Source organism: Falco rusticolus, chromosome 10 (assembly GCF_015220075.1).
Source record: "Falco rusticolus isolate bFalRus1 chromosome 10, bFalRus1.pri, whole genome shotgun sequence".
NCBI lineage: Eukaryota > Metazoa > Chordata > Aves > Falconiformes > Falconidae > Falco > Falco rusticolus.
The window spans coordinates 33,882,814-33,985,721 of NC_051196.1; the positions used below are offsets into that span (position 1 = coordinate 33,882,814).

The 102,908-nt window shown below is 45.7% G+C and overlaps 4 protein-coding genes across 12 annotated transcripts in view; 3 read left to right on the forward strand and 1 right to left on the reverse strand.

The window, feature by feature from the left end:
• Positions 1-4,559: 4,559 nt before the first annotated feature.
• ACTR5 (actin related protein 5) lies at positions 4,560-15,681 on the reverse strand. The gene is made up of 9 exons (XM_037402537.1): positions 15,258-15,681; positions 14,214-14,443; positions 13,145-13,314; positions 12,084-12,301; positions 11,555-11,737; positions 8,944-9,066; positions 8,065-8,204; positions 7,044-7,176; positions 4,560-5,655 (listed from the first exon to the last, which is right to left on the reverse strand). The coding sequence occupies exons 1-9, from the start codon at positions 15,639-15,641 to the stop codon at positions 5,398-5,400; spliced, it is 1,839 nt and encodes a 612-aa protein (XP_037258434.1). The 5' UTR covers positions 15,642-15,681; the 3' UTR covers positions 4,560-5,397.
• Positions 15,682-15,770: 89 nt separating this feature from the next.
• Positions 15,771-22,101, forward strand: ADIG (adipogenin). 4 transcript variants are annotated; one of them, XM_037402541.1, is made up of 4 exons: positions 15,771-16,210; positions 17,369-17,384; positions 19,177-19,473; positions 20,757-22,101. In XM_037402541.1, exons 2-4 carry the CDS (start codon positions 17,379-17,381, stop codon positions 21,006-21,008), a joined length of 555 nt encoding a protein of 184 aa, XP_037258438.1. In that variant the 5' UTR covers positions 15,771-16,210; positions 17,369-17,378; the 3' UTR covers positions 21,009-22,101. The 4 variants fall into 4 exon arrangements, with proteins under 4 accessions (XP_037258438.1, XP_037258437.1, XP_037258436.1 ...); XM_037402540.1 differs by lacking the exon at positions 15,771-16,210 and adding an exon at positions 16,235-16,508; XM_037402539.1 differs by lacking the exon at positions 15,771-16,210 and adding an exon at positions 16,554-17,198.
• Positions 22,102-22,957: 856 nt separating this feature from the next.
• ARHGAP40 (Rho GTPase activating protein 40) lies at positions 22,958-65,251 on the forward strand. 6 transcript variants are annotated; one of them, XM_037402800.1, is made up of 16 exons: positions 22,958-23,046; positions 23,704-23,815; positions 45,897-46,099; positions 50,537-50,757; positions 53,239-53,314; positions 53,913-54,064; positions 54,693-54,858; positions 55,241-55,332; positions 55,452-55,529; positions 55,836-55,995; positions 56,738-56,820; positions 57,980-58,186; positions 58,459-58,599; positions 60,269-60,429; positions 61,438-61,493; positions 62,774-65,251. In XM_037402800.1, the coding sequence occupies exons 3-16, from the start codon at positions 45,919-45,921 to the stop codon at positions 62,878-62,880; spliced, it is 1,881 nt and encodes a 626-aa protein (XP_037258697.1). In that variant the 5' UTR covers positions 22,958-23,046; positions 23,704-23,815; positions 45,897-45,918; the 3' UTR covers positions 62,881-65,251. The 6 variants fall into 6 exon arrangements, with proteins under 6 accessions (XP_037258697.1, XP_037258696.1, XP_037258695.1 ...); XM_037402799.1 differs by lacking the exons at positions 22,958-23,046; positions 23,704-23,815 and adding an exon at positions 27,908-28,352; XM_037402798.1 differs by lacking the exons at positions 22,958-23,046; positions 23,704-23,815 and adding an exon at positions 27,908-28,288.
• Positions 65,252-102,136: 36,885 nt separating this feature from the next.
• SLC32A1 (solute carrier family 32 member 1) overlaps positions 102,137-102,908 on the forward strand; it is a 7,769-nt gene continuing 6,997 nt past the window's right edge. Inside the window, exon 1 of the mRNA XM_037403307.1 lies at positions 102,137-102,908. This exon is cut by the window's right edge and continues 311 nt beyond it. The gene's annotated coding sequence lies outside the window, so the exon portion shown is untranslated.

Below are 102,908 nucleotides of genomic sequence, written 5' to 3' on the forward strand. Positions count from 1 at the left end.
CTAGCCGCTGCTGAAGTTATTTCTAAAAGCTGTGTGGAGGAGCCCTATGCAAGTCCCTGCTAACCCTCAAAGCAGAGCAGGAAGGTCAGATCAACAAGATTGTTTCTTATCTGGATGCAGTTGGGTTGCTGTTCCAATGTAGAAACGTCAGTGAGGCAGGCTAGGTTTCCTTATTAACTATTCTCCTTTGAAGAGAGCGAGAACACCCTAAAGAACAAAATCTCCACATCAAAATCTTTCGTGGAAGGACAAGACTACCCAAAAACTCTTTGCACAGACTCAAGCTTCCCTCCATGCAAGCCTCAGACAAGGCAGTGAGTCCCCAGCCTCCCATGCTTGAACGGGACAGTTTTCCTACTGGGCACACAGAGCCATTTAGGAGCACGGAGGATGCTCCAGAAAGAGGTGCAGAAACAGCGATGGAAAGAAAAGGAGAAAAATCAGGTTTAGCTGCAACCAACAGCCTCCCACCCCTCCTGAGCACCACGGCGCCTGGGAACATGCCTACACAGCAGCCCTGTGTGCCACCCCCATGTGCCATCATGGCAGCAACGAGGCTTTTGGGGCTGCAGGTTGCCATCACCCCTCAAAACTTCTCCCACCCAGAGGTCCACCACACACCCTTGCCCTTCATCTCAGAAAGGAAGGTACCCAATGCACTGTGGTCTTCCTGCTCTCCAGTGCTCCATCATCCAACTTGTTCCCAAGTAGTTCAAACACGAGGAGCTAGGATGATTTCCAAAGGTGTCTCTCCTCTGGAATTCATTTGACAGAGGTTTGAGTAAAGCCACACTTTTCCCTTGCATATTGGGAAGCTCATTTGTCCAGCAAGACTTGCCAAGAGCAAGGCACCAGAATTCCCCAGGGACAAGTTTCCTCCTGACTATGGCTACAGCTTCCAGTAGAAGTGCAGGAACCTGGATGCCTTCACTGAACCTCACTGTCAACATCAAAGATGCTCTCCCCATCAGCACAGCACATTTATTTCCCGACAGATGAAGGGAGAAGCTGCTTTGTACTTCACCTCAGCTCTGAAATAAATAAAAAGCCAAAAAAAGTACTGCCCTGCTTAAACCCGGGAATTTTAAGAGCATAAAAGCTTCTGAGTCAGACCACAAATCCAACTTGCTTCATATCCTAACTGACAGCGGTCAATAGCAGTTGCTTAAGAACAAAAGCATACCTGCACGGCATGATCCTTGCCCCATCACGTACTCCTTCAGGCAGCGAGTGGTTTGCAGACCTTCCACCTGGCCCGCTGTGTATTAAGCATAGATGGACCTATTCTCCACGATTTTGCTTGACCTCCCCTCCTTCCCCAAAAACCCCTTTCCAGGCTTCCCACTGTCCCTTACTGTCTTCTACAGTCATTATGCACCCTGCGAAACCCTCCGCTAGCACCGTGCTCGGGTTAGCTTTGCCGTTACAGATGCTGAGGCACAGAACTGAGATCAGAGCAAACAGCCTGAAGTGTCGTGAGTAAACAGACACGAAAATGGATTCAGGTCACCTGACTCTCCGTGCAGTACCCTCGTCATCGTCTCTGCTGCATTAGGAAATGGAAATCAAGCCCACTGCTCAAAAAGAAGAAAAGATCCCTAAGGATGTAAAAAGCCCAATACAATTAAAAAAAACCACACCACCACACAAAACCACCCCTAGGTTTGAAACTATGGCACTTTGCCACCCTACGAGGTAGGGCTGGGCTCATGTGATGAACAAGGTGGGGAAAAGGTGTTTGACAACTAAATATAGGAAACCGAGCACCTGAAAAGAGGCAGCGAGAGAAGCTTGAAGAACTTCTGGCAAACCATGCGGGGGTTTGAGCCCCTTAAGACTGAGAAGTTTTGCTGAAGCTGATGCTCAGGGACAGGTTTGCTATTTGCACAAAGCCGTGGGAGCGAGCAATGGGATTCAGCACAGCTGCTCTGTGCCTGATGTATCGAACCGCGGTGGAAATCCCACCATATGACTTTGGGGATAATGTTAAATCCATTACAGCATTCTCCCCTCCCCTGCTCATCCCACACAAGCTTCAAAACTTCTGGTTTATGACTAGCTGCTAGAGGATCATTGCAGGCTGTCTCTGGAGGGATAATCCTAAATTTTAAGTGACAGTTCATGGGCATCTTCTCTTTCTTCTGAAATGCCGTCTTACACAGCACATTAAGTATTTTGGAGATTAATAACTGGAGCAAAGAGTTCTAATCTTGGTGTCCTAGCAGAGATTTAGCAAAGAACAGTTAGTGTTTGAAGTCGCTGTGGCACAGGAAACATAAGAAGCCTTGAAGACCAAAAGCAAGGCTCGTATGCAGCTCAAACGGAAATCTGGGACATTAGACACGTGATCTATGTTTAGTCTCCAGGGCTTCTCACTGACGTGGTGTTTCCACTCGGAGCAGGTCTTAGGGACCCTGCAAAGGTGAAACCCAGTTTGAGCTCTCTTTTAGATTAAATAGACCGAGCTCACCATGCCAGTTAAATTGCAACCTGTACTTTTGTATTCTTTGACCTGAATTAGGTGATAACTGAATTGTGTAACACGGTTACAGGTTGTTTCGAACTTAATATACTGAGGACCAAATGGGAACCACTTGGCCACCTATGAACTGGCAACTGCGCTTTGTCAGCTTGCAGGACACCCGCCAGGATAAACACACTACAGATTTTGAGGCTGACTGCACAGCAGCTCACCCACCAGCAGCCCTACGACCACTTGGCAAAGGCCCTCACAGCGTCAGTTCAAGTTTCCCGTCCACAGAACGCTCTTCTCCCCTCCGCCCCAACCCAGTACACTGCTTTCTCTTTGTAACAATTCCTCCTACTGCTCCTCACGCAGCCACAAGTCCCATGAAAAAGGAGCCCAGCAAGCGCCTTGTCAGCCTGCTCCCCTCCCAGGTGGCATAAGCCAATGCACAGAAGAAACAGCCCAAGCTCCTTTGGGGTTTAGCGAGCCCTGTGCCGATTCTGCACGTGGGTGTGAGAAAACCTTGCCACAACAGTCACAGTGGTGGAGCTTCACAAGGACTCTGGCCAACGCTACTGTAAAAAGTAACAGGGTTGCACCCTCCTGCCCTCCACACCACGCACTCCTCTTGTTTTTCTCCTGCCAGCACCAATGCCCATGTAGCACCACAGCAAATCGTATCGGGAAACTGAACTTATATGGGTAAAATTAATCCTGTTCTGCAACGTTCCTCCTGCTTTTCATGGTGCTACTCCAAGCAAGTGAATGTGCACCAGTGCATTCAAGTCTGTGACTGTGATCACGTTGCCCAGGTTCATTAGTTACTCCAGCTATTGTGGGGATAAAGTAACAAATGAACAGCTAATAGCTAGATTATAAAATCATGCTTCCTTGAAGCTGCTTGAGCAGCCGATCTGGCACCTCTGTACAGAATCAGAAAGCCCCGCTTTTAAGTGTTTGGCACAACTCGGCCAAACATTTAAAAGTAATATAACCATCCACTATGGATGCCCTTTTAGGCCTTCATTCTGCAACACTTCTATGCACAACACCCTCTTACCTATTTAGCAACCAGCACCAAGTACTGGAACAGATTTCTCTCTCTCAAGTAGTCACTCTGCCATGACAGCTAAAGATGTGTCAGAAAGGGGCCAGACAGCAAGGGGACATCATATACTCTACTCCAGGTCACTGGTATGAACTGAGATCAGAAAAGACATGTTGGGGTGTAACTTTGCTGTGTTTAAGCACAGCACGTTTTTCCACATTCTTTACCACCCATAGAATTGCCTTAATGGTCCTGAAAACCAGCACGCCTCCAGGTGGCTAGGGAGAGGATCAATAGCCCAGATTTGAGGTTACCTGAAGCCAGCAAGCTCCCTTCTACTCCTCCTGCTCCCCTGCCCAACAGGACCTAGCCAAAGGGCCACCGAGACCCGTACCCCAGTGAGCACACCCAGTGCTGGGTGCCACAGGAACTGTGTAAGAGTGGGTCTGTAACAACACTTCCCTCACACACTTGCCAAAGAACACACAACTGCAGGACCTCCTACGCACAGGTGACAGCTCCACATTTGACAGCAGATTTTTCTTTTTTTAAATCATAGATCTGGGTAATACTTTTTGAATCCAGAAACTTGTGTATCACATCCTGTGGCAACAAACACCTCACTTCAACACCAACAAGCACCTCATGTCCTTTGCTTTAAATTTGCCAGGTGATAACTTATCTTGAGTTGTGGCTCTCGGGGACAGCAAGCCACCACCTCTTCACCTTCCTTATACCAGTTATTGTCTGGATATTTTCCCCATAGCCTTAACTTTTCCAGCCTAGTAGTTCACAGGTTTTGCCAAAGTGATGAAGTCTGTACAGGTTTCAGTTCAACATTTAGTATTGATTATTCTTTTGGGAAAGCAATAGCAAACTGTTCCGTGTGACAACTGAATCCCCAGTCAAACTCAAGACAGAGCACGCTGTGCAGCAGGACAGGGGCCTGGTTGCAAACCTGCATTTTTCAGTAAGGTACAATCAATCAACTACATCCTTATTGCTGTAGTCTTTAAAGAGGTGAAATCACTGAAACACATAAGATAGTGGTAAAGCAAAAAGTTTGCTTTATTGCTAAAACAACTTGTGATAAAGTCCCATCAGTCAAGAGCTGCCTTGTGAAAACACTGAAGGGCTGCAGGAGATTTGGCAGTCCTTCGGGACCGCGCTTTGTGGAAGGTTCTGTCTTTATTGCTGGACAGTGCTTTGGGTAACCAGGTCTCCAGTTTCAACCAAGACATCAACATTACTGACATAAATGAAGTCAAAAAGTATCTGAAATCCCTGACTTGATAACTTGAAAAAAGTTTAGCAGAAGGTCTGCAGCAGGCAGGCAATGAAACGAGACAGGAGTGCAGGAGGAGGAACGGCACAGACGCCCCCCAGCAGCCAGCGCTCCCTGCAGCGAGCAAGGGAGACGCCTGCTGGGCCGAGCTGCTCGATACAAGCCCAGCTTCTGGATCATGCAACAAAAGCAGAATAGAACCAGTACATTTAAATTCGAAATAAGAAAAAAAAAAGGAAAAAAAAAGCTGTAAACCATATACTCTCAAAACCGCCTGAGTCTTACTGTGAGAGTTTATAAGATGGTATTTTTCTCTGGAATGCACTTCTTTTGTGTTCCTTCTTGCTGATGCGTACTCTATGTCTGAGCAGCACTAAGTCCAAGCACACGGTCCAAGTGCTACCACGACCACACCGGTGGATGCCCCAGCACTTCTCCTCCTCGTTCAAGTGAGCGGATAAGAAGCTGAGCACTCTCTGAGCAGCCAGCAAGGCCAGGCTGAGGCCTGCACTCCACGCACAGCTCATGCTGCACACCAGGAACTCTCCTTGTCTCTGCACCGTTATCTCCATCTGAGGGTCTGTGACAGACGCGGTGCTACACCTGCTCACAAGGATTGCCTGCGCTGGATGTCAGCGCTCTGCTAGGTGCTAACGCCTCTGCTGTCCGTGGGGCCTGCTTTGGGAGGCGAATGGGAACATAGACATTTGAAGCACAGTGTTCCTTGAGGTATTCTCCCCCTTTTTCTTCATAGTCTTTTCTGGTTATCCAGCCTTCCTCACGGGTCATGTATTCCACTGCCCAATCCCTAGCCCCATACCAGGCATCTAAAACAGGGCTGGAAGCAAGGTGAACCTGGATGGAAGGAAAATAGAACAACAGTGTCAATTCAACACAGGAGAGAAAAGCCCTTTTTACCCTAATTACAGTGGTATATGACACAAGCCACTGAATTTCAGAAATCTGAGCTGATTGTTCAGTGCCTCTGGGGAAGAGTAATGTTAGGAATGGGTTTGAAGTGTTTTTTCACCTTGAGATCAATTCTCCACGAGCCTGCTTTGTTTCTACAGGTTGAGAAAGCACATGGGTGTATCACATTCACTACCAGCAGCCCTCACAGCTGGAAACCAGTACAGGAAGAGTTGGTGGTACTTCAAAAGAAGCATCAAGTACTCCAGCAAAACTTCCTCCCTGCTTGTAGCAGCAGGGAGGAATACTGCAAGCTCAAAAAATCACAGCATGTGGGAAAGAACCACACATGCTCTTTCCACTGGTGTGGATTGATACTTCCAGTTAAACTACTTCTATTACTGTAGCACAAAGTGCTTTCCTGATTCAGCTATGGGCTTGCTAGACTAGACACCATGTAAATCCCACGCATGGTATCTGTGAAGTGACAGACTTCTGACGGGAACCACACTATGGACCATATTTTAATGGAAAGGAAGCAAGCTCTTAATCAGTTACAAGCAGCAACATTAAAAGCAGACAAAAATGGGCTCATTTTCTTCCCACAGACACAAGTTACACACTCCAAACTTAGCAACCAATACCCTTCCTAGAACTACCAAGTATATGGCTGTAACTAAGTTCCTGTCGCACGTGACTCAGAGCTACATACAATAACTGTGCAAAACAAGGGTTGTGGAATCACAAGATCATATCTGCACTAATGTGCAAGATTGTAGATTTGAAGAGACACAGTGGTCTAAGAACAGCAAGGAAGACACTCCTGAAAGTCTCCTTACAAAACACATTACAAACTCTGGGACTTCCCCAGCTTGTACTGTGCTTGCAACTAAAAAGAGTTGCAAAGGATCACAGGTTTGCAAGATACTCACTGAATCTCTCTTGCTGCTGTCTCAGCCAACCTTTACATGTAATGAACTGAACATGTAACGTAGTTTTGAAGCACAGTTTCTCCCAGCAACTACTCCTAACAAAGGTCACTTGTTCCACATAGTAACTGTCCCAATCCTAAGCAATCTGCAAATTTCCAGCCAAACATACTTGTGTATGATCCTTCAGCTGAAGCAGGTTTTCCTTTTCCAAGGGATCCACCCTACTCTTTCTAATGTCCTCAGAAAAAGCAACTGTATCTTCGCTTAACTTCGTGTCACGTCATGAAACACGTCTCCATTCTCATGTTTTAAGTACACCCGCTCTGCACCTCTCCCAACCCAAAATACTTTTGAACACAGATGAACAGGCTGTTCATGCACACATCATGTCAATACAGGTACCTGAAAAGATGACTGAAATGGCCTCATTTCAAGGAGTTCCTTCTGGACCCTGGCTTTCAGTCCAGGGTACACTGTATTTCCACCAGTGAGAAAAACATTCTGGACAAGAATAGCTTGTTGTTCCTTTGGATACCTACAAGGAACAAAAACCAGCTTCAGTCTTCCTCAAGGACATCTCTTCTATGAGCTGAACAACTATGGGTAATACTTGTCTTCAGGATTCACTTTGAGAAGCTTCCTTCACCTCTCTAGCATGAAAACGTGCATTCATCTGTTTTCTGGAAATTCAGGGGTGGCAGAAGAAAATCCTTAAAGCCCTCTAAATCAACAGCTCAGTAGAGCTGGAATTCTTACATTTCAGAAAACGCAATCTCATACGTTGATACAGTTCAGGGGTGACATCTTGCCAATTCTACGTTGTCTGGAATTAGTTGTCCAGCAAGCATGCCTGTATCATAACTTAAAAATGTCACCTCTGATTTTGGTCTTGCAAAAACAGAGACTGCCAGCTCATTGTTTCACAGAATGGGTATTTACAAGGGTTTCTTGTTTTCCTCTGTAACAAGCTGGACCAGGAGTCTCCAAATTGGGGTGTCTGCAAGACAATCCACTGGGGTACAGGAAGAATATACTTTTTGTACCATTAATAAATAAATAAAAAGTATTTCACCTTTTTCTCATTTTTTTAATTTCTATTTTTCGTGTATGTTTTAAAATGTACATAACATTGGTTCATTAGTAGTTGTATGTATTTTATAGATATGTTGAAGATGTGTGCTCAAAATTTTTTCACTGATGGGATAATTGATCAAAAAGTTTGGAGACCAGTGACTTCAGACAAGCAGAGTTACATGGGGTTTTCAGAACAGGAAGGCATGTCTAAACTGCAATGCTCAACCCCACCAAAAAGAACTATTCAAATGTATTTTCTCAAATTATTAAGTAACCAGTATTGCAAAAGCTGGTATCAAAACAAGACTAGCTTGTTTGAAGTAAATGCCAAGTAGCCTTGTAAACTCACCTCTCAAGGACATATTGCATGGTTTCTGCTATACCAGCCTGGTCTTCTCCTATCAGAGAGGGCTGGAAGACAATCTCTGGAGCCCTGATTCTTTCAGTGCCAAGGAAAAGCTGGTGATACTCTGCCAGGTTAAACACAGGCTTTGAAAAGATGAGATTGAGTAGTAGTGAGAAGTTACATTAAAGAACAGTAATATTCTAGAACAAGCAAAGTTTCCAAACAGTTCTGTACAAAAACCAGACTTTAATGCTTCCACAGATAAAGGGCCATGCTGTAAAGGGCTCCAGAAGGCCAAGGAAGCTAGACTTTTCCTATACTTTTTTCTCTTTCATGACACTCAATCCTAAGGCTCAACCTCGCAAGTTGAAACCTGTGTCCACTGGGATGCAATATTAGGCTCACAGAAAAAAAACTGAGCGGAACATTTTTCCCCCTAATAACATGGTACTGCTACAACAGGCACTGCCTGCAGAGTGAGCCAAGCAGGTGTATTCATGTTCTAAACCAGGGGTCCTCAAACTTTTTAAACAGGGGGCCGGCACACGGATTAAGTGGCAGGAAGTCAGATATCTGCGGCTGCTTGGTTCCCCCCCCTCAACCCCCAGCGGGGGTGGTGGGGTGTTTCTGTAAATACCGGGGGCCAGACTGAGGACTCTGGGGGGCCGTATCCAGCCCGCGGGCCGTAGTTTGAGGACCCCTGTTCTAAACCATCAGTAAGATTGCAAGGACCTCTCCTCTCTTCATGTCCTGTTCAAATGGTTTAAGCAGCTCTTCCAAAAGCAGGCAAAGAATGTTTGTATTTGGAGAAATGTTAGCAGACTAGCTGGACAACCAGGAAGCAGCAACCTCTGGCACTAGGTGTAGATACAGAAATCAAACCTGCACTGCAGCAACAGGCTTCTCAGCTTCGGGCTGTTCCTCAGCAAATAAAGGTTCAAACTCATTAATACTTTCCACATCCTCCAGTGACTGTTCACTGCCTAATGGATCCAAATCGGGAGTCTGGAAACAGAGAAGGCATATTGTGGTAGGTTAGCTCAGGTGTGCTAGGCACACATATGACTTCAATTCTGGTGACACATTTGGAAAATTCAACACTCATTTCCTCAAACCTCAGTTTTAAACATGCCTGAAACCAAATATGCTGTTCTCCAGCACTGGCAACAGAAGTTAAAATGGTGAACAACCCAGAAAACAGAAATTAAGATAGATATTCACTCAAAGCATAAAAACCGAATACTTGCAATAAATTTATTGCAATGCCAGCTCAGAAATTAAGGCCTTAGTCAGCAGGCTGACTGCCAAGATCCCAGCCAGCCATGTCCTAAACATAGCATACTAAAACATATTAAAATAGCTTTTTAAATTGGTTAATACTTGCTGCACTCCCAGCACCTCTAAATGCTCTGTAACTACCATTAAATTCCCTGCCTTGCTTGTGTGGGACTGGAAAACAAATATTTGCTAGCTACAAAGCCACCACACAATTTTTGACAGTTTCAACCACCTAGCATTTGCACACAGGATATACCAAAAGCCCTTGTATTTCACACAGATGTGAAGGTGCTCCCAAAGCTCACTCAGAACCTTAGAGTACTTCACTGTTGTGAAACAGAAGCAACTTTTTAATGATCGCCTTTAATTTTGTGTTACAATGTTACCTTTGGGATTTTGTTGTTATTTTAACTTTGATACATTTGTTGCAATGTCTAAGAGCAATACAAGGAGATTAAGCTAATTCAAACAAACTATCTAGCTTATATCCATTTAAAACCCAAGCAATTGCTGAAACTGAACTTCAAGCAGTTACATTGTTACAAAAAAACAAACAATAGACACCTGGCGTTTTTTCCAACACTTAAGGCTTACATCAATTTCTTTTGATGTCTTAAAAAACCCCACACCACCCAACAAAAACAGCAACAGAAAGAAACATAGGACTCAGCTGAAGACTTGGCACAGACCCTAAGACAACATAATTATCTTTTAGAGTGCTCTACACAGCCACAGAGGGATGGCCTATCTTCACAAATGGATTTGGTGATAATTGTAGGTGCTCTCACAGAGCACAGGCCCAACAAGGCTTGCAGATTTGTTCCAAGGTCTGAGACTACACCTGGTAAAGGAGAGTGGGATCGAAGACAGACGTGCTGGAACAGAGGCAGAACCACTGAACAAAATTACAAGGCCGCGATAGTATTTCAATTATCTTTTTCTAGAACAATTTCTTTTGACAGAAGGTAGAATGATTCTTTACCACAACGGTAAGCCCATCATCCACCTCAATTTCACTCAAACACAGTCATCCTGATTCTTACACAAGCTTTACTGACAAGAATAGGCAAAACAAAACACCTAGAAGATACCGGTTCACCTGCTAGTTCTCGTTACAACTCAAGTTCTCTAAAAGATTCTCCTCTATGCATTAATTTTCTGTTTTTCTCTCTACCTTTTCCTGAGCAAAGACAGATATAAGTAAAAATGCTCTATGTAACCTATAAGAAAGGCAATTACAAGTAAATGCACTAACAGCTTTAGACTATCTCTTAGAAGCAGCTGCTATGTGCTGGGCCTGTATTAGTCTGGCAAAGCAGACAAATAAGCTTCTCGTCTTCAAGACGGCTCCAAAAACCAAGTGTACCAAACTTTTTATTTTATTGTTAAGTAAACAAAAATAGGACATGCTGCTTAATTGCACCAAAAAAAAAAGACAGCCAGAATGAAGGCAAAGGGCTAGTTGTTTACATAAAGTTCTCTGCACTGGAAAGGGGAGAACAGAAAGGGAAACAAATACTGTTTTTAACAAAAAGATTGATAGGTTCTTTTGTATCTTTAATAGAAGGCTACTGATGTTTAAGGATGGTTGTTTTAGGATTATAACCACTTGAGGCTTAAGTACGTAAGACTTCATGTCATTTAATTGCAGGCACTGAAAAAAAAAAGTCTTTTTCACATACCAGGTCCACTTCACCAAAATTAGTGCAAAAAGCAGAGTTAAAGGTTGGTTTAAAGTATGAACACAACCATTATGTTTACCTGCTGCATTTAGAACTTCTGAGCAAGTCAACCTTAAATAAGGACAGCGGCTGCCACCACATGTGGCCACAATTAAGTACAAAGGGAAGCAGTGGTATCTTTAGTGATACCTTCTCTGACCCACTACAGCTATTTTCTTTTTTCTCCAACTTCTTAAAGATGGGCAAGAAATTTTTAAGGAAACTTACTGATTTTATATAACTACAACTACAGTGCACAACAGCAGACGAAGGGTTACTGATTTCAGGCATACTCTATACAATCAAAGCTGTCATTTTCTGTAGCTGCATAGGAAAGCTGGATAAGAGAGAGGCAGTTGCTAAATTAGCAAGGAGTTGCAGTGTGTTAAAGGAAAAGCTTAGTTCAATAAAAGTCTGAAAGGGCTCATTTCCAAGCATAGAAACTTAATTCTCTCTGAAATAAGAAAAGGATTAACTTGGTGAAAATATTATACCTCTGGCTTGCTGTCCACAACATCTACTTCAATATTGACTTCCGCCTGTAGGATTTTCTGCTTTGTCTGTTCAACAGACGAACTCAATTTGCTGATATAGGACTGAAGTTCTTCTGCAGAGTCCATGTTCAGCTCCACCAAAGCTTTGTGGAATTGATCCATTTGACCATCCTCTAAGAGTTCCTACAGACAGATCAGAGTTAGCTGTAATGAGCAGCACAGGGTAATCAACTATCTGTCAACTGCATGCTTACAGACCCTTTGCCTTCATCATTACTAGATACTATGATGTGCATGCTTTGGCAGCATTCAAAATATTTCTCAAAAGTAGTACTGTTCAGAACCTGAAAGCAACCGCTACATTAACAATCTCTCCTTTTTATCTTTCAAGTAACCTTAAAAAGCTCCTATCAGAAAATACACAGGACAGTCATAGCTCCTTTACAGAGATGTATGACCTTCTCATAAAGCTGCAAAGGCAGCCTGCCCTCCTCCCAAAAGATCACACAGAAAACTTTGCCTTGGTTACCTGCACATATAGTAACCTGTCCAGCCTCTCTTGGTCAAGTTGCAGCTTCTCTTCTCGACGACGTGCATTGAGTTCTTGAAGTCGACGTAATTGCTGCTGCCGCCTCTCCTGCTTTTCCTCTGATGTCAGTGTGCTTCCCAGCAGTTTGTTAGAGAAAGGCAGCTGCATCTTGTGCACGTTGTTCTCATAGTACTCTGGAGACCGCCACTTCTGTAGCTCTAAATGTTTTGAAAGCAAAATAATTATTTTGCCAGGCTGAAAATGATGATTTGTATGTTGTATGCTTTCCACGCTAAATTCAGACTTAGAAGAAAAAGCAACACCAGTCCAGGCTGGGATTCTGTCACCTCTCGGCAGCTGCCCCCATATTTCACCACACCCTCAGAGCACTACCTTCCCATCACATGCTCGGTGCACACAGTTCAGTTCTTAGCGCTCTGATCTCCAGCATGAAGGAAACACAAAGTATTAAGAAGTGGGAAGCGCACACTAATGTCCCTTCTGTCTTCCCAAGGTAAGGGAGAATTCTCATGCATTTCTAAGGACTCCTGCAAGCTCTTTCATAAGTGACAAATTTAAGAAAACACTTTTTTGGCCGCTACTTAATGACACCATGGAAATTTTAAAACTTTTTTAATCCACAAAAAGTCATGAGAAGTGTCCTCTGCAATTCTGGAAACCTTAAAGCAGATAAGAAACATAGCCAGATACAGAAATCGTCCTAATCAATTTAATGTTTTGTGGAAGTATAAAGTAACTAACAAAATAAACTAATTTAAAATTCTTTTCCTCTGCCATAACTCACATATTTATTCACAGAGAGATCTGAACTAATCAGATTTTTTTTTGTAATTTAATTTTGTTTCTATCTTAATGTAAATTCAAAACTGCTGTCAAGCATTTCCCACGAGGCAGATTATCAGAAAGACAGCTACAAAGAAAGTAAAATAGCAGTAAGAGTATTTCTGCCAGAATCCCAGCCAGCTTGAGAACAAGGGATATAGACAACAAAACTAAGTTTGGATGAACACTATCTAGTGGTAAGTTACAGCTGGTTTTACCATCTATATAGTCCTCTGCAATGTAGCTATGCTCGTGCAGTATTTCCTCCATGCGGCTGAGAGTGATGGCAGCAAAATGTCCTGGGTATTTCAGCTGAAGGAGGCGTTGGAGATATACAGCTGCTTGACACCCTCCAAGATTAATACGTTTGCAGTTTTTAGCATCTAACCTGAAAACCCAAAGAGGCACAACTGAGGCTGGAGAGATCCACAAGTTCAGCCCAAAACAGACCTCCTGCTTTCCCAAATATTATTTAATTTCTAATATGGTCAAGTAGACAGACGAATATCCACAGATAAGTATTTCAAGATTCAGTTACCAGAGAATCTAACACACCTGCTTCTCTCAGGCAACAAGCATAATCACTGCTTTGTTTACTGTAGACACTTTCTGAAACGCTCTGTTCTGCTTCCAAAAAAACACAGACCTCAAATGATTTTGGCTACAGCAAGGAAACGTTCTATTTTAGAAAGGGCAGTGAGGGTCAGTGGAGCTAGAAGTAGTTCCTTTCACCTTTGTAACATCTCACAGTTGGCCAGGTGTAACCCTTGACAATTTGAGATGTTTACCAAATCTAACAAAGCCTTTGCCTGCAGTAAGGACTAAAGAAAAAGGGGACGGGGGGGCGGAGATTAAAAAAAGGTATTTTTTTTAAAAAAAAAAGTAGAGCAACATAGCAGCATAACCAAAATTGTCAAAGCTTCAAGAACAAAGCAGAAATCTCACAGACTACTTTCTTTTATCCCAAAGCTGCTTTAAAACCTAACATATGTTTTTTAATGCCTGATCCTACTTGGGGCAGATATCCCCTTGGACTTTTGAAAGTCTAGATCTATGCACGAACAGTAACTAAAAAGGACAACACTGCTTCTTCAATTCAAAATTCAACAGAACTTAACAAAATCTGCAGACCTAGTTTTAACTTGTCGGTATAAATTAAGACCTGATAAGAGCTTATACTGTAGGAGCTGGAATACTTAATGCTAGAGGAACGGGTGTTTGCATGTCTTGAAAAGTCAATGACTGACAAAGGGAGGCTGCACTGTACTTAAGACACCCAAAACTCACCTGCCTTCCAAGACTGGTAAAATATGCGTACACTGATAACCTGAAGATATTACCAAACCACTGCAGGGCCAGTTCTGCCTCCTGTTGCGGTAAAAACTGTACAAGCTATCTACGCCATAGGACACTTTTGGCACTTGATAACATTCAAAGAGGAGCTCTGACATCATTTGTCTTGAATACAGAGGATTGCACACTGCTTCTGTCAAAACAATTGGATGATCAACACAACCCTGTAAGAGACAAGAGAAAAGGTATGAGGGAAAAATCCAGGGATACCTATCCTTGCTGCTTCTTTTGAATACCAGCAAGAACTCCTCCAAAACAGCAATGAGAAAGCACTTTATGCGCAGGCTATTAATCACGTAAGTTATGTCTAGTGCTTAAGGGGGTAGACAACAAAGTCTTGTCTACAGCAAGGCTTCCAGTGTTATTTCAGCAAAAAAACCAAACTCCTAAGGGTGGAAGAGAATAGATCTTTAAACGCATATATAAATTATCAAAAATCCAAGTAACCAAAATCTAGGCAGTGAGGTGAGTGTGACTGAAAACTGGTGGAAGTTTAATTCAGCACTAGGTAGAGCTTTCAGACTGGTGTCACGCAGGCAAGAGGCTTCAACGGTCTGAGGAGCAACTCTCAACTCGGCAGCGTATACAAACCAAGCAGACAACAAGCACCACTACTACGAGCGCTACACAGAACTAGTAACGTTTAACATCCTCGAAAAACTGATCCTGGGCGCTGGTTCTTGGCCACAGCCTGACAAGACACTGCAGTCCAAACCTTTCACCCTACAGCTGTATCCCTTCATTTTACCACAAAACCGTGAAGAAATTAAGAGAACAGTGGGGCTCAGAAGACACCCCTGGGAGCACCTGCCCCGGCCGGGCTCGCCAGGGCTGAGGGCCCAGCCACCCCGGCCGCCTCTGCCAGGAGGGAGCCAACACCACAGCGTCCTGGGTCAGCCAGGGGCGATGCCGGAGCCCCGTTCCCACCGCCCACCCAGGCACAACCTCCCCCGGGCCGGCGCCCCCCCCCAGCCGTACCTGCGAGGCGACGCCGAGGCGCTGGAAAACGTGGTCGAAGAGCAGCTCCTGCAGCTCCAGCTGGACGGGCACGTTGCGGTCGAAGGGCGAGCGGAGCAGCCAGCGCAGGGGCTCGGGGCTCCCCAGGTCGTTGCCCACCTGGGTCTCGGCCCCGGCCCCGCCGCGGGCCCCGCGGCTGCGCGCCGCCAGCGAGCGGAACCGCAGCAGGGGCTCGGCGGGGACGGCGGGGTCGGCGGAGGCCCAGCCCGCCCGTGTCTGGAAGGAGCCGTTATCGATCACCAGCGGCACCGGCTGCGGCGTCCGCACGGCCGCGCTGGGCTCCAGCACCGGGTCCGGCGCCCACCGCGCGTCGCGGAACGCGAACACCCGCGAGGCCGCCGCCATTTTGTGCCCTCGGCGGCTCCCTCCGGCCGGGAACGCGGGCAGCCACACGCGTTCCGGGCAAGGCGGCGGCGGCCCTCGGAGGAACGGCGGAGCGGGGTGCAGTACCCCCCGGCTCCCGTTTCCGGGACACCCGCTGGCACTCCCGAGTTAAGCCTGGAGCCGGGAGCCCCCCCGGTGTCTGTGACCTGCGGGGGGACGACGGGAAGCCCACGGGAGACCCTTCCCCGAGGCCCCCTCAGCGTGCGCAGCTCCCTGCCCGTCACAGGCTGCCGGCCGTGGGGGGCCGCCCCCGCCTCGTCCCGGAGGCTCCTGCTCCGCGGCCTGCCCCGGGCAGCGGGCCCGCAGGCGGGGGGGCTGCAGGGGCGGCCGGGCCCGGTGGGGGGCCAGTGACATGGCCATGACAAACACTTCGCCTCTAAAGCCGAAGAGATCCCAGCTTCGGGACCCTGCGCCTCGCCGCTGCATTTGCAGACAAACCCCCAGCAACCGCCTTTTCAGAAGTGCCACCAACCTGCAGCCTCCGCCGTGTGGCATGGGGACTGCACATATTTAGCATCCTTGAAGTTCAGGTCATTAATGGCTTTTCTCACTTGTTTACCCAATGCACAAAGTAGGGATAATAGCTTTCTTTTATCACACAGGGGTGTGATTAACATGAATTAATAAGAATTTGCAAAGTTCATTTAGATCTTGGGATTAAAAGGCTCATTTCAAGGGGCTGTTACTACGTAAAAACAAACACATGCACACAAGCGAGAACATTAAATGCATGCAATCATTCATAATGTGCACTTACATAGCTGTTCTCTTCTAAGGTTTACAGAGAGCTACACAAACAATTAATTTAGTCAAACAACCCCCTGTGAGGTAAGTGATAGATAATGGTTTTATTTTATTGAAGGAGAAAAACTGTGTGTGGTGAATATCAAATTACAAAGTCACATATCTCTTCCTACTTTGATCGCTACTGAACATGTTTGCTATTAAGCAATATGTTTATAGACACATACCCTATGAAACATGCTAGCTTGCCATTCTTGGAGGGAAGTGAGATAGAAAGGCAATTAAAATACAAAGGTTTATTTTCTTAATGGATGAACTAGTAGATAGAAACAGAGAGAGTAGGCTAAAAATAGAGTCTAGATTAATATGGGACATATTTGTGCTCCATGTCAAATCAGAGAGCCTGGGAGAAGTAATTTTTAGCTAGTCATCCTCTACACATCTCTGCAGGGTTGATCCTGTTCTATTGATTTCTCAAAAGCAACCCTGGCTACCCAGCTTTAAAGTGGCTTGGTTACCTCTCCCTATCTCAAGACATAAACATACCTTTATTTTTTTAACATAAACCTTGAAAGCTTCCTAACTTGTATTTATCCTTTAAGTAGCAGGCAAAGGAAGGACAATCAAATCAGATGTTTTCTCAGTTGTTTTTATCGCTTTTGTAATCCTTATTAGCCCCTCCCTGCATAGAGGAGGGCTGTCCCTTTTGCTAGCCATGCTATGCATCAGCCGCCCTCTTGTGATTAACAGTGGTGCAATAAGAGTTATTAAAAGGTAGTTAGAAAAGCGGAGCAGGCAAGCTGCTGTAAACTTAGTGTAACCTGAAGCAAGCAATGAGGTATCCTCTGGTTCCTTTGGTGAATGAACTGACCTTTCCTCTTCTTTTCTTCTGGTTTTGTTTGCCATTTGTAATGCTGTTGATCGTGATTATTATCTGGCTACAGCTTCTGCTTAATGAAGGTAAGTTCTGCAGCTGATCAGATAAAATGCTCCTGCATAAAGGCTTTGTCTGTTAGCTTATCTTGAAAGTACTCTGCTAGCTATTTTTAGTCTAACATTACTTGTCACAGAAGGAAACTAAAGGGTGTTTTAGTACTGTTGGTGGCATGTGGAAAACCTGACCCAAATTATTAGGCTTTTCTGTTGAAAATGCTTATAAGATGACAGGCTGCTGCCTGCTGTTCTGCCTTACCCTCTCCCTTTCTCTGATAGATAATTTAAGAAAGGCAAGAGACAAGTAATTTTTGTAAATTTCTGTAAAAAGATCGCCCAGAGAGCAAGTCCAACCCTCTGATTTTGAACACTCTCAGCCTCTAGCATTATAGTTCTCTTACACTTGTCTTTTCCTGTGGGGTGGGGGTGTTACTGGAGGAGCTGTTAAGGGATCATTTTATCAATGCTGAGGCCAATAGAAAATTTTTGGAGGGAACAGGACGTGCATTTTCATTTATTTGCGTGTTTTGTGCCCCTTTCCAATCCATCACTGATTCTTATTTTTAACATGTCAGTGACTGATAACAGGCTTTGGTTTAGGCCAATAATAGGCTTGTTGATGTACTCATGACACTAAAACCTTGCTAGTCTGCTCTAATGCTGGAGCATAAGCAATCCCAGCTGATGAATCAATCATAAGGCCAAAAGCAGTGATTCTGCCATTGCACAACAGCTTTAGGAAGGAAAATAAGAAACTTTTACTTCTGTGCCCTCTGTTCTTACTTAATAACATGGTAGCCAGTCCCATAATACATCCCATAGGAACAGCAACGAGACAATAACCACAGACAGCAGAGGAACAGGAGGCACTCACCACAGCGAAGGCTTGTACTCCTCCCTTCTTTCCTGTCCTGCGTGTATATGTGCACTGGATTTTGTACCATCAGCTCCCACTTTGCATGTTTGTGCACAACTCATAACAGCCTCTGCTTGCTTCAGTAGTAAAGCATCTTCCCTCCATACACTCTGCTTCAGTAGTGACGTATACAGAGGGAAGACAGACTCAATTGCATTTCTGTGGGTAACTGAACACAGTAATTAAAATGTGTGGGTTATGAGAGGCTGTAACAGTTGTACAAGCTACTCTGAGTGACATAGGCATGACTTACGCTGGCGTCTGTAAAGCAGACTAAAATACCCATTTTGCACAAGCAGAAGGTAGCTGTGCTACATAGTGACACTTCAGTTGAGTGTCAGCCTTTTGCAGGGATAAAGTAACTCTGGAATTTTTTGATGCTTTGAACAAGACTTTCAAGGTATGCCTACTGCATTTACCTTCACAATTTCTTGTCCTACAATAACTGTTATTAGCACCAGACCTCCAATCCACAACCGCTCCAAATTCCATTTTCATAAGACTAATTTTTTTACATACTAGTGTGTTCACAAGATTAGGACATTAAATTTCTCAATTCCTTTAAAAAGAGAAAAATGAACCAGTGCTCACTATAGTAACTTTCTAAATAATTCAGGGACATCTACGTACTTTATGCTAGTTTACAGCAGGCATAAGTAAGAAATGACCCACCCTTCAGCTCTTCTTTTAATATAGTTGCTGATTAAGAGCTAATTGGTTAAAATCAAAACTTGTATAGGCCTCTTATTGCCTGCTTGGTTGTGGAAATCCTTTATTTCAACTGAAAAAGATTCAGAAGAACCTTGCCTACCCCCTAGGTGGAACACACAGTGTTTGCAGCTAGGAAGAAAAGGTCATGTATGGGTATTTTACATGTTATTTTTTAACTTATTTCTAGCGCAGATGCCCAATGCAGAAGAAATAAAGAAACAATCTTCTGATGAGCCTGATTCAGACTCTAAATCTGAGAACGAACCAACAGAGGAAGAAAGCCAGAATGACACATCCAGTACAGAAACGCAAGAGGAGACACAATCTAGTGGATCTGTGGAAAAACTGAGGCCTAAGCCTGCTTATCTGAGTTCAAATCCAAAAAGCCAAAAGCAGAGTCTTTTTGCTGTAATCTCAGACAGCTGGTCTCAGAGCCAGAATGTAAGGTATTCCTCTGTTGAGAAGAGCAATTGCTGTAACGTCATGATGGTGAGTAGCACGCCTAGACTACCTCTTTACGTATCTGCTGCTTTTGTGCCTCAGCTCTTATTTTCGTTCACCTCTCCCTGATTCCCCAGCCTCTTGAGTAAGGGAAAGCTGCAAGATTGGTTCCTGCTTGGTTAATGACTAATGAGACTTTTTTCCATCTTCCCTATTTGGAATGACTCCTGTTGTAGATGAGGTAAACGTAACAAAATTGTGCAGAGTAACTATCATATGTGTGTACTGTATAAATATGTGTGTGTGTATATTTACATGTATGTATATGCTTTTTTAAAGTCCTTGAGAACTGTGTTTGCAGCAGTGGCTATTGCTACCTGTTCCTCTAGGATATTTACCTCAACTGTATATAGAAACTCTCCTGTTATGTATGGCTGATCTTATGTATTTTTAAAAGCTACTTCAGGTTTCTTACAGTGGAGTATGTGACTAAAACTTAGATACATTTCACTTGCTCAATAAGAGCTGAAGCCAGAAGTCTGTTTGCAAACATGGCTGTCCCAATCCTCTTAGGCTTTATACTAATCCCAAAAGGTATATTTGAAGCAGTGGAAGGGCTTAGTGTCCTGTGTGTCTTCTCTTTCCCTGTGCCTTGACTATATGTTCCTTTGCAGAAGGGGCTCAGAAGGGAAAGCTGCCCTGTGCCTCCACTGTCACTATTCACAGTCCTGTCTACCCATTTACATTGCTGGGATTTTTGAATTGCAGCAACCGAGGTACTCGCTCACATTTACTTCTACCAGTTTTGCTGGAGCGGTAACGTTTGTTAGGCTAGAGTAGCTAAGGACTGGTATTGTCTTAAATTGCTGCAGTTGTTTGACTAGCACACCCTGAAGCTGAGCTTTGCCATGGAATCAATAATATTTCAAGTCAGAGTATTTTTGACATCGTTAAAACCACCAAGGCCTTACCAAGTCTTTTTTTTTTTTTTTTTTTTTTTTTTCTCTTTTCTTTTCATTGTTGTTCAGAGGCTAGAAAAACAATGCTAAGAATGAGCTTGGACTTGCCTAGGCTACCGTCTGGTTCTCCTAGAGCTCTTCACATACGGAAGTATTGATTCAAACACAGCGGTTTGAAGAACTGGGGTTTAAACTTGTCTCTTGTAGGACATAATGCTCTTATTGAGTAGGAGTCTATACTTTGCTGATTGTGTTGGGTAGGTGAGGGAAGGAACGAGAACCTGTGGTCTCAAATCATTTATATCCTACTGAAAATGTAATCTCTTCTGAAAATATTGCCATGACAACTCTGTTCCTCCTTTTCTTCACCAGCTGTTGTGCACCATGCTTTCTTCTCTCACCTGGAACTTTGTCTGCCAGTTGCTCCAGATCTCTAATGTCCTGAAGATTCAACTGCTGCCATCCTCTCTGATTATCTACGTGGCTCAGCTGTTTGTTTTGCTGGGTGAAAAAGTTGTGAAAATCCTGGATTCTCTGAGGCTGGAGGGCAGAGGGCTGTTGGCTTCAGTCTTGGGGAAGAAACTGGAACAGAATGGTGATGCTCAGAGAACCACCTCAGGGTGAAAATAAAGCAGGTAGTCCCACAACCATTAGCAGCAATCCCGCTTGGCATCAGTGAGGGATACTGCAGCATTGCAGAGGGAGGTTAATTCTCTGAAGAGGAAACTTACTCAAGACTAAGTCAACATTTGCTCAGATCACTACAGCTACTTTCAGAGTGAACAGTATCGACTGGCTAAATATTAAATGGGTGACAGCACCCAGCCTCTTGCACAGTGCTTGGGTGTGTACCCTGCTCCTCTTCCACTTGATGGGGGGGTGAAGTCCTTTTCTTATAAGGAAAAAAACACTACACTGGCACCAGTGATACTCTCTGTTCATCCCTACTAATATTTGATTTCAAACAAATAAGATCAGGGCAATAACTCTGGGTGGCAGTGTATACTGGAGGTTAAATGTGGTACAGCCCAGTGAAGATTTTATTCCTACTGCGGTCAGCGCTTTTCTGATGTCCAACTTGTCAGTTCTCAAAGTAGGAAACATTTCAACACTCAGGTTTAACAAATGAAACAAGCCTACCTCCAGTTAACAAGAGGTTAATTAGAAACAAGATTTTAAACAAGAAATAATTAAGACCTTAGTAGATACTGAGCAAGAATTTCCTTCATTTCTGGTGAGGATATGCCTTTCAGCTGCCTGGCTGATAAAGGTTAGATTGCAGCCTGAACAGGCACTCACTGACAGCTTGATTTAACCAGTTGGTGGGACCACAAGGAGGTTGGTGGGACTGGGATGAGCCATAATTTTGTGGCCTAAATGTTCATCCGGTCGTCAGGCTATGAACAGAACAGCTGCTTGCTCCTGGCACTGATGCACACATTCAATAAACTGTTTTGTGGGTTTTTTAAAAAAAATTTAAGACAAATTAGGAAGTTTCATCCCGAAGAGCACATTGTGAAAAACATTTGTCTCTGCTCCTCGTGTGAAGTAACCGTCTCTTGTCTCCAGAGTCTTGCACGGGCACTCGGTGTGCTAGTTAACACTGGGCTGCACTAATTCCGCAGCATGCCTTGTTTGTGTTTGTCTTTCCCTCCCCATGCCCAAATATTTGTCCAGAGCAGGATGCTTTTAAATAAAACTTGTTTGTCCACATTTTTATTTTTGCAAGGGCTTTATTTTGGGGGGACGAGTACGAGAGAAAAAAAAATAAAATAAAAAAAAAAAACCAAGCCGTTTGCCGCGGAAACCTCCGCCTGTGCCGGAGGGTAGCGGGGGCGAGGGCGCTTCTTCTCCGGGGACGCGTCCGCTCGCGGAGAGCGGTGGGGTGTTTGAGAGATGCTGGGGACCGGCCCCGAGGGGGGCTGCCCCCGCCTCCCCCCCCCCCCCCTTCCCCTCCCCCGGGAGCGCGCGCAGGGGCCGGGCCGCGCCTCGGGGCTCCCGGCAAAGCGGAGGCCGTGCCCGCCCGCCGCCCGCCTGCGCGCTGCGGAGGGAGGAGGGACGGGCGGGGGGGCCGCCTCGCTCCGCGCCTGCCCGCGGCTCCGGGGCGGTTTGGGGCGGGGGCAGCGGCTGCGGGGCCGGGAGAGCTCCCGGCTCCCCGCTCCCGCTGCCGCGCGGACCCGAGCAGGTAGGCTGTGCCGGGGGGCGGCAGGGCCCCCGGCGCTGCCCCGGGTTGCGGGTGCGGGACGTGCCCTGGTGTGGTTCGGGGCTGCACCGCTGCTTTTCCCGCAGAATCTGGCTCCTCCCGCCCGGCGGGGGAGCGGCTCCAGCTGCAGCCCCCCTGGTGCCACCGCGGGGCTGGCTCCCCTGGGCCGCCCAGGGCGCTGGCTGGCAGGCTCCCGGTTGTTCCCTTTCCTTTTTCCTTTTCTGCCGAGTCTGTGTGCGCCTCAAAACACCTTGGCGAGGATTTCATCTTGTGGCTGAGTCGCCGGGCGTGCCTCCTGTCTCGGTGGGGTTTCACTTGGTCAGGCTGCTGGAGTACGTTCGACCCTTCATCTCGGTGTAACAAGAAATCTTACTATCGCGAGGCATTTGCCGAACCGGCACAATTCAACTTAAACACGTTTTACCACGATCATTGCTGCAAAGAAGTAGATGAACTGAGGTGAGTCAGTAACTGAAGGTCTGGCAGGATATTGCTGCTTCTTGGGTTGCAAGGGGATGTTCGGAAGCCTGGCGATACCAGACTCTGTGTGTGTATGTGTGTGTATATATATATATCTATGCATGTCCTGGGTAGTTTTTAGTAAAAATTTATTTTATTATATTTTTAATTCATTTAATTAAAAAAAATAAAAAATTAAAAAAAATAGTGTAAATACACCCAGAGCAGCTGTAGTCTTGGCTGTCTGTCCCGTACAGTGGCACTGGAATAACAGGAGGCTGGTGCCAGTGCACAAAACCTGCTTCAGAAACCTACTGTAAGGATTGCTAGTTCCTGCAGAGCTCCCCAGTACCACAGCTATGCTGGTGGCACTGGTGGTTTACACCTGGGTTTTCTGTCTCTGAGCTATGAGGAATAACACACAATGAAATATTTGGCAGTTGAGAGTAAAGCTTTTGTGTGGGGATTTGTGTAAAGGTAGAGTGGAAAGGCCGTTCTGGTTCTGCTGTGGGTCTGTGCTTCTTGCGAGGGGTTGGTGATGTGTGAGGCTGACCTGGAGAATGGGCCCAGACCTGCGGACGTGGGGACTCCGTTTGAACCGTGTAGACCTCGTGTTGTGGTCCACCTTTGTTAAAACACGTTATTCCCTGACTCTAGCTGCAAATGCCTGCCCCCCGTGCCTACCTCTGCTGAGCGTTTGGAGCTCACGGTGCGAATGTAGCACCGCCTCTCAGCTGCCTTGTAGTCCGCAAGCGCTTGAGTAGCATCGGTGAGTTTTGTGCTTTAGTTTCTGTTTGCTGTTGTGTGCAGAAGGTGTTTTCTGGGCGTCGGCAGGAGTGTTGGAGCTTGTGGACTCGGGTACTGTAGTAGAGCTCCTGCCAGTGTGATTGTTTGCAGTGACTGCAAGTACGTGGTTTAGGTTTGTTTTTTAAATGAAGGCTTTCTTTATAGTTTTGGATTTAATTCATATCTTGTTCACCTGGTGCAAAGCATTATTTCTCATTTGCATCCAGCACCCTCTGTCCCAGGGCAGTTTGATACTGTAGCAAGTGTGTAGATTTCTTAGCTGAAAAAGTTTGATACCAAACCTAACAAACAAAAAACCAAAAAAATGAGCACAGCATGAGTGAGAACTGCACTTTGGTAGTTTCTTTTGGCTCAGGTTAAGCCTCCTGGGAGACAGAAGCCTGCATGTCTATATAACAAACTGTACCGTAGAAGTTTTGTGACCTTTTGCACATCACTTAATCTTTTCCCCCACCACCACCTTCTTATTCGTAAAGCATTTACTTTGCCAGCATGTTACAGGGGTGGGGTGTGTTAAACATTAAGACTCCATTGGGAAGCATTGTACATCGGAAAACCTAGGTACCCCTTAGCCCAAAACTCTGGAAGAAGTTGGTAAAAGACCCAAACCCTAACCTAGTGTAAACTCTAGTGACCTGATGTGTTTTGATGGATTTAAGTGATAAACATGTCTGAAAGCAGTATGTCACAGCATTTTGGGATAAGGTCGTGCAGCACGTTGGGATCCCCAGCTTGTCAGCGGGCCCCCTCTTGGTAACAGCTGGGTGAGCTGTGGCTGTTTACATCCCTCTCCCGGACGAGTCATGGGATGATTTAACTTGGCCCACATGTGTTTTTAGTAAATAGGAATGGGGGTTCTTGGGTCCAGCTGCATGTAGAAAAATAACTCTCGCTATTTTGGTTTGGCTCGTGGGCCCGTGTGCCCCAAGAGGGCGCAGCAGCCGCAGCGTAGCTCTTGGCTTCATTAAAACATTTTCTGATACTGAAAGGAAAAACCCATAAGTGTTGTTTTCTAGTACATAGCGTCTTTGATTAGGTGGATGGAGAATCGTGTCACTCTTCAAAGCTTTATACATTGAAATGGGTGAGGGTCCAGCTTGCCTTAGAGAAGAACATCCCTCCCTGCGAGTACAGGGCAGTGTTGGGCTGAGGTGCCACAAACCCCATTTCTTTACAAGACCCAACTGGCCAAAGCCCTCAGCATCCTGGTCTGGGCTTCCATTTTGATCTTGCTTTAAGCAGGAGGTTGGCTGAGGTGGTGACCTGAGGAGCCCTTCACCTGTGCTTGTGATAGTGCATGTGAACGGCTCCAGGGAGCACTGCCCTTCTCTGCTCGCAGCAAAGGGCCCCCCATCCCTTTAGTGCCTCATTAAAAATCCTTGTGGCTTGCACTGGGGTCTTCTCCTTTGGCTGGGCGAGGGGGATGCTAATGGTTGCAAGTGTACGTGCTCAGCACTCTTAGCTTTTCGTATCCTTTAAAAGTTAGAGGCTGAAATGCATGACCAAGAATACAGTATATTCTAGCTTAGTAGGTCTTTTAGGCTCTTAGTTGAGCAAATTATTTGCTTAATTAGGGATGTTATGGCCCTTATGCTTCTATTCCAAGCAGTTTAAGTGCTTTCAGTTGGAGACATTAAAATGTCTTAGTTGTGACACGGTGTTTGAGCCTTCCTGCTGCAGATGTAAAATCCATATGGCAGTGAGTCTTAATTGAAACCTGCTGGGATTATTATTCTCCTGCAACGTATATGAAATATTCTTAATGTGGTTGCTTTGAAAGGACTACCCTTAATTAGATATTTCTAATCAGTTAGTGCTATTCCTTTCTGTAGTTCTGTTTTTATCTAAGAAACCTGATTTTTGAGTTATATAAGCACTTTGATATTCTACACATCAAATATGACCTGTATGATTTATTCATTATTTTATGCCATGGACTTTGGGCAGAAGTTGTTGACTGCAGCATCATTAATTGTGTGGGTAAGGCCTTCCAGGTGTGTTGCATCATGAAAAGCTTGTCTGAAATCAGAGCTTGTTGCTTGAAAAGTTTGGCCTCTAAATAGGTTTTAGATTCAGATGTTTATAATACTTTCTGGTATTTGTTGCTGTTTGGTAAGACTGTTAGGTCAGTTTGCAGGGGAGTGTGCTTTGCGATTGCAAAGGAGTTTGGAGAAAGATATACAAAAGCTGATGTAGTTTAAAGCATATTCCCCAAAGCAGATTACTCCAAGGGTCTGGAATGTGTCGGTGGGAGGCTTCAGTTTTAGTGAGATGTTGCTCCATGCATGCAGGAGTCCTTCCCCTCCTAAATAATTGTTTCCATCTGCATAGTTTATTCCGTCAGCCCCTGTGCTGCTAGTGCCTGTACCATTGAGCTGGCTGCAAAATTTGGGTCTTTTGTACAAAATGAGGATCTTTCTCAGGAAATCCTCGGTGCTAGCTATGTATGAAGGGAACCTTGCTGTTGTCATACAGCAAAATAATAGGGCAACCCGCACTGGAGGACCTTTTAAAATAATATTCTGGTCTTTCTTTCATGTCTTCTCAAATTGCTAGAGGGAGAAGTGTCAGGACCCTCATATTCACGTGTGATGCCTGGCAAGCCTATTATTAATTCACTAGTTGCCTGAGAGTTGTTTAGTTTTTATATAGTATGAAATTTTGTCCATCTATGATAACTTGCAATGTCTCTGGCTACTTGAATCGATCACTGTGGATTATGGTCTGTGAGATGTCCAATGAACAGGTACACTCCCGTCCTGTGGTGGAGCCTGAGCATAGGAAGTGACCCTGAATACAACATACAGCCGAGACCTTCGTGTTTCGGCGTCCAGCTTGGCTGAGACCCAAGCACACTTCCAGGGGGTGAACTGTTTGTTGATTTTGGGGCACTGATGTACTTATCAGTTTGTCCTGTTTTTCCCTTTTGTAGAAGGTTCCTTCTAGGATAGTGGGCTTGGGGTTAGCAGTGGAGGCTGGTGTCGACATGTTACTGCCACGTGTATATTGGGAAGAGGCTGCCCAGGGAGGTAGTGAGGGCAGGGGCAGGAGCCAGCTCGACCACAGTAGCATAGCAGGCAGCCTGTGTACTAATGAATCAGCGACAGCGGGCTCCTGACCAGGAGTTACTGGTTTATACTTCTCAGTTATCCCTGCCCGGGTCACCTAATGAAGCATGGGAGATATCGCTGTAACTAAGAAACAGTGGAATGACACAAATGCAGAGCAGTCTTCACTCCCTCCTCTGCACTCTTCTCTCTGCAAGGGCTCATTTCTGAGTTAGGTGAGGTCAGTTAGTGCCTGTTTCCCAGAGGAGGTGGTGTAACAGATGTATTTTAACTTAACCTTCAGTTCTCGGTAAACCTGTGGTGTGTGCAGAAAGCATGCACACGAGGAAAGGAAGGCTGCGTGTTGGGGTGCCGGGCATCTGGAGGGCTGTTTGTAGCTCTGCTGGTTTGGGAAAATGACTTTGTGTGATGGCTTTGAAGCTGGTGTATGAGGCTGTCTTGTTGATGGTTCTTGCCATTCAACTGCATTCAAAACTTTTTCTCCACTGCTGCCACATTCACAGTTATGCGGGGGTCCTGGGGGACACTCGGGTTTCTCAGTGTCTCTGTACACAGCTGAGCGTGCTGGCAATGCCTGAACCCCCGTTTCTCCTGCCTGATGGTATTCCTGACAACCCTAACCAAGTGACCAACACTGGACATGGAAACAGTATTTCTTGCCTTGAGGGTGCCGGTAAAAGCTCCTGAGGGAACAGCAGCCTGTAACTCTTGCAAGGTCCATAGCAGGTGACCAATGTATAATGGAACTGGAAGGATATCCTCTTTAGGCAACAAATAAATACAGCTTTGCTGATGAAAGTTGTTTTTCTTGGTCAAGGTAAAGCTCAGACAATGTTAATGTTTGAAAACAGCAGGGCTGACACAGTGGAAGGAAATCCTTGCATGCCTCATAGCGGAAGGTGGACATAAGGCTGCAATATATACATCCCTGCAGCTGATCCGAGATACTGTTGTTTTGGTCAAATATTCCAGAATCCTGGACTCACTCCAGCTTCTGCATAAGAAGGGTCAAAGCAGATAAAGGTAACAGCTGTATTTAGATGGAGCATTTCCTTTGACTAACAGGAGAGGAAGGATACCTCCTGGGAGCAGTCCTCCTAACGATATTCCTAGTCCAAGAGTTTCAGAGTTCATTCACTTCGCGCTTCCTACGCTCTTGGCCCACGTAAAGCAGGCAGGGAGCTGCCGGATGTTTGGATGCCAGGAAAAGTTTGGAGCAAGCACAGAGCTGCTGGGATTGTTGCAAGAATTCAAGGCTTTATTAAATACCAGCACACATCCCGGAAAAATCATTTTGGAGAACGGCTTTTTGCGAAGATTATTCTAGCTGCAATGATGTGTTAACTGAAAGAAAGCCTAACTGGGAAGTAAATCTCTAAGTAGGACCAGGAATTGCTGCTTCAAGGCTTTCCTCTGAACTCTGCTAGCGAGGTCTGTGCAATTTTGTAATGGTTTAGCATTACCTCATAGTTAACAAGGCAAATGGGAAAGAAAAACTAGTCTTTATAAAGGTCAAGAAGCTGCGGCTTTGTTGGTAGCTGGGGATTTGTGAGTATCATTTCACCCTATACGAGTACTTTTCCTGACAGTAGTAAAGTGTCACGGTTCATTTGGACCTTTCCAAGGTTACAGGAGGATGTACACTGTGAGTCCAACTTTATTGCATGAGCTTATTAGGTAAGAAACAAACAAGGGTTCAGTCCTCTTTTGGTGGGCTTGTGCAGCTTGTTCATTCTCTAATTCATTGCTTCATTGATTCACAAATTCACTAACTCGCGTGCTTATGAGGAAGCCAGTTTCCCAGCTGATGGTGAGCATGCTTATCCTTCCTCCTCTGTCACTGTATAACTATCACAGGGGGAAGCCTGGGAGCTTCAGCAGTGTGGATGCTGATGGGTCAGCTTGAAAGCTTCTTGTGTAAGGTGATGGGCTTACATCCTCCATCGTGGAAGTCTGGTGTCTACCATTCCTGCGGGTTGTTCCAGTTAATTCTGAAGAGTTTCAGTCTTACCAGAAACTGCCCAACAGTTGCTTTTGCACAGCTGCAAGGATGGCAGGTCTTATCTCCCCCTTTCCCTTGTACCTGGTGTACATGTAGCTCTTGCTTTAGCCCAGTGGTGCTGCTCCCAGCACAGGTCAGACTGAGCTCTATCAGCGTTAGCTGTGTGTGGGCCAAAACCTGAGCAGGAGCTGCGTCAGCAGCCGGTGAAGTGATGCCTGTGTCAGAAAAGGACCCTTGTACAAAAGTTTAGTTGCTTAGACCAGCCTGGTTAAAACATACAGTCCTGAACATCAGCTGGGTTACAAGAGTTCATCAGACTAACTAAAGCTGTGAGGTAAAACATAGTTGCTATAGTTTGTCTGCTTGTATATGTGTCTTTAGATTTACTTCTATGAAATCTTTGCAGTTTTCAACTCGCCTGTGAGCCTGAATTGAAATTCTTCTTTTTTAACATATTGGATTCAAGAGTGCTTATTCAGTGGATGATCAACTGGTGTCATCTTCTTTCCTTTGCAACTGCACTCCATTACTCTGAACTTGCACACCAGGTGCAAACTGAAAAATAAAAATCTGTCTTGCGACATCACTTGACATTGATACCTGAGACTTTGTATGTCTGATGTCCTCTTTGGCCCCGCATTTACAGCAGTGGGTTTTTATACAAGAGTAAACAGCATGTGGGGATTTACAGGCACTAGTTTGGTCCCTGACTGACCTTTGAGAAGATCTTGCACCACTAACCTCACCCTGCCCTGTGGTGTTCTTCCTCAAAATCCTGCACCACAAAGCTGTTCGGGAATGTCTGCAGCAAGTTCTTGTATCCCCTCATTGGCCCCTAAGTCCTGGATGATGCCTGAAATCTTCTCATCCTGGTTTTCATGAAGACTCGTGGGATTAAACTTTGTCTTTAATATTTTGGAGAAACAAGCCCTCTTCTAATGAGTTAACAACCTCTTGACTCCTAGTAGCTCTGTAAGAGCTGTGAGCTGTATTGTGCAATCAGGTTCAGCATCTCAACCACTTTTGTTCCAGCTGTTGCGTCGTTTATAGACAAAACTAGTACAGACAAGCTCTTGCATGGTGACTTCAGAGCAGGGTGCCAGCGTAGCAAAAATAGTGACAGCTGAGTTTTTAACTTCTGAGCCTTTAAAGCAGCAGCCCAGTTCTGTTTGTCTCAGCTCTCTTCTAGAGGACAAATGAGAATGCCCGTAAATACAAATTATGGGCTGCCTGTAATCTCCCTGCACAGAGAAGCTTGGCTTTCTTGTGATGTGGGCTTGTTGCTGCTAAAGAGATGACAAAGCAGAACAGAAATGTGTTAGGATAAATGATGAGACTTTTGAGTACAAGCACAACTGTTGCTTATGAGTGGAATAATTGGCACTTACTATTGCCTGACTGCTAAATAGGAACTTCTGCTACTAGGCTGCATTACATATTATTTTTATTTTTGGAAGTACTTGATTGAGCAATCGGGATCTGTAAAAACACCGCTCCCTTTGAGAGGGGGTATTGTTCTGTTCCCCTGCTCAGAGGCAGATGGATGTCCTACCCACACATGAGCACGGGGGCATTTCATCCCCAAATAAATGCCCTACACCCACATGTGTGGGGACCTATTTAGTAAGTATTTTTCTCTGGATCTTGAATTCAGAGTATTTAGATATTTAGTTTTTATTGCAATCATTCAACAAGACAAGCTTCGATAACACAGAGGGGTTCCAGCCTGATCTCTGAAGTAGTTTCAGCCAGTCTGACCCAACATAAAAACTTCTGGAGAGATTTTTAAAACTGTAAGATACTAAAACCTATCAAAAAAACCCTAAACAAGACATTGGTTTGAAAACTGCACTTGTACTTAGTCCGCACTCTGGTCTTTAGGTGTTTCACTTTTAAATTTAATAAATAGCTTAGTTGTGTAGCTATGACCAGTCACTCCTACTTTTCTCCTCCCCCTGTCTTACCATCCTCCCTGATAGCTTATCTGAGTCAAGCTATCAGCAGCTATTGTTCAGCTGTCTCATACCCTTGGTAGCTCCAAACCATTTGCTCTGCACTGAGCGTGGGGCCGTGCCATGGGCATGACTTCTTTCAGGAGTGGATGTTTGGCATTCTTTGGGCAGTAACTCTTATGGATGCCCAAAAACACACTGACTCACAGTGGTTTCAGCCTATGGAGCCCATCCTGCTGCTTGTGATTACGGTGCAGGAAATAAACAAGATGACAACCTAATCTATCACGTCTCTGGGCTGAGAACTGGGGCAGCAGAGTAAGATAATCCATTTCTGACACTCGTCTTATCCGTAGCTCTGTTGCGCCATCCATTTCCCAGAAGGGAACAGAAAATCCAACTTGCAAAAATCAAAATGGGGTTTGCAAAATGGGCTGGGATGTGAGCTTGGGAATTTGAGCTCTTGCATATTCCTTTTTCTGTGAACATTAAGGAGGTGCAAAGTGCTCCTTGAAGGGGGTGCTGGAGGTGAGCTCTGCAGCGCGGGCTCCAGTCCCACGTGAGCTGGACTGGTGCAGCTGGGCTGGCATGAGATGGTGTTACCTGTTGCAGCCCGGGAGGGCACTGACTGCTGATCCTTTGCCCCATCTGCCTGTCTCCCATCACACCTTAGAAGGCATTTATGGCACTTAGTCAGCTGGTTGCAGTGGTAATAGCTCCCGGTGTTTGAAGGAAGTGAACAAGCAGCTTGCTGGTTATTAGTCTGGTGCCAGTCACTTCGTTCTGCCTTTAGTGTCCAGCAAGGTACAGTTTTGCATGGCACGGTACCTGGTAGGTATCAGGCACGTGTTTGAATAAGGAGGTAAACAAGGTAATTCTTGGAAACCTGCTAAGACTTATAATTTTATACCACCTGAAAATGCCCAGGAGGCAGAAACATATTCAATTTAAATTAGTAAGTCTTGGTTATTCATCAGAATAAGTGTTTTTGAGTATTAAGAATAGCTGCTGTGTCCTAGTGCTTCCTCTTATTGTTACAGCTCTTCCTTGAGCAAGGGGAATGTTTTGAGTGGTTTAAATTACATTTACAGTAGTAATTAGGTTTAAGCAACATTGCAGTTCACTTATCTGAATATACATCTGTGTCTAAGAAGTATACAATTTTTTTTTTATCCTCCCTGCACCCCCCTGCCTCTTTCACTCTCCCAAGCCATGACACTGAAGCAGGGCGTGCAGCTGAGGCAGCTGTGTACGCAGCTCTGCCCTGCCTGGTGGAGATGGCTGCTCACAGCTGCTGGCCCTATGCAAACGTGATGAAGTGGTGCTGGCTTTGCCAGCCAGCCAGTCCTGCTACAGCATCGCATCCCGCCAGATACCAGGGATCCCTCCTTTGCCCAGTGTTTGGGTTTGGTGCTTTTTTTTTCTAATGTGAGATTAACAGCCATCTGCGTACAAACAATCTCATCTTAAGGAGCATCTGTTGTTGCTGTTTGTCTGCTGCCTGAAGTCCTAATCCTCTGTTTGTTACGATGCTTTGGTGCAGTAAAGCAGACGATGTGCTCTGAGGTGCAGCTCGCGGCCGCAGGCAGGTTGGGTTTTACAGTAAGGCGAGGTCTGACCGTTCAGCGTGGGGTCTGAGCCACCCCGGTGTGGGTAGAGCAGGAAGGGTCGCGGGGCGATGCTGGGCAGTCAGGGAGGGGGGTGCCTCACCCCTGCGCTTGCACTGGGCTTGACACCCCAGCTCCCCTGGGCATGCCTGTGTCCCTCCCAGCAGGCTGACACACTGGGTCTCGCCTTGTGAAGCAGTCACGGGCAGAAGCACTTTGCAGGGGCTGAGCGTTGCTGTGGCTGTAGCTTGACAGCTGCTGAGCCCGGAGGTGCTTGTTTGGTCCCCGGGCTCCGGGCAGAGCAGAGCCAGTGGCTGTGCGGGGCTGGCTGCTGGGAGCCCTGTCTGCTAGCCAGATGCGGTTGTGATGGAGCACCTTGCCCCGAGCCGCGGCCTGGGTGCTGCCTCTCTGGCAGACTGGGAACAAGCTGGGACTTGGGTAATCTCACCGCCTGGGTGACTCAGAAACTGTAATAATCTCTTAATCTTAATGGGTCCATGTGATGGATAGGTAACGCTGCTTGAGGATTTTCTTGCTATCTGATGGGGTTGAGGGGGGATATATTATTTTCAGGCTTTCCTAATACTGTGTACTCTGTAAAAATAAACTTGCTGGAGAAAAAAGAATTACATGACAGAGCTTTCAGCTACATTCATGTTCTTCCTCTCTACTTCACATTGCCATGTCTTTAGTTGCATTTGGTTTTCGTGGTAACAGATTACTTTGGGGATACTTGAAAAACATAATGCTGCCATAGCATCTTGTGATGCAGCTTATGAACGTTGTGTTCAAGCTGACCTGACTGCACTGACACTGAGCTCTGTCAGGCAGCGTTTGGAGGCAGGTCTCCCAGCCTGCTGGGATCCCTGCGGTCTGGCAGAGAATTCCTGTAGTCTTTAGGTGTCCAGCCAGCACCTGCTTTGCCCAGCTGAAATTCCTGATTATCCAAAAGCATGTTCGAAGTTTTTCCCCCTCCTTTTTGGTCCTGAAAAATATTAGGTTTACTGAGCGAGCCAAGTTGTGTCAGTTTGGCAGGATGTGTAGATACCTTCAGAAATAACTTGTGCATTAGAGCTGTGATGATAACAGCGCTGGATCTGTATCAGTGATTTCATTTGAACTAATTGGCTGCTGAGAGCATTGGTACGTCTCTTTGTCTCCATATTTGAGTAAGATTCAGCTCCTGTGATCCAGATGATCTCGTCCTAGTGAGCTTGGCTCATCTCTAATGACGCCAGGAAGACTGTCCTGGAGCATGAAACATGCTGGAGAGCTCGAAACTAGAGCTGGAATATTTATCCTGATTCACTTTGTCTGAAAATGCAGACTCAGCTGGCCTCATGTCCTATTCCTCCACCTCTTTTTATTTTTTTTTTCCTCCCAAGCTAGGAAATAAGCTTGCTTCTCTCAAATAATATGAATAACCAAAGTCCAGACAGGAGTCTGAAAGGCTGTAGGTAGTAGTGCAGCTGTTATTATCCACAGAGATCTTAAACTGTCAGTAGTGCTTGTGTACTGCTTTAGATGAGTAGTCCAAGCTGAATATATTACTAAAGAATTCTGTTTTCATTCTGGATACTTTAAAATTGTCTCAGTTGGGCAAAAAGCCTGGCTGAATTATTACTGCTGCATTAGAAATCTGTGAAGATGAAGCTCGCTCATATGAGGGACTGGCAGCCTGTCTGTCTGAAAGTCTGTGAGTCAAAAAGTACAAGCAGCTGGCTGAAGTTATCAAATGTAATGAGAAGGAACGTAGCTGAAAATAAAAGAAATATAGTTGTGGGCTGTTGTGCCCGTCTACTTGCAGTACTGGCAGCTTAGATGTGCTTTTGTGTCCAGGAGAAGGGATGGCCTGACACCCAGCTGCTTGTTCCAGGGCAAGGCACACTTGGTGGGAAGGCTTTTGGAAAGGCTAGGTGCTCCCTGGGCAGAGAGAACACTTTCCCGAGTTTGTAAAAACAGCAAAGCTTAGAGCAGCCACGTTTCCTCCTGTAGATATTCTCATTGTCGTCTCTCCTTGCTCTCCCCTCCCATGTCTCCAGCCCTGGGCAGTTTGGGTGGTCACACGTGATGATGTACGCTTCTGTCTGATGTAGCTTTGCAGCAACCATTGTCTGTGTACCTGAATAAAAGCATCAGAATTGGTTTAATTTGCTTTTTGCACCTTGCTAAGGTCTTTATCATTGGATGAATTTTTATTATTAGATATTGGGAAGAAATTCCTCACTGTGAGGTTGTGAGGCACTGGAGCGGTTTGCCCAGAGCAGCTGTGGTGCCCCGTCCCTGGCAGTGTCCAAGGCCAGGCTGGACGGGGCTTGGAGCAGCCTGGGCTGGTGGCAGGTGTCCCTGCCCGCGGCGGGGGTTGGAACTAGGTGATCTCTAAGGTCCCTTCTGACCCTGTTCTATGACAATGTGCTTGCTGCCTATGGATAACACAGTGCTGTTGTAAAGCTGTGGCTCATGGTGAGCTTTGGTTATAACTGAATTTCACAAGCTGGTGTGTTCTGCAGGTTGCCTGGGTTTGGAGCTGATAGGAAGAGCTAAATGGATAACCCGAGTTTGGAATTTGATCCCTTAGGATTCTCATTAGGGCCACTTGTAGTGAACAAGCTATATAAGAAATCTAAGAAATCTAGCACAGAATGTCTGTGCACCACTGTACAGCGGGTGTACTGGGAGCCGGGGCGAGACGGGGGAAGCCAGCTCGAGCTCCGGCTGGGCAGAGGAGCTTTCTCACAGCCACGTTCAGTTACCTGGAGCAAGACCCACCTTCCTTCTCGCCGGCGGGCTTTCCTCCTGGTTTGTGTCACAAGTGTCCAGAATTTTGGGGGGAGGAATAAAATTTTTCAGGAATTGAGGGTAAGGAGAAAAAGAGATTGAGGGGTTGGGGAAATTCCCATTAATATTTTTGCATACTTAGTGTGGAGAGTTGTAAACATCCCAGATTCTCCCTCTACCTGCCCCGGGGGACCGAAGCTCGGGCAGTCGGGCAGCGTTCCTTCCGCGGGAGGTTGGCTGCGCGTTCGTGGGGTGGGGTGGAAGCAGCTGGGCTAAAGTGGTGGCTGGAAAAATAGCTGTGTTAAGGGGTAAGAAACAAAACCGAGCTGGCTTCTTTGCAGGCTTTTAGGAGGGATTGTCTCTAAAATAGCTACTGCTGCCCTTTGAGCTGTTGGAGGCAGGGCAGGCTGAGCCATACATCCAGTCTTACTGGGAATATTGGAAACACAGAGCAGGGTTATTACCTGTGCTGGAGAAGCTTTGCACGCCTTCATTAAGGAAACTTTAAAGAAATGACTTGTCCCTTTGACTTCGGGATTAAAAATAGTGAATGTTAAATGAGAGGGAAGTTACCTCTTGTGAAAGGAGGTTTAGTGGATGGAGTAACAAGGAAAGAACAAAACCTGTTAGGGATGGCTGGGGAATCTGCTGGCTTTAACCCTTTGCTCGTGTGTCTGTTGGTTGGTTGATGAGGTTTTAGAGAAGGATCTGGATCTTGCAAAATATTCTCTGTGGGTGTTATGGGTTTATGCTGCTCTTTCAACACCACTGTCTTACACCCAGCTGGGATTTGCTCATCGTTCAACTATGGCAGGAAACACTGAATCTGCTTTTTTAATAAGCACTCATGGTTTTTGCTGCCCCCCTCAAATCCCCAGGCAGATACTTTGTGCTTTTCTTCATGTTCTTTTACTTCAGAGAAGCACAATTTTTAGGAGCAAATACGCTGTTTGATTCCCCCTTCCCGGTGCTGCTTTTGGGAGTTACTTTTTCACGCAGCTGAGGCTTGAGTTAATGTTTAGCAAGCCTCAGCTTCAGCCCAGGCTTGGGAATAACTCTTTGCTATTTTCTGCTTACTCCGAGCGCAGGATGCTGATTGTGGGCTGTGTCCTTCAGCCCACGTCCCAGGCGTGGGCGGCTCAGCCGCGGGCACTGCTGCCTTGAAGGCTCAGGTGGATTTACACCACTCCTGCTCTGTCCGCACAGGCGGGTGGATGCGGGGAGGGAGGAGAAGGATGCTCACGGGCCTCCAGTCAGCACCGCGGGGGTGACAAGGAGCAGCTCTTCGTTATCAGCCGCGAGGCTCGTGGGCAGAGGGGCACGGCCAGGCTGGCTGCTGCTCTTCTCCCATCGGGACATGGACAAGCATCGCACGTGCAGCTCCGGGGTGGCCAGAAGTGGGATCCCCAGGCCCTGGGTGGTGTTGGCATCTGCCTGGCCAGGCAGCAGTGGCAGGTACGGAGCGGGGTGCTGGGGGTGTGTGTGCTGGGGGGGTGGCCGCTCTCCCTGCCAAAGGCAGGGCTGAGAGGCGAGGCAGGGTAGGTGGAAAGAAGGTAAGATTCCAGAGGTAAGCAGGCTATAACATGCTCTTTAAAACGGTGTTGCGACTGCCTTGATCCTGAAATAAAGCCTACTAACCCCCTCTCCACCCCACCCCCCCCAGCTTTTTTTCCCCTAATTCACTCTCTAACTGGGGCAAGCACAGCAAGCTGTGGAAGTGGGACCTGGGGGTGCATGTGTGGCTGAGGGGGGCTAAAATGCAGGCTGTTCCCTTGTGATTCAGTGGTAATGCTGCCCTGGCAGGTCACGGGGTTTGAGGGCTGTTCAGTGATTTGTAGTGCTGTACGAAGGTTAAGAACTGGTTATTTATAAATATCATGCAAAGCGTGCGTACTAAAAGATAGAACTGAAAACTGCACTACTTTGCTTGACAAACACAGTACTGTGTGTGTGCTTACTGGATGCTAGGTGACTTCAGACTCATCTAACATGTATTTGCTTCAGCCTAGATGTTGCAGCAAGTTTCAGAAGGTTTCCCTGCTGCAGTAAACGAAACCTGTTGGTTTTGTGTGTATGTACTCACAGGGATTTAGTTTCTAACCATAGCTCCCATATTCATGCTTCTGGCTTCTCATTTTTCCTAGTTTGCTTTTACTTTGTGTGTAGAAGCAAGAAAGGAAGTATTTAAAAGATCCTAGTCAAAATTTGAGGTGTAAAAAATTTTATATATATATATATGAAAAAATCATAATCTTAAGGGGACTGACACAGGAATGATATGGCAAATTACTTTAAAATTACCCATGTGTAAGAGAACTAGACTAACACCTTGAGTATTGCAGGGCTGCTTTGGTAAAAATCAAAATATTCAGTAACAGCTCTAAGGTTTTTGCCACACAAGTTAGTTGAATTCCGGTGGCCATACTGGTGCCAAACAGCTCTGTGGCCAGGCACTGCAGCAGGAACCCCAAATTTGCCTAGTAACATTTACCAAAATATTTAACTCCTAGTTAAAAACTGGCAACGGGCAGCTGTTCATTCAGGACTCACCAGCAGGTGAAACGCATCCCCTATGTATATGTGTAGCTAAGCCACCTAAAACATGCCTATACAATAAGGTGATGATATGCCAGCCATCCTGGTCTTCTAATTAATTGACTTTAATGACTGTTTATTTTTGCAGCAGTAACTGTGGCATGCTCGTTTGGTTCCCATTAAGACACCGGCTTACCCGGCAGCGAAGGTGTCATGCCTCCAAAGCACCGCTGAGAAAAAGCCATTGCTGAGCCAGCTCTTCCTCCCTCGTGCTCCTCCTCTCGGTGCTGTAAAGCTTGTGGCACCTGAGGTGGCTTGTGGCTGGGGCTGGTGGCTCTGGGCTTGCCAGCAGTGCTCTGGTTATTAGTTATAAAAATAGTTATAAATCTTAACCAAGGGCAGGCTTTTTATGGCAATGTAATAGCCAAGCACTGGGTGTAATAACTCTTACCGGAGAAATCCAAGCAAGGAGCTTATGACTGTCCCTCCTGTCTTCCTGCATCCCCAAACCTCTCACACACAGCTGGATGCATAGCTGGATGCCAGGACATCTCGCAACCCCTCCATACGTTGTGGTCAGCGAGTTACTCTTGGTGACCTCTTCAAAGTCTTTTTCCTGTTCCCATACAGCTGAGCAGCAACTTATCATTACTGATTCTCTGCTGTAATGGTGTAGCTGGTAGAATGGGCTACAAGAAGAAATAAAAATGAATCCTGTCATCCTGATTTTACTCCAAGTTCAACATTAATGAAGTTGTAGAACAAATATTTAGTATGTGTGAACCTGCTTTTGTAAAAAGCCTTTGCGTTCATGAACAATCGTAAGTTCACAGCCTGTTATAAAGGATTCAGACACACTTAGCAGCCTTTCCTCTGAAAGCCCTGTGGTCCCTCACCCCTTTTGTCCCTCTGAGGTCCCTAGAGGTTGAGCATCTCGCCTGAAGTCACAGCAGTGATGGAAATGAAGTAAGGGCGTCTTGTCTGACGTAACGGTAGCATGTTTTAAGGATGCGTTTAGTAACTGGGAGGTATTGACTCATTCTGGCCTCGGCAAAACCCCGGGCAGCGTGTGCTACAGGCTGTGACAGCCAAGTCACCGAAGGGCAGCGAGTCCCTGCCTGCCACTTGGTGGGAATCCTGTGCCCAGGCTCAGCCTCGCGGCAGCCACAGGGAGCTGAGGAGGAGGAGTGGGTAAGAGCAAGTATGTGGGAGCCCCCGTCTGTAGCTGGCGGGTCTCTGGGGTCTGCAGCCCCACGCTGGTGGGTCTCTGGGTTTGGCATCCTGGTGTTGTGCCAATAGGTGGGATGTGAATGGCAGCCCAGGTCCTTGGGGCTGCTGGATGGACGAAGCCCGTGTGTTTAGATGACTGTGGATTCAGTGGAGTGTGTGAGGTTGGAAATAGAGATGGGAATGCCACCTCTTAATTAATGATTCTCATCTAATCATCCCGTAGATCAGGCTTATCAATTTGTAATTGCATTAAAGATGGCAGTACTACTAAAGCTTTGCTTTGGCCAGGTACCCCTTTCCCGCAGCCGGATTTCCGTGTCAACGAAAGCCCTTTCCTGTTTGGCTTACCCTGCCGGTGCAGGGAAAGTGAACAGCAGCCTCGTCTGCAGTGACCTTACAGTGAAACAAAAGGCCACTTACAGAGAGCGTGGCTGATGTCTTCTGCAGCCAGAACAAACCCTGGCATGGTGGGACAGACACCCAGCTAATAGACTAAGCTAAACGTGGCTTTGAATATTTTTAATGTGGCTGTATCTGCATGGGCTTACCAATCCAGTGTGTTCTGCCCTGAGTTTTGGTCTGAGACACCTCCAGGCACATCTGTAATTACAGGCAGCTTTCGCTACCCCTTAGCTGCTTTTTTAGACACTTATTAGACCCAGTGCAGGCACATCTGTTCCAGATGAAGGCCTGAGACAGCAATGTTGAGATGGAGTTTCTCTGCCCTTCAATATTTTGATAGAAGCACTTGTTGTCGGGTAAGTTATAACCTATGTTTTATTTAAAACTCCCAGTGCTGTGGCGGGGGTAACCTCTGGAGTTCGCGTCCAGCACAGAAAATGATGGAGGCGCTAAGCTGTGCACAGGCATCAGGATTCACGTTTTTCCCTCCACAAAGCACTGGGCACAGGATTGCTGTTTTGTCTTTCTGGCGTCGCTGGGGATGCCAGGACAGAAGCTGGGGAGCGCTTTGTTGTTGTTGGAGCAGGGGAAAGCTGGAGCTTGTGTGGAGTACGAATTACTCCACGCATGCGGAGCTATCTGGCACGTCCTCTTTATCACTTGCAGAACAGGCTTCTTCAAAACAACCTTACATGACGCTGCTCCCTGAGCTGCTTGCATAATAGAAGATCTTGATGAACTGATTGCTGTGTTACTGAAAACAAGCTGTAATCTTATTAGCAAATTGTAGTAGTGACGTCTTCGCTATTCCTGCTGGTGCTATACCGACCGACCTTCAAGTGTGCTGTCCCATGGGTGCAGTGTCTTTGATAAAGTGCCTCTATGTGAATATAAGTGACGGCTGGCAGCAGCACTGTATGGCATAGCCTGGGCTAAAGGCACGGTGACTTCTCGTAGGGCATGCTTTTGGTGAAACTACTAGGTATAGGAGCAAATCCTCAATGGTTAGAGGTACTCCAAGATGTATGGCAGCAGTGGCAGCCTGCTTCTAAGATTGCTTTAATTCTGGCTCTTTAGTTGTTTAGTTAAGCTAGGGAAAGTAAAGCATGGTAAGAGTAATTGGGTGAGTTACTGTTCATTGCTGCTGCAGTGATTTGATAATTTGTATGTCTTGGCTTTTATGCTCTGGTCCAAGGAATGTGAAGCAGCCATGTGCTTTTCAGTTTTCTCCTAAAAGTAAACTTCAGTAGTGCTTTGTGTACAAAATCTGGGGGATTGTAAGGGCAACAAAGGCAGGCATTAAAGTTTTGTAGTAGAGCTTTCTTTTGGTTTAGATCTTTGGTAGAAAAGTTGTGGAGCTTTTGTCCACAAAGCATCTCCTGGATAAATTTGCCATCTGTGCTGGGAATACAGTTCTGTGTAATTCTGTGTGTCTGGATGAAATAGCCACTTATGTGTACTTCATGTAGGATTTTGACAGCCAGCTGTTTGACTTCTTCAATACAGGGACCTGTTCTTATATTAGCATTGATGCCTTTGCAAGACTGAGGTTTAAACTTCCAATACTTTCGGTGAACAAATTGTATCTATATTTCATATAGATATCTATTATAGTTACATATTATAGGTGCCTATATTATAGTTACATATTATAGGTATCTGTATTATAGTTATGTATATTTTATATATATATATAGCTATAGATATGTGACTTACTGCTTCAGATTTTGCTCCAGTTTTTCAAATACTTCTGTCTGTTGCTTCTGGATGCCTTCATCCTACTATGTGATTTTAAACAAGGAAACCTATCATCATGAACTGTGGTGGGCTGATCTTTAGGTCATTATTTGTCTCCAGAATTAACTACACTGTTCTTCATTTCGGTTTAGGCTGCTTGCTTAAGGTAGGAACTTGGAAGCAACGTGAAGACAGACTTGTACCACATAGACCTTGTTGTTTGTTTCTTTTAATCTTGTGCTTTAGTACCACCCATCAGTCGGTTTCGACCTTGAAGTAAATTGAAAGCCGGTAAGTTGTGTGCATATTGTGACGCTAACATATTTTTGTTCCTTGACTTAGTGTCTTCATCTGTCAAAATGCTGCAGCCAGTTGATAGAATAATTTATTATATTTTCCTCTTTCAAAAGTGCTTGTGTTTCCTGCTAGTGGTCTGAATTGCTATGATGCTGTGCCTTGGTGTGCTGCTCCTAACTTGCGCTTAGGTTAATTCAGACTCCTTCCATCTGTTTCTTTGTTTCATGTGGGCCTTTGTGCTTGCTCCAGATCTTTGGAAATGTCTTTAAAAACTAGGTGTTTGTTGTATGGAAGGGCTGCCTTGTATAACTTAATTATTCTGTTCCCGTTGCCTTTTTCTCATCTTAGCTTTTTCTGGAACCAATATTAAAGGAATTCCATTTCTTGGCTTACACTTGTCACCTTCTGTTCTGTTTGAAGTGCTTGAGATGGAACCTCTTTATTTATTCATCTGTTCGAGAGGTATTTCAATGAGGGAAGGATGTTGAGCAAGCGGTGAGGTAGTTAAGGCAGCTAGGGATCCTTTGAGAAGCTCAGTGCTGGGAATGATTCAAACCTGGCATGATCAAATGCGTAGCAACAGTGTTTATTTTATTTTGATATTCAAGAGGGCCAAGAATTGCATGAGTATTTGCAATGTATTTGTCATGTGTTAAGAGTATCTAGGATCAGATCAAAAAACTACTCTGAGACTGCATATCCTAGCCCAGGATGGGTGAGCCACCGTCACTCGGAGTCAGTCTGTGCAGGTCTTGCTAAGGGCTACCAGTGCCCTTCAAAGAGGGGGTTTACAGAAGAAATAATAATAAGAAAATTAACTGTATAAGGTCCATGCCAGCCTCATTTCTCATAACTGTGTTATTAAAGGTTAAGTCAGGGTTCGACTGAAGGTGTTAGGCGAGTCAGCTGAATGGATCTTGAGCCCCACTAAAACTGGCTCTGCTCTTGAACGAGCCGAGAAGGTTACACTAGGATGGTCAGCCTTTCCACAGAGTCATTCCTTTACCATTGTCCTTAGCTGGATCTTTCTGCCAGTTTGCTTTTTGGGGGGGTTAATTTTTAAAACTTCATAATCTTAAGTTTTTTGTTACACTGACAGTGCAACTATGTGAACTTGATTATTCCACCTACTCCTTGCCCAGTGACAACTGAGCAATTAACATTTAAAGCCAACAATCTACACTTTCAATCTAAACTGTTGCTATGTTTATACGTCACAGGTTGCCCTCCGTTGACTTGGGAATGCAATGAGGAAGAACAGTCTTTTAGGTGCGCTGAATCTAAAATTAGCCTTCCACCTGGGTGGTTGTACTTGTAAAGCACTGTGCCCTGTGTTCAAGAGAAAAAAAAAAAAAAAAAGGCCAGAAAATAAAAGATTTTCTAAAGGTGAAGGCCTGATTTTGCTGTGGTGTTCCGTGAGACAGGAACAGCAGTGCTAGCTTAGGACTTGTAGAGCTGGGGTTTGGATCCTGCTGCTGCTGCGCGGCATGAGCATCCTGCACCTTGGTGAGATAGGCTTCAGTGCCTCAGCCCGTGGGGTCGAAAACAAGTTAGGATGGCTTTTGGGCTGTTTGAGACACAAGTAGTTCAAATACTGCTCTCCAAGAGTAGGCATACAGCGTGCCTCCTGTGGAGCTTTTCGGTGCAAGCACTGCCAGCTCATCTGTATTACCAGCTGTGGAAGGAAGGAAAATAACTGTGGGTGGTACGGCAGCACAAGCTGGAGTAGGATCACGGTACCGTACCCGTTGTTGTCTGGCAAAGCTGTATCCTGGCACCAGTACTCTGTTGTCTCCATATGGACTGAAGGTGCTGGTAGATCAAAATTAACTGCTGGCAAAGCTGTAGCCTGAAACCTGGGCTGTAAGGATGGCGTGACCCTTCTCATATGTGCACCAGGAATACGCCCTAATGCCTTAAATAAGTGTTACTCCACTTAGTTGTAGTATCTCCCGAACTAAAACTTGCATTCAGGGTCTGGTATTTGGACAAGTCATCCAGAGCAAGTCAAGAGCCACCCTTCTGAAGAAGCTGAAGATTGTATTTACATTGGCTTAATGTTTTGTTGTGGGTTTATTTCCAGGCAGGTGTGGGGAGGGGGTTGTCATAGCTATGTGTGACGCAGGCTGTGCAAGCTGCTGCTCAGGTCTAGGGTAGGCTCTGCTAGATCTGCAAACCTTAGTTCTGTTTTAGCATGAATCCATGGAGATTTCTGGGATGTTAGATGAGCAGGCTCTAAACCAAGCTGAACATGAAGGAAAGGTGCATTTCAGAGCTGCAGTGTAGGTCCCACGGTAGTATAGGGCAATAATTGAGGTCAAGAAGAGCAGTTGGGTGCCTGCTGAGGGCCTTTAGGAGACCTGGCAAGGTGCTTCCTTAGCCTACATGATGGTGTGCTCTGCGAGGCTGCTCTTCAGTGCAAGTTGGGCTGCCAGCGTTTCTAGCGCTGATACAGCCAAAACCCAAGTCCCTCAAGATAATCTAAAAACCTCCTGGTGGGTTTCATGTTGCAAGTGATGATTTCTGTTGCCTGGTGTGTAGTAGAATTCTAGTGAGATATCAAGGCAAGGTATTAAATGGTCTTTTCGATGCTAGCAAAGTGGCTTCACTTAAATCTAATCCTTTCACAAGAAGGCTGTTGGCAAATGTGAGAAAATGGAAAGGAGTACTAAAGATGAAGAGTTAACGTGGAGGATGCGATCTAAAGTGTTAACTCCTACTGGATGAAGATGTAAGTAAAAATTTGAAAGGGGAAATAATGATTTGGGATGGTAGGTGTAGTAGAACAGAGAGAGATGGACAGAGAGAGCTATGCAGATAAAAAAAAAGTTGTTAAAATCTTAGATTGACTATTTAAGTGCTCTGCCAGGCTATAAAGTGGCATCTCAACTGGGCGCCTGTTATTTGGGTATCCAGGAATAGGAAAGGTGGGAGAAGTGGGGATGGGTAGTAAACAAGCAGATCACCTCTGCCCTTGTCACAGGTGGGCTGAGTGGCATCGGAGCTCTTTTCAATCTTTCACTCTTATGTTCCTGTAAAACAAGCAAACAAAAACCTTCTTATTTTCATTCTCAACACCATGTCTGGCTCTAGACGATCCTGGAACCAGGTTATTGCTTTAGTTCTGACCTTTGGAAGAGAAGGACTGACTACGTGCATATTAGAAAAAGGTATGAATGTAATATGCTTGCACATGTGTAAATGTAAGTGCAGAATATCCTACAACATATGCCTCTTAGTTGTTAGATTCTTCAGACTTAGCCCTTTATGACTTGAAATGCTTCTTCTAACAGAAGCAAGTTGGTGCCAGAACTGCTAATAATGGCTTTCCAGAATAAAAGGAGCTAAAACATTCCAGATATTTTCCCATCTATAACTTTTTAAGTCCTTCTGGAGTTAGGAGGCTTAATTGCATTTTGAGGGTGTTGTGTTGTCATGGTTTTCAAGGCATAAGACTCAATCTGCGCTTTTTTTATTGTGAAACTGGAAAGAAGTTCTGGTCTGGGTGGTGGTGGTGGCTGTTCACAGGTGGTTTTAAAACCATCCAGGGTTAGCGTAGTGTGCGATCTCTTTAATTTAGTATTTTTAAGTTGAGCCGTTGAGGTGTCTTCATAAGTAGGTTCTGCTTACCCCACTTTTTTTAATGTCTTTGAAAAAGATACACAGCAGGGTTTAAATGGCTTGTAACCCTTTGAAGAAAATTAAAATTAATTTTAGGAGAGGCATTGTTTTATGAGCTGTTGAGAACCTCACAGCTTTCTGCACGGAGGTTGAAAGCCAAAGGAGGCCGGGCTGGGACTTCGGCCACCCATGAATTAATCAGCAGACTGGTAAGAAAATTCTGTATGTTTGGGCTTCCCAGGACACTTGTGCTGTTTCACAGCTGAAAAATCTGGTCTGGTCAGGAAAAGAGGGCCTCACGCATCAGAGTTGTTTATTGCACAAGCTGAGATGCAGGAGATGGAGCTGTGCCAGCTTTTGCAAACGAAGGACAAGGCTGCTGGGTTCAGCCTGCTGCGGCGGGGAGCTGTTGGGCTTGCTGTGCGTGCCAGATAATCCCAGCACGTGTGCACCAGGCTTGAAGCATCTCGGTTGTCCATGACTGTAGAGGATATCTGTGCGAGTTTGCAGGGGATCTTGGAAGCAAGGGTGGGAGTGGTAGGTGGTGTCTCGGAGGTCACTGGAAGGACAGCATCGGAAAATCCATGTTGATACTGCATCCTCTTGCTTGTTTGGACAGCAGTTTTTCCCATTCCCTGGTGGATTTGATCCCAACCTTGTCTGTTAGTGCTAAACACTAACCAAAGGAAGTCTAGCACTTACCTCTGTTTGGCTTTTGTTGCAGTCGTTAATCAATGAAGACCGCTGCATGTGAATGTCGTATGTGAGTACGTGTAGCTTAATGTCTCTCTCTCCTTATCTCTTCCTCTTTCAGTACCAGAAATTGCCCTTGCAAAATGAGCCAGCTTCCTCTGAAGAGCCCTTTGGCATCCCTGGTGTCAGAGGGCACGAATTCCACGGTAGAGTCTTTGGACAACTTGTCAATGGACAGTTTTTGGCTGGAAGTAGAGAACATTAAACAGAGCGCTGAAGCCGAGCAAGAGGAATGCAGCCTTGCAGATATCAAAACACAAGAGGGTAGGTTGCCAAAAATGTTGGGAGTGGGGGGAGGAAGATGGACATCTTACAGAGAAAATTTGCTTATGCACCTGAATGATTTGGAAACCTGTTGGAATATGGTTAGAATATTACCAGTCAGATCAGAGAGCTGTATTTTTAATTGGGTGGTAGGTAGTGCCCTGCAGAAGAGGAGTGCTGGCCTGGTCTACGTTCAGCTGCTGAAACAAAGCTGATGCTAAAGGTCCATCAGGAATACGCTCAAGGCTCCAGGGCATTTCAGACAGCCCCCACCAAGTGTGAGGGCTCCCCCTCCCCGTGCAGGAGGCTGTTTGGTAAACACGCTGTGACGGTTGGTGGTGTTTGGGAAGGCTTGTTTGTGTGCGTGGTTCTGAGACTTCATCCTAGTGGCTTTTGAGAGCTGCCTTTGTGGAAGGCAGACTCTCCCTCCTCTAGTTCAGTATTCAAGAAATCATAATAAACATCCAGAATGACTTGAGTCTGTCCACACAAGGTTTTTCTTATGTACCTCCTTTTGGTTTGGTTTTTTCTCTTTCTTGTGAAGACTGCTTCATGTGCATGGGGTGTTTCTACTGGGCTTTCTGTAGTGCTGATGTTATCCAGTATTTTGGAATAACTGGAATCTGGACTGATTGCCTTTTGACACGGGAGGTACAACACCCTGGGGTGCTGGAGGGATGTTAAATGGTGATAGGTGTCCAGTGATCCCACAGAGTGGGATTGTGCATTTCCCAGGTCCCTTTTGAAGAATGGGTTTTAATTGGTTGCGCATCCTCTTGACTGGTCGGGTTTGCAGCTGTGCAGCCTCCTGCTGTTGTGCTGGCTTGATATTGAGAAGGATCCAGGTGTGTGATGGGGAAATGCTTGAGTGACAGTCCCAGTGTGCTGCTGTGCTTGGGTGAATAGCTGTCCTGGGTGCACAGGGGGGCTCTGGAGGGTGGGGTGGAACAACCACCATCCGTGTCTGCTGTAGTAGGCAAGACACGGTAAACAGTAAGACCTGCTGTTAGTGCCCCTACATAAAGGACATACATGTGTTTCTTAGAACTGGAAGAGATGCAAAAGTGACTCAGAAAATGAGTGCGCCAGGAAGGAGACTCTGGAAAAGAGTCCGTGCCATGAGATGAAAGGCTGTCTGGGATATACAAAAGACTGATCTGCTAGAGGCAATTCGATTACTGTGTGTAAGCAGGGACACAAGGAAAAGTGTCTTAATGCTGTATATTAATCTAGCAGGCAAGAGCCGACTGCTTAATTGTCCACTGAAACCAGACAGACTTGAAATAATGCTCTGAGCTGGGGAAGGAGGTGCGGCACGCTCAGCCTCCTGGTGCCTTCTGCAAAGGAGCTTCGGTCAAACAAGCATTGTGCCAGAGGGGTTAGTGGCCGGGGGGACTCCCGATGGCATGGATGTGGGATTTGGCTGGTGCCTGTCGGCTTTCGCGTCTCTGCGATGTGTGGTTGGGACACTGCACGGTGGCAACGCGGCACAGGGGCTTCTGGGCTCCTCGGAGCCAAAGGCACCACCACGCATCGCGTGAAGCCCGAGAGGTCGTGCCTGGACAGCAGCTAACGGCTCCGTCCGGGGGTGGCACGGCTCAGCCTGGCAAACAGCTGATCAAAATTGCAGTATGGGGACAGCAGGGAGGCTACGCGTGGGTAGGTCGTTGCAAAAAGGCTGACCCAGTTGGAAAACGCTGGCCTCCTGTGCAAGCCCTGTGTAAGGGTGGCGTAATGGGAAGCTGCTTGTGACCTGGTACTGGTGGGAGGCCAGCATGTAACTTTGCAGAACTGGGTCAGCTGGAAGGTGCTGGTGGTACTTGTGGCCTCACTAACAGTCGAAGGGAGCAGAAAGTAGGTTTTTTTCTGAAATACGAGCAGCATTGTCCTTCCCTTGCTGTCTGCTGTTCATCCAGCTCTCTCCAAGGTCTGACAGTACAGCAGACTGATAACGTATGTGCTTTGCAGCAGTGCCACTAAAATACCTGTCAGCATCCTTATAGCATGTAATCACATCTGAGAAGTGTCTGCAAGGAGGGATTCTTCTTTACCTTTGAAAACTATGTAGGAAGTTGTGCTTAGTGTTTAGTCTGAAATTGTAGGATGCCATAGCTGTCCTGTAACTGTTTGGGAACCAAGTGCTTTACTATAAGCGCTTTTTTTTGTGGCTTGCTTGTGTTTCAAGTAACTTTTTAGAAGTGGTGTTCTTCAGTTTTGCAAATTTATTCCTAATAGTGCCCAATTCCCCCAAATGCTGCTTGTCTGGAACTCACAAGGCAAATCTTAGTGGCTCTCCAGGTTTAAACCTGTAGCTCAGCTTCTGTGGACCTCTCAGGTCTGACCTATTTCTCTCTGATTTCCCCCTTCTCCCCATAAATAACTTATTTTACTGGTTTTCTTTTGTGTTACTGGCAAACACAACTGGGCCAAAATATTAAATAAAGGAATTGAAATCTGGTGCTTTGGCATCAGCTGGGGCAGTAGGCTTACACGGATGTCCGATTTAGGGCCCGCAGCTTAGTATTGTGTATTAGATTAGTTTCCTGTTATGACTGGAATTGGGTATTTTCAAAATTTGCAAGCAATACACTTAACTTCCTTTAGTTCCCAAAGACAAAATAAACCAGAATTTTTTTTTTGCTCGCCGTGCTGCTGTGAAACCGCGGATGTAGGACAAGCATAAAGGAAGGAGTCATGGGCAGGACAAGTACATGAGCAGCTGTAACCAAGCGAGCAGCACCGTCGGGATGCTCTACCTGTTAGCTTCTGTAGAACCAGACATGGGAAAAGGCCAAAACTCAAGACCATGTAGGAAAGCTAGCCAATTTGCTAGATGATTCATTAAACACTTGACTTCAAGTCCAGCTGTATTTATTGTGGTGTACTGGTAAAAAAAGTCCTGTTTCATTAGAGTGCCTAACACCACCAAGAGCATCCCCCGAAGGCTGGAAAGAGTTTTAATGGAGTCACAATATGTTTTGCAAATGGCATGAATGCAGAAGTTTCCCTGGAAAAATTAGATTATTTTATCTCTCAAGAAGAGCTGCATGGCTTTTTTATTATTGATACAGCAATAACAGAGCTTTGCCTGAGCAGCTGTGATACCTGAGGAGACGGCAGTTTTCATAGGAAAGAACGAACTGTTCCGTTGCAGTTCAGTTGTGACAGTTTTTTCCCAGTATAACCTTTGGCAGAGCTATGCCGGAGCTGCCTGCGGTGAATGCATGTGGCACATAGAACTGAAAAGATAAAGGCTTTGTGGTGTTCGCTGTATTAAAGTTGAAGCCACCTGCTAAATTGCTTCTTTTATCCTTGGATTTCAAGTAGCTGCCTGGCTCAAGGCACTTTCTGGCTTGCACAAAGGGTGTATCCCATAAGGAAAAGAATTGTCTTCTGTGTTTGATGTGCAACTTTATATATGTTGAAAAATGAAATGGAATTGAGCTTGTTTGAGTAATGCTGCTGGACTGTCTCCAGGCTTCTCACACTTTGTTCTGGAACTGGAATGGTCTTTAATGTTTTTAATAGGTACAGACAGCAAGCAAATGCACAGAGTAACATTTTTGCTTTTGTTGGATGACTGTATGGATAACAGCCTACTGGAAAAGGTAAAGAACAGGGGTGGTGCGTACAAATAGTTCTGCAACTTTATTAAAATACAGTTGAATCTACCAGATCAGTGTTTGGATATTGAAGAGAAGAAAAAAAAAAAAAAAAAAAAAGTTGTTGATACACAGGTGTATGCATACAGATGAATAAAAATTAAAAGAAATAGCCAAATAGAGAAGAGTAAAAAAGCCAGATGTGCAGTGTTGTGGCTTCTTGCAGACCTTTTGTCCCCTCTCAAAGCTGCCGAAGGATCGGGTGTGCACGGGAGGCACTGCCATCCCTTGGGAGCTCGCTGGGCGCCGTTGCCTGCTGCCAGAGCTCCCCTTTGCACAGGCAGGCTGTGGAAAGGCAGATTTAAGTAAATGCATCAGACTTTCCTCCCCTGTCCTGTGAAAGCCCCTGCTGGGTTCCATTCCTGTTGCAGTGCTTGTGCGAAATACTGAGCAGAGTTGGGCTCATGCCCCCTCTTCTGCCCAGCTGTTGGGAGCCTGTGTTCCTGGCGACACCCATGCCTCCACAGCTATTTTTTTTCTTTTCTTTTCCCTTGTCTTGGGTAAGGGGAAGGGGGGGGTGTGGGCAGTTATAGCTGCCCCAAGTGCCGTCTCTCCTCTGGTTTCACCCTGATACCCAGCTGGGAACAGGGCTGAGATTTTGAGAATAGCTGTGGCTTCCTAGCACAGAAGTGGCTCCCTTCCAGCGATGTCCCACTGCCACCCCAGAGACGGGATGGCTCGGCCTTCTGGTTTTCCACCTCTGAAGTGTTGCAAACACTCAAATTGCTGTTCTCCTTTCTCTTCTCGCTCGACCTTCTCATCCATTGCCTCGCAGAGGGAGAAGCTGAAGCCGAGTGGCTCCAAGACGCAGGTTTGTCCGACCTCCTTGGGGACCATGCCTCGGAAAATGACAACATCGTGCTGCTCTCCACCCTGACCAAGACCCAGGCTGCTGCCGTGCAGCGGCGGCTGGACACCTACTCCCGGTCACGGAGGAGGAAGAACAAGCATCCTGTGCGTGATGTCCGAGACATTTTTGGAGTGGTCAGCTCGGAGGTATGTTAATTGAGTGGGGTCTCCTGAAAGACTTTGTTGCGTGGTGGGAGGTGACTTGGCTTTCTGGGTTTAGGGCTACTGTCATTTCCAAATAGATGACTTCATCTCTTGAGCAGAAATGAAGCTGAGACTGTAGGAATTCTGCATCCAGATTGCAGCACTGAGGCTGCTACAAAACGTGCAGATCCCGTGAGCTCCCTAGAGATTGCTGGAAGGCTTCTGTGCAGTGCCCACAGCGCTGCAGCCTTGCAGAGCATGTTTGGAGCCCTCTTGTGTTCTCTCCATTCCAGTGATGTGTTAAATCATTATTAACCAAAAAAAAGAAAGAACTTAATAAATTCAATTCTGATAAGCTGACCTTGTACAGCTTGTAATCCTGGAGAAAGACTAGGAAAGACTAGCTGTTGCCTGTTGGGTTTTTTTCTTTTTTGCTAGAGAATACATAACCATTACCTTTTCGCCTGCTTCCCTGCTGTGCTGCAGCTGTCTTGGTTGTGGCCACAAGGTGCAGCATTCTTATTTTTTCTAGGGACTGTTGAAAAGTATCCAAATCTGGTCTCCTTGTGACTTTTTCTACTCAGTCAAGTGTCTAGGCAGAAGATCTTAACTAAGATCTACCTCTTTGAGCAGCACGGGACCCTTGCTCTCTACAAGAACTGAATACTCCTTTTCCTCAGGCTGAACCTCTTTACAACTTCTTTTACTGTAATGAGATTAATTATACCCAAAGAATCCCTTGGATGCTTAAGGGAATGACGCTAGCAGCCTGCAGCATCACTGGAAGCTGCTGTGGTTACGTTCTTGGTAACTGCCCGGTGCCGAGGTGCTGATAACTTCCTCACTGGGAATTGCACTGGGACAGTCACGGTTGATTCTCTTTTGCAGAGTGTTCCGAGTGTTCCTCCCTGAATGGGTGGCAAAAAGATGACATTTCTGGGAGTAATAATGCTGCAAGGTTGTCCTAAGTGCCTCAGTTGAAATTCAGCAAGTTTTTAAACTTGCAGATTACATAGAAGCCTGTTATATCTCTTAAAATAATTGTACTGTCTTTAGAATAGGAATGGGGATTTTTGAGCTCTTAATCTTAGGTGTCCATGCACTAGATCGCTAATACTTGCATTTGATAAGCAACTGCATCTGCTTTAAATCTGATGTTTTAAAATTACATTTTAGTGTAACAAAAGCATGTACAAAGATGCTAAATTTGTCTTTTTAAATAGCCTTAGTTTGATCAGATGTGAAAAATCCAGATCAGCATCCAGCAAGATCACTGGACTCTTTCCCCTCCACTCCCCACCCCAGTAACACTGCTGGAATTACTTGTATTTTCTTTCAAAAGAATACGTGTTCTTTTACTCATATTTTTCTTTCAGCAAATTGAGTTGAAAAAAATTCCGATACAGAATTACTTGTATTTTTCTTTCAGCAGATTGAGCTTAAAGCTAATTCAGTTCAGCTGTGACTGGAGTGGAAGTGGTTCAGGCTGTAAGAATGCAGGCAGTCATTTGTCAGTCATTTCGGTTTTTATTTCCATCGGTGTTTCAGGACTGTTTTGCAGTTTGCCTCCTGTCCACCTCTGTTGCGAGCTGCTCTCAGGCATCAAAGGTTTTGGCATTTCTGTCGGAACCTTTCCACATATTTCCCGTGTCACTGTTCTGTGCGGGCTGTTTGCACTGCAGCTGGATCTGAAGATGCTGGGGGATTATTCATTCCATGATCTGTGATTTAGCTGCAGATGCTGAAAGAGTTGGTTCTGCTCTCATGGCAAGCCCATCAGTTGTGCACCTACTCTAAAGACAAATACTTCTTCTGTGCAGATTAACCCGTGTGTCCACCTGCACTGACTTTGCACAGGTCCCTTTAACTTTCAGCCCTCCATCCGCAACTCTGTGCCATAAGCAGGTTCTTGGAAAGTCACTAATTTTTGGTAATGGAATAAGCTTTCCTATATTCTAACTAGCTCTAGTAAATGTAAGGTTTTTAATTAACAAAATTATCTGCCACATGCCTCCTTACGCTTCTAATGGTTAATTTCTCTCTCTAGATGAGAGAGGTAGGTTACTGTGAAGCCCACAAAGGGAAGCTTTTGACTGCCGCTTTCTTAGCGTGTTCTTTCTTGTGAAACTGTGATCACAGGCAGCGGGTGGATCCCACGCAGCTTGCCTGGTCCACTGTTTGTGATCTCCTCAATGCGTGAACTTAAAGGGGAAAAATGGCTAATGATTTGTGAAGGGAAGAATTGGCCTAATGATGTGCAAATCTATCACAAATACTGTCTATGAGAGTGTCGTCTGTTTTTCACCTGTATGCCAGATCGTCTAATTATGGTTCCTAATTTCAGAACAGCCTTGTAGCCCTGAGCTCGAGCAGCGTTTTCTTAGACTAGCAGGTGATGTCAGGTGTGTGTTGTCTGCCAAAAACAGGCTGCCTTACGATAACTTCTGTTTTGTGTAGGTAAACATGTTCTGGTTTATTTTTCAGGAGACAGCAGCAGAGAAAGAGGAGTCCAGCCCAGATCAGCTGTGGCACAACCTACGGACCTCAAGTGCACAGCGAAGTAAGGAAGGTTTGGATGTGGAGAAGGATCTGGAGGAGGGTGGAACTGGAAGGGAAGTCATGCTTATCTAGGCTCTGAAACATCAGCCCTGTATGTGTTTGGGGGATTTTGGTGGGGGTTTTGGGTGGTGGCGGTGTGTGGGTTTTTTTTAAATACATGGTTATCCATAGTTGTGGATGTAAATTTTTCCAGGGTCTAGTGTCAGGAATTGCTGCTCAAACTGATAACTAACTCTTTTGGAAAGCAACTAGAAGATGCAAATAAAATCAGTCCAGCGAAGATCATGTAGTGAAACCCTATAAACGCCATATGCAGTTGTGTAAAGAGAAGTTAGCCACAGGCACGTCCTTTAATTTAAGGCCATGCTCGTGTCTTACCAGTGGCCTGGTGACTGTAGCCATGTTAATGGCTTTAAGCTCATCTTACTCTATTGATCAGGCTCAGGACTGCCTGCAAGAACACTGTTTTCAAATGTTAATGTAGGATTTTTTAGAAGCAGTGATACCCAAATGTGTCTCAAACCGCTTTTTTAGCACACTTGTATTTTAAGCTTCACCCTTCTGGCTTTCTGAAATTCAAGGCAATTTCTCCGCTGTAGCAGAAACCCAGGAATACTTCTGTACGGTTCGGAACCCTGGAAAAGAGGAAGTGTTCAACATGGATGTTGCCTACTCGGAGCAAGCGGCTGTCCTGCTCAAGGGATCGTTCCTGTCTGAATCTAGGAAGTTAAAGGATGGAAATGCCCTAACTGTAAGCGCTGAAGGGATCTCTACTGTTAGAACTTATTAGTCTCCTCTTGTCGAGAAGGGTACGAGACAATTCAGTTGTACGATCAACTCTTGGAAATGTCCTCAACGGATAGTGTTGTGTTAGGTCTACATTAGGTAGGTGGTTTTGAACAGGCAGTGCTGTTACCTTTGCAGAACTGAGCAAGGATAACCATTGTGTTAGTGGAGGGTCAAAAGAAGTAAGTCTTGTGTGTGAAACTAGCTATTTTGGTACAGAGCTGAGTCGTTTCCACTGAAAAAAAGAGAATAACTGGACTTTCCTTCTTGTAATTCTACGGATTTTCTTCTCTGTAAATGTACTGGATTGCTTCCAAAGTTCAAGTGGATTAGGGTGGGTATCAGGCTGTTTTTAATTTAGATAAATTGGGATCTCCAATGTGATTAAAGAGCAATACTGAAAAGGAAAAATATTTATTCAACTGTGGGTTGAGTGGAAGTAGTAGTTTTGCATATATTTTTGGTGTCGAAAACAGAAGAATTAATAGATGCCTGGTTACGGTAAGTAAGAAAAAAATGCAACAAAACTTGGTAACTAGCAGGATTAGTAGTTGATTGCACTGAATGTCTTGGGGGTGTATGTTTTCCCTTAGAAATTTAAGATCCCCAAGGGCAGACTAGGAGTGACCAGGATCGGAGATCTATCTGCTCAGGACATGAAGAAGATCCCCACGCTGGCCCTTATTGAGCTAACAGCTCTCTGTGATATTCTGGGCTTTGAGCTGAAGAGAAACAAAGCAGCAAAACTGAAAACAACAGGTTAGTTGTATGTCATCTTAATCTTTTTGCGTGCCCTTTTTTTAGTGTGTTTTTGTTGTTGTTTTTTTTTTTTTTTTACACTGATCTTCTCATAGGTTTGTGTTTCAAGTGTTAGAACAGAGAGGGTCTTTGCTAAGAAACCTTGTGATAAGTGTGTGTTCCTCGATCAGAATTTGTCCTGGAAGTCACGGGGTCCTGACATCAAGACCTAGCACCGCATTTATGTCTGACTATCAAATGCACTTGTTCCGTTGAACTATTCCTCTCTTTTTCTCCAGTATCTATTCTTACAAAATGTGCCACTTAGGGGTATACCGTCCACCAGAGACTTACGTCCGTATCAGAGGTGATGCAGATTTATAACCTGTTGCTTCTGTTGTAGAGAAAAGGCTCTTTGGAGTTCCGCTCAACACCCTGTTGGAAAATGACCAAAAACTGCTCCCTAACACCAAGGTCCCTCTGTTACTCCAGGCAGTAAGTTTTCTGGTTTCATTCACACCTCTGACCCTCACAGTCGGGAAACCTGTGAGAAGGGAGGGCTGACTTCTCATCCTCCATGCCTAAGAGCTTTCTTTTTCCCCCTCCTTTAATAGCTGCTGTCATGCTTGGAAAAGAGAGGACTTGAAACAGAGGGCATTTTGAGAGTTTCTGGGTCCCAGACCAGGATCAAGGTATGAGCTCTTTAGTAGTGTTTGAAGTGTCAGGGGTGGTTAGGGAGCATGTTGCTGAAGCATCTAAATAACCTGAATTGTCTCATCTCCCTTCCCAGTACAACTATAAATGCCATATTTCTACATTTCTGCAACTAGAAATATTGCTGGGAAATTTGTGTTTCCCCAGACATAAATTTCCCAGGGTCTGCTGGGGAGGGTCTCTGCACCCTTTTGACTTGATGAGTTGCCCCCCTAGTGCTCAGCTACGGAATTTCCCTTGTATTTACTTATTAAAGCATGTCATAAATTCCACCTTTTTAATAGAGTCTGGAACAGAAGCTGGAAAGGGATTTCTACACTGGCCTTTTCCGCTGGGATGAAGTCCACCAGAACGATGTATCTGGGTTGCTGAAAAGGTTCATAAGAGAGCTGCCGGCCCCGCTGCTGACAGCAGAGTACCTCCCTGCTTTTGCTGCTGTGCAAAGTGAGTCCCTGCTTTGGCTCTTTAGCATCAGTTTGCTGGTTTGTGCTTTTCTTGCAAAGCTCTGCTGGTCTAGGGCTTTCCCGTCAGGTGTGTTGGGAGCCCGTGGATTTGATGGGAATAGAGAGCCTGACACGAGCTGTAGCCATGCTCCGTGTGCTGGGTGCCGTGTGTACCCACAGATCAGCCTGAGAGTCACGGTCACTGGCGCTTGGTTGCATACGTCTTTCTTTAGGAAGACTGTCCTGGGGTCTTAAATCACGTTGTGTCATTTGAGGCTGCCATGAATTAAGACAAGCTGATAAATAATGATGTGCAGCCTGAGCTGTGGCAACTGGCCAGGCTGCACGAGCTTGGCTTGCCAGCCAGTAATGCAATATATTGCAAGCACCTGAGTTTGGGGTTTGTGCCCCAATAGATGGTTTGAATGGGTTAGGCTAACTGCTTAAGTATGTGACTTTTTTGTTCAAAAACTGGGGAATAATGGGGTCTTTTGATGCCCTTCAAGGGCATCAGACTTGCTGGCAGACCATGTATTCCGCAGCAGATCAGCCAGTCTTCTAAAACAGAGGTAGTTCACTTCATAAGGGCAGTATGAGCTTGATTTACTTCTGTAAAACAAGGCCTCCAATCTTAGATGACAAACGCTACAGTAATTGTCTTATTCCTTGGGGGATCCCCGTGCTCAAAAAGAACAGTGTCAGAAGCCTGAATCCTCTGTCCTGTTGTTGCTCTCCCTCTCCAGATATTCCAGACCTTAAGCAAAGATTGCAAGCTCTAAACCTCCTGATCCTGATTCTACCAGAGCCCAACAGAAACACTCTAAAGGTAACTATCTGTTGTGGATTTAACTGGAAAAGCATGATCTCGTTACAAGTTTTTATTTGGAGAAACCCTTGCCGGCTTTTGCAAATGATATACATCGTGCTTTTTGGTTTTATTTCACCAACTTGAGAATGGAAACCCATGACGGGGGGAGCAGGCAAACCTCAAGGCTGTGCAGTGCACGTAAGCTGTAAGCACAGCCTGCCTTTTGGGGACAAGCTGAAGAGCAGCAGGGATCCCTGTGGTTTTGGAGTATCCTGTCTGGAAACATGCTGCTTTTCTTTAGTGTGTTAAACCACTTCACTGTGGAGTGGAAGATCTCTAGGTCTTACTTTGTCTGTAGGCCTGTTAAGGAATAGGGAAAGAAATTCAGTCTTGATTCGTGGGTATTGCCATCATCTATGACAGATAGCTTTTTGTATATTTATTTTAAAATTGAAACTACTAAGCTTATGACTTCCTGCCCTTTTCTGATCAGAAGGCATTTTAAATCCTTTCACCTACTACTTCTTGAAAGAAGAACTGCTGATGGGATCAGCTTTGCAGGCAGTGCTGCATCTCTGCCTTCCTGTGCTTTATGAGAACTGTGGTGGCTGCTGCTGTCTCTTTATTATTTTTTTTATTCTTGTTTTTACTCTCCTGAGTAGTTCAGCTTCCAGGTAATAAAGGCAAGGCTGATTTAGCACCCTACAGGCTTTACTTAGAGTGCTGGAATACACAATCCAGTCAAAGATGATCTGTCACGCATCATTGCTTTGGTGGAGTCATGAGGCAGAACAGATGATCCAAAAGGATTTGTTTTTCCACATCTGGGAATAGCTTTGAGGGGATACGGGGGGAAGGGGGGTGTCATCTTTGATTCTGTAACTTTTATAACTGGACTTTGCGCATTGCCACCTGCCAAGAAGAGCTCATCTACTGCCCATACAGACTGTCTCTCCTGATCAGTGACTGCTGGAGGAACTCCTTCTCTGCTCGGTATTGTTATTTGTTGCTGTCCTAGTACTAGAAATTGGTCACTGAACTTCCTAACTGGAGAAATAAGGATTTGCTCATGGATATCAACAAAAAATGCTAATTAAATGATATCTGCAGCAACTGCTGCGGTAGTTTCTTGAGCTTATTGGTAATGGATGTCTTAAGTCTCTTCCCCTCTCTTTAGGCTATACTTGAGTTTCTCAGCAAAGTGGTTGCCAGGGAGAACAACAACAAAATGAACCTCTGGAACGTTTCCACAGTCATGGCCCCAAACCTCTTCATGCACAAGGGGCTGCCAAACAAGATCCCCGAAGGGAAGGAGAAGCAGCTGGCAGAGGGGGCAGCTGATGTTGTGCGGATGATGATCCATTACCAGGATTTGCTTTGGACAGTAAGCAGTGCAGGTGTTTTGTGGTGTGGTGTAGCAGTGTCTGGGTCTCATTAGAATCGGGCTAGGGGAAGGGATAGCCTTGGAAATTTCAGAGGAATTAAATGTCTGTGGGCAAAAACTCTGGCTGAATTCCAAGACTACTTGTTTTCAAGGTGTATAGATATTTTGTCTATTTAAGGAACTTCATAAAGTGACATTTAGTTTCTTAAATGGCATCCTCACGTCTGCTTGATTTCTTTTAATTCCCGTTTTCTCCTTTCTCCCCTGCCCAGGTCTCTTCTTTTCTGGTAGCTCAAGTGAGAAAGCTGAATGAGAGCAATAGCAAAAGGTACCAGTTCTGTGACAAGAGAATTAAAAATTTGTTGCGGAAGATTCATGCTGATAAAGACAAGGTGGAAAAGAACCAGGCAGAGGTGAGTTAGGGCTTGGGAAAAACTGAGCCCTTTCATAGTGGCGGCAAATGCTTTTATGAGAACTTGGAAAACTGTAAGGAGTGATGCTCTTTAAAGAGCAAAAGGGAGAAAAATGTGCAGAACAATGTGAAACAGGTTTCCAGACCCTTTTGGTAAAGTTGTGGCAAAAACTGATCCCAACAGCAAGAGCACCAAATACATTTCAGGCTGCAAAACACTTGGTTAAGATGCTGCATGGCTGCAGGTGAGCGTGGGGAGAGACCAGGAGCAGAAATGTTGGTCTTTACCTCATGTTAAAAGCAGAATTCATATGGCTCTTCTGTCCCATGTGTTTAGATGGATATATCCGCTGTGATAAAGGCAGACATATTTTTATGAACTTAAAGCAAAAATTTAGGCTATTACAGCAGTATAAAAGTACATTTTGCATGTGATTTTTTTTTTTGTTGTTGTTCCATAATGCCACTGATCTATGTATGGGGGAGAGTTTGAAGTCAAGGTTCTTGCCACTGAATAGAAGTCAGTTCCCTGACAAATGAAATGGCTCCACTTCTTGTGTTGGTGGAGACTGAGAATTTGAAACAGATATTACTACCAGATCGATTTGACTGTCAAAGTCTGGAAAGGATCCTTGGAGTCATTCTGCATTTTTTTTTTTTTCTTTTTTGTTACTGCTGTTAGTTGAATAAGTGTAGGTCTGTAGCAGCCAGGTTACATCATGCAGTGCTGGATTTTAAGTATTGCATAGCAGTGGTGGTGCAACTGGGATGCTCTAAGGTCACGAGCTAGATGGAGTCTGCAGGTAGAAATAATACACCGAAAACTTAAATCTGCACACCCAGAGGAGTTTGTGTTCCCATGCACCAGTACATCCCCTGCCTTTCTGTACGAGCTGGGATACTGAGATGTCTGCCTGAAATCTGGCTTCTTAAGGCGACATGTCACTGTTGAAGGTGCTGTGTCTTCAGAGAGGACAACTACTGTTCAGGCAGGCAGGCAGGCAGATGACCCGACGCTTAGGAAGTACTCTTAGCACTGTTCTCGGTGTTCTGTGCTGGTTTTGTAGAGGATTTGGGATTGCAAAATTCACTTGCTGCAGATCAGACCCCAGTAGAACAGCTCAACATTCTCCACAAAAATTCTGAGGAGTTGCTTTGTGAAGCAGTTGATGAAAACAGTCGTGAAAAAATAGCATTTTGACTGCTCTGTGATGGCTCAGTGCTTCCTTTTTTTGAAACTACCTTTCTGAAATTCAGCACTCTGCAATTCAACTGTCTAAACTCCTTTTTCAGTAACATAAATGAATTCCAGAGAAGTCTTATCAGACGTGTGCAAAACAGTTTGTCAAAATTTATTCTGACAAATCCTATTTTCATCAAAGCTTGTGTTGCTGCCGGTGCTGTATTTGAACAGCAGAGAGCACCAGCGCACACTGATGGAGAGCGGTGCTTTTCTCCCCAGCCGCAACACCCAAGTATTGATTTTATAACGCTCCTCTTGATGCTTCTATTACCTTCCAGCCTTCCTAAGAAACAAACCTAAATTCTCTGAGCAGCTGGCTGGATGGGTTTAATTCTTCACACTCACATCTATTTTGAAACGTGATGTTTTAGCTTGATAATAAAGTTGTTCTTTAAGTACTTTCTTCTTTTTTGTCTGCCTCGTTCAGCCTTCCAAGGTTGTGAAAGCCCACGCCTCGCTCCTCCTGAAGGACTCGCTGGAGGTGCGTTTGAACAATGCAACCAGAGCTGCTGATGTCTTGAGGCAGTTTCAAAAGAACCTGTGCCAGAATGGCTGGAATATTGTTAACACTGTCAACCTCCTCAAGTGGTAAATGGCTTTTTCTTTGCTTTTTTCTTTTTAAATGTAAAAACAGTACCACTAGGTTGTCTAGTTGCTCTTTTCTGTCTTCTGGCACAGTAAGCATTAGGAGACTGTTCTCTGCTCTTCTATTCTAAGCTTTGGAAATAGTGTGTTGGACAGGACAGGCAAATGTTAGTTCAACGAAGTGATTCTGTCACTGTGCTTGGGCTGCCAGGAGGTCAGTCATCCCCTCTGGGCTGCTGGATGACAAGGGAACTTTAGCAGCCTTGCTGCAGGGGAGAGAAAGTGGCATAACATTGACCCTGCAAAAGAAACCCTTTCTAGCTCTTCTGGAGAAAAACACCGCCCGTGCAAATTATTTGCCTGGGGTAGTATGTCCAACATGCATACGGTAATATAGGCACTTCCTAAAATAAGCTCTGCAATTCCCTCCTATGCTCCAGTGGTGAATTGCTGAAATAACCCAAAACATGAACAGAAGAATTCCTGCCCCCTGTCACCATGCCTGTAGGCTGAATTTAGTTGATAAAGTGTTAGTGCATCTCCTGACTGTGTCCGTGGACAGGAGATGTCTAGATGAGGAGGGTGGATGGGAAGCTGGCTGAATATGGGTCAGCTGGTGGTGTCTCACTAACAAGTTACTACAGATGCCAAAGTCTTCCTGTAGGTGAGCTGCTCTTCAGCAGGCTATCAGTGCTAGAGGAATAGCACCAACTAGCTTTGGTATTTATGCCTGTTGTCTTCCTGTTGAAAAGTTAGTGTTTGCATATAGTGTGCTTCTTGCTACCAGTGAGGAGTACCGGCCTTGTTTTGTTTTTTTTTTTTGTCCTTTCCAATTTTGGGTGTCCTTTCCAACAGCTGCAGTGTTCGGGAAGCTCTCTGTGCCATGGCCTGTATCTTCTTGAACCATTGCTGGTTTCTGAACCATAGACAATTCTTTTGGAAGAAACATTACTGAACTATCTAACCTGACTTTCACAGAGCTTTAACTTCAATATGTTTTTCTTTCTGCAGTAACAACTCCATGGAGTGCACAAACTTGCTCCTGTATGAAGTGGGAGGCAATATTGGTAAGCCTGGATGGTAACTGAAAATAAGGACCCTGGTACCAGTTTTTGTGCTGAACTTGTCTTAGGAGTGAGTTATAAAAAGAACGAGATTTGGAGGGCAGGCTCCAAAAGTTAGAAGACAAACAAACAGGTGTGGGTTGACCTCACCCACAGCGAGCAGCACCTGTCAAAGCTCTTGGGTTGATAGTTCACATGTCTTCCACCCATTGCTGAAAAGCCTTTATGGTGCAAGTATGTGGGAAGGTTGAAGCCTGGACTTCCAAAAATACGTAACATTAATGGATCTTATTCAGAAGCCGCCTGTCAAGAAAAGCAGAAACTCAGAAATCCAAAACTCTCGAGGACAGAGACATGCAAAACTGGGTCCAGCTTAAAAACAAACCAACCTCCCATTCTGTTAAATGTACCATGTCAAACTCCCTCTCCCCTCAATGATAAAAGTTCATGTTTGGAATGAAGTGTAGAACTTAAAACCATAAATTACGTTAATCTAAATAAAGGGAAACTTCCTCCTATACCACGAGGCTTTTAATAGTGTGCTGCTTATCTGGGCTTGAATTAAGCATGGTAGGCTGGCACGTGGCTTCTGTCTGCCTTCGCCAACTTTCTGACAAAAGAACCCGTGCTAACTTGGGTGGAAGTTTCTCCAACTATGTACTTAAACCAGTTGATGATCGCCCATCACCAAGTTCCACTCGTCAGTAGGGTAACATCATCAAATGGAGAGGAGACTTAAATAATATGATTGCAGCAGCAGTTCAGGGTGTCTGGAAACAGAAAGGAATTCTTCTGCCCTGTTACAGCTGCTGCTGGTGACTGCTGCTTACTGGAGTGCTTTGGCGAGCGCTTTGGCTGCCTGTTTGTATTTCTCTTAGTAGCATCCGTAGAAGAAAAGCTCTGTCGTTGGAAACAGTTTGGTCTCTGCATTTGATAGCCAACGTTATTTCGTGGTGGTTCTCAACTGCTGAAGTTAATGGGTGTTAAAGTTAATACCTATACACAAAGGCTGAAGCTTAGCCTTAGTATAATCTTAAGAAACATACATTCATTTTAACATAAGTGACCAGAACTTTTCCAGATTTGTGGAAATGCTTCCGATCGGCTGTGGTATTGAAATTAATGTGAACAAATCCCAGGTTTTAGGGGAGAAAAAAACAAACAAACAAACCCAAAAAGCAGCAGCAGCAAAAAAAAAAACAAACAAGCCCCCACAAAACCTATCAACTGTAGGACTAAGGATCTAAGAAATGCTTTTCTTTCTGAATCTCTTGTTTTGATAGGTGAACGTTGCCTGGACCCAGACACTTACCTCTTAGATTTGTACCACATCAATCCCCATGCTGAGTGGATAATTAAGCAAAACCCATCTTATCCTCGGATGTTCTAAGGAAAGCATGAGCAAAACAAAGCATTTGGTTGAAGTTTTTGGAAGTCACGGAAAAGCTATAGACATGTTCCTGGTAAAGTCACAGACTGGGTGATGCTTGTTGGCTTTGAAGGAAAACCAGCTTAATGTACTAGTTCCATGACAGCTGGCTGTGAGAGTACACTAGCTGACATGCTAACAGGGGAGTTGATAACAAGCAGCAATTACCATTATGTAGCAGAATTTGCAGGGAGTATAATTATTCTTAAACAAAATAGCCCCCCCAAACACACCCTGCAAACCAAGCTGCAGCGATTGTGTGGCAAAGATGGAGTGTAAGAGAAGAAACACCTTCTTGAAGAGGATGGTAGACATCTGTTTCTTCTGGATTTTCTCTTTTGATCACGTCCACATTTTGGAGGAGAGACGGTCAGATGCTGCAGCGGTACTAATGACGTCCCTTTGGTAAGATCCACCATCAACTGTTGCACGCAACCAGAAGAAGTTGTGATCCTGGGTTTCACTAGCAACATGCTGTTACATTCTTTGAAGAATGAAAAAGGATGCTTCCAAAAAGGCCAGATGGGCTGTGAAGCCAACATCCTGTGTTTAATGACTACATATATATATATATATATATATATATATGTAACACAAGAAAATAACTTTCCTTGGAAAAAAAAGTATGGGATGGACAGCAGCCTTTCAAATGTGCCATGTGAAAGGATGCTGGTCCCATACAGCTCTGCTGGTAATGCAAAACCAAATGTATAGCTTGCCACCGATGAAGGTAAAACATGCATTTATTATGCTGGACAACCTATATGTCAATGGATAACCAAGGAAATATTCTGAAGGTAACTTGAGGTTAGTAATCTGACCTGGCCACATGAACTAAACTTCTTTTTGGAAGACTCTATGTGAACATGTCTGTTTAAAAAAAAAAAAAAAAAAAAAAAAAGAGAGAGAGAAGGGGCAGACAAAAAGCCCCCTAAGATATGCAGTGGCTGAAACGAGAGGTCTGTGCCTGTGTCTAGCCGCACAGTGGGTACTGAATTGAGCTTTGCCGCTCTGATTGCAAGTTTTCATCCCATGCAGCACCGCGTGGTGGCTGTGGTCTGGAGAGACGAGGATGGAGCAGAACGTGTGCACCTTGCACCACTGCGTAACCGTCTCACTCGGCTCAGACTGGGCTCGTGGAAGAGCATGCAGGAGTATTGTTTTCCTTTGTGGTGTTGCTGAAATACCTCATGTGAGGGAGCCTACTATGCAGTTACAGGGGATGGAACATGAACCATTTCTGAAAATCCTGATGTCTTTTTTTATATACCATTTTTAAACACTGTTTGATATTTATTCACATGGCAGAAGCAGGGCTGCCCTGCAAGAGTAAACTCAAAGTATTTCATTTGCCAAATCCTAGCTGCACTAGTGACAATCTCCAGTATTACTACTTTTGTTAAATGACTTTTTGTTTCCATTGCAATCTGAAGTTTCCCTCCTCTGCTTTTTGTGCCCAGGCTGTTGCGTAGCTATCCCTATTCATTATCTCAAAGAGCTAGTTTCTACTGTAGGGCACTTCATTCCGTGGTTTGTCTGTTGTTGTGGTTATATCCTCGTGGTAACTGAGATCCTCAAGGAACAGATGAGCCGTAGTCCATATTCTTTTGAACCTGTTGCGGATACTGTGTGAGTGGTGCCGATGCCTTGAAATGATGCATACATTAGAGAGTCTGCTTTTTTTGGTTGAAGTGATGCAGATGCACTGACTGGTGGGAGCATCTTCAAGGCTGTCTTTTTAAGAACCCATCATAGAAACTTGCAAAAAAAAACCCCACCTCCCAACTCTGACCCAGAACCCCAGTGTCAAGACTTCTTGATGTGCCTCTGTTTTACAGGGCTTAAATTGTGCTGAAAAATGGCCTGATTCTTGTCCTTGAAGATGGTGATTTGTGTCTCTTGAAAGACCAAGCTGCTTTAAAATTGGGCATTAGAAATCAATGGTACCTATCCACTCATCGCTTCTGGAAATCTTTGTTGCAGTGATGGAGCTTAGCAAAGAGCAAATGCCAGAGATGTGATACTCTAAGAAATACCTGACATATGAAGGTATCGGTGTAAGCTCAAAGATCCTTTGTAAGCTAAATTGCATCCCTGCAAATCACATAATGCTGCATTTTTTCCCACCTCTCATATGCTGGGTGTTTTGTTAAATGTAGTGACTTCCATACATATGAGGGGGAAACACTACATCACTGCTTCTGTAAACAACAGATGAGTGGGTTCTTTTGAACACCAAACAATGTGAATCAGTGCTGTGGAAAACAAGGCTGGTGGGAGACACTCATGAGACAAGTATCAGTTCTCAAATATGAAAGGAAATGCAAAAAAAGAAAAAAATCACCTCTTTCCAGATGATGGATGTGGTTTTTTAATTTTTCTTTCCTATCTTTGTACCAAAAAGTAAGTGTGCATTTTTCAGTCACTGATGTGCAACCTATTTCTGAATGCTGGCTTTTAATAACTTTTTTTACAAGTTTTTAATTCTGTATTTAAAATTCATTTATGCAGTGAAACAATAAAAATATAGTACAATCTTTTGGCTCCAGTTTCATTAGCAGCTGAGAATAAGTTAGCACAGTGAATGGCAGCAGGATTTGCCTTTTGCCTGAAGAGGGATGTACCCTGGGGTCTGAGTGAGCTTGACAAGAGTTTTGCATTGAACCTTAGAAGTTCCTCTTCAGACAGTCCTTGGGGGGGCTGTGAAAGAAGGATGCAGGAGGAGGCAGAGGAGGTCAGTGTTGGCTGCAGGCAGCCCAGAGCAAGGTTGGCGGGGGTTTGGAGGTCTGTGAGCACTGAGGATTAGTGACCTTGGAAGGAAAAAGAGCTGCTGTTAAAGATTTAAGCTTGAGAAAGGGTGTCTGTGCTGGGAGAACTAGCCAAGCTGGCCAAGAATAGCAGGAATCCAGTCTGAAGCTCTGGTTAAACTATGGCTGATATTTTGATGCTCAATAGTCAGTGATGAAATGTGGCATAAATCCACTGCGATTTGTTTAAAAGCAGTGAGAGCAGCAGCCTGTCTAGTATTGCTGATAGAAAAGCAGGACTTGCTACCCTATCCAGAAACAAAAGGAAAGGGAGGAGGATCCAGGCGGCTTTAGAAAGCTTTCAGAGCAATTATCTGAGGAAAACACCAGTTTATCAAACTCATTTCACCCATTCATCTTCAGTAGTATCAAAGTGCTAATCTCTCTCCATCCCCAAGGGCTTTTTTTGATTGATCATTACACAGCTATCTCCCTGGCTCAGAACAAAAGCCCAGTATTTATTCCATATGCAACTTGAAGTCGGGTGTGCTGAGATAACGGGACGTAGCATAAAAGAATGTTGCAAATGCTCGTTAAACATATTTGTGGATGAAGTGGGACTGAAATAGCACACACACACACAAAAAAAAGTAATTTGCTTTAGGAAAAAATATTTGCAGAAATACAGGGTCTTCACAGGAACAAATGAAGCTTCAACTCTTGGAGGGAAATGCCACAGGAAAACAACTAAATGCACTTCCTGGAGCAAAGTAAGTAAATGGCAACAAGTACTGTTGTAAAAAAAATATGGCTGCAACTGATTAAACCTATTTTTTTCCCTTGGCACACTCCCCAGTGCTGAAAACAAGACAAATGATATCTGTGTTTTTGCATGCTGAAAGTTCTCTCCAAGTCCTGTCTCATCTTGATTGCACGTGAGGGTTGCATATGTCTTCACCCTGAGGGAGGTAAAAGATGGGAGGCCATTGTCCAGTATTTTAAGTTACTAGGAGAGAAAATGTGCGGACCCATCAGCTGGGAAGGCAGCTCGGTGCTGGCCATCCCTTCCCGTTCCTCCCAGCCCAGGGGAAGGATGGTGCCCCACCTGCCAGGGGGCTTCTCCCCAGCACCTGGACCTGGCAGGACCCACTGAGCTCAAGGGGCTGAGACTTCTGTCCAGGTGCCAGGTTCTGTTCTCTGGCTCTAGCCACGGGCTGGCCTAAGGAAGGGTGGGGGCCGTCATTCCTTCTGTCCTTGGTCAGTGGAAGGGAGCTTGAAGTGGTGATGTTGTCACCTTAGCTGTCCCTACTTGCCTGGCTGGTGGAGCAGAAGGAGCAATTGCCTAGGGGATAAAGGAGGAAAAGAGGAATTAAAACAGAAACGGAGGGTGTAGGTGTGTGCGGGTCGTTTGTTCTTTTGGTTTTTTGTTTTGCAGGATTTGGAAGAGACACAGATGCACACGAGCTCTGCTGTCCTTTCCTCGTCTGTCCCAAACATCGCTCTTGGCAGGCTGCAGTAGAAACCTCCATCAGTGGTTCCCCATCCTTTTCAGGCTGAAAGCCAGAGGCTGGTTTCCCTTGCCTGCAGCCTTCACCAGCTTGCCCTTTCTGTGCCAGGAGGGCGAGGTGAGCCTTCAGTACCGAACATACTTCATGTTGGTCCACGTATGTGGATGGATGCTTCAAGCTGTGCATGGGCTGCTTGTGTTGAAACTGGGTCTTCTGAGCCGTTCTCAGAGTTTTAGAAGTTCTGAGGAGCATGGTTATGCATAACCCACCTGTGTTACCTCCTGTCTCAGCTCTTTGTATGTGCCTAGCCAGTGCAGGCAGAGAAAGTTACTCATATCTGCGCTGGCGACTCTGTAGTAAGCCTTTTCTGGACACAAGAGGCAGTCAGAAAGTGGAATAATTGCCTTTTACTTAAACCAGCAGAGCTGGCTTGGGGTTTCAAGAGAGACAATTAAAGATATTGCATTGTTTTCTTCCAAAGGAGAAATAGACCTGGGGGTTCCCTAATAGCCCTCGTGATTCTGCACTGCGCTCTCGGAGCGTGTTGTTGTGGGTTGCATTTATTATGAGCCGCTTGTTATCCTAATTATTAAGCAGGGGGGAGGTCTCTCAGTAACAGGCAAATTTGTGACTTGATGAACACTCAGCTGTCTGTATTTAAGGTAAAATTACTGTAATTAACAAATCGATCAACCCTACTTTCACTCTGCCAGGCTGGGACGGAACAAATGGGCTAAATGAGACCTATTTAGTGCAAAGGTAGAGAAAGGGGTTTGCAGACATCAGGATACACAGGCTTAAAGCTTTTTTTTCCACACGCTGCTTTTAATGATAATGTCACATAATTGTCTCTTGTTAGATAATTTCGTCTCCAACAGAAAGCGCTCACGCTGTGCTTTCTTCAGCCCAGCCCGGCAGAGCCCCAGCGGGTGAACAGCCAGGTGGGTTCTTTTGTTGTAGCCTAAGCCTCGAGCAGGGGTGGGCTGGATTCCCTGGGTGCTGTGCTCTCTTGTGACTCTTACCTGGTTGTTTGCAGAACTTAGGTCTCTGAGAGCAAGATGAATCCCTCAGCTTGGCAGATGTTGCCTGCTCTGACTCCCGCAGCTGCTGCTCTTTGTGTCACTTTGCTGTCCTGGGGCACGCATGCTTCTAGCCCTGGCCAGCCCTCCCACCATGCTGCTGTGGGAAGAATTTGTGCCCAGCTCTTCTTCCAGGGGTTTCATACCTCCTAGCAGATCCTCACATGGGAAAGGGATTTAAATAACTGCTCTGCAGCTGCAGTTTTGCCCTGGTGGGACAGGCACCCCTTATGCCGGCGTCTCACAGGCTGCACCTACCATGACATGAGCGTGTTGAAATAGCACAGGGTGCGGCATAGTCACTGGGCTTTGAATTCATGCTCTGATTTAGTTCATGGTAGTTTCCTAATGGAAACAACACCTGGAGCCACATGGTGTCTAGAAAGCACTTGGCTATGGGAGTTTGTCCCTGTTGAAGCTGTTGAGGTGTGTCTGTGCACCCTGGCAAGCTCCCGCTGCAGGTGTCGGCAGCCTGTCCTAGCTGCCTTGTCACGCCAGGACTGTGTGGCATCCACATGTGTGTTTAAGGTGATCCTGTTAAGCAGACAAGACACTGGCGAGCCAAGGAGGTGCTCTTCATTTCACTGTATTCTGCTTTCCTGTGAAATGAACTGATAAAGAGTAGATCCACTACAGAAGAAACCAGCTCTGGCCACTGGTACAAAAATGGGGAGGGAAACCAAGTGCCTTCTCTGAGAAGTGGGGCTGATCCTGTGGCAGACTCAGAAGGGCAGATCTGGTGGTGAGTGAGGGAGAGACTATCCCAGTTATAAAGTGGGACTCTTTGACATGGGCTGGTTGTCTTACAGGAGGACGAAGATGTCTACAGGGGAAGCTAATGCTCCTTGGCAATGATGGTGGTTCTCAATACGCCTGATCGTCTAGCAGAAGAGCAGGTTCTTTTTGTGTGCTGTGTAGAAAATCATGGTCAAATTTATTTCAACTGATTGTTAAAAAGAATAATCTGTAACTGTTTCAGGGTGCTGGAGCTGCTTAACCTGGTGAGTCGTCCTTGTCCCATCCCTTTTTGCATATGCCAGTGGGGAGGTTGATCCTTGCTGTACCCACTCCCACAGGCAGGTGGGCAGCAGCTGCAGCGTGATAAGGGTATTGTGTCTGATGGGTAAATGGGTACCAGGGACGTCTGGCTTGGTCTGTAATGCTGGTGGCTCAACATTTCAGAGGGCCTCGTCGTCACTGCCTTGTTCTGTGGTGTGTGTGGCTGCCCCGTGTTTTGGAGGCTGGTTGCATCTGTCAGGTGTTCTGCTGCTCTTCTCCCATGCTGTCCATTGCTCTCCATTGGGCGTTTCCTCTGTCCAGCTCCAGAGACGTCCCTGGCTGGAGGGGCTGGCGAGTCGCTGCTGTAACTGTCATATACATGCAAGGAAAACCCGTGTTGAACCGTCAAAGGCAGAGCCAAGAGCATTTGAAAGCTTCATTAGCCGGGCTTTGTTCTGACGGTGCAGTCAGGCGGGGAAATAATGCCGTGAGTGTTATCAGCCATGTGCAGGAGGTGGTTGCGTAGCAACCCCGATTGGGGTACCGTGCTGCTTTTCTAAGAGGAAAAAAGAAATAATAATTTTCTTCAATTTAGAGGCATCGCAAACAGGAATTCATTATTGATGAAGGATTCACTTAGGTTTTACATCTCGTAAAGATATGGCAGGCGATGTTGGCCTCGTTTTAGCATCATGTAGGTGCAAACTCACAAGTTAAATGAGCCTGGGACAATCTAGGTTCTGTTTGTGTTTTCAGCTGCTCTTTTCCATCCCTTTGTCCTGCTGGTGCTCAAAACGGGATGAGGACTAGAGATTTCATGGCTTCTTTCAGACCTGATGTAAAGGCATCTCCATGGAGCCCTCCTTGGTATCACATTGATTATTACTGGTGAGAAGGGTGACTGTGTTCCCTCTTCCCTCCGAGCCCTGTTTAGAGAGTGAAGCGCAGAAGGGGGATGGTTCTGCTGCTGCATCTCCATGTCAGGCTGGAGAAGTGGTCAGGCTTCAGAGCCCCTTCAAAGCTGTAACACCTGTGAGGTGTTACGGACCATTGGATGCATGGATAGGAAATAGATTCACCAACCTGCTGCTTTTCTGGAATTCTAGATGGTGAGATTGAGGTGACAGAGACTGGCCAGGATTGTTTTGAAGAGCAGCATGATTATGTGGCACAGGTAAAAAATGAGTGGCAGCACTGAGGAGTGCGATCGCCGAGTGTGCAGGTAGGACAGGACATCCCATCATCTCCCTGCCCTGCTGCAGCTCTAGCTGTCTCACACAGAAGGGGCACAAAGAACTTCAATCTGCAGCTTTGGTGTGTATTGTAATAACAGGGGTGGGGATTGAGGCAGTTTGCCCTGAAAGAGCAATTGGGCTGCCGAGGCATCACGTGGGCATCCCTAATGAATCTGCCTAGGTTTGGTGACTAGGTACCAGGAAGCACGCTATCAGTGTGCCATTCGTCGGGGCAGTGTACCTGGCTTTCCACACAAACCTGCCTGGGCTGGAGCACCTACCCTTGTACGCTCCTCCCTGGGTGCCTAAGGCAGTGCTAGCACAGAAAGGGCATGCCTGAGCGCTACCGAGGGAAGATATTAAACAGGGAATTAACTGCAGAATATTTATTGTGCGCCTGTGGCTCTGTACGGTAATGTGCAAATCGCTGTTCTATTTTTTTGTTCACCTGTTAATGTCTGTACTGCCAGGGTGTGCAGATAGCAGCAGAAGGGTGCTGGGTACTGGCAGTGAGGTTTGGGATCCGTGAAGGAGGAGACCTGAAATGAACATCCTCCATGCAGTCTCACCTACTAAGAAAGTGGAGGCATTTTCTTTCACTGATTAGTGCATCAAGTGGCAGCAAGTGGAAAGAATATTCTTTGCATATTGTGAAACTCCTTTCTTTGCTTTAACTTTAGTCTTTCAATATGGAACAATAATACATTTTCCCTTCTTGTTAGCAATTCAGTTTGCAGACTGATTCAGATTAACTCGGACTCTAACACTTCAAGAAAAAAAAACAACCCAACATAGGAGCTCAGGATGTTTGTGAAAAGCAATTTCCTCAATTCCAGGCAGTTTAATAACTCTACAGCCATGGCATTCAGGCTCATTTATTTCGAGCTATGTTTCCAAACTGCGACGGGTCAATAATAAATAAGGCAGTGTGGCAGATTTTGCATGGCAAGAGCTCATTTCAAAGAAAAGAACACAGGCAAGTTCAGTTGGGAGTGCAGAGAAAAGTGTAGCTCTTAGGTCCGCCAAATTAAAGGCTCATTTGAGAAGCCAAATATTCTGATAATTAATATTTCCCTGCTGAACTATTAGCAGCACATGAAAATTTGGAGATGTATATGGCAAAAGGGAGAAAATTCTGCTTCTCTGTCATCCAAGCAGTTTTGCTGCTTGTAACAGTAGAATTATTCTACGTATCAGTCTGGATTTTTCCTTTAATCACGTTCATGGTGGCGAGAGGCGTGTAGCCCCAGGCAGTCTTTTGCACCTGAGACCTCAGACCTATTCAAGCAATAAATACACACATCACAGTGTGTTTCAAAGGACTTGTTAAAAATATTGGAAATCAGTATCTTGTAGGAAACAAAGTGAGTTAATACTATTTGTTGAAAACACCTTTTACAAACCATGTGGGACACTGAGCAGGTCAACCTGAATGTGTAACAACATTCACCTGTCTCCTGCTTCCCTCCGTGGATATTCCAGCAGACTCGTCGGTGGGTTTAGGTTTGATTATCTCCCTTTGAAGCATGGAGCATGCTAAGAACTGAGCTGAATGGCTTTGCTTTGTGTCCTGCTCTACTTACCCAAACTTTTGGCTCTGCAGCTCAGGGAGGTCTTTTCTTCTGCATTTACCACGTTCAGGGTAGCAGGTTCAAAGTGTAAATAAGCTTCAAAGGGTTGGAATAGCCAGATTGTCATTAATATACAGGGAGTGGGAAATTGGCTTCTGTTGAAGTTTCCTTTCGGATTACTCCCCGGTGGAAGGATCCCCCCTTCTTTGCGGACTGTGAAGTGCTGCAGATTGTTCCTTGCTAATGAGAATATTGAGCCCGATTAAAATGCTATTGAACTCACTAATATTTAAGACACACCTGTTGGATAATTTGTGTGAGTAATCGAACAGGCTGTCCCTGCTGTTTGTTGAGGTTTCACTGTGGCTGGCCAGCGAGCTGTGCTGGCTCTGCTTTTATTTTGATTGAATGGTAAATTTATAATTCAGGCGCCCAGCAGGAATGTTTTTGAAAACTTTATGAAAAATCCTAACTTTGTCATAATATTCCTGAGTGGTCACTTGTTAGAAGCTCTCTTTAGAGTATCTCAGATACTCTGAATCCCCAGGAGCTGTTGACATGTTTTATTTATCTGTATACCTTAAATCAAAGCTCCCAAGTGCGGGCTGCAGGACCTAGGTTGATGTACTGTTTCTGAGCAGGCTTGCCATGGTGACCTTCCCCTTCTCCAGCTGGGGAGAAAGAACTGCACTAAAGGTCCTTGGGGTCTTTTGCCCGTCGATGAACTTGCATGTGGAGTTTCTGATGTGAAACAGGAGCTTCGGTGGTGGTTGGGGTGCCACTGGAGCTATGGGTAATGCTGTCTCCAGTGGCTGTGTGAGTAATGGTACCAGCTGTGGTGGGCTGCCGGGGCTGGACACCAGGTGCACCCCAAAGCTGCTCTGTCACTGCCCTCCTCGGCTGGGCAGGGACAGAAAACAATGAAAGGCTCATGGGTTGAGAAAAGGACAGGGAGATCCCTCAGCAGCTACTGTCATGGGCAAAACAGACTTGACTCTGGGAAATTAGTTTAATTTGTTACCAATCAAGTCAGAGTAGGATAATGAGAAATAAAACCTAATCTTAAAAATACCTTCTCTCCACCCCTTGCTTCTTCCTGGGCTCAGCTTCACTCTCGATTTCCCTCTCTCCTGCCCTGGAGTGGCGCAGGGGCTCAGGGAAGAGGGGGTGCCCATTCCATTGCTATGGGGCCACCTGCTCCAGCACAGGATGCCCAGGGGGCCACAGCCTCCTGTGGGCACCCCCTGCTCCGGCATGGGGACCTCCTTGGGCTGCAGGTGGGGATCTGCTCCCCCGTTAACCTCCACGGGCTGGGGCACAGCCTGCCCCACTGGGGGCTTCACCACAGGCTGCTGGGGAACCTGCTCCTGTCCTGGAGCCCCCCCTGCCCCTCCTGCCCTGGCCTGGGGGGCTGCAGGGCTCCTGCTCTCACAGTCTTGCTCCTCTGTCCTGCTGCAGTTGCTGCTGCACAGTTGTTTCCCACGCGCCACCACCCACCCCCCCCAACCGCTTCTTACATATGTTATCCTGGAGGTGCTACCACCATCGCTGATGGGCTCAGCCCTGGCCAACAGCAGGTCCTTCTTGGAGCTGGCTGGCACGGGCTCCATCAGACATGGGGGAAGCTTCTAGTAGCTTCTCACAGGAGTCACCCCTGTAGCCCCCCATGCTACCAAAACCTTGCCACGTAGACCCAGTACGTGAGCAAATCCAAAAATATGTCTGTAACAGGAATTCTACTCAGGTCCATCACTGCCTGTTCCTGACTTGAATCTATGTTATTACAAAAAATATTACAGGGTTTTTATACTGGATGGTGATCTGCCTGTGACGCTTGGTGTGTCATTACCCTACAAGCACAGGTACCTACAAATGCTGTCAGTGCTGTAGCACTTCAGTAAGGCTGCTTCTGAGATCAAGACCTGGATCTTTAAAGAAACAAACACCTAACTCCTGACCTTCTAAGAAAGGTCAGGTATAAAATATCTTTACCTCTGCCGCCTTCTTCCCCTCTGTCCTAAAACCTGTGATCTCTGTGAATCAGGGCTGTTGGCCAGTATCTCTGCCACCAGAAGCTGGCAGGCTAGTGAGGCAGAAATATAATCCATCTTGACCTTGCACCCCCTCCACCGCTCCTGCTCAGCGCACGCAATTTGCCCTGTTCTGCCCGCGCTGCTGGGCCACGGGCATATGTAGGTGTGGGTGCCTCCAGCAGGATGCAGGTGCAATACGCGGGGACCAGTACTGCTTCTCTGGTCATTAAAAGATTTTATTTTTTTAAAGCTACCACAATACATTGACTCCTATAGCCTGCTTACACTGGCAAGGATTAAACGGAAAGAATGTATTATGCCTCATCCTCCCGCAGTCCTATCCGCAAGGATGTCTCTGCTCTCAAAGCCATTTCTGAGTCATCGCTTGATGAGTTTGGCTGCAGGGGCTTTGACTAAGTCCCCAGCATCGTCCGAGGGTTGCAGTGTGCCGTGAAGGGATGCCCGCTGTTACATCAGGAGACCAGGAACACGCATTGCTGACTGCTTCTTGGCTTCTTTTTTTATTCCTTTGATTTAAAGGCATTCTGGCATTGTGTGGGGATTCGTTTTGCTTAGATATGCTACTTAGAGTTGTAGAGAGCAAGAATTACTATCTAAACTGTAATATTTTCAAGCATGGCCTCCGGTTGTGGATGCTTATGTTGTTTTATTCTTCCCTGTTCATGTTTTGGCTTGCAGGTGCTTTGCTCTCTATCTAGATTCGGAGGGGTATGACTGTTTCCCCTTCCCAAATATCCTGTCTGCTGCATACTGAAGGCTGAGGAAAACTTCTACCTGAAAAATTGTGCCTGCTTTAAGGCTTCCCTGCCTTAATCTCTGGTCAGGTGGCTGGAAGCTAAGTAAAAATGATGCAGAAAGGAGATGTCTGCCAGCTTTAACAGTGTTCAGCTCTGGTGGTGTCCCAGCTGTTTCCAATCTTCACCTTGTTAGAGAACCCATTTCCATGATGATAATTATTTGACAGCTTTTAATCTTCCAGTGCAGATGTGACAAAATAGTTTCATAATCTGCTTCTGTGCATTAGGCTGCTCACTTCTATTTCTGGAGATCTGTGGCTGACTAATGTATGGCTTCATCCGACGGTGTGTGACACAGCCACGCTGGCTGTCACGGCTTAAGTCGAAGGGATGTAAATGCATCACTGTGATTTTTAGCACAAGTTGGAAACTTGAAGGAAAAAGCTACAAAACCCCATGGATAGCAGCCTGAAAAACTTTTGTATGAGTCACAGTAAATAGAAATCACAGAGTTTGTGTAGTAACCAGGGAAAGAGCAGAGGAGTGACGTTCCTTGTGCTATCCATCTGCAACGTGATGGTTTTCAGTAGTGACAGAGGAACCTGTGGGCTTCGAGCCAGAGATGGGAAACGGTGACTCACTCCTGCTCCAGAGGGTGCGGAACGGCAGGCAGCGGCATGCTGCCTCTGTGGCAAAGGTGCCACTTACTCAAGAAATCCCAAGATGTTTCTGTGAGTCATTTGTGGGAGGCAAAAGCACAGAGATGATGGCGAGTAATTTGAGCATCGTGTCATCTGAAGTATGCTTTACTACAAAACTTGTGGGAAGGGGATAAAGCATCGCAATCTAACAAAGCTTCATTGAGAGCAGTGCGGGGGAGCGTCTGATTGTAGGTCTGAATGTTTCATCATAACTTGCAGATGTGGTCATTTGACTCTGCATGCATATTTGTCCACAGCAGCGATACACCAACTTGGTATCGTTAAAGCTGAACGAAAGAATGGTCAGACACTTATCCCAAGTAAGCGTCTACACATTCACTCATTCCTAGATGACCAAGTGTGTTTAATTGAAAAACAACTGAAATTTAAACAGGTCTCCGTGTACAGACAGCTTAAAATGAAGATGCAACATAGTTGAAATATAATCAATATCTTGATCCATACTTGAATTCATTTTTGGGAAGTGGCAGTGAGTCCTGTAGGGGGAAAAATGGTAAAAGACCTTTTTCTCTTGAGGCGATATCTGATTAAACAAGAAAGTTGGTAGAAAGAAAAAGCAATTTCCAATTGTGCCTCATGAATCTGCTAAAAAGCCTGTGAAAATGTGTGCGTGGAAGGTTTTGGGAAAAGATTCTGGCAGTTGTTTTACTGACAGTAATAATACTTAGTCTCCATCTTTACCTATATCTAAGTCCAAAGCTCAGTCTAGGCATAAATCCTATCATTTATCATCTGTGTTATTTTAGAAACAAAAAATGACTGACATACATGCTTAATTCAAACTAAATAGCCTATAAAACAAGTTCCCCAAGGCTAATAATAATAATATCAGGAGAAATGAGTATAAGGATGATTGAATACAGGATACACTGAAGAGTGAATATGGAATATAGATACATATCATGCTGGCAAGAATGGGCTGGTGTTTATGGTATGCTCGAAAGTCCAATCCATCATCTGACCAGAGAATGTAATGCAGTTAGAATCAAAAAAGATGCCTCTGTTTGAAGCAATACATGCACATTATAAAGCAGCAAATGCAAATAATCAATCAAAAGCAGCAAGCAGGCAAGAGTGAAATATCATCAAGCAATAATTCAGATCACAGCTGTGATTATGAGAAATAACCTTAAATCTGCTATTTAATTAATATTAAGCTTCTGGACGGGGCACACAAACCTTCTCAGGCTAATGTGATAATAGTAAGAGAAAATGTTATGTTCCTTCGATGTTTCAGTAAGTGAATTAACCATTCAGCAAAGGCTGTTGGATCTGGGTGTATAAACAATGTTCTCTTCACCCCAGTGCTGCTCAGGCAATGGCTGGTTTCCCAGGATCAAGCATCCCTTGTCAGAGACCCCAGTTCACACAGGGGCAATAGAGCAGGCTCGGTACCCCATCGTCTTTGGGGTCCCTCTCTCAGTACTGGTCCACGGCTGCTGTGTAGCCTGGTCTTTTCTGCTCCCCAGTGAAGAAGAAACATCACTTGTGTGACCCTCCTGAGCAAGGCTGGCCACAGCTGCTGCTTTTCCAAGGCTGGTGACTGAAGGTTGGTTGCCTTAGTGTAGGGTGAGGGTGCCCAGCTGAAGCACGGAGCTTCAGAAGAGATGGTCTGACATCTTTAGTAGCCCATGGTACATGGAGGGAAGTGGCTCACACCTGCTCCCATAGCCTGGAGTTCATAGGCAGGCAGAGCTAAAGAACAGAGCTTTTTCTAGGTGAGGGCACCGACTGTAGATACATCTGTCTTTGTAGTAAGGTTGCAGATTTACATCGTTAGTGGAGCGACTGTAATTCCCAAGTCTGGGAATCAAGCAGCTTCCATCACCTTCCCCTGTTCTGTGAGCGTGTAAGTGTGTGTGGTAAATGACCTTTGGAATGAAAATATTAACAGAAAAGGAAAACATGATTGTAATTTATGAAATGTTAGCTCAGATGCCTCTAGGGGGGAATAGACCTTTCAGTCCTGCAAGCTGATACATCGCTGGGGTGCCTGCATTGACACAGGTGCATTTAAAGAGTCAATTAAGGGGAAACTGTGTATTTACACAGCCTGGATTAATTTCATGTTTTGGCAACTTTCTTTTTAAACAGTTGAGACTACTGATATTTCTTAAAGAGGCTGCTTGTTCAGAAAGTACTGGTGAAGGTACCAGAGGAAAGAGGTGAGGCACAGACCTCTGGTAACAAAGCATTTAGGTGGGCACTCCGCTCTGGGAGAGCACCAGTCTGAACAGCCACTGCACGTGCTGGAGAAACCCTGGATGGTGAGATTTGGGCACTTGGATGAAAATGGTGTTGGCAAATGGCTGCAAATCACTGTCAAATTTCCAGGAATGTTATCTGAAGGAGAACAAAGAAAGCAGGTGCTCTCCTGGCAGCTCCTTTGTGCAATTCAGTTTCCCGGGTAAAAGCCCTGAATTTCTATTTTCATTACTGGCCAGGAGCTTCTGCATAGGGCTATAAAAACCTTAAAAGACTCTCTTTGAACTTTGAGGCAGATCAGTACAAAATGGAATGGGGGCAAAATTGTTTATTGCTGAGGAAAATACAGCACTGTGAATAATAAGGCAGAAAATGCAGCTGAGGGCTCAAATTGAATCTCTATTATGCCTATGATTAAAAGTAATGTGCTAGGAAAAGGGGATTACAGAAGGGTTTCTGTGCTAGGTTGGATGGCTAAAACCACAATGATTGCGGCTGCTAAGCCCTCATTGGCCTGGCTTGATATCTAAATTATAGGCCTATTGCTCAGAAATGAGCTTGATGCTCTGTCTGAAGTGCAGAGCCCTTCTGCTGCCCAGCTGGCTGGTGGAGGACGGTTCTGCTTGAGGCTTGGAAACTCTCTGTCTCTTTATTTTCCTTGACAACAAAGGGTTTGTAGTACTTTGTGTGACCACAGAGCTGCTAGGGCTCCTTCTTTGTCCTTTTGGCCATGGTGAACAGGAGAAGAGCTTGTTTGATGCAGGAGAGTAGTTACATCCCTGGGGCTGATCAAACGCCTGCCCAAGTTACTCATCTCTTCCCCAGTCTGTGGGGCTGAGCTGGTGCCTTCCCTCTGAAGCACTCTGTGGGGCTAGGGCTTGAATGATCTGAATTGCTGCTTTCCTTGAAAAGCTCAGAAATACCAAGCCAAAGGAAGGGAAAGAAACTTTGAGTTGACCTAGCTCAGACTGACAAGGTCCTGGTCCAGCAGGACCAGTAAGCAAAGCAGGTGCAGGAGAGCGGTGTTGGATGAATGGGATGAGGCTGACGAGTTACAAGGGTTGGATTTTGTTTTGTTTTATTAAAAAAGTCATTACAACCTTGAACATATTACTGGCCCTCTCAGCATCTCTGACACCATGTGTAGAACAGGATAATAATATTCCTTTGATGTATTTTGGTCTGGGCATATTACAAGATCTTTTGCTGGGGTATGTGTGTGTATAAAGGGGTATCAGGTTTGGTTAAATTTTCTGGATTGTAATAAAATACCATAACAGGTACAGTATCCTTGCAAAGAAACATAAAAAGTGGTAGAGACCTCTTCACAATCACCTGGTAACTGTCAGCAGGTACTCTGCACCCCTGTGCAGTAGTGAGGGTCTACAAAGATACTGCTTAATTTTACCTTAACAACTTCACGCTAAAGTTTGTTTGGTTTTTTTAAAAGATGCTAGAAATTCAGATATGTATGGGTTCTTACAGTCACCCGCACTCCCACGGTAAACCTCCAGACACTTCATGAGTGAGTGCTTTGTTTTAAAACTGCTTTTTTTTTTTTTTTTTATGTTGTTTGTTTATTTGTTTGAATTCCCTTTATTAATGAGGGTAATGTATGGGGAGGCAGTATAAGATTTATCATGTTTTCAAGAATAAACTTGCATGTTTTTAAGTAGTTGGGGTTGTAAGTGATGGCTGAGCAGCTGTTACTTGGCAAACATAATTACATTTTAAATCTATCTAGGCTTGAATTTGGGAGATGCTGCTTTCTGTTTAAAACAAAATTGTTTTCTGGGATGAGAAGATTTCAGTGATGTGTTTTTATTTAGTAGGCTCAAGGCACTTTTTGCAAACTTCAGAACCATTCAGCATCACAAGCTGTTTCCTCCAGGAAATCTTTCCTGCTTCGCATCCTCAGCCCCCCAAAGCCTTGATCTGGGAATTGCTGCTATCAGCTGCCTGCAGTGTTCTGCTCCCAGCTTATCTTCTCCTGACACAGAAAGGACACTGTTAACTGCTAATCAACCTCGAGCCCACAGATCTCCCAGAAACATCAACAGTATCTGCGTTGTCCCCTCTTCTTTCTTTCCTTTTTATCTCATTGGGTGGGGGGAGCATCTCTTACTGTCTGTTCCTTCCCTAAGCTTAAAAATTGAAGCACAATTTGTTATGCTCATTGAGTTGCTGTGTTGACATTTAGCCGAACCTTACTTTTAAGCACTGAGCTACTTAAATTTGGAGTTACGGGGCACACAGTTATCCACGCAGTCTTCAGACATTAAGGTCAGATCTCCCTCCGGCACCAGCGACACCAGCTCGGTGGGGTAGCCCTACTTCCACCCTGGGTTTGTCACTGCTTTAGGGGCCGTGCTGCAAATCCTGTTCCCTTGGAGCCCCAGGCAGGTTGTTGGCTGCTTGGTGTCACCTCTGGGTCACCTTCTTGTTAGTGCCAAGTACTTTGGCGACCTGGTTCTGGGACGTGGGTGCCCTGCGGAGCTCAGCACCTCTGCTGAGGGTCAGGTATGACAAACTGTAGCTCCTCACTGAAGGACAGAAGTAAAGATGCTGTAGTGAGAACTAAGTCTTCTGCAGGGGAACAGGCCAAATTGACATTTGGTGTGTTGCCCACTCTGGTATTTTGAACTGGGGTATCAAACCTGTGCTAAGTGCACCCTTTCAAGCCTCTGTTGACCTTGATGTTCCCTGAATTATTGAGTTTAAAAAAAATACACAAAGAAAACTCACCTTTTCTTTCAGTATTCCTGTTGCCACTCCTATTTCTTCTGCTGCTCTGGCTGCCTTTGCCTGGGACATTAATATCACAGTTGTCATCACTGTGACAAAACATGGCAGGAATAGCAAGTGCTTCTGCAGGAGAGTGAGGGCAGAAGAGGACTTGGGTCTGGGGGACTTCGAGGTGTCCAAGGAGAGTTTGGCAGATGAACCTAAGCATGTGGTTTGTGTTTTGGTGATTTTACTGAAAAATCATGTCATATGTGTGGGGTAAATCTCCAGCTCTAAGTTCTGTGTGATTTGTACTGTCTTTAAAGGGGGAGAAATGATTTGAAGTCTGAAGGTGCAGCCTGTGGTGTCAGGCTGTAAAGGCTCCAGTCCCTGGTGAACAATGCAGCACTGGTCCGGTGTGACCGTGTGATGCTCAGTTCCATAGTGAGGACAAGGCAATGACATCTGCTTTGGTTTGTGGGTCTGGTATGACTGGTTCATATGAATTTTCCATAGTGCCTTTGTGGTTAATGCAAACCAGCATGTGCCCATGGTGAGGTTTAGCCTGGCTGTGCTAGATCCCAGCCTCTACCCTTCTGTGTCTTGTTATTTAATGTGAGCAAACAAGGTCAAAGGTACAACAACTCCCCCCTCTGTCTTTCACAGTTCTTCTGCTGTAATTTTTTAAGAGCCAGTCATGTGTGAGATCAGGCAAAGGTTAAATTGTAAGGTTCTCTTAGCCAAGGAAATACTCAACTCCTAGCCTGAGGCAGGGGTATCTAACCTGAGCTGTTACATCGCTTGTTAGATTCTGGTTTTCCATAGGCAAAACATATTGACAGCATAATCTCACTACCCTTGTTTGCTGCAAGGAGTGATGGATTTTAGTCAGCCTGTGTAAACCTGATCTAACACACCCTGGTAACACGTTATCTATAGTCTGTCCGATTTCGGGCTGCCAAAAATGGGTGGCATTCCCCTTTTACTGACTGACACTGAGAAGAAGTGGTTTGTTTCTCTGCATCTAGCATTTGGTGAGTGGGAACTGGGAATTATTAGATGTCTTTTCAGATTTATGCCACTGCAGGTGAACAAGGCTTGTGTTTCTTGCGTGTGTATACAGGGCACAGAGCTGACGTGTGACGTGTTTGTGAGTGCTGGCCGATTGCCTCTGCTTCGTAAGGGAATTGAGAAAATTTAACTTCCATTATGTGAGTTCACCCCCATTGAAACTTATACAAATGCAGCCTGAAGGCATATTGCTATAAGCATCATAGGTAGCGGGGTGCTTGGGTGTGCTGGCGGACTGAGGGGGAGCCTGTAACTGAATAATGTCACAGGCTTTGCTGATCCTGACAAGCCTTTACATGGATTTTCACGTGAAAATGAAGTTCTAGCACAGTAAACTGCATTAAAACTGCAACGTAGGACCATCCGTATGGACCATCTGGCAGTCCCAACTGAATCACTGAGCCTGCAGGGCTCTGTGTCCAGTGACATGCGGAGGGAAACCATGCATGAACAAAAGCATTGCTCATTTTATCAGCAGGAACGGTGCTTAAATATGACAAAGGGTCTTAAAGTGACGGTTATTTTCCATGAAATCTCTTGTAGTTATTTTTTCTCCAATGGTGATATAGGCAGACCTTGCCTCTACAACGTGCTGTGTTTTTCTTGACCCTGCATAGATGCTGCCATACTCTGTTTTCTGGTCCCTGGTCTCATGATGAAGGTAGTGATTTCTCTACCTGATCTTTCCAGATTTCCTGAATGTAGATTAGATTTGTAATCAGGTAGGAAAATGGCAAGAAGTCCAGCAATGTTGCCCAAGTCTCAAATATTCTTTGAGATGTGGCTTGACAGAGCCCCATCTCAACAGAGGTGGCTGTTGTCTTTCTGCCTATTCCTTCTAGGCATCCCTGTCTAACTAATGTATTCGTAAAATAAATATTTTGGTAATCAGTCACCACATACTGTTACAGAATAGCTCCACACTTCTTTAAAAAGCCGTAAGACCCATTTTTACGATGAGTGCTGCAGTGGAAGTGCGGGCAGTGGTACAGCCACCGCAGTGAAAACCCATCCCTGTTTCAGCTGAGGCTCAGACTTTGATAGCCACCTTCCAGGTGACTTGCTGCCTTCTAGTTGCCAAATTAAAATATTTGGGAGCCCAAAGGAGATGAATTTAAGGTATTAAAGCTGTCAGCATCTAAGGTGAATTTTGGAAGAAAGTATAGTTGACCTTCCTTTTCCTTAAGCATACTGCTTGTTTCTCCGGCGTCTGTACAACATGTGCCCCTGCAGACAGAAAACAATCTTTGCTTTCACATTGGAATTCAGATAAACAAAGGCCCCATCCGCTACCCCCAGACAGGCCGGGCTGTAATTGAGGTTATTAGCTTTGCTATTTTTCAGAGTGTGGAGCAGGCTGGCAAGAAGCCAACCCCTCCCTGCGCCGGCAGCATCTCCGCTGCTCCTACAGCTGCTGTGTTAAATGCCTCCCGCATCCTTGCCCCCCGCCACCTCTGCTCTCTCTTCCCCAGACTGCCAATCCCGTTCTCACCAGGGAGCTTTTGAAATGGCAGCATGTCCGCTTAAAAATAAAATTAAATTTTAATGATTACAAAATAGCCCCCTTTCCACCAATTGCCCTCTGGAGGAAGGGGAGGGTTGGGAAGTTGGGGGATGTCCAAGAGCTGATGCAGGGGTGGATGCCTCTCACCTGCTTTACTGGGGTGTGGGGCGGCAGGGAGGAGAAAAGAAATAGAATAGGTATTTTAACTAACTAATTATTTTTATTATTAATACCTTAAGGGATGAAGGAAAGCGTATAGGTAATAATTTCTTTGACTTGGTAGAGGCATACATGGGCAACCGACTTCTTCATAGAGTTGTGGTGCGCCTGGTGCCTGAGCACAGAAGGTGTTTTGGGGCTCTGACCAGCACTGCCAAATCTGCCCAAGTTGGGCACTTTGGCAGAGCCAGGCTGGCAGAAACCCTGAGCACCAAGCACTGGCCATCAGAACTTCACAGGGGAGTCCCATTGGGGCACGCCAGCGGAGCTGCTGCATTGGCATCCCTGCGCCTTGCCAGTGGCTTTTGGAGGAGCTTAGTGCTGTAGTAGCCAGAAGAGTCTGTCAACCAGTCTGCTCGCTGTGCTCAGCCTAGATTGAATTTGTCACTTTTCCCCAATTTTGCCCTTGGGAAAACACTGTGTTATAACACTTGGTGTCTGTGTTCACTTAACTGCGGTGCTGAGCCATTACGTTGCTTCCTGCACCGCTCCGGAGACCGCTGTGCTCTAACACCTCCCAGCTTTCCTCCTGGTAGTATTTTGTGACCCATTTAATAATTGCTAAAATAAATGGAGATGTTGGATTAAACTGTAAACTGATAAGTAAGGCAACGTGTCTTACCAAGATAGGGACTGGGGGGCAAAATAACCAGAGGTGTTACCATCCTTGTAGGGTTTGCTGCAGGACGAAGCAATCCCTGTGGCAGAGCATTGTGGTGGCCTTCCACGTGTGAAATCCTCCTGGGGATCTGCAGGCTCCAGCACTTTAAAAGGCCTTTCCCTGCGTGGATATGCTTGCTCCAAAGGCTATAGAAATACTTGAACCTAGAGCATCTGCTCAGCTGGAGCCAGCGCTGGCTCCTGCCCCACCAGCTCAGCAGCAGGGCTGCTGTGGTCCCACAGACAGCATGGGGTAGCCAGGGGTGAACTGTGACGAGTTGCCCCAAGAACTGGATCCATCACGCAGCACCTCATCGTGATGGCTGCTGGGGAAGTTGTAGGGGCTTCCAGAGGGTACCCAGCCTCCGTGGCTGCCCCTCTGCCAGGCAGGTGCTGGCACATTTCAAAGGGTGCCGGTCAGCACGAGGCTCAGCCCTGTGTGGGAGCGACCGCAGTCACATCGCCCTGGTGGGATTCCCCTCCTTTCTCTACAAAAACCCTGCCATCAGCAATCACTTCCTCACCCTGTGCTTGCTCACAGTCAGAAAAGATAAAGCCACCATCGTTATTTTTATGTGCTCTGTGATTTTATAGGTTAATGTGACATTTCTGCCTGCTGTAATTTGATGAGGAAAACAAGATATTGGTATCTAGAAATTAACTATGCGTGTTTTACAAATGTCTGTATGCCTAAAAATAGCTGCAGAAGACAGTGCTCTTAGTACATTTTAAGCACAAGAACAAGCAATGAAAGCTTTCCCAGAATTACTCAAGGGAACAGCAGATTTCGTTTAAGGCTGTATTATTTAATTGGATAATCTGATTAAATATATAGGTTATGTGAGGACCTGATGAAATCCCCATTAGAAACTGCCGCATATACACGAAAATGGCATAACAACCAATTGTATGTGAGGGAGAGTTAAAATAAATACTATTTTTGACGCAATTGCTCCGGAGAAATTGGTGGCAGATGCATTATGCTGCTGTTTGGCTAAAAGGGCTGTTTTCTCCCAGATGAATCCATTTATGAACTGCGGTGAATTGTCCTTTGCCAAAATAATTGGTTACGTCTGAGTCATCGATACTGGGTATTTTGAGTTTTCTTGTTTTATTTATTCTGTGCTTGATTTACATGTATGTATGTGCCAAATACGTACATACTCTGGCAATGGCTCTGCTGTGTGAATAGACCTAAATGAAAGCTGCTGAAGCTGCTATTAGATCCCCGTGGTTTTGGTAGCAGTCGCGCCAGTCCTGTGAGTTGGGTAAACTGAATATATTTAACTCCGTGCTTTTTCTGTGCCTGAGCAAGGGATTTGCCATACCCTGTGGTTGGCTGTTATTAGCATAACTTAATGGCTGGCTATAAATAGAAATAAAGGGAGGTGCAGAGAGAGACCTGCCCTTCTAAGCTATCTCTAGGGTCCTTGCCTGTGATCTTCCCTTTTTATTTTCTCCCCCCCCCCCCCCCCCCCCCGCCCCTTTTCCACAGTGATAAATAGTTAAAAGGCAATTACAATGTTAATTTGTTGTGTTAATGTGCTGCTGCAGAAAGCCAAAGGGAACGGGGCTGGCGAGCGTGGGGAGCCAGTCAGTCCCCATTAACTGCCCAGGCTGCCGGGGGAGTCCTCGACCACAGAGCAACGAGGAAACACAATCAGCGTCTTATCAAGTCTGACACTGAAAATGATGCGATCACGTTCAAGTGTCCCAGAAGGACCACGGCACTGAATAAAGATAAAGCCACTCAGCCCTTCCTTTCTGCACTGGGGTCATTGGGAAGGGAAGGATGTTATTAACTAAGCAATAAATCTCAGTCCAGAGCCTTCTAGTTTTGGTTTTCTCCCCTGCAGCTCCTCGGTTATGCAAGGAAGGGGATGGCACCCAGCAGAAACCCTCTGTCCCTGTACGGAGGGTCCTCACCAGGCAGCACCATGGCCACGAGATGCTGAGCGCAGCAGCCATGTGGTGAGCACTGGTGGGGAGGGGTCCATGGACGGTCTCTCCCAGCTTTGCCATTGCCTCTACCTGCGCTCAGCTATCGCTGGGGCATTGCTCTCTGGGGACACAGAGACTAGAAAGTAAACCTTGTCTCACCCCATCCTTGGTGGCAGTGAGCTGTAGTGTGTCTGCGAAGGAACACCAAGGCTTTGATGCTTTGCAAGGACCACATTTATCAAGAGGGAGTTCTAGTGGGGGACAGCCCCAGGGTTTGCGGGCTCCAGCACAGGTTGTCACCCTTCCCTCAAGTTTGTTCTTTTTTTCTGCTTCTGCCAATGTGTTATCACGGGCTTTGTCCCCCCTTACAGCGTTCTTCATGGCACTCCTGTGCTCCATCAGCAGCTGAAAGCTGGCCAGACCATCGAGCCATTCACCATTCCTTAAGGGGGACAGAAGGTTCTTCCTCTCTTCTCCCCATTTTACTCGATGTTCCAGGTTCTCTCCCATGGAAGGTGGCAAGAGGTGGAGGTGTCATCTTTTCTGTTCTTGAAACTGGGAAAAATTTTCACACCTTGGGGATGTTTTTCTATAAAGGATGGTGCTGAGGTTAGGGGAGATTGATCCTCTCTAGACTAGAACGAGGAAACCAGTGAAACAGCTTATTCTCCCCTGGCTGGAGTATGGCTGAACAGAACTGCATCATTCCACCAAGCAATAGTACCACCTTTTTATTCTGGGGCAGAACAGCAGGTAATGTGCAATGGCTGCAAGATCTCCACAGAAAAAGCAGCAGTTCACAGCCTCTCCTCTTGCATGCATCAGGAACCCCTCTGCCTAGCTACGTGTTGGTGAGGACACTAGTTTTTCTGGCTTTGCGTTTTTAAACAATAAAGAATGGGACTGTCCAACTTCTAAATGTTCAGGGAGAATTAGAAAAGGGCTGTGCATCTTGTCCCTCTGAGGCTGCCTTCTCCTCTGGTGGTCCTTTAGCTTGTGATGTTGATTGGGATAATTTGCAGCAGAATCTTGAGGAGTTGGATATTAATGTGAGGTTTGCAAACCTGGACCATGGGCAGGTGTGGTAACGCTCAGGTAAAGAGCCCAAGTTGCACATTGAAATCTGAACTTTTATTCTTGGCTTTACTGTAGGAGCAAGACCTGGCTGCTGTTCTTGTAGTCCCTAAACCACTCGGTGTGGGTTTCAGCAGTCTGAGCATATGAAAATTGTTTGTACACCAGGGTGCTGGTAGGAATGCTCACATTTTGGCCTTCAGTGAATATATTTATTCCATTCCACCTGTCCTTCCTTTTGAATGTTTACAAAGTAAAACCTGCTCCAGCAGCACTCCTTATAATTTCTGGAGTGACAAAACACAGCCTTAATCAAGTGCTTTTTGGTCAGGACATACATAAATAAGTAAACAAGTCTCCAAAACAGATGGCTTGCTACTAATAGAAAAAATCCCTTTTTACTGAAGTAGCTGACCTTCCAAGGAATTAAAATTCATTAGCCTCTCCCATTTAGAAAAATCAAGGCTTTTAAACATCAATTTAGAATCCATTTGCAAGCTCTCTCAAGGCCATGTATTACCACTTGGATCCAGTGAGATGTCTCCCTAATAAACAGCTGGAAAGTGCAGAAAAGCAGTGGGGAAACTGGAATTTCTGAAATATTTTCAAATTGTTTGTACTAAAATAAATAATTGATTACTAAATTTGCAGTTTAAAACAAACAAACACACCAGAATAATGAACCCCAAAGCAAACAAACAAAAAACCTCAACAAACTTCTATGGCTCTTGTAAAGAGGAGAGAATCTGAAAATCACTGCCGAAATACGCCAGTGCTGTGATGTTCAAAGGGGACAAATGACACATTCCTGCTCATCAGAGCCCTGGCCTGGCACGGCGCTGAGTGCTTGCACTGTCTGTTCCCCAGAGAGGATGAATGAAAGATATATTCCCATGAAAATCAATGTTTTCAAGCTGAAGAGTATTTATTTTTCAAAAATACCCATTAAAGAACGTACGTACACCTATGTTAATATTTCACAGCTTGATACTTTGAGACGTGATTTTTCAATAGTCCAACTCCTCCAGGATGCAATTAAAGCCAATAGAGTTTGGATTTTGAAGATACCAGTTACAGAAGAATATTAAATTCCATTGGAAAATATGATATCCATTGTGTTTCAAGCTGACTGTACAATCAAGCACTGTACTTCATAGGTAAGGTGGGAATGATACTACTGTGTCCTACTGAATCACAGTGCAGATATATTTATTAGCGCTTGAAAAATCCGTTTGTTCTATTGGCCATGAAAAATGGCCTCTGGGGAAGCAGACACTCATACGTCGGAAGAGCGTCTATGCAAGGAGTAAAGCTTGTGGCCACAGAGTGAACAGGGAAAATAAATGAAAATGTTGCTATTTATTCTCTCTGGAGCGTTACCCTCTCCATGCACAGTGTGAGCCAGGACCCACAGTATTGGCTGATGCTAAATTAAGGTTGTAGGAATGAGTTCAACTATGATGCTTTGGGTTCCTGCACGCTTCATTTTCTAACAGTCACCAGCATCTGTGGCTGTGGTCTGTGTGTCCTTCCCTGCCTTTAGAGGGAAAATTGTGCTGGGCTTCGAGTGCCATCCCTTGTGAAAGCCAATGGGTAGCGTGTTGGCGTGTTTATTCAGGAGACAGCACAGCCACTATTTAATAGTCCCAATGCTGTGTGAGATCTTGGCTCTGTATAATTTACATGTGTTGCATTTTTTTAAAAAGCATTTCTACTTTAAAAAGCCAACCATATCCTGGGCTGCAGCACAAGCAGCATGACCAGCAGGTCAAGGGAGGTGATTCTCCCCCTCTGCTCCACTCTGGTGAGACCTCCCCTGCCGTGCTGTATCCAGCTCTGGAGCCCCTGACATCAGAAGGACACGGACCTGTTGGAGTGAGTCCAGAGGAGGCCACGAAGATGCTCAGAGGGCTGGGGCACCTGTGCTGTGGAGACAGGGTGAGAGAGTTGGGGTGGTTCAGCCCGGAGAAGGGAAGGCTCTGGGGAGACCTTAGAGCGGCTCCCAGTGCCTAGTGGGGCTGGCAAGGAAGCTGGAGAGGGGCTTTTTACAAGGGCCTGTAGTGCCAGGACAAGGGGGTGGCTTTAAGCTGAAAGAGGGGAGATTAGGTTACATGTCCGGAAGAAATTCCTCACTGTGAGCGTAGCGAGGCACTGGACCAGTTTGCCCAGAGCAGCTGTGGTGCCCCGTCCCTGGCAGTGCCCAAGGCCAGGCTGGACGGGGCTTGGAGCAGCCTGGGCTGGTGGCAGGTGTCCCTGCCCACGGCGGGGGTTGGAACTAGGTGATCTCTAAGGTCCCTTCCAACCCACGCCAGTCTATGATTCTGTGAATGCTATAGGTCTTGTGAAACACATTGTTGCCCCTTGGGATAAGCGATGAAGATGCTGCAGAGAGGTTTTCAGCTTCCTCATTTAGATCCTGCTGTTACGCTGGAGCCATCAGAAGTAGAGATCAGATGCTGTTGCAGCCCGCAGGGTCCTGTGCTAGCTGGGTGACCTCTAAAGGTCATGTCCTGTGCTAAGGTGTCGCAGGTGGTGGGTGAGGACCACAGAGCATGGGAACAGCCCTGCTAAGGAAACCCTGGCCATGGGACGATACAGGGCATGTGGCAGCATTCCAGGGCAGGGAGATAAAATTAAGTTAAAATCTAAACTGAATATTTAAATGTGGCAACTAGTGCTTAAAAAAGATTAGTAAGGACTATCTGTGTCTCACTGACACCTGCAAAATTAGGAGTTACTCCTCATAAAGTAGCCTGAGAAGAAGCGTAGTGTAAATATATCGGTACATTCCTGATTTACAAAGGTGTCTTGAGATAGTTCCATCCGTCTGCTCTCTCCCTTGTTACGCCTTGTTCTGATACCTTGGGTCCTGTTCATACTACTGTCATCACAGTAACGAGCTTATGCTGCTCGTACTCGTTCTTTCACAGTGTTCAAAGCTTGTAGGCAAGAGCTAAAGAGCAGGAGGTTAAAAAGGCCCATCCCATTAGTGAATTTAATGACATTAGCGATTGCTAACACAGTGATAGTGTTTTGCTTCACACTGAACTGACTTTATAGTGAGTTGTAGCTGAAGACGTGGTGATGGGAGGTAGCTGTGGCCGACGTCTCTTCTTGCATCTGGCCAAGGCTTGGCTGCATGTGTGTAACTCAGCAAAGCAAACACAGCACGAGGTTAGCCTTTTTTCTAGGGTATATAATGATAAACAGTTGGCTGGCTCCAATATGGCACAGCAAACACAGTGTTTAGGACAAAAGTAGATGTAACTTTGTAATTCTGGTTTAGTTCGGATGGGCAAAAAAAAGCAATAGGTCAAACTATGGTGTATTTCATATACCTTTGCTATAAAATCCTGTTTAATGGTAGTTTATTAGCATAGTAGAGGAGCAAGTTGTGTCACTTGACAATTATTTTTAAGGAGTATTTTTCTCTTTAAGCAGATTTAAACACCTTGCCATATTTGCCAAGAGAGACAGATTGTTAAGGGCCAGAGAAACCCTGTCCCTCTCTTGGCACTGTAGGGCCACACAGCTGGTGTGAATTTTAATCTTATCTTCAATTAAAAAAAAAAATTAAGCTAATTTTAGAAAAAATAAATAGTCAGTATTTTCCACTAAGCCTAGTTCATCCCCCCTGCCCTTTAAAATGTTATAAATAGAAAAACATCATCAACAAACTCCTTCACTGTGCAAGAGCCTAATTTCTTCCTCTCCGCTGGGATCTGGTGTGTTTTTCAGACTCTGTCATTAATTGTGCTGTATTGTGTGCATTTTCTGCTTCACTAGTTAGTCAGATAGGCAGCAAATGGAGTCAGCTTTAGGTCAGAGAACACAAAAAGCCAACTCCTGCTGCCTCCCAATCAGGTAGAGATATTGAATTGGGCTTCACATAATTGAAAACATTAGTAGTCTGGACAATAAGCCAATTCTTAAATACACAGGCCCAAAATGCAGAAGAGACACAAGGTCTGAAATTCCCAATGGGCCTGATCCGTCGCCCCCTCAAAGCAATAGAAATTCTCCCACCTCTGGGAATGGGAACAGAGCAGGGCACATGGAAAGAAATCCTGAGGGCATGCTGATTTAAAGGTAGAGATGAAAATACTTAATGTCCCCAAAACCTGTGAATAAAATAAGGTTTAGCTTTGCCATTTCTTGACTAGGCATGTTGAATCATAGAAACAGATGTGGGGTGTTTTACCATGTTTTTTTAAAAGTGAATGAATATGGACTTTTTCTTATCTATGAATAAATAGGCACATCTGATTTGTCTGGAGCTTTTGCTTCCCAAATTTGAAGTCTAGAAGTTGCTTTTAGTCTGTTTCAGATGGAGAGTTTTGAAAGGCAGATGTCCCGCTGTTACACACTGTGCATTTCCCCAGCCATCAGCTCTTATTTAAATGAGACCTGGAGCTCTGACTTCTTATCATGTTGTCCTGGTTTCACCCTGAGCTCCTTTCAGAAAGGAAGCACAAAGGCTGTCGCCTGACGCTGCAGACATTGACGTTGCTCCACACAGCGTTTGCTAACCAGGGGCTTCAGCCCGAGAACAGCCGCGCTTGTGTTTCAGGCATCGGCCGTTAAAGGAGCTGATGGAAACTCCTTTCCTAGTCTCCCTCTTTTCCAGCTGAGGTGATATCACAGGCTGACCCTTTCTATTCCTGGATATTCCCTAAGTGCAAAACAGGGACTCTTAGAAATGCAGATCCCAACCGATGCAAGGCAGACATCTCCGCTGCGTGCAGTCACAATTTGCACCAGCTGAGAGCATCCCCTGCGGGGCACAGCAGATCCCCTGTAGCAAGGGGCATTTTGATGGCCTTAGGCAAGTATATCCCTGGGTAAGTATGTAAATATTCCCATGCACATATGTGTATAAGCTTTCCGTATGTCCATAACTATTCATATTTGACCTTCCTTTCCTTATCTTGCTTTTTCGGTTTCAACATCTGGGTCAGTGGTGATGGAGACCACCTTGGCCATAGGAATGTGCAAGAGAAGAGGTTACAGTACCTTAAACTATTCTGCTTTTTATTTACATTTTAATGCAATTGCAGAAGGAAATTAGAGGCTCCAGCTCAGACTGAGCGTGTGGTGCAGGGAAATGGTGCCCTTGAGGATGGGCTGCTCTGCGCGGAGCATCTCCAAATGCCTATGGTATGTCCCACCTCTGCTGTTAAAATATGGTGAAGGGAGAGACAGGGAGGGAAACACGCACCACACCTTTTTATGCAGACAATTTTTTCTGGGGTAGTCATCATGTTGCTTCCCATCAAATATCATGGCGTTTGGCATACATTTGCATTTTATGCTGTAACATGCAAATATCAGGCCTCCAGCTCTGGTCTCCACTGTGAATGCTGTGACAGCAGAGCCAATATATGCATTTTCATTAGTTAGTTGCATTTGCTTTCTTCCATATCCTCTTACATCTAAGAAATGCAGAACAACAGTTGTGGCTATGCAAAGTGTGTAAGGAAAGAAACCGTACAAATGTGCGTGATGGAGCTTCTCTTATCAGGTGAGCAGCACTGGCAGATGCGTCCTTCTGGGACCTGCCAGCTCGGGGAACGACAGGAATGATGACGTATGCTGAACGAAGGAGATAAGGCAAGGAATAATTCCCTGTTGCCTCCTGCTGCTTCAAGTCTCCTATCTACATCATCGCAGCCCCCTGGTCGGTGTATGCTGAGCATTTGGCGGTCCGTCACAACAATACCCACGCAGCGTATCAGCCGCACAACAAAATGTTCTGGGTTCATCGCTCTGAATCTGCCCAGCTCAACTGTTTTGAAAGGTGAGAGTCAGAGCTGGCAGCTCCTCTGTTAGCGGCCCCCAAAGAGCCATGTAATTCCCTGAGCAAAGGGGCAACTGGAGTAAGTCTGGATGGATTTTGATGAGCGGCTGTACCTCTGGTATCTGCCCAGTAACCTATAGAAAAGTGCCCTAGAGGGAATGTAAGGGCATAAGGCAAATGAGCCAAATCACACCCTGCCGTAACTCCATGGGAAAAAAGATGACCTACTGTAGACACTGTATTCATATATATATATGTATCAGTTATGTCTACGCACAGGGCATACCCGCATACCCGTACATTTTGCCACCACCACGTTTTAAAAGTCAATTAATTTTCCTATGGCTCAGGCAATAAACCTGCTGCTTTCTCACGGCAGTACTCTGCCACAGGGGGTGTGCCCATTCAGAAAAGCCTCTTTACAACCTCAGGCATTTTTGGTTTTGCTGATGCAAATCACACGTGAGGGGCAGAGCACAGTAGCTACCGGACGGGCGTAGGTAAGTGCTCCGCTCCTGCAGCTGGATGTGAAGCACAGCTCATGGCGTGCCTCTTCAAGCGCAGGAAACGTGCAGGGGGTTGTAAATTCAAAGCGGATGAAATCTGTGTTATATGTTCAAACAGTAAACCACATTTTAGCTCTGAATTTTCTTCAGTATCACTCTAGAGAGCACCCCAGAGTTGTATTCCAGTTTCTGAGAGCAGATTGCTGAGGAGGAGAAAGGGGAAGCACAGCAATTACACAGGTAAGCGTATTAATGCTATCGATGACACAAGCAGAAATCCTTTGGACACAGTGATGGAAAAAGGGGAGTTGGGAACATCTGAAAGTAGCTTCCTGGGATGCTGCTAATGTCTGCACACATCCGCCTGCTATACCAGTGATTATCCACCCACTTGGTTTGTCAGGATCACGGAAAACCAGCTGTTTGCAAGTAGCATGGACACAGGTCACCTTCATTAAATTTCAGAGTAAACACCGCATAGGGATGAAGAGGGCAGTTCACAATGCTCAAACAGTGAGAGAGATTACTTTTAGGCTCTGCAACGATTTCAGAAAGGTGAAAATGAATCTTCACCTCGACCCAGCTGTGTGCTATAAACTGACACCTTTGACAGTGTGCTTTTACTCCTGGTGCTGCTGCAGCTGAGACCCCTCCGCAGCCCCCCCCATGCAAGATGTCTGCGCGCGGGTCCCCGTGGGAGAGCACTTGCCACCTCAGCAAGATGAGACGGCTCTCCTGGGCACGCTGGCAGGGGAGTGAGCCTTGCGCTTTTACAAGCATTGTAAATTTGGTGATGGCCCAGACCAGAAGCACGAAGAGAATCTCTGCTTTCACTTCAGGGCTAGTAAACCCTCCCTCTGCCCTTCCTTTGGCATGTTTCACAGCGAGCCCCTGTGCCCTACTCATGCAGTGCTGTGGAAGCTGACCAGAAATTAGCCCTTACGTGCAGGTGAGTCTGTCTCAGGGCACCGACGAGTGGAAAAGGCTGAGCTCAGTGTCAGGGACAAGGCACACAAGTAGCAAAAGCCTTTCTGGGGTCAGTGATGTGGGTGTGGGGTCTGGCTCCGTGTGGGGACCACCCTGCAGAGAGCCATGCAGAGTGGCTTGAAGGCACCTGCAGGTGCTTTTGAACCATCAGGTCTCCAGCGGTGATGTTTGAAGCCCACGAGTTCTGTTGCACAGCAGGAGGGGGCTAGGGGTATCCACACAGCTGGCTGCTGAGGTGTGGGTGATACGTAGTAACTTACACCACCGTAGTAACCCACTTAATTTGACCCATGGCGCGATGACTTCTTCAGTCTGACCTGACACCCCTTGCTCCCTGTTTGTAACGTTGCCGTAGTCTTGGCACCGTGGGGCGTCTGTGTAAGTGCTGCTGCTTAAGCAGGTTTGCTTCTATTCCGGGCCATAAAAGCTGTGTATAGGGCTCAAATCTTAAGCTGCTGCTGACATCCAGAAATACTAGGTTAAAACAACGCTTTTCTGTGCTATCACGAAGGCATAGATTTAGAGCTGGCAAGGTTTTATGTGTGTGCGCTGGCAGAAGGGCACTGGTGCTAACTGGAAATCAAAGGGAACGGTCCTAAGGTAACAAGGAAATGGGGGGGCGGGGGGGGGGAAGGGGAGAAAGAGATACAGATTTTGATCATAAAATAAAACTTTAATTCTTATAAAGCCCTGAATGAGACACAGGAAGGGCAAATATTTGCTCTGCTGCTGACCTTCTCAGGCAAATAGCACCTCGGGCCCTGCGGGGCTGGAGGTATCACACTGCAGGCAATGGGGATTCACGGAGAGCCAGGGATGGCTGTGGAGGAGAAGCTGATTACTCAGGGGAGCCAGGATTAATTCCCCAAATTCCAGAGCAGTGAGAAGCCCTTATCTGGATGAACGTTCCCCAAAATACCCCCTTGGATTCTGAGAGTAAGGGCTGTCCAAAGCAGCCCACCCTTTGCCCACTGGTGCCAGCCGCGGGAGGGGGGGCACTGGGACAGGTTCGGGGTGTTGCTGGCGGGGTACCTCTGTGGGCAGCTCCTCCTTATCAAATTGCTTTAAATCTGGAGCACAATTACTGAGAAAACGCTTAAGCAGCGACTTAGCAGCTAGGGAAGAGCAGCTTAGCTGAAACTCATCAGGCAAATACATAACTCTAGAAGAATAAGAAGCTCTTTTGCACAATTAACAAAACCGTTTCTCTTACTCAGATTTACTATAAACCTCATAAAGCTTAGAATGGAAGCATCCCCCGAGGTTAATAGTTTTTCTTCCATAAAATGGGTTTATTTTTGCAGTTACTCATTGCTGCTGAAGAGAGAGGAATTCATTTCCAGTGTGAGTCTAGAGTTGAAATTCAAACATATTTTCAGCATCTGTGTCGTTTTCTGGGTGTGAGTAGCCCTGCTGTCTCAGCTACAGAATAGTTTTTAGTATTTTGAGATGAAAAATGATCTTGTCACAAATGTTGGTAGAATTTGCCATTCCATCACGCTAAACAGCTGATCTTGGCAATGTCTGTGCCTCCACGGGCACATCACTGCTGTCACACTGGGGAAAGGTGCTCACCTGAGTTCTGGGCGTGGTGCTGAATCAGCCACTTATTTTACCTACAGCTCCAGAAAGTGATTTATTTATTATTTTTTTTCCCCTCCTACCCGGAGCGTGTGGCTGGAGGTGACACCAGCCACCAAAGCAGTGGTGGCTCTGATCTCTGCCCAACCTGGCGGCTAAAAGACAAGTTTAAGATGAAAAGGAGAAAGACTACCCAAAAGAGGAGCTACAAATACTGCTGCCGGGCTGATGGGTTAGCGGGGGGGGGTGTTACTCGCAGCTCCTGGTCTCCTCATCACAGCCCTTCTCGTCCTGAGAGCACCCCTTGGTTGAGCCAGTGTCGTTACTGTGGGCAGCTGATGATCTCCATAATGATGCCATTTGTGACTAATCTTCCAGGATTAAAAGTGAACTGTAGCTGCTGCAGCTTCCACCTTTGCCGCATAGCAACGAGAGCAGAAAGTCAATTAATTACCTTCTCACTGGAATCCAGGGGCCCTTTCGTCCTCAGCTCAGCCGAGTGTGTAATGGAAAAGGGAGTGAGGCAGGCTGCAGCTGGCCAGCTGGGAATTGCATGACAAAGTGAAAGATGAGCTCTGGGAAAAGAGGAGAGGGAGGGCGCTGGGGGGAAATCCTGGTCCTACAGGTTCATTACAAAAAAGTAAGATGCCACTGATTGCGCAATTATTGACTTATTTCCCTGCTCTCAGCCCTAGTGACGGCTCTGCAGAGGCCCTTGTCTCCTTGCAGGGCACCTGAGAACATAGGGTTGTCTGCGCTGAACTCCTCCCTGTTTTGGAACTGCTTTCAAGAAGTTTCCTTCAGTAATGGTCACTTCTTGGCTGCCAAACCTCTCGCGTTGCCCCAGGGAGATGCCCCGTAGCTGCTGTTTGGTTGCTCTGAGAGCTGGTTTCAAAGGTGACTTTTTACTGCTCTTTCAGGCAGCTCTCTACGGTGAAGGTTTACGGGAAAAACATTTTAAAGATTGAATTTCCTCAGAAAGATTTGACTGATGGGTACAAACACAACTGAGAAACCACAGGTGATGACCTGAACAAATACTAGGTTTGACTCAAAGCAAGAGATGCTACTTCTAGCAGCTTCTCTGAGATACGGGGACTTAGAGGGTAACCCCCAGCCCGCCCAGGCCAGGGCTCGGTGAGCAGAGCCACATTCTGAGTGAACTGGAAAAACAGAAGAAGATAAGGGATATTTTAATGTCCGTTGATCAGATCTGGAAGCTTCAGACCCCTCGGTAATTACCTGTTAATGAGAGCCAGTCAGTGTTACCTTTGGCCCCTTTAGTCTGGCAGTGTCACTCAGGTCACCTCACATGGGTTAGGGGTTGGCACACCACGAATGGCACCTCCTGGGGCAGAGAAGAACTGATAGTGGAAGGGGGGAGGATGAACGGGCGTTTGCAGATGCCTCCAGCATGGCTTTAGTGGTTGAGCCAGGCAGAAGCACTGGGTGAGGAAGGGATCCCTGCGGAGGGGCTCTGTTGGGATGGCGCCAGCAAGGTGTCAGGGGGAATATCAGAGGGAAATTGGTCATCAGGTGGCCAGAAAGACATCCTGGTTTGCAGAAAGAGTTAAACCTAGAGAGACCATGGAAAGCGAGACCCTCTAGTTTAACTACACCTCCAGGCACTTCTGTCCCATTATCAGTTGGGATGTGAGCTGAACCAGGCTCAAATGATTTATCTACAGTGACAAAGCTCCAGTGACGGAAATGGGAACAAGGAAGTTTAATCTCTGCTTTTCTGCACAAGCTGGTAGTCTGGGTTGCCCCTTCCCCACATTTGTACCATGGAAAGGAGTTTTTGGCAAAAGAAAACCTCCAGCTTTATCAGCCAAAGACCTCTGACATGGCAAGAAGGACTTCTGTTCCTCCTGAAAAGACTGAGCGGGTGCTGTGCTTGGCTTGGTAAGTCCAATGTCATTTGCAAGTTTTGAGGAACAAGTCCTGAGGTTCTCCTACACAGTGTAATCACCAAAACATGTCTGAATAAAAGAATCCTTGGATGAGGTGGTTTGGCACTAGAAGAGAGTTCCTGAATCACAGTCCTGCTCTCAAAGCCCCTCCTTTCCCAGCCTCACAGTCTTCTTTCACTCAGTTTTCTGATATGCTCCATAGAGAAGTAACTTTAAATCTCATTATGAATTTATCTCAGCCACAGTTTACATGTGTGCAGGGGGAGGTAATCATAGAGCTACCTTCCCTGCTGTTCTTTTCCTAAGGTTTTGCACTCTCCAAATTTCTTTTTCTTATAAATCAAATTAACTAAATTGCTTAAGAAGTACTGTTCTATTAAAAGAAGATAGTGTTACAATGCCAAAAGGTTTATTATGAGAACTGTTTGTTTAATAGCAATACTTGGAGTTTACAGGCTGCTATCTTCTCCTCAAAGTTTAAAGGCTTTGAGCATGCTTAAGACTCCGCTGTGAAATGAATATTCTGGTATGCATTTACAGAGGTCTGGACTGCTGCAATAGAAATGGATGAAAAGTTACAAAGGTGGCTAAAACATTGGTTACTGTATTTGCTAATGACCCTTGGATCCCTGTAAAGAACAGAAGTGATACCTTGATTTATTGCCAGCACAATTAGCAGTTCAGATCAAATCAAATGCAGCTTTAATTTAGGCATTTACATGGCAGAGTTTCAGTGTTATAGGGATAATTTCAGTCCTGCCCCAATATCTGCTTCCTTTCTGTACATCAGACTAGATGAAAGAAGAAAAGCCTTTCTGCAGTGGTCTGGTCTTCTGCGTATGGGGTTGATGCTGAGACCCTGCAGGGTGGGCTGGGTGCCTTGGTGCCTCCGGCCAGGGAGCTGCTCCCACAGCACGGCTGTGAGGACAATAAATATTATCCCATCCCAGTTTTCCCAATCTGAAGTGCTGACAGGAAAGCTTTCCAGGTCAGAGCACTTGATAAACTATGTAGAAATGCTACATTTAGACTATAATTAATATGTGCTGTCCCCGTGACTGGATCCAGAGTCAGCATGCAGGAGCTGAGCTGTCGGCTCTGTTCTGTTGGCGATCAGGCACTTGGAGGAGGCAGGATGCAACAGCAAATTAAGACACTGAGATTAGTTGATACCTTTGTAAGAAACAAGCAGGTCCTGTATTGTTTACATTAGACACAGGTAAACTGCATTTCCTTGCATTTACCCTCAGGTGCACGTTAGTCCCAGGGAGGCTGGTTCTGCCCGATGTCGAGCCCTGTTTTTGCTGCAGAAAGCCCTGCGCTCTCACCCTCCCTGGGCTGTGACATGTTTTCCCAGCGCTGCGCATCACAGCGCTCACACCGGTACGTGTGGGATGAAAAAGAACAATGTGTGTAGGTCTTTTCTGCAAAAAGAGGTGCTTTTTTTTTTTCTTTTTTTTTTCTTTTTTAGGAGCAGGACTCCGCCCGCACTGCACAGCAAAGGCAGACAACTCAAGCGCAGCATCCAGTGCTTGCCCACACGCACCAGCGTCTCAGTAGCTAGCAGTGGGCATGCAAAGGACCCGTAAACGCCAGCACAAGGTGAGGTTTTCTGTCCCATCCTCTCCAGCAGCAGATGCAGCGGCACTGGGAGTGTTGCTGTGGGCTGAGCTGTCTTTCCCTTTGGATGGAGCAATGATGTACCGCACCTTGCCCTTTGGCTTTCCTTACAACTCGGCAGTAGCTTCCTTCCCACGCTGTTTTGCTCAGCTCAGATTTTGGCGGTATCCTTTATGTGGCTTTTATTTTTGGCTTCTGGCAAAAAAAAAACCAACAACAAACACCAAAGTAATTGATGGTATCAGCACACAGAGACTGCACATCCAATTCTTGCCTCTGGAAATCGCAGCCTCCGTGCATGAGGCTCCACAGAGATGCAGGGGCTGGGTTCAGAGACCCGGCTGTGATTCTGCCGGCAGTGCCAGTCCCTGGCTTAGGTGTACCCTGTTTGCATCACTCCAAAACACTGAGCAAGGTCCTTATTAAAGGTAGCTACAGAGGGTGTCCCTGCTGCCCCCCTTGTCAGCCCTGGCTGAATTGCCAGGAATACCGCAAAGTGGGGGCCAGGTTTTCCCAATGTGCTGATCTTGGCTTTTGGATGGGGCTGGGAGATGTTTGCAAGAGATATAAGTAACTGTCTGTGCCGTTGACCTGCTTTTATCAGAAATGGACACAATATGGAGAAGGAAAAAGGACAGATGGGGGATGGAGCTGCCTGAGATTCAGCCTTCCTGACAAGAAACACCCTGAAGGCAAGCTGGATGCCAGCGCCTTCGCTCTGCTCTGGGAGGCCGTTCCTCACAGCCTGCACAGGCTAAATAAAATTAAGAAAAAATAATATTTTAAAAGAAAGAGAAAAAACATATGAAAAAAATACAGATAATATAAAAACTCTTCAGTACTGGGGCATCATCTGACCACAGGCTGCTTAGGGGGAAATTTCCTATACAGACCAGTTCATTACAGCAGCTTTTATTCTGTGCTTTGAAGCAACATTCACCAGCCAGAACACGAGCGGGTATGGGACCAGGACGCGGCGAGTCAGATCCAGGCAGCAATTGCAGAGTCTGGAGCTGCTGTGCAAGGAGCTGAGTGCTCTGCAGGGAGCAGGGCTGGGGTCAGCAGAGCAAGCAAGGGACGTCGTAAGTGTTTGCCCCTTGACCGAGCAGTGGCCAAACAAGCATCCTCCCGGGCAGGCTCCTTGTTCCTGCTCTGCTCGGGAACGCGCCGGGTTTGCTCAGGTCCCTCCAATCCTTGCACGGTCATTGCAAGTTGATCTTGATTTTGTTTAAAATGACAAAGAAAAAGGAAAAAAAAAAGCAACCCCAAAAAATAACATTATGCTGGAGGAAAACAGTCAATCTAGGACTGGGGAGCACAACAATCTCATTTTGAAAAACAGCATTTAGGCTCTACAGAAGAGCTTTTTATTGGAAATTTGACATTAAAAAGCTTGGCATCTATGAAGTATGCACTTTCCTTTCCTAGTCCATAATCGTTCCCTATGAAATACAGGAGCATGTACATATATGAATATTTAATTTGACAGTGATGAAGCTTTTTGTCAATGAAAATGCTGTTAAGCTCATGGGAACAATACTAGTGTAGTGAGCTGGGAATTTGGCATCGCAAGTAACCAATGGCTATCACTTAATATTTATGTCAACAATAAAGACAAACTATGAGTTAAATTTAATTCCAACTTACTGGAAATATCTTTGAGAACATGTAATGGTCCAATTGAAAATGAATTTTTAGTTAACAGATGATAATGGTTTAGCAGGCTTTTCCCTCCCGGGAGATGAAAATCACAGAAATCCGTGTACGAACCATCTCCCAAATTCCAGATCAGAAGTTGTCTATTTTGCAAATAGTGAAGTTAAATCAGGCAGCTTTTATTTAGTTTTTACGTATTCTCCAGGTGAATTTTCTTGTGGTAAGACATGTTCAGCTAAAATGATGATATTCCAACCCTTTATATGCTCTGTCTTTGTTTTATGTCTCTATAATTCAGGCAGCCATTTTGTCTTCAGTGAAAAAAATTAAATACAGAGGGGACATCCATTGCAGGCTTTCTCCTGGAGACCTTGCTTTCAGATTTTACTCTGCTAGAATTATCTTATTGCAAAGTACCTGTCATTCTGTCCACAGCTGTCTTTGTGTTGAACAGCACACCGTGCACGAATCCAGCCTCAATACCCAGAGCACAGACCGAACAGCAGTTTGTGTGATTCTGTATTCAGTGCTTTCACGTTATACCTGAAAAGCTGATGGCAAGCTCTAAATACAGGCAAGGAGAAGGTGCAGTGCAAGGCAGGGGTGTTTGCTACATGATGCTGGGGCTGCTTTCTTGGGGCATTTCCAGGGTGCTGTGCTGCAGACCACAGCCCTTCCTCCCCCCTGAAACCTGCTCACCCTGTGCTGCGTACTGACACTGCTGCCTTTTCCTTCCCTACCCTCCCGAAATTCCCAGAGCTATTAACTAGGTCACAGGAGCTGGTCCCCATCCAGCAGTTTATCTAATTGCCTTTTTATAGTATATTGTGCAACTCTCTATTATCCTGTCAGAGTTCCCCTGCGTGGTGCCGGAGGGGGGACAGGGAGGCAGAGCTGGGATGAAATTCGCTGCTGCACAGCCACTCGTGATGGAGAGGATGAGCTTGTGCATCTCTGGTGCTGCGGGGCTGGTGACGGCCTGGGCCATAAACCCAGGAGGTGCTTTTAGCAACAGCTGGGGGCAAGGTGGACCGCTTCTGACTCCCGCAATCGCATCTCTAGGTACACTTATACATGTCCGGGGGGGGCTGGCTGCTCCTCCAAGAGTGAGTGTCTGGGCTGACCTGGTCTGTTCTGGGCAGGCTGGTCCTTGGGCAGACGGGGCTGGGGAAGCTTCTTGGCTGCTTAGGGGGAAGGTGCCCCCCCAGCCTTCTTGTCTCTGCAGCTGCCTGCTCTGCTGTCCATGCCCAGCAGCAGGTTTAAGGGGTGTGGGGAAATAATTGTGGCACAAGCAAGAAGGCTCGGCAGGAATCAGAGGGTTACACACCTGCACTCAGACGCCCACACTTTTCGTAAGTATTACAGAAGAGGATGAAGCTGAGCACATGGGAATTGCAAGTCCCCTTTTTTGTATGGACATGGTTTGCAGCATAGCGTCTTTGAGGCAGTTCACAGCCCACTGAAGCCCATGAGAACCAAATCCTTTGGGGTTTGGGAGCCTGACTGAGCAGTGAACTAGGAGTGATGCTTGTCCCGCTCCCAAATAGTCACACCTTCATGCAACTGCCGTGGCACAGTGCTGCCCAGTAGCTGGGAGAGGGCCTGTGCTGAGGGCTGTATACAGAAAGACAACCCACCCGGGGCTGGCCTTTCTTGCTTTCCTTACATGATTTTTGAGCATGAATAGTTCTTTTCCCACAGTCTATTAATCAGAAGACCCAGCCACAATCCTTCCTCCCCCCTGAGCCTGTTCTGTGGAGATAAGGCAGTTGCTCCTCTGGCTGGATCTGCCAGTGACTGGGAAGGATGGAGGGGGTCTGGGCAAGCTGTTCCCCGCAGGAACAGGGTGGGGAGGAGACCCTCAGCCCAGCCCAGGAGT

Excerpts from the sequence above, each read along its gene's own strand:
- ACTR5 (XM_037402537.1), bottom strand. The coding sequence starts at position 15,641 with ATGGCGGCGGCCTCGCGGGTGTTCGCGTTCCGCGACGCGCGGTGGGCG. Across the intron at positions 8,205-8,943 it reads AGCCTGTTGCTGCAGTGCAG|CCTGTGTTTAACCTGGCAGA; the intron begins GTTTGATTTCTG and ends ATCTTTTCAAAG. Across the intron at positions 5,656-7,043 it reads CATTTCAGTCATCTTTTCAG|GTTCACCTTGCTTCCAGCCC; the intron begins GTACCTGTATTG and ends CCTTCCATCCAG.
- ADIG (XM_037402538.1), top strand. The coding sequence starts at position 17,258 with ATGAGGTATCCTCTGGTTCCTTTGGTGAATGAACTGACCTTTCCTCTT. Across the intron at positions 17,385-19,171 it reads ACAGCTTCTGCTTAATGAAG|CGCAGATGCCCAATGCAGAA; the intron begins GTAAGTTCTGCA and ends ACTTATTTCTAG. Across the intron at positions 19,474-20,756 it reads ATTGCTGTAACGTCATGATG|CTGTTGTGCACCATGCTTTC; the intron begins GTGAGTAGCACG and ends TTTCTTCACCAG.
- ARHGAP40 (XM_037402795.1), top strand. The coding sequence starts at position 36,618 with ATGGACAAGCATCGCACGTGCAGCTCCGGGGTGGCCAGAAGTGGGATC. Across the intron at positions 54,859-55,240 it reads AGCAAAACTGAAAACAACAG|AGAAAAGGCTCTTTGGAGTT; the intron begins GTTAGTTGTATG and ends CTTCTGTTGTAG. Across the intron at positions 55,996-56,737 it reads TGCTTTTGCTGCTGTGCAAA|ATATTCCAGACCTTAAGCAA; the intron begins GTGAGTCCCTGC and ends CTCCCTCTCCAG.